The 144,179-nt window shown below is 40.7% G+C and overlaps 1 protein-coding gene across 1 annotated transcript; it reads right to left on the reverse strand.

Annotated features, from left to right (window-relative positions):
- Window positions 1-47,230: 47,230 nt before the first annotated feature.
- Window positions 47,231-48,208, reverse strand: FOXB1 (forkhead box B1). Its single transcript, XM_059915521.1, has one exon. The coding sequence runs from the start codon at window positions 48,206-48,208 to the stop codon at window positions 47,231-47,233; it is 978 nt and encodes a 325-aa protein (XP_059771504.1).
- Window positions 48,209-144,179: the final 95,971 nt, after the last annotated feature.

Below are 144,179 nucleotides of genomic sequence, written 5' to 3' on the forward strand. Positions count from 1 at the left end.
GGATAAATACAACAAAATCTAAACATAGGGGTATCAAAGTCAAATTCTGATGAAAACCAAAGATAAAGAAAAGATCTTAAAAGCAGGCAGAAAAAAATAGATGCATGAACTTAGATGTAAATATTCTTCAAAATATATTCATAAATTGTATCCATCAATATATTAAAAAAATGATATATAATGAGCAAGTGGAGTTTATCCCAGGAAAGGAAAGTTGGTTTAAGATTTAAAATCTTTCAATGTAATTTACCACACTAACACAATAAGGGAGAAATATCATATGATGATCTCAAGTGAGGCAGAAAAACAAATCTGACAAAATTCAATGCTCATTAGTGATTAAAAACATACGTAACACCTGAAAGAGAAGGCAGCATGCTTAGTCTGGTAAAGGGCTCAGAAATTGATGACATTAGGTGCCTTTGAAAATGAAGATAGGATTAAAAACTGGAAGAGTTATTTAAAGTTTGTTGAAAAAGCAGTTAAGCCTTAGATCTCCTCACCAACTCCATGCATTACAGTGACAGCCCCCTGCTCTCCCAGCAGAAGTTTTGAGGTTTGTTCTCTGTAGCAAGAAGACTGTGGACTATGGGAAGTTGGGCACAATTGAAAGCAGACATTTAGTGAAAATTTATGAAGTGAATTTTGAAACCTCTTCAACCCTTTCTACTCATTCTCTTCCTAGAATGCTGACAGCCAGCTTTAGATTCTTTAGACAAGAGATTAGAAGATCTCTAATGACTCCAACTAGCCTAAGAGACCAGTCCTAAAGATATTGGCATTAAGGTTTTCCCAAAGAGATGGCCCGGACAGAATACCATTTATGGTATTCTGATAAAAACCACAGTCAGGGGCTTCCCTGGTGGTGCAGTGGTTGAGAATCTGCCTGCCAATGCAGGGGACACAGGTTCGAGCCCTGGTCTGGGAAGATCCCACATGCCGTGGAGCAACTGGGCCCGTGAGCCACAATTACTGAGCCTGCGCATCTGGAGCATATGCTCCGCAACAAGAGAGGCCGCGATAGTGAGAGGCCTGTGAACCGTGATGAAGAGTGGCCCCCGCTTGCTGCAACTAGAGAAAGCCCTCACACAGAAACGAAGACCCAACACAGCCATAAATAAATTAATTAATTAAAAAAAAAAATTGCAGCCTCCCTTTTTAAAAACAAAAAAACAAAAAAACCACAGTCAGCAAGTCTCACCCATTTGCACAGATTTTCCAGTTTTTAAGAAATATCCCATTATTAAATATGAAGAAACAGTTAAGGACTAGTAAACATCTGAGAAAACCTATAAACCAAAATAACAGAACAATTGGGAAGACATAGAGATTATCCAGAAACATGAAAACTTAAAAAAAAACCCAAAGACCTATTATTAATACCCTCTGAGGTAGAATAGGGTTCATGAAATAAGAAGAGGGTGTTATTTTTAAAAAATGATTAGAGAACAAGAAACACCTCTTGGAAATTAAAAGTATGGTATATAAATGAAAACTCAATAGAAAGTTGGAAAATAAAGTTGAGAAAATTTCTTTAAAAATAAAGGAACAACAAAAAAAAAACCCACAGAGGGCTTCCTTGGTGGCGCAGTGGTTGAGAGTCTGCCTGCTAATGCAGGGGACACGGGTTTGCGCCCTGGCCTGGGAAGATCCCACATGCCACGGAGCAACTAGGCCCGTGAGCCACAACTGCTGAGCCTGCGCGTCTGGAGCCTGTGCTCCGCAACAAGAGAGGCCGCAACAGTGAGAGGCCCGCGCACCGCGATGAGGAGTGGCCCCCGCTTGCCACAACTACAGGAAGCCCTAGCACAGAAACGAAGACCCAACATAGTAATCAATCAATCAATCAATAAAAAAAAAAAAAAAAAAAAAAAAAAAATCTTTAAAAAAAAAAAAAACCCACAGAAAAATGCAGATGAAATAAATGAGAGAAAATGCAAGAAAATTATGAGACTCCCCCATTAGATCCTACTTTTGAATAATAGGAATTCTAGGAAAGAATGGCAAAAATATGGCATATCATTGCCAAATTTCAGAATATTGAGGATAAAGAAAAAAATCTTACAAGCTTTCAGAGAGAAAGAGAAAAAAAAGTCACATATCAAGAATCAAGAATCAGATTTCATAGCACCACCAGAAGCTGGAAGACAGTCGTACAGTATCTTCAAGTTTTTGAAAGAGTATATTTTCTGACCTAGATTTCTATACCTAACCAAACTATCAATAAAGGCGGGTAAACCGAGGACATTTTCAGACCTTCAGGGGCTCAGAAAAATCATGTCCCATGCATCCTTTCCCAGGAGGCCATTGGATAATGTGTTCCACAGAAATAAGGGCATAAAGACACAGGATCCAGGAAGAGAGGGGTGAAAGGCATTTTCAATAGTTTGTTGAAATGAGACCCTAGGAAGAAAGTGTGGAGCAGATCTAGTGTAGCAGGTGAGAAAATGCCAGGAGAGAACAGTTCAAGTAAAGGAAAAGGTAGAACACCCCTGTGTGTATGATTAAATAGAGAACAGATTTAGACTATTGAGGGAGAAATTGGGCTGAAATACATAGAAAACTAAACAAAAAAGAAAATCATTGCTTTACAGAAAACAAAAAATTGTGCAAGAAAAGAAAAATAAAGATAGTATTCTATATGTTCATAGCTCAGCTTATGAATAGCATTGCCATTGTCATCACAACACAAACACTGAGTATTGATCTAAACAAAAGCATATTGTGATTATACTGAGAGGAGCATAGGACAGAGTTTGTGTGTATGTGGGTGGTGGTGGTGGTAGTGTGTGTATGATGAAGGAATGGGAGATGGTGAGTAAGAGCTAAATCCTCATCTTCTATAGATAATGCCTAAAACTGAAAATTCAACAAGTAGGAAATATAAGCATGTTACTTAGATGTATAGAGGTGAATAACAAAAGAAACAGCTAAAATAGTTGGAAGTGGTTGCTTTTGAGAAGGAGATGAGGTGGGTAGAGTATAGGAGAATGCTGTTTTTGATAATATCTCATAGAATTGTGTGATTCTGTAAATTATGTACAAATCTAATTTTGATGAAAATAATAACAAAATTTGAAAATGAGAGAATTATGCTATACCCATCTTTAAAAAGCAGATGGGGGACTAGGGAGTGGGGCCAGATTGGGGAGACGGGACCAGTCCATTTTACATGGATAATTGCAGACTCAGAACACTGCGAAGGAGAAATCTGGAAGCCTTTGGGTGAGGGGCAGTTAACCCTAGATATGGCACAGTGTTTATACCTACGCATTACCACTGTCCAATTTAAATCTAATTCAATCCACGTTTATAATTTAACCCTTTTGGAAGCCACATTAAAATAAGTAAAAAGGAAATAATAAAATAATTTTAATACTGTATTTTGTTTAATCCAATATGTCCAAACTATGATCTTTTCAACATATGATAAATATAAAAATTATTAATGAAATGTTTTCATTCTTAGTAGTCTTTGAAAGCTGGTGTGTTTTTTACTCTTTGACACATCTCAATTCAGATGCTAAATTTTTTATCAGAAATACTTGATCTGTGTTTAGAGTTCATAAAATTTACAGTTGAAAAATTCGCATACCCAAGTTGTCCCAAACATACTTAAAAATTTTCCAGTAACTGAAGTGAGTACCAAAAAATTATTTCCTTTAATGTTCACATTTGTATTTATAAAACTGGTTCATCTTTTTGTTTCAAAGAATTGATTCAACTTTGAAGCAAAACCTTAACAATTTTAAAACTACATCTGTTCAAGTTATGTAAATTCACTAACTCTAATATCAACTCAGTATTATTAACATTGAATTCAAAGGAGTATTGCATAAATTGAAAAGCAATTCTAAATGTATCAATATTAACAAAGTGATGATCACGTTTTTCTTTTTTTTTGCAGCCAATTTACCTGTTGATTACAATTAAAATAAGCATCTTGATTCATGTTTTAAAAATTTATAAAAATATTAATTTGCTTTATGAAAATTTCAATTTCAATACAGATTCTTTTTGCTTTCCATAGAACTTAAGTTTAGATCATTTATATGCAATATGTTATAGTTGAGAAAGCACTAATCACACTGCCATTTTTTTCCTTTAATTATTGACTGTGAGAAGCATTTCTTTTATTTCAAAAGAAATACTGAACTCAAGTTACCAGTACTGTATATCTTTGTAAAATTCATCCACAACTCAAGTAATGAGTGTTGGGAAAGAATACTCAATTATTTAATTCATTGTCTATTTCACTGTCTTCTCATTGTAATGAAGCAAAAGGGAAACATTAGTCCCTTGTTTTAAAATTCTGATAAATCCAAAATTTTGACCTCATAGCTGGGCCATCATCTGTCTTTTTTTTTTTTTTTTTTTTGCTTAGGTTGATTCTGGGATCTCTGTTCTGTTCCACTGGTCTTTGTGTCTTTTTCTAATACCGGTACAATACAGTTTTGATTACTATATGTTTGTAATATAATTTTTAAAAATTTTATCGAAGTATAGTTGATTTACAATGTTGTGTTTAATTTCCGCTGTACAGCAAAGTGACTCAGTTATACGTATATATGTTCTTTTTCATATTCTTTTCCATTATGGTTTATCACAGGATATTGAATATAGTTCCCTGTGCTATACAGTAGGACTTTGTTGTTTATCCATCCTATATATAATAATTTGCATCTGCTAATCCCAAACTCCCAGTCCTTCCCTCCCCCACCCCCATCTGTCTTGATAGAAACTAATTTTTTCTTATCTATCTGAAACTCTTCTTTGACATTTGTAAAACATCCAAAACTACCTTGACATTGAATCTGATTTTTTTTAGGTCATGAATAGACAACATTTTAAGTAAATTTGACAGTTTATCGAGACAAAAGTATACCCAAAGTATTAACTGGGTAGTGTCTCTTACATTATATAACTTACCTAAAGCTTTTAAAAAAAGTACATGCGATTTTTCATATTTTGAATCAATTGATCTTTGACATTGTTAGAAGGTCTTACATTCTATAGGCACTTGTTCGGTGGCTTAGTTGAAATTTCTCACTTTTTGTAAAATAACTTTTGGTCTTTGCTTCACAATTTTCTAAAAACTACCATAACTGAAATAATTTCTTTTACCATTACTCCATCTAAACATGATTTTCCTTTTCTGTAGAAGAATTCAAGCCATTTTTGAGTTGGCCAAAATTACAAGCTCAGCTCTTGTTAAAAATTATTTGAGAAATTTTGGTTGGACATTTAATTGATTTCATATAACTTCTTCAGTTCTTTTTTTAGCTGTTGAGAGGAAACACCAAATAGTTCGTGTGTTTGCTTTAAATGGCTCTTAGTATTGTCCACTTTATTATCTTTTTTAAATGTTTATTTAATTGGTTGCACTGGGTCTTAGTTGCGGCACGTGGGCTCCTTAGTTGTGGCATGTGAACTGTTAGTTGCGACATGCATGTGGGATCTAGTTCCCTGACCAGGGATCAAACCCGGGCCCCCTGCATTGGGAGCATGGAGTCTTATCCATTGCGCCACCAGGGAAGTCTCTTAAAATCTTTTTACAGAACAGATTTTTTTGTTTTCCCTGTAGCAGCCAACTGCAGTTGCCACATGTGAAATTTGGAGCATACCTTCTTCCAGTCTCTTCTGTTCTTCATGTTCTAGGCATAGTACTAACTTCTGCACCTCCACTCAATTCCATATCCAGAGTGTGCCTTCATTTTCCATTTTATTTATTTTTTCTTCCAGTTTTATTGAGATATAGTTGATATACCGCACTGTATAAGTTGAAAGTGTACAGTTAATGATTTGATTTATATATGTCGCGAAGTGATGATCACAATAAGTTTAGTGAACATCCATCATCTCATATAGATACAACATTAAAGAAATGGAAAAAAATTTTTTTTCTTGTGACGAGAACTCAGGATTTATTCTCTTAACTCTCATGTGTAACATACAGCAGTGTTAATTATATTTGTCATGTTGTACATTACATCCCTAGTACTTATTTACCTTGTAACTGGAAGTTTGCACCTTTTGACTGCCTTCATCCACTTCTCCCTTCCCTCACTCCCTACCCCCACCTCTGGTAACCACAAATCTGATCTCTCTTTCGATGAGTTTGTTTGTTTGTTTGTTTGTTTTTAAATTTTTATTTATTTATGGCTGTGTTGGGTCTTCGTTTCTGTGCGAGGGCTTTCTCTAGTTGTGGCAAGCGGGGGCCACTCTTCATCGCGGTGCGTGGGCCTCTCACTATCACGGCCTCTCTCGTTGTGGAGCACAGGCTCCAGATGCGCAGGCTCAGTAATTGTGGCTCACGGGCCCAGCTGCTCCGCGGCATGTGGGATCTTCCCAGACCAGGGCTCGAACCCGTGTCCCCTGCATTGGCAGGCAGACTCTCAACCATTGCGCCACCAGGGAAGCCCAGTTTGTTTGTTTTTGAAGTATAATTGACTTACAACATTACGTTAGTTTCTGTTATACAACATAGTGATTCAATATTTCTCTTCATTCCAAATTGATCACAGTGATGGGTCTAGTTACAGTATGTCACCATAGGAAGATATTATGTGGTTTGACTATATTCCCCACACTCTACATTTCATACCGGTGACTCATTTATTTTGCAACGGAAGTTCCATTTTCAGTTTTAAAATTTGTCCATACTTACTTTTTTTCACTAGAAACAATTTAATTATACTATAATTAAAATTCCAATTTCATTACCAATTATTATTTATATAGTTGTCACTGGAACTTGAGGTGTCTGCATTTTATATTTTGTTTTCAAATAAACACATTATAATGTTACATTATTGCATAGACCAAAAAAATCACTTGAATCAATCAGTATGTCCATTGGCTGGGTCAGTGACAGTGTTTATGTGTACCATTAGAAATGATTCTGGTGCCTGATACGCACACAACATAATAATACTGTATCATATGTGATGCAATAATTAAAGTGTATTCCTACCATTATGCTAAAGTTGTATTTACCAGAAAAATTTTACACTGCTTCAGTTTTTACATTTAAATCTAAATTAATTAAAATTAAATTTAATTAAAACTTCGATTTCATCATCTCAGTAGCTGCATTTCAAGTGCTCAGTAGCCACAGATGTCTAAGGGCTGCCTTCTTGGACAGCACAGCCAGGGACAGCAAGGGAATGAGAACCTATTATTAGGGAACCAGGCATTTTGTTAGGCACTTTCAAAGGCATGATCTCAAAACAGTCCCATGTGTTATCTACATTTTACATAAGGAGACAAGCTCACTGAGATTCAGTCATTTGTGCAAGGTGGGACAGTTAGAGAAGGAGCTGGAAGGACAGCTGTTAGTCTAAACCCAAAGCCCTTGTGTGTGCCGTGCTGACGTGGCCATTGCTGGTTGTAATGGTATATACCACTGAGCAAGACATCAGGATGCTTCCCTTGTCTCCCCACCTCCCTGTAAAGTTTGCTGGCCTCTAATTGTTTTAGCAAGTTTGTATGAATGAATTTATTCAAGAATATTTGTCACCTATGGGCCAGGCACTATTCTAGTGAACAAAAGCCAGTGTCCCTGCATGCATGGAGTTTATGAGCTTATGCAAAAGGAACAGAAAATTACAAAACACAAACAAAAAACAACACTTTCAGTGAGATTGTCTTCTCCAGTTTAAACTTTGTGGGCTTGCTTAACATGAAGCTCTCAAAGTGACAGTGCTTTTTGTGATTTTAGAATGGGGACAAGGTATCTTTGCCGGCAGTAATTTTGCCAAGGGCAGTCATGCAAACAGTTGCTTACTAGGAGCTCTGGCTATTGGTTGTGAGGTAATTACCTCCACTTCTGGGTAATTATGTTCATTCCTATTTGTCCATTGTTATTCTTGGGGCCACCGTGGTCCAGCGTCTCAGTAAAAGTGGGCACCTGGGCAAAGGGTCACATGGTGAAACTTGAAGGGCAGCCTCCTCCTAGATGAAGAACATCAGACTGAAAAGGGAACTTTTCTGTTCCTTCTAGGGAAGCCCAGTTGGTGATCCCTGTACTAAGGTACTGATTTGATGAGCAAACCATGATCTTACAATGTATCGTACTTATGGCTTATTTTCAGACTATTGCAAAAGCTACAAGAAATGAAGTTTCCTGTGTCTGAGTGGTTCAGTCAACCCCCCAAAACTCTACCACCTGTGTTTCAGGAGGCGGGCGGGAGGCATGGGCGAGGGGGCGGGGGCTGGGTCTTCAAGGGTAGAGATTTATGCAAACGAAAGGGTTTGTCTTCAACACATCCTCAGGGAAGATAATGCTTAGAGTATTTTATTTTTTATTTTATTTTACTTTTAACATCTTTATTGGAGTATAATTGCTTTACAATGGTGTGTTAGTTTCTGCTTTATAACAAAGTGAATCAGTTATACATATACATATATCCCCATATCTCTTCCCTCTTGCGTCTCCCTCCCGCCCCTCTAGGTGGTCACAAAGCACCGAGCTGATCTCCCTGTGCTATGCGGCTGCTTCCTACTAGCTATCAGTTTTCCATTTGGTAGTGTACATATGTCCGAGCCACTCTCTCACTTCGTCCCAGCTTACCCTTCCCCCTCCCTGTGTCCTCAAGTCCATTCTCTAGTAGGTCTGCATCTTTATTCCTGTCCTGCCCCTAGGTTCTTCATAACCATTTATTTTTTTTAGATTCCATATATGTATGTGTTAGCATACGGTATTTATTTTTCACTTTCTGACTTACTTCACTCTGTATGAGAGATTCTATGTTCATCCACCTCACTACAAATAACTCAATTTCATTTCTTTTTATGGCTGAGTAATATTCCATTGTATATATGTGCCACATCTTCTTTATTCATCTGTTGATGGACACTTAGGTTGCTTCCATGTCCTGGCTATTGTAAATAGAGCTGCAGTGAACATTGTGGTACATGACTCTTTTTGAATTATGGTTTTCTCAGAGTATGTGCCCAGTAGTGGGATCGCTGGGTCGTATGGTAGTTCTATTTTTAGTTTTCTAAGGAACCTCCATACTGTTCTCCATAGTGGCTGTATCAATTTACATTCCCACCAACAGTGCAAGAGTGTTCCCTTTTCTCCACACCCTCTCCAGCATTTATTGTTTGTAGATTTTTTGATGATGGCCATTCTGACTGATGTGAGGTGTTATCTCATTGTAGTTTTGATTTGCATTTCTCTAATGATTAATGATGTTGAACATTCTTTCATGTGTTTGTTGGCAATCTGTATATCTTCTTTGGAGAAATGTCTATTTAGGTCTTCTGCCCATTTTTGGATTGGGTTGTTTGTTTTTTTGATATTGAGCTGCATGAGCTGCTTGTAAATTTTGGAGATTAATCCTTTGTCAGTTGCTTCATTTGCAAATATTTTCTCCCATTCTGAGGGTTGTCTTTTCGTCCTGTTGATGGTTTCCTTTGCTGTGCAAAAGCTTTTAAGTTTCATTAGGTCCCATTTGTTTATTTTTGTTTTTATTTCCATTTCTCTGGGAGGAGGGTCAAAAAGGATCTTCCTGTGATTTATGTCATAGAGTGTTCTGCCTGTGTTTTCCTCTAAGAGTTTGATAGTGTCTGGCCTTACATTTAGGTCTTTAACCCATTTTGAGTTTATTTTTGTGCTTGGTGTTAGGGAGTGTTCTAATTTCATTCTTTTACATGTAGCTGTCCAGTTTTTCCAGCACCACTTATTGAAGAGGATGTCTATTCTCCATTGTATATTCTTGCCTACTTTATCAAAAATAATGTGACCATATGTGCGTGGGTTTATCTCTGGGTTCTTACAGAGTATTTTAGAGTTCAACCAGGTCAGAGTATTTTAGAGTTCAACCAGGTCATTGTACAAATAAGGGAATCTAAAATTCAGAGAGGTTAAGCGATTATTCGAAGGTCACACATCATACTCATTCAGTGAGACTAGGACCTCTACATTTTCTTTCCAGCTAATGAGTTGTGGGCGAGGAGAGAAAGAAGGGAGGGGGTGGGTGGGAGAATCAGAGGAAGCTAAAGCTTGTGCGTAAAGCTCAGTAAGGCTAGGGTTTAAAATCTGTTTCTGTCCTTTCTACTCTGATGTTAGGTTTCTTAACCCTGCTGAGCTTCAGAGTTGCAGCTGTGAAACAGGGATGACACAGAGCTCCTAGGGTTGCAGTGAAGATCTGATGAGCTGATGCCTGTGAAAATGGCTTGACCTCTTGAAGACAAGACTTTTCCTTTACTCACTATCTCCAAGCATCGCTTCCTTTAATCGATCTTCAAACCATCCATTTCAAACTTCGAGCTCCCCAGGCCTCAGTCTTGAGAGTTCTGGATTGGCAGATCATACTCTGCTGCCCTGCACCTGCTGACCCCAAGCTCCGCTGGGACTCTTTGTCTCCCAAGACTTCCCCATTCTCCCCCAGAGGCCCGTTCCTGTGATCACACCCTATACCAGCCTCTTCCTTGTCACCTCTCAATATCTGGCCCATCCTAGTTGGGGTTCCTCCTAACAATAGGAAGCCTTAACAAGTATTTGGATAGTGTGACAGGCTTCAAAGTGCTTTCACAGACATTCTCCCCTTTGATCCTCACAACAGCCCTGCAGGGGACACAGGGCAGCTATTATCACCCCAGCTTTACTACTAAGGAACCCAGAGTACATAGAGGCTAAAGTGATTTGCCCAAGGCCACTGGAGAGCTGCTTGATGTGCAAGAAGGAACAGTCTTTGGGGTCAGGAAGTCCTAGGTTCGAGTCTCAGCTTAGCCACTTGCTAGCAGTATGGCTTTGGGTAAGTAATAGAACCTTCCTGAGCCTCAGTTTCCCTATCTATTAAATGGGGATATTTGTTGTGTATCCTGCAGGATTGCATATATTGTATATGCAGTTCTTAGTTTGGCGAGCCAGACCAGAATCCCGTGCATTACACTGTCTCTCTGTAGTATTCCTCAATACCGCTCCAACTAGAAATAAGCTCTTCTGTCTCTGAACTTCAGGAATGTTCTTTGTCTTTGCTTTCATGCCTCAGAAACTAACTCTGGCTGACAGAGAGCAAGTAGGATTTTGCCCTGAACCTGGTAAGGTCACAGAATGGAAGCGATGATAAATCACTTTCTGGGAAGGAACCATGGCAGCCCCTGGGCAGGGTCATTGGATGACTCAGTGCCACCTCTCTTTCTTCTTCGTGTTTTTCTCTCCATTCAGAATCCGAATTTACAGAAGAGAAAGTCTGATTGACCTAGTTTGGGCCATGTGCCCCCTATGTGGGCAGGTGGGCAGACGTGGTTGGCAGCCCACTGGAACAATGTGGAATGGAGGAAAGGCAGTTCTGCATAGGGAGAAATGCTCTCAAATAAAGGAAGTCTGCTACTTGGTCCTCATGTAATTCTAAAACCAACTATTGTGTGTGGCTTGTTGTGGATGCTCATATTCACTTATGCTTCTGTCTTAACATCCATCTAGACCATTAGTCCTGGGAGGTCAGGGCTGGGAGCTGGGGGGAGGACACCTCTGTCTTATGCTCAGATTCAATATGGAAGCCCAGAGACTGGCCCAGTGCCTTACACATAATTGGTGCTCAGTAAATATCAGATGATTGATACATTTTGTTGATCTTATTACAGTCCTTGGTCTTTCCAGTCCAAAAATCAAATTAATTTAGATCTTTCCTGACTTATCCCGGCTCCTAAACCTCAGAACTCCTACCTACATGCAACCACCAATAAAGCAATCAATCAGTAACAATTCACCTAATTAGCTTGCTCACATGAACCAATAGATTCCTCAGGCCTGGTCACTTCCCATCACAATCACTGGTGGGGTGCCAGGTGTCTTGCCAAAGGACTTGATTGATAAGTCACTGTAATTGAAGCTGAATACAATTAATTGCGTAATTTTGAACTCTTCAAGTTTAAGTCCACAAAAATTACATCACAGAATTGGGACATGATGAAGTATTTCTAGTGAAAGGAATAAACAGAATTTGCCTAAGCACTGGTTCATATTTGTGACCTGTTATGTACACACCAGGCCTGGAATCTCACCACTCCTGTCAGTAGACATCCACAAAGCTCAAATACATATATGAATTCCTAAACACATGACCCATTATTAGAAAAAACTGGACACTCTTGTCTTAATCAGGCCCAACATTTTGATAATATCAGTGACACCCTCTTTAAATGTGACCTGGTTTTATCTTTTATAGGCACAGACCCCAGATTAGCTCACACTTTTTTTTTTTTTTTTTTTTTTTGGTCTTTTTTCTCTCTTTTTGCAGTTGCCTTAAATTTGTTCTGTCAAATGGTTAACTTCCTAGAGGACATGTCAGAAAATAGCTGATGAATAAAAATAGTGCTGTCTGCCTTTGACAAAACTTTTACCCAATTGAGTAGGCAGGATTTTCATGAAGAAAATCTGAGAAATTAATTAATTAACTGTAACTGAATTTCACCTCTTTAACCTTAACTCGTGAGCAAACCTGAGCTAAATAAACATCTGACCGTTCAATCTCTTCCACTTAAGGTTAACTTGAGTTTATTATTCAGGCTACTGCCCTTGTGTATTAGGCAACGCATAAATTACGCATACTAATTACTCTGGATGGGGCACCACTTTAATGAATTCTTTTAATTAAACTGCAACACAGTGGTTTTGTGCAAGATGGTCTATATTTCATCTTTAAACTGCGTTAACCTTCATCTTTGTCTGGGCAGCTCACACATCCAACCGGAGGTCTGAGTTTAATTCATCTAAGTACATCCGTTCAAGAACCCACCCCCACCCCCGGAGGAAGATTTGAAAAATGTTTCTCTTTTGCTTTGAGGTTAAGAAATTAGATGGCTCTGTGAAAAGTTATGATTCTGCTGGGGATCCTAAAGTGGAAAAAAAAAGGCAAAACAAAGCAGAAAATTGAAAAAACAGAATCAATCAGCATAGCACTGCAGTCCTTAAAGTATAAATAATAGAAGTCATATTAAGAATGTCCTAGGGCTTCCCTGGTGGCGTAGTGCTTAAGAATCCACCTGCCAATTAAGGGGACATGGGTTCGAGCCCTGGTCCAGGAAGATCCCACGTGCCGCGGAGCAACTAAGCCTGTGTGCCACAACTACTGAGCCTGTGCTCTAGAGCCCGCGAGCCACAACTACTGAAGCCTGTGTGCCTAGAGCCTGTGCTCCACAACAAAAGAAGCCACCACAATGAGAAGCCCACACACCGCAACTAGAGAAAGCCCGTGCGCAGCAACGAAGACCCAACGCAGCCAACAATAAATAAATAAAATTAATTAATTAAAAAAAAAAAGAATGTCCTTACTAGTATGTGCTATTAAAGCCAGGGGCACTCTTTACCTTGTGATCTTTATATTACAGATTGTACAGTAAATGATCTATATTATGAGTCTAGTTTTCAAAGATGCAATTAGTTCTCTATTATCTGCAAGCATTAGTGGGTGAAGCAGTAGAGGAAATTGAAACCCATGTACATATTAGCTGTGAATATTAATCTTCTCTTGTCTTTTTACTGAGCTCCTGCTTCTAGGTAGTAAAATTGACTGTTTTGAGTTTTACTTCCCTAATATCTGAGAGGGGGGAGTGACAGAGGGAGGAAGGGAGAGACTCAAACAGCTGAAGAACTCTCTAAATACCAGGAACCTTGATAATCTCCAACTCAGTCAATGCATATTGAGCATCTGCTGTATTCCTAGCACTCTGCCTGGTGCCAGAATATCATGGAGGTTGAGAAATGCTTTATTTGTGCTTTTTAAAAAAGAAAAGGAACATTTGCATATATATGTTTGTACTTACGTAGATAAAATTGGGAAGATACATAGAAAACTGTTGTGAGAGTTTGCTTCTGGGATGTACTGGGGATCTAAGTTGGAAGGGAAAAACCACTTCTTATTATTCTATATTTTTTACTCCTGCTCCTCCTGCTGCTGTTGTTACTTCTTTTTCTTTTTCTTCTTCCTCTATCATGAGCATGTGATACCTTTTAACTCAAAAAATGAAAAACAATAAAAATATCTAGAGAGTTCATAGTCTACTTGGAGAGACAAACATATCACAATGCAATGTGGTAAGTGTTGTCATAGGTGAACATGCAGACTATTCTGGAAACACAAAGGAGAGATCATCCAAATCAGTCTGATGGAGTCAGGGAAGGCTCCTCAAGGGAGGTGGCATTTCAGTTGGGTCTTGAAGCATGAGTGTGAGAGTTTTTCAGGCTGAGCATCAGCTGTTCAGTAATGGGAAGGGGATGATAGCTTAGGATGATTCTGTCCACCCTAAGATTGTTCTCTCTTAGAAATTCTGTGAATAGATAAGCTCCTGCAAGACTTCCCTTATGACATGACATATGTAAGCAGTGATTACATCATTCTCATTTCTGACAACAAGATGATTGAGAGTGATACTTTGGAAATGATCCCAAAGAAAAGTTACTCACTCTGGAAAACAATTGGATATTCCTGAAATTCTGACTTGAGAATTTCTCCAAAGGTCCCTGTAAATTTTTCACCAGGCCCTAATTTAAACCTAAAGTTTGTACAAAAGCAACCGACCTGTGGGATACAACCAATCTTTATTTTGATGAAAAAAATCAGGATTATAGGGTATTTTTATCAGCAAAGCCTAGCTCTTACTATCGTATCATTACATTTAGAAATGGAATTCCCACTCTTTTTTGACCCACTTTATACCGATGATAGAGGAAAGGTAGGGAAAGTGAAGACCATAATTGTCTCAAATTTTATATTCTACCACTGGAGTTATTTGGGGCACCAAATTCCCTAATTCTGAGCCCATTAAGGAGCACTGGTATGGACCCAGCTGTTCTAAGCCCCGCGAGGGAATCCTGCCTTCCAACAAGAACAAGCAAACCCTGAAAAGAGGGATTTAGTAGAATCTGGTGGGGCTCTCTTGGCCTCTTAGGGAGCTTCATTTGCATGTGCAGTGGCAGGGGGAGAGGCTAGCAGATTTATCTCATCACTACCCTGAGGCTGGTAGGATCAATACCTTTCAGTTTTTTACTGAGCCACAGCTATGTGCCAGATGTCAGGGATACGAGGATGACTGTTACACAGTTCCTGCTCTCCAAGAGCTCACAGGGAAAAGAGAGTTGCAGACACACCACTGTAATGCAGTGGAATGTGCTTGTCTAGGTAGATAGCCAAGTTCAGAGCAGGAAACCAGGACTTTTCCCAGTGGAGCTGGGAGAGCTTCATAGAGAGCCTGAAGACCCCTAACTATGTACAAATATACTTTTAAAATGGGAGTTATTCTGAAACGATTAACTCCTGTTTTCCGTTTTAGACCAAAAAGGTAGAAGAAAGAGAGGATGGCTGATACGAATGGGTAGAATGTAATTTAAAGGCAGAGAGTTCTATAATTCTCGATAGCTAAACCCAAAGGGAGATTTTTCTCTCCGCCCCTGACCCTCCCAGCAAATTTAGGAAGCCCCACAACTGGTTAAACAGTCTATGACAGAAACAAGGCTCCAGAGTGATTTTTTGTGATGACCATGGTGGCCCTGGAATCAGACAACCCAGTTCTCCTTTGGGTGTGCTGTGTGACCTTGGACAAGTCACTTAGTTTATCTAACTCTCAGTTTCCTCATCTGTAAAACTTGGATAATAATAGGACCTACATCACAGGGTTGTTGATGGTGATTAAATGAGATGATACATGGAAAGTACTCAGCAAAGTAATCAATAAGTGTTAGCTATTATTATAATTAGTATGAGTAAGGTAAGTGCATCTCGGACCTCCAGGCAAGAGGATTTTATTGCCAAGTTTGCAAAATGAATGTAAGAGTCTTCCAAAGCTGGTAGAATATAAAAAAGTAAGTTACCATAACAGTATAATCACACGGGCGTGTGAAGCTGCAAAATACATACACACACGTATTCATTTCAGTTTAGAAACCAAATTGCTGTCTAGATGACCCATTCAAAAGCCCTGAGATGAATTCTTAATCACCCAAATGCTACTTTTGTTGACTTATGTAAAAGCTGAAAGGAAAGTGTCAGTCTTTTTTGACCCACAGATTCCTTAGAAACAACTTGTGCACCACAGAGGGTAAGTGCATGCTTGCTTCCCCGAAGAGGGTGTATCCAGATAGCAAGAGTATTGGCTCTAGAGGAAAGGCCCTTGCCCCCAGGAAGGCTGTAGAGGTGACCAGGAGGCAACCACCTGGGGCCACCCACTCCCCTGGAGTAACTCCAGGACTCACGCTTTGATCCCTTTGTGTTTCTCACGGCTTCCCAGGTGGCATTTTCTGCCCCAGGCTTTCCACATGCCTCGTAGGGAATATATGTTGCGACATACCATCTGGCCTTTATGCGTCTCCCCAGTGGCCAGGGTATAAAAACCTGCCTCTTTGGCAGGTACAAGTGCCCCACAGTCCCTTTGGTCTCTTTCTTGGTCTGAGTGTTTTTCAACATCAATGGATGTAATTAGGAAGAACTAAACCAAGCATATGGATTCAGGACTGCATTATGACCACAGAGGGAGCTTTACCTTGGAAGAGGAGCTCCGTGGGGCGGACCCAGCTCCAGGCGCCCAGGAAAATGGAGCGAATGTGCCAGGGGAGCTGGCTGGCCTGTTTACAGCTGGGCGCCGTGTCATACAGGCTTAAAGCTCAAACTCTGTGGGTGAAGTATGACTCGTCGGTCATGTTCCCTGACATCCAGAGCTTGGCTGAGGGGAAAGGAGGCAGCTTGCTGACGAGAGCACACGTGTCTATTGGCTCTTTGCAATGGAGAAAATACCAGAACTGCTCAAATCCTGAAGTCGGCATCATTTGTGTTGCTCCTCTTTGAAGAATTGCCAGTTGCTGAATGGCAGTTATTTCCAGAAGGTATGGAGGGAGAAGCCAAAATCAAGCTCCAAGAGAATGGAAAGTAGAAGATAAAATTTAAAAGTGTAAATTACTATATGTACGTACAATGGAATACTAAGCAGCTAAATGAAAGGATGGGGAAATTCTTTATGTGCTGATATGGAAAGAACTCTAAGATGTCTTAAGCAAAAAAAACCCCAAAAAACAAAAAAGGAAGATGGAAAATAACAGTTTATGGATTCTTCTCCCATTTGTGTAGCAAAGGAAGTTGGGTGTGAGGCGAGAGTGTTTGTATTTGCTTGTCTATGCGTAAGAGTGTCTAGAGGGATATGCAAAACACTAATGACAATGGTTATATATTTGCAGGCAGCAAGTAGAACCTAAGCTGCTAGGGGATGGCATGGCATTTCTTCATATTTTTATTTTAACCAATTTTTGAATGCATTACTCCTTCAAAAAAATTAAATAAGTATAACTGTGCTTATAAGTTTTGAAAGTGACATTATAAAGCATATTGAGAGGCCAGTGGAGATTGCATACTAGTAGATTTATAAATACATTTAAATTATCTTGTCTTTATGCCCATCTTCCTACATGAGTAAGGCTGTTTGATTTCCAGCAGTATCTTCTATAACTGATTATCACGTGATGGAACAACTGAGCATTGCATATTTTACACTGAGCATTTTTCCATCAGAAAAACCCAGATAAATATGATTTGTATTCATTAACAAATTCAGAGTTTGAAAATGGTTATGTGTTAATCACTAGAAGGAAGGATTAATCCTTTGTCCTTATTCCATTCGTTCAGCTAACATTTATTGAATAAGTATAATGCACTGTTGACAATTTGCTATATAGTCCACAGTTTTCATCGCATGAAACTGAGTTTGTATAGTATAATTCATGCTATATCCACATAGGAGTAAGTTTGGTTCAGGAACTTTTCTGAAAGATTCTTAACTTAGCTCGTTTGTCCAGAAGGAATATCAATTGGTTCCTGCAAGTTCAAGTTTTTTTTTTTTAATCTTCTAGCAATATCTCGGGAGCATCAGAAAGGTGACCAAGACACTGCTTGGAATAAGGGATATACTATTTACAAACTTGTAGAGCCAAGGATATTTATGTTCCTTATTGTCTCTTTCTCTCCTCCCAAAATACACAGATCTAACCATAGTGCTTCGTGTAAAAAAATCCATGTCCACTTCTTTAAAAAATTGTGGAAATTCTTACTATAGTGGCTTTATACTGTATAAACTTAGCTAAACCTGAACTAATTCTCCCAGGATTACTTTCCCTGGAGGGTTCCAGGTTAGGATTAGCCACAGAAGAAATCTGCATGAGATTTGAAAGGCACAAGTGAAGTAGTATCAACTTTTAGCCTTTGAAGATTGGTTCAGGGTGTCAGGCACGGCAGTAACTTGATGGGTTGGCGCTGATCTGTCAGCTCACATTGAGGATGTGGGTTGTACCTGGGCCCACAGTTCCTATAGTTCCCATTAGATTTCCTGTCTCAGCTTTTCCAAGTCTTAGACCAGGTATGTGTACAGCTCTGTGGCAAAACCTAATAGGTTTTTCCTGCAAGTCACCCACGTCGTTGAGGATGGAGGCCTAGAGAGATAGACGCAGGTTCCAGTACGTCTTCCTGGTTCTTGTTTGTCCTGTTCTCCTCCACTTCACCGTCAAGTCTTTTTCCCCAGTTGCCAAGCCAGTTCACACCCTCCCCCAGGCATAGAGGCCACATCTTGCATTGACTTTTCCACTTGCTCCTGCAATTGCATTATTAATGCTTTATTCTCTATCTCTTACAGTGTTTCTGCTTTTCTGACAAACTCTGACTGATGCAGTACTCCAAAACGTTCAGAGACACGTCTTAGTGTTGCCGTTGCCAACAGCACAGCAAACCTAGGCATCAGTATCTCCATTTTGCAAGAAAGCTGACCCCAGAAAGACAGGTAAGCCACAACGTTGAAAATCCAACTCTATCTAGCTCTAAAACTCCTATCTTTCCACCATACTATATTGCTTTGGCTTTCAAAGTAAAAGAGGAACACAGTGCAAAAGCGCATTGTCATAATAACTGAAAAACCAGCCTTCATGATAGACTAAAGAGAGCATTCACAGCTCTTAACTCAGAGCAATGGGGTTCAAAATGGCACTTGTATTGTGATACATGGCCAACATCTAGAACAAAAATGCCTTGGGCATCCTAGGGTTGAGAAGATGAGTGACATTAGCCTCATAACTTTCTGGGCTATTTTGAATGAGGTGCAGAGATGAGAGTTAGTCATGTGACACTCAGTACAATGAAGTGAGGAATTTGGATTCCTTCTATACAACGCCAAAAAGTCTTCTATGAAAATACCCGTAAATATCTCCAAAGACTGAGGATATTAAGTAATGTTTGGAAATGTAGATTTTTGAATGCTTTTTGCTGGATCCAGCTCTCCTTAGAAACACATGTACAAAGGTAATACCTACGCTGTTCACTAGGTTATTTGAAAATTTTCCATCATACAAAACTTACTAGAAAATGTAATTTTCAAATCTAAATTAATGTTGGCTATGGAAGATGAAAGTCATTGCCCACTGGATAACATAGAGCAAAAAGAAGTTCTCAATTTCATGTGTTAGTTGAAATGTAACAGGGAAAATGTTAGGAGAGAGCAGGTCAGTTTGGAACTGAGAGATTTCTGGAAAACCTTGGGACAGAGGAGTTCTAAATCCATAGAGCAGAGAGTGTAGGATTAGGCTTATTTGTAACCAGGTGCACTATTGTGCTGAGAGAACTGCCTTAGGCTGCTTGTGCTGCTATGAGAGATGCCACAAGCGGGGTAGCTTAAACGACAGCCATTTAATTTTTCATGGTTCTGGACACTAGAAGTCCATGATCACGGTGCCAGCCAATTCAGTTTCTTGTGAGACCTCTCTTCCTGGCCTGTAGATAGCCATCTTCTCACCGTGTGCTCACTTGGCCTTTCTTCAGGGCATGTGCATGGGGAGAGAGAAAGAGCAGGCTGTCTGGTGTCTCTTCTTATAAAGGCCACAAATCGTATCAGGTCAGGTCCCCACTCTTATGGCCTCATTTAACCTTAAACACTGGCTCCATCTCCAAATTCAGATACATTGGAGGTTAGGGCTTCAACATACGAATGTGTGTGTGTGACACATTCAGTGCATAACAAGAGTAAAAGTCTGTTTAGAAAGAGAGCAATCCAAACCACAGCCTAACATTCTGTCTCTATTTCCCTTGTGAAGATTGTCTAGGTAAAAATCCTACCTTGATTAAAGACCATGGGTAAACAAGAATAAATAAGAAGACCTTGAGATTTTGGCTTTGTGTTTGAACTTAATCCATTTTGTCTTTCACATCAGCAGCTCAGATTTTCCCAACATGTTCAGGTTGTAACCCCTCTGATTAAGGAAAATAAGGCTTGCCTTACTTTAACAGGCAATTAGTTTTTACAATTAAATAGGAAGAGTCATGATTAATGACCTTGCTAATTGTTCTTCCCTGGTGTGCACATTAATACCAGCAGGATGCTCAGAATTCTGAGGAACATGCACTCTTTGAGCCTACCATGCTCCATTGTGGAGGATCCAAAGCTGAGGGAGACTCAAACCCTGCCCTCTAGGAGATCAGAGTATAGTACAAAAGATATGTCAACAGATATATTACAACAACAAGGGAAAGACCTTGTCAGTTTTCCTGATGTCTGGCATGGCATTGATGGAATGTGTACCTTAGCCAGTTAATTGCCAATAACCCCAGCAGGCTTGTGAGGAAGAAAGTGTACCATGGGTATGCAGGAGAAATTCTGAATCATTGGTGGTATGGCAGTTTTCTAGAATGTCCTCAAAGGAGGGGAATATGTTCAAATTGTACAAACTAAGTAGAACCCAGAATTTTACTTTAAAGAGAAGCTAGAACAGTATTTCCAATTGTCCAGGTAATTGCTGTCATGTAAAGAAATCCTACCCGATCTTTAGGGGTCACTTCCTCTATTGAACCTCTCAATTCTGACAGCTGGAAGTGACCTCTCCCCCTCAGAACACTCCAGAACTCTGTTCTGCTTAGCTGCCATTTAATGCCTTCTTATGTAACTGTTATTTTTTTTAATTTTGTTTCTTTTAAAAATCTTTATTGGAGTATAGTTGATTTACAGTGTTGTGTTAGTTTCAGGTGTAAAGCAAAGTGAATCAGCTATATATATGTGTGTGTATATATATATATATATATATATATATATATATATATATATCAGCTACACATATATATATCCATTCTTTTTTAGATTCTTTTCCCATATAGGTCATTACAGAATACTGAGTAGAGTTCCTTGCGCTATAGCGTAGATCCTTATTAGTTATCTGTTTTATGCATAGTAGTGTGTATATGTTACTCCAAATCTCCTAATTTATCACTTCCCCCCACGTTTCCCCTTTGGTAACCATAAGTTTGATTTCGAGATCTGTGAGTCTGTTTCTGTTTTGTAAATAAGTTCATTTATATTATTTTTTAATTAGATTCCACATATAAGTGATATCATATGATATTTGTCTTTCTCCACTTAGTATGATAATCTCTAGGTCCATCCATGTTGCTGTGAATGGCATTGTTTCGTTCTTTTTTATGGCTGAGTAATATTCCATCGTATATTATGTAACCCTGTTATCATCCCTGGGGAGTTTTGCATCCTAAAAGCTGAATGTCAGAACTGTATAATGTTAGGCCAGAAGGCTCACAGATTTTTTGATTCAGCTTCACCCACTTACATATGAGAAAACTGAGGCCCATTCAAATAACATTCATCGAGAGATTAAGTCTCTCTGAGATAGTGACATTTAACCACAGACTTAGAGGCGGTGGAAGGAATTAGTGCAGTACCTTAGAGAGGGCATGTGCCTGGCATGTTCATAGAAGGCTCATGGTCAGGAGGCTGTTCTAGCTGGAGCAGAGGAGCAAGAGGGAGAGTGGAAGGGGATGAGGTCCAAAGGGAAGGGGAGGATCAGGGCATGGAGGGGCTATTGGCTTACAGTCACTTACTCTGAGGAAAGTGGAAGCCATTGGAAGGACTTTTGGGGAGGGGGGGTCAGTTAAGTGTAACTTACATAGAGTAAAATTCCCCAATTTTTTTTTTAAAAGGAATTCCTTTATTATTATCATTTTTATTATTTATTTATTTATTTATTTTTGACTGTGTTGGGTCTTCGTTTCTGTGCGAGGGCTTTCTCTAGTTGCGGCAAGCGGGGGCCACTCTTCATCGCGGTGCGCGGGCCTCTCACTATCGCGGCCTCTCTTGTTGCGGAGCACAGGCTCCAGACACGCAGGCTCAGTAATTGTGGCTCACGGGCCCAGTTGCTCCACGGCATGTGGGATCTTCCTAGACCAGGGCTCGAACCCGTGTCCCCTGCATTGGCAAGCAGATTCTCAACCACTGCGCCACCAGGGAAGCCCAAATTCCCCAATTTTAAGTGTACAATTTGATGACTTGACAAATGAATGCAGTTGAATAAACACCATCACAATAATCAAGATATAGAACAGCTGCGTCACCCCCAAAAGTTCCCTCATATCCATTTGGAGTCAATTCCTGTCCCTACTCCTAGCACTTGGCAACCACTGATCTGAATTCTGTTCCTGTATTTTTGCTTTTTCCAGAAATTCATATAAATGGGAATTCATATAGACTCCTACAGTAACCTTTGTATCTGGCTGCTTTTACTTAGAATAGTGCTTTTGAGACTCATCCAAGTTGTTGCAAGTGTCAGTAGTTCATTCTTTATTGCTGAGGAGTGTTGCAGTGTATGGACGTACCTGTTTGTTTATCCATTTACCAGTTGAAGAACATTTGGATTGTTTCCAGTTTGGGGCCATTATAAATAAAGCTGTTATAAACACTCATGTATAGAACTTTCTGCAGAGTATTTTTTTCTCTTGGGTAAATCCCTAGGAGTGGAATTGCTGGGTCATGTGAGAAGGGTATGTTTAACTTTATAAGTAATTAGCAAACTATTTTCCAAAGTGAATATCCTTTTTGTATTTCCGTAAACAATGTATGAGAGTTCCAGTAATCCTGCATCCTCATCAACACCTGGCATTGTTGGGTTTTAAATTTTAGTCATTCTCATAGGTGTTTTTTAATTTGCATTTTCCCAATGAGTAATATTTTTTGAGCACATAGCTTTTCAAGTGCTTATTTATCATTCATATTTCTTATTTGGTGAAGTGTCTCTTCAAATCTTTGCTTATTATTTTTAGTCTTCTTATTATCGAGTTGTAAAAGTTCTTTACATATGTTGGATACAAGTCCTTTATCAGATATATGTCTTGTATCTTTTCATTTTTTCTTGATTCCAGTGTATCATTTTTTTCTTTGATGATGTCCCCTTTAAGAAATCTGGCTAGCCCAAGGTCACAAAGATTTTTTTCCTATTTTTTTATTCTAAAAGTTTTATACTTTTAGGCTTTACATTTAGGTCTATGATCCAGCCTGAGTCAAATTTTGTGAATGGTGTAAGATAAAGGTTGAGATTTTTTTCCATTTAAATGTTCATTTGTTCAACCTTCATTTATGGAAAAGATTATTCTTTACTCATTGAATTACCTGGACACCTGTTTTGAAAATCAATTGACCAGATATGTGTGGGTCTATTTCTGGTCTCTGTCTGTCTTTATACCAATACCACAAAGTCTTAATTAATGTTGCTTAATGGTAGGTCTAGAAAATTTAAGAGTATTAGAATGTGAAATGCATTTGGGCCAGTCCAGCAGATGAAATTTATTCATAATTGCCTTTGGAAAACTATTTGTTGGTGAACAGAGTCTAACTGAGCCCAGAAAGAATGCCTTTCAAAAGTGGAAGATGTTGAAACCAGGAGATGGCCCCATGTCCTTTTTCCTAGCCTGGCAACCGTGTGACTGCAAAAGTAACAGTATTTCTGAAAGCAGACTGCTTGGATTCTTTTTGTAGAATCTTGTTTTTTCCAGAATTGTACTGGTTCTTTAAACGGGAGGAAAAATTCATAAGTCAGCAAGGGAAGTATTTCGTAGCTTCTCAGATAAGCTCCCTGCCTTTTGTGCCTCATTCCTGCCAAGTGGGCAAAGTTTTCTACCTGTTGGAAATCAGGCTGTTCCTTATCCAAATAAAACATCTTCTTCTCTTACCACCAATCTTTTTTCTCCTGATAATATTCCTCATGGGTAATGGCTCTCCCTTTTCTAAAATTTGGCACCTTCCATCTATGTTGGTAGAGCTGTTCCAACGACAAGTCCTTTGACTTGTCTCAGGAAACTGTGGTGTCTCAGGAAACTGTGGACGTTGGCATTTGGTTACTAACTGGGTGACCTGGGGCAAATTATTTAACCTGAGCTTCATCCTTTCCAGTACAATGCAGCTATCACCATTAACTTCCCTCTTTCCCACAAGACTTGTGAAAATCGAATGTGATAATGTACATAACGATATTCTAAGGAGTATGGGGGCACAGTGTATAAATGTTGGTCACTAGAATTGCAAATAGTAGATAGTGTTGATTCTGTGCTCCTGCTTACATGTTTTTAAAAATATATTGAACTAAGCCAGGATTTTTTTGGGTGGCTACAACATGCTTGGCATGGGACAAGCTACTATGGGGTAGAAAAGAAGTATAGTTACAGTACCTATCACCTCAAAGAGCCAATAATTTTAGGTAGGAGAAAAATCTTGCACACATGAAGTAATGAGAGACCAATAATAAGAGCTCATATTTGGAAATCTTTTCAAGCTGATTTCTTTCACGTGCTTTATCTCATCTCATTCTTACAAACAGCTCTGCACAGTAAGTAGGGCAGATATATTTTGTCCTAATTTTACAGATGAGGAAACCTGGGCCAAAAAAGCTCAGATGATTTCTCCAAAGTTATAAAGCTTATCAACAGTGGAATTGGGACCCAAATCCAGATTATTTTCTGACTCCTAGTCCAGAAAATTTATTCCGGTGGTTCTCAAACTTTGATGTGATTAAGAACTATTTAGGGAACTTGTTAAAAATGCGAGTTACTGGGCTTCCCTGGTGGCACAGTGGTTGAGAATCTGCCTGCCAATGCAGGGGACACGGGTTCGAGCCCTGGTCTGGGAAGATCCCACATGCCGCGGAGCAACTGGGCCCGTGAGCCACAACTACTGAGCCTGCATGTCTGGAGCCTGTGCTCCGCAACAAGAGAGGCCGCGATAGTGAGAGGCCCGTGTACCGTGATGAAGAGTGGCCCCCGCTTGCCACAACTAGAGGAAACCCTCGCATAGAAACGAAGACCCAACACAACCAAAAAAATAAAGTAAATAAATAAATAAATAAGTCAGGAGCTCTTTAAAAAAAGAAAAAATGCGAGTTACTAAATCAGTTGTTCTGGGTCTAAGAATCTGATCTTTAAACAAATAGTTCATATAATTCTCCGGGAGGTAGGCTATGCTTTGTTCCCCACCAATTTACTCTGCTGGCACAAACTGTGACAAGCAGAAGCGGAGAGCTGCTACACTTCCGTGCCGCTGGCAGGCAGAACACAAATTCTGGAGCCAGACTGCCTGCATTTGCATCCTGCTTTCTTAGGAGATCGGGATTGACATAGACACACTGCTAGATATAAAACAGATAACTAATAAGGACCTAATGTATAGCCCAGGGAACGCTACTCAATACTCTGTAATGACCTATATGGGAAAAGAATCTAAAAAAGAGTGGATACATTTATGTGTATAACTGATGCACTTTGCTGTGCAGCAGAAACTAACACAACTCCAGTAAGAATTTTTTAAATTAAAATAAAATAAATCCTGCTTTCATTGCCTTCTACCTGGGCAAATCATGTAACCACTTTGTGTCTCAATTCCCCATCTATAAAACGGGGTAATGGTAATTCCCTGAAGGTCCAGTGTTTAGGACTCGGTGCTTTCACTGCTGGGGCCCTGGGTTTGATCCCTGGTTGGGGAAGTAGGAACCTGCAAGCCACGTGGCCAAAAAAAAAAAAAAAATGGGGTAGTACCAGTACATACCTCACAGGCTTGTGATGAACAGTAAATACGTTATTGATTGTAAAGTAATTAAAACCAGTGTTGGTATTTATGTTTGTGAGAAGGGGAATGTGGCCCATAGAAACACTGCCATGTGAAGGACGATGGGAAACAGCCTTTCTGAGATGCAGTCGCCTCATCCTTCACCCTAAATACCTCCCGTTCCTTCTATGCCCACTCTTCTCATCTTGCAGACAGCTATTGGCAGCTCTAGGCACTAGTTCCTTGGGAGGCAGGCTAAAGCCAGTTATCTCTGCTTGCAAAGTAACTGGACGGTTCCAAGGGGCCCTCCAGCCTTAAGTCGACTTTGTTGCTTTATCCCATTTAAATCCACATTCTCTGTTGAAGGAAATAAACCAACACAGTAAAGCTTGCTGATAGTCACTCCATCTGTATTATGGCACACAATGATGGCTGGACGTTAAAGGTTTGATATATAGGTCTATTTTTTTATTGCCAGTCCCTGCCCCTGAAGAAAGTATTAAAATTTCCAGATGAGTAATCAAACAATAAATAGATGAGACAGTTGCTGTGAATATCTGATTTTTTGCATAATAATGAGATATGGCTGGATAATGCACTCTGCCATCCCCAGTTTGTCTAAATTATCATTTTGATTGGTCAAATGCATAAGAAAGATATACCAGTAAAGTCATGTCAAGTGCTCCGTTGTAAATTGATGCAGGATGGAGGTTTCTGTAGCTTTGAGGTGAGGTGGGGGCAGGGAAAACTGGTTCTTCTGTAAGTAACTTTGGGGAGGTGTTTTCTTCAGCCAATTCATTAATCAAAGACATCTGAAATCCTCACTTCTCCAGGGTCACATGCATAAACATGAGGTAGTTTGTACCTTCTGAGGCCTGGTGTGTTGTTTTTGGAATTGAAAATAAGAATCAAATTTGGAAGAGAAGGGTTGTTCTAGGACATCTGGGATTTGTTTTGTGCAGAGCTTTTGCATCCCTGAGATATAACATCAGAATGTTGATAGAACTTCTGAATCAGAAAGGCCGTTCATTAGGGAACATGATGTCAGTAAATCCAAATAGCTCTTTTTTCACCTTAAAAAAAAAAAAAAAGGAAGAATTCTGTAAGTTCCAAATTGGGATGAAAACTAAAATTGCCTGAAGTATTTTGACTTGCCACTGCTTTTTCTTCTTGGTTATGTAACATTTGGTTTAATTATGTGTGATAATTCATCCTGGATTTTATTTTTAAACTTTTCCTATTGCTGCGTTGAACTCTCGTGTTCATCCTTTGTACTGATGTAAGTGTTCCATGGCCCGGCCTGTAAGCTCCTTGAGGTGAGGATCTATATCTTGGCAGGATATATGCCCTGGGGGGGCTTGCAAATAGTAGGTGCTCAAGCAGAGCACCAACCTAGCATTCAGAAAGTCTAGGATTGCTAAACATGAATCATGCTTTCAAAATTTTCAAAACAATAACCAGAAAAACTATAGGATGGTATTTATTATAAACAAATATAGCAGTCATTTATCAAGCACCAACCATGGGCCAAGCACCATACAGACGTTAGCTCATTTACTGTGTATGTCTCGGCCAAGAGGAAATTCTTACCCCTCTTTTTCAGGGAAAGAAACTGAGGCACATAAATGCTTGGTAGTTGGGCCACAGTGACACAGTCAGTAATTACATTTGCATCCATCTAACTCCAAGATTCCTTTCGCTAAACCACACATTATTTGCCATTATCATTATTAAAATTATATTACTCCAATCTCTTTTGTCTCCGGGATATCCTAGTCAGCCACTCAACTGACACACATACCCTGACATCTGAGTGCTTTCCAGGTTGGCATGTAAGTCACCCCAGCCTTGAGAGCTGGGAACTGGCATCTTTCAAAATCCCACACCTCCCAGGGGCTGTCGACAGAGTTGAGCTAAAGAGCCTTCTTGGAATGACAGCTGAAGATTTCCTGGAAATCAGAGGCTGCATATTCTAGTAACAGGATACTTTAGTAAAAGGCAAAATGCATGGAGGTAACCTGGGATTTAAAATTTTTTATTTATTTATTTATTCATTCATTCATTTATTTATTTTTGGCTGTGTTGGGTCTTCGTTTCTGCACACGGGCTTTCTCTAGTTGCGGTGAGCGGGGGCTACTCTTCGTTGCGGTGCGCGGGCTTCTCATTGTGGTGGCTTCTCTTCTTGCCGAGCACGGGCTGTAGGCATGCGGGCTTCAGTAGTTGTGGTATGCGGGCTCAGTAGTTGTGGCTCGCGGGCTCTAGAGCGCAGGCTCAGTAGTTGTGGCACACAGGCTTAGTTGCTCTGCGGCATGTGGGATCTTCCCCGACCAGGACTCGAACCCGTGTCCCCTGCGTTGGCAGGCGGATTCTTAACCACTGCGCCACCAGGGAAGTCCCTGGGATTCTTTTAAAGGTAATAATATAAATGTAAAGAAATCTCTAGTTGCACTGGGGAAATAAAATTTGGGCTTGTCTCAAAATCTGTGAAATATATAGTGTGATGAGTTGATCATGGAAGGGAAATCATTGTGCCTCAAGGGAAGAATCTTTTGTTGGACTGATTTGCTGTGATTAATTTATTATTAATTAATGACACTTTGAGGATCATCTGAGGAAAAGGATACAAGGTGTGACCTACACCAGGGATAATGTCTTTCCTGACTAGTATTAGTCTAGTCACTATCGGAGGTGACTAAAAATATCTCGGATACCTGTTATTCTGACTGATACTGTTTATAGCTCATTGCTTTAAGCTCCATGTATTGTATCTGTGCACTGCTCCCTGCCCCCATTTCCCCTCCTGACCCAAGGAGATCCTTGAAGGCACACATTGACTGTCTTCCAGGGCTGAGCAGAATATCTGATCAGAGTAAGTATATGTCGTTGTGGTATAATAAAGAATAAATATTTGGTTTTGGTCCCAGATTCCTGGAACAGAGCTCCTAAAACCCTTGGAATTTATTGTCTACTATATGCTAATGAGATGATTCCTGGAGGAGAGCCCTAGGTGGCTTCTGGGTAGGGGCTGTTCACCAGAGAAACCTACCAAGTGGTTACAGGCTTAGAACTTTCAGCCCCACCTCTGGAGAGGGGAGAGGGGCTGGAGATTGAATTCAGTCACCAACGGCCAGTGATTTAATCAATCATGCCTATGTCATAACACCTCCGTTAAAAGCTCTAAATGATGGGGTCGGGGGAGCTTCCAGGTTGGTGAAGATACTGATGTACTGAGAAGGTGGCGTACTCAGAGAGGGCATGCAAACTCTGTGACCCGCTCCCCACCTCCAAAAACATTGCCCTGTGCATCTGTTGCATTTGGCTCTTCGGAGCTGTATCCTTTATCATAAACTGGTGAATTGTTCTAGCAAATAATGGAACATGCAGGGCATTGCAGTGGGAACCCCTGAATTTGCAGTCAGCCAAGCTGCAGTGCAGGGAGTGTGGGGATTCCATTTGCAGCTGGTGTCTGAAGTGGAGGCAAGTCTTGTGGGACTGAACCCTTGATCTGTGGGACTGAACCCTTGATCTGTGGGGTCTGGGCTAACTCTGGGCAGCTAGTGTCTGAATTAAATTGAATTGTAGGATACACAGTTGGTGTTGGAGAATCGAGGATTTGGTTGTGGTTGTTTGGAAAAGACAACATTTGATGTCAGAAAAAAAATACATAATGTTTTATGAATGAATGAATGAATGGAGGAATGAAAGAATCTTTGTTACTTGGTATATTTTAGTCACAAGTGAATGAAAACCTGATTCAAACTGACTTCAATACTAAAGAAAGCTTACTGATTCATGACACTTCAAAGGTCCAGGGCAGGGCAACATCAGGCTGTGCCCTATGGAGTGACTCAATAATGTCCCAAAGACTGTTTCTTTCTGCCTCTCTCCACTCTTCCTTCTGCAGTGCCATGTTAAGGTGGCTTCCCTGGGGTTCCCAAGATGGAACTTAGCAACTTCCAGCCACTTCTCATTAAATTCCAGGAGGAAAGAATGACTGTCTTTGTGGATCCATTCCATCAGAATTCTGAGGATCATTCTGATTGGACCAACTAAGGTCACATGCCTATCTCTGACCAATCACTGTGCCTGAGAATGCCCTGAGTGGCTTAGTGTAGGTTATTTAGTAGAAGGTTTCTTAGGACTTCATGCATTCTCATACTGAAACTGGAGGTTTTGGAGAGGGGAGAGTAGATGCTGGGACGGCAACCAGCTAATCTCCATTCCATATGGAATGTGCTTATGTGGTATAACAGGTAACGTCGTTCCTAAATGTATTCATTTGTTTGTTTACTACCATATTAGAAAATATTTCAATCACCTAATCCCTAGCAAATGTTCTATCCAGGAGAAGTCAGGCCTTACCACAAGCTGACTATGTAGTATATTACATTTGGATCAAACCAATTGTGTGTCTGATAATACTTTGTAAACTACACAGCCTGTAAAAACAGATGAGATGATCCTATGAGCAACCTGAGAAATATAAGCACATATTGTGACAGACTTTTAATGTTTGACCCAAGTTCTGTAACAAGCTCTGAATAAGTTTATTAATAGCCCCCAAATTCACAATCAAATAGATCATTACTTGATGAAGATCTAGACTTCACCTTGACCTTTTGCCAGATTTGTGGCTCATTTACCACCCAATAAAGGTAGGTGTGATAGCAAAAACCTCACTGGCCAATTGGCACTCCAAGTTTTTAGCCCTCAAGTTGGCACACTTAAAGAGCCAAAGAATAAGTATTTTAGGCTTTGCGAGCCGTGTGGTCTCTGTTGCAACTTAATTCTCCTATAGTGAGGCAAAAGCAGCCGTAGACAATGTGTACATGAATGACTAAGGCTGTATTCCAATAAAGTTTTATTTATGGGAACTGAAATTTGACTTTTATATAATTTTCATGTGTCATGAAACATTAGTAATCTTTTAATTTTTTTCCATATATTTAAAATATACAAACCATTTTTAGCTCATGGGCTGTACAAAACCAGGTGGCAGGTGGGATTTGGCTCATGGACTATAGTTTGCCAACCCCCATGTTAGCTCAAATGTGGCGAACCATGAAATTTATGAAGAGGAGATGAAAATGACATTACCTGGTCCAGTAATTTGCACATTCACAAGAAAATCTTACCCTACTTTGTGTATAGGTTCTATAAGTTTAGTCATTTTTTTGGGTCTCTTTCATTAAACCAATGGGTGGTTCAGAATTGTCAGAATTCACTTTTATCTTTAAAGTCAAAAAGATTTAAGCTTTTTGAAGAAACATGGGAGTGATTTCAGGTTATGACTGGAATCAAGATTAGGCTGCATCTTTGTTGGAGCTGGTGGAAGCTTAGCAGATCCATAACCAAACTCAACATTTTCCTCCCAAAGTTACTTGCTATCAACCATGCCTATTTTAGGCAATGGAACCCCATTACTAGTTAACCAGGCTTGACTCTTTAGAGTTATTGTATAGTGAGCATTTTATAGGAATCCAGTGTAGTGGACCTGCCTCCCTGGGCCCTGGAGATGGGACACAACCCATATTTAACCAGAGTACTGTGTCTCCTTAGCTACAGCGATTGGTTTAGGGATGGGCCGATGACCCAAAGAAATGATCATATTCCTTACTGGGACTTCTGTTAGAATCATCAGGTTGAATTGAGCTTCTGTTACTTGCAACCCAAGGAATCCTGACTAATTGAATTGCCATTTAATTCTCCTCTCTCATTCCCAGCATCTCCCCTCTCACTATCTAGTCTGTCACCGTGCCCTCTAATTTATCGGAAATGTCTTTCAAATCCATTCTTTTCTCTCTATTCTTAATTATTTCACCATCACCTCCTTCTGTTTCTCACAGTAGCCTCAATGGTATCCTATTAATAAATACTTTTTGACAGACAAGCCATATGTTACAATGGCAGCAGAGTAGATTGGCAAGAGCACTGGATTTAGAGTCAGTTAGAACCTGGGTTTGAATCTTATTCAGTCGCTTACCAGAAAAATGTATTAACTCCTTTAGATATTAGTTTCCCTGTTTTTATGATGAGGATTACCTCCTAGGATTAATGTGAGAATTAAAGGAAAATAATACATGTGAATCAAACAGTACAGATACATAGTAGACATCCAAGAAATGAGGGTTCTTATGGGTGAAAGAAACTGTGAAAGACCCAGCTGGCATCCTTGGAGAGTATTCAGGTGTTCTTTCCACAGTCCTTGCTCCCCTTCCATTTATCGTGCTCATTACTTCTTACCTTCCTGCGGAGGTCGTTTCAGTGTGCAGCCTCATTACGCATAAATCTCCTAAGGGCTCCGCTAGCTGCACAGACTCTTCACTCTGACCCCAAGAACCTTCCATTTTCTGTCTTCACCCTATCTGGCCTCCCTCTGGTCACTACCATGAGGCCTCTTTTTCTACCAAGTGACCTCTTCTACTGTCTGCCAGATATACCACCTGAAGTCCTTATGCTGGTAAACTTGAATTTGAGCTATTTGCCTTCACCCAGTCTCAAACCCTCCATTCTCTCAAGGCTTTCTCTTCCTCTTGTTTCTCCACCTCCTTCTCAGTGCATTCACAGAACTTGTTCTCTTATCTAGGCTGCTCTCCATGTGTGTCTTCTCTACTAGCTGGCAAGTTCCTGGAGATCAGGGCTTGTTGGGCATATATGTGTAACCATCTCCCTGTTGCCGAGCTCCCACGCAATGGAGTGCCCATGCCCAGGGTTCAGTAGGTATGCGCTGAGTGAAGGAATCCAGTCTTTCATGGAGCTGATGGGTTAGGAGACCCAGGGTCATAAACACACTATTACTCAGGATTCCGTCTAGAAAACAGAAATCATACTAGATATTTCAAAGAGAGGAAATTTAATGCAGAGAATCAGTTACATGGGTGTTAGTAGGCTTAGAGCACAGAAAAAGGAACACTGGGCAAATGTCAAGGTAGTAACTGCAGGAAGCAGCTGCCACTCCTGGAAAAGGAAGAGGTGGGAGACGGCAGAGCCTAGGAGTATGGAGAAGGAGCCCTGGAGAGCAGAGGCCCAGACCTGAGGAGGAGGTGCTGCCCAGCTGTTGCTGGCGCCCCTGCTGGTCAGCAGAGGGACCCTGAGTTGCTGGCGCTCAGATCTCTGCTGGCACATTGCAGGGGGGCTCGGTGAGGCCTGGGAGGGCTTAAGGGAGGCGGAGGCTAGAGCCCAAGCCACTGTGGGAGGGAAGCCAGCAGGAACAGCACAACCAGGAGGGAGGCTTCTTCTCCCCCTCTCTCTCCTTCCAGCATTCCTCTAGGACTTCCTGTTTGCAGAAACTCACCGGAAGTCAGCTGGCAAAGGAGTTTGGGAAATAAAATTTGCAGAACAAAGTATAGAGAGCTGAATTTGGAGCTGAGAGAGGACTGGCAAATAACCAGCTCAACATGTTTACTATAACTCGCCTGTTTTAGAGGAAGAAACCAAGGCTCAGAGGGTTTCAGTGATTTGCTCAATGCCTCTTCTTTAAATCTTTGATTCCGTGATCTTACTCTACCCTCTTAGGAATACTGCGTTTTTTTTTTTTTTTTTAGGAGGAGATAGTACCCAACCTTGATAAATTGTAAGAATGTCTTTCTAATTCTCTCCCTTTAGGCCCTTATATGCTGATTAATGGCATGTAACATGCTGTATAGGACACGTATGATGCTTTGAACAATTAAAAAAAAGAAAGCTGACTGCTTTGCCAGATGTATTGATTGCTGAACAAGATATTTTAATGAGATTCAGCGAGGGTCATGTGAGTCAGTCTACCCAACAACATATGAATTTCTAGTTACCAAGTCACTGGGGACAAGGGTGCCTCAATATGGCTCTGAAAAATAAGTGTAACAAATTGCAGCAGAAACCATCACAGAACACTTCTACTCCAGAGTAGTAGTAGGGTTTGTTTTATTTTTGCTGTAAGAAAGTTGGTAAATGAAGGGAAAAAAAGAACATCTCCCAAATAGATTATTTAGCATCTAAAAGCGTCTTCTCCCAGTGTCCCTCCATGGCTCTGCCAAGGAGCATGGACATTCGCAGACAGCAGTCCCAGGAGACTGGCAGTTGACGGGATGAGCCCTGCACGGATGGCCATTTTGAAACTCAGATGAAAATATAATAGAATAAGGGAAAAGGTGCAGAAAGGACCCTGACCTTTGCCACTGGATCTATCCTTAAAGATGAGGTGGGCTGGAATGACTCCAAGACTAAGTGTGGTCATTGGAGAAGTAGCCCCAGGACCTCTTGTAGCTGGGGGAGGTGAGGGTTTGTGCAGTGCAGAGAGGCCAGAAACACAGGGTGTATAACATGATTTACCTTATTTAACAAGGTGAACCACCAAACCGGGGTGAGGTGATCAAGAAGCTTGAGTGAGCTTCACCAGCGTTCTCAGCCCAATCACATCCAGCAAACCCAACTCTGTTAGAACAAGGCTGAGAGACTCCTAACACAGCCAATGGGGAGCCCACTAGCCAAGTATGAAAACCAGCTGTTTCCTAGGAGTCACTTGTAACTGAAGCCAATGGTCAAAAGGGAGGCCGGAGTTGGATATAAACACAAAGACATACAACCTTCTTAAAATGCATGTTTATAAGTATATGAACGCCTGCCTCCTGGTAGTTAGATTGTAAAAGATATGTGAGTACCCAAGCATATTTTTAGAAAGTATCACTAAAGAAGTTTGAGCATTAAGAGAAAACTTCAAATATTGACTCCTTCAGTATTTGGTTCCATCAGCAACAAACAAAATTATGCTTACTGAGAAAGTTAGATCAATCTTCTTCCTTCTTCCTTCCCCTCCCCTCTCCCTCCCTCCTTTCTTTCTTTTCTTTTTATTTTCTTCTTTCTAAAATCACATTGAAATTACAAAAATGGTACTTCTCCCCCTCACCTTCTGAGTTATGTTTTGATCTGATGGAGAATGCAAGGGAAGGAAAAGACACATAGGTTGGCAGTTTTCTTCTAACTACAAGAATACATTCCTGCTTAGATTTCATATTGGATCAGTTGCCCTTTTTCCCAGAAGATGTGAGTTAATTGTGGATGGATCCAGGCTGGTTGGATATACCTTGAGGTCCATCTTTTTTTTTTTTACGGGGTGAGGGGACGCAGGTGGCAGTGTTCCATTGTGACTTTTTTAGTGTCTGATCGGACTGAGATCAAAAATCAAAAATTGTTGTGAGTTAGCGTAGAGGGTTGTTTTTGTTGTTGTTGTTTTTGTTTCTATTAAAGGTGGTCTCTCCCTTTGCCCCACCCCCCCCCCCCCACATAAGTTAAATAGAGGTTTGTTTAGGAAGAAAATGCAATTTAGTGAATCATAACTCACAGCAAAGCCGGGAGGGGTAAGAGAAGTAACAAAAGAATAATTACATTGGCAGCTGCAAAAATCATCTTGTGTCTGAGCTAGTCAGCTTAAAGCTAGCAGAGGGTAACCCTCCTTCTCCATCTGCAGACCTGAATGAGCTTCTATAGCCCGTGCATCTGGGAACTCATGTGATCTGCTGCCTTCAATAACAAAAGTATTCTTATATTAAACCAGCTTTTATTGAGAGTCCATTGGGCATCGATTCTGTTTCCTCGCTGAGTAACCTTGGACAAATTAGTTAAATGCCCCGTGCCACAATATTCCCATCTATAAAATGGACATAATAAAAACCTGTTACTCATAAGGCGGTTATTAGGATTAAATTAAGTGAGTTATTATTTGTGAAGAACTTAGAACAGTACCTGGCCCATGGTAAATCCTACATAGTCACTTATTAAATTATTTCAAGTGACAGGGAAGTAGCTTCTGCCATTGGTTGGTGGGGAAAAGAAGGCTAAAAGTGCCCCCAAAAAACTGTCACACTGTTTCCTCTCAAGTCCTTTCAGCAGCTGTAATAGCAGTTTGTCAACATCATATCTTAAAATCTGTGAAAAGGCCCACTGTGAGAAAATGCAAACAAGGAGCAATGGTTTCCTTTGCCATAGCACCCCCTTTCCACTGCCAACCTACTTCATGGGGGTGGGCACAGGAAAAAGTGAAAACTGGGGGGTTAAAAAAATAGCAGGAAAAACAGACCTTCCCTCTACGAGTAGGCAATCTGTCCTGAAGAGCTGAAGACTAAACTCCTCTTAGGACAATTTTTATTTTTTATTTTTTAATATTTTACTTTAAAAAATTTTTATTGGAGTGTAGTTGATTTACAATTGTGTGTTAGTTTCTGGTGTACAGCAAAGTGATTCAGTTATACATACACATATATCCACTCTTTTTTAGATTCTTTTCCCATATAGGTCATTACAGAGTATTGAGTAGAGTTCCCTGTGCTATACAGTAGGTCCTTATTAGTTATCCATATTATATATAGTAGTGAGTATATGTCAATCCCAGTCTTCCAGTTTATCCCTACCCATACCCTTCCCCCTGGTAACCATAGGATTGTTTTCTATATATGTGACTCTATTTCTGTTTTGTAAATAAGTTCATTTGTACCATTTTTTTAGATTCCACATATAAGCAATATCATATGATATTCGTCTTTCTCTGACTTCACTCAGTACGACAATCTCTAGGTCCATCCATGTTGCTGCAAGTTGCATTATCTCGTTCTTTTTTATGGCTGAGTATCTATGTACAATTGTATATATGTACCACAGCTTCTTTGTCCATTCCTCTGTTGATGGACATTTAGGTTGCTTCCATGTCCTGGCTATTGTAAATAGTGCTGCAGTGAACATTGGGGTGCATGTATCATTTCAAATTATGGTTTTCTCTGGATATATGCCCAGGAGTGGGATTGCAGGGTCATATGGTAGGTCTATTTTTAGTATTTTTTTTTAACGTCTTTATCGGAGTATAATTGCTTTACAATGGTGTGTTAGTTTCTGCTGTATAACAAAGTGAATCGGCTATATGTATACATATATCCCCATCCCCTCCCCTCTTGAGCCTCCCTCCCACCCTCCCTATCCCACCCCTCTACTCTAGGTGGTCACAAAGCACGGAGCTGATCTCCCTGTGCTATGCAGCTGCTTCCCACTAGCTGTCTATTTTACATTTGGTAGTGTATATATGTCCATGCCACTCTCTCACTTTGTCCCAGCTTACCCTTCCCCCTCCCCGTGTCCTCAAGTCCATTCTCTACGTATGCATCTTTATTCCTGTCTTGCCCCTAGGTTCTTCAGAACCTTTTTTTTTTTTTCAGATTCCATATATATGTGTTAGCATACGGTATTTGTTTTTCTCTTTCTGACTTTACTTCACTCTGTATGACGGACTCTAGGTCCATCCACCTCACTGCAAATAACTCAATTTCGTTTCTTTTTATGGCTGAGTAATATTCCATTGTATATATGTACCACAGCTTCTTTGTCCATTCATCTGTCGATGGACACTTAGGTTGCTTCCATGTCCTGGCTATTGTAAATAATGCTGCAATGAACATTGTGGTACATGACTCTTTTTGAATTATGGTTTTCTCAGAGTATATGCCCAGTAGTGGGATTGCTGGGTCGTATGGTAGTTCTATTTTTAGTTTTCTAAGGAACCTCCATACTGTTCTCCATAGTGGCTGTATCATTTTACATTCCCACCAACAGTGTAGGAGGGTTCCCTTTTCTTCACACCCTCTCCAGCATTTGTTGTTTGTAGACCTTTTGATGATGGCCATTCTGACCAGTGTGAGGTGATACCTCATTGTAGTTTTGATCTGCATTTCTCTAATAATTAGTGATGTTGAGCATCTTTTCATGTGCTTTTGGCCATCTGTATGTCTTCTTTGGAGAAATGTCTATTTAGGTCTTCTGCTTATTTTTTGATTGGGTTATTTGTTTTTTGACATAGAGCTGCATGAGCCATTTGTATATTTCGGAGATTAATCCCTTGTTGGTTGCTTCATTTGCAAATATTTTCTCCCATTCTGTGGGTTGTCAGGACAATTTTTAATAGCAGTTTTTACTTTACTATTTATCCATCATCGACAGTAATAGTAACTTAAGTTTGCATGGCACTTCAAAGCACTTTCATCTGCTTTGCTCTACTTTATCACTGAGACAAACCTTTGAGGGCACCTTATTCTCTTCTGAGAGAAGGGTAACTAACAGAAAGCTCAGGAGACTTGCTCAGAACCATTTAGGTAGAAGGTGACAAAACTAGGACTCAAATTCAGGTCTTCTGACCAAAATATGTTTTTGAAAGATCTTGTTTGTGCAGGTGATGCTTAGTGATATTTGTCGAATTGGATTAAATCAGACTGAGTTGAATTGGCCGGAACTGAATTAAAAGGAAGAGAGGTGTTAGGTGACCTATTTAAAGGACCGTGCTAGCAGAATCATCAGATTTTCATCCAGCTGCTTCTCTTCCTCTCAGCCTTCCTCTGTTCCTCCTCTTATATCTCTCCTCTCGTTGTTAAGTGAGCCAAGCCGGAGGTAGGAATGATTAGCTCAGGGAGTGTGGTTGGGATGGTTTGGGAACTATAGAAAAGTAATTGTGAACGAATTCATTTGGTTCCATGATTTTTTTTCCCACCAAAAAACATTGATTCCAGTTCAGGAGATGATCTCAACCTTAGCCACTGGTTATGGCACTTTCCCTGCTTGCTTTTCTTCCTGGGTCCACTCCAGGATGCCTGGATATTCTTCAGCCGACAAGCACCCCATTGGCACCTGTGTTGTATCTCACACAGTGTGAAGCCACTTGACTAAAAACAAATAAGAGCTCAAGAACCTGGAGTGGGGAAATCAGACATGAAAGTGTCCTGTAAGAAAGGTTGAAACGAAATGCTGCAATAACAAGACAAAATCAGAAGCTCAGATTCCTGGCCCGTTTTGGCCATCCCCACCCCAGAAGCCCCTCCTGCCATCTCCCATCTTGAGAATTAGCATCTCACAGCAGCCGAAGAAATGAGGTAGTAACACCTGCTGTGTGCCTGGACCCTCTAGACTCCTGGAAGTCTGTCTGGAAGACCACTTGTTTTCGATGTCAGGAGGGTATCACAGAGTTAAGAAATGGTTCAGACTTGTGGGTGGATCCCTTTCTCTTCAGACCTGGGACTGAGCAGTGACCATTCCCTCTAGTTACACAGACTACCCCCAGCCCCCTTCAGAAGGCTACAGCTTGTCATGCTTTGTAAACCGCTTTACAATGAGGTGAGCGAACGTTATCAAGTAAAAAGCCTTCATTTTGACAACTTCAGTACTTTCTTGATTTCTGATTTTTTGTTGCATTGGTCTGGCATTGGTGGTAGGACCGAATTTTTGTTTGACTTTCAGAGCTTGGCTTTAGTGTTGTTAAATTATTTGGATGTAGATAAAGGAATATATCAGTGGGATTCAACAAATGAGTAAAATAATTGACTTCCCTGTAATCTCTCAGGACTTTTCCAACTCTAACGTTCAGTGTCTGTGATTCTAAGTCCGGCAATATTGCTCAGGGTCGAGGGTGAGAGCAATGGAAATGTAAGAACTGAAGCAGAATCCTAAATTAAATTACATTATTGAATTTGCAGGGAGCCATTAGGGAATTCCACATGTCAATGTTAATATATTTTACATCATTGGAAACAGTGTTTAGTTAGGTATAAAAGATGTTCACTGCAACGGTCTTTGTAAAATTGGCAAAACAAACGAAGAAAAAACCAAAACCTAAAAATATTCAAAATGCCTCACCCAGGGGAATTCATTCAGTTGGCAGGCTATACAACCATTAAAATTGATGGTTATTAATATTATGTATTCCCATGTTATGAAAATATGGGGAATGTGAGAAATGCTTATGATATAATGCTGGGGAAAAGCAAGATATACAAATATATGTATACTGATTATAATTATGGAAAATATTGAAAAGAGAAATTGATTATTTTAATACATGCATAGGAAAACATAGAAAAAACATTTTATTACATAGTTGTGATATCTTTACAGTAAGGACTAAATTTCTAAATGAAACAGAATAGAACAAAACCAAATACATATTTAGAAATCAATATAAATCTCTCCATAAATGCCACCATTTCTCACTGCAGTGAAATTCCAAGTAATTATTTTATATGATTTATTCAGCATCTGTCATTTTAAGAATTGAATAATGTTTGACTCCACAGCAAGGACTAATTAGCAGTATAATTAATCAAATTGCTGTTTATATTTCTATGTCAAAGTTAATCATTTTCATTTTCTTGTTTTATGGGAGGGGTTTGCCTCTTATTAAAGCCGATAGCATCCACAAATAAATTCAAATGCGTTTCATAGGTTTAAACTGTACAAACTTGGTATCACAGCTGAAATCTACAGTCCGTACTCTCACTTACTGACAGCTGGAACAAAGGCAAAGCGCTTTTCCCTAAACTAGACAGGACTATTTTCAGAACTCGCATTCATTCAGTGAGTTATTCTTCTGTGTTGGGGACAGGAATCACTGCATATACACCACCTGAACTAATCTGATAGACCTCAAATTTCATCCTTGCCTATTCTTCCTTACTCTCCCCTGCCCAGTCCCTCCCCAGCAACACACACACAAGGATGAAAACTGTTAGCATCTTCCAGGTAGTCACAGAAATATATGATTCAGACTGACTCATCCATTGAACAAAGGAGGGTTGGATAGTCATTTGTCAGTTTTTCTTCCCCCGCCCCCCCCCCCCCCCAGATATGAAATCCACATCAGGAATCTTGAGACAGATCCGTTATTTCAGGTTGTTGTTGTGGTTATTTTGTAGCTGACATAAATATCACTGCACCCAGGGTGATAGGGACCTTTTCAATAAGCATTTTATTGTTATACACAGACCTTCAGTATGTCTATCAAACATATGTAAATAAATAATATATATGTTGACATTTCCAAGTGGGCAGACCCTTGCAGCTCTGTGTTTTGCTATGGCAGATCTAGTGGGGGAGTTGAGATGTGTTTTCCTGTTGTGTGAAACAGTTTTTGGCTGTAATGTCTCTCCAAGGAGCTGCTCTAATTAATGTAAAACACTCTAGATACTACTTAATAAATACTAAGCTTCCTCTAAGTGGCACAAAATTAAGATCCTTTATTGAACAGTTTCTCTATATGCTACTATGTGGTGGAATCCTTGGACCAATGCGTTGTATTTCAGAAAGGAGGGGAGAGAAATCAATAGCAAAAGCAGAGTTTGGAAACACTTGTTTCTGCAAACCAACAATTCTTTCTGCACTGTGTACCTTAGTAAACCCCCATCAACAGGGAACACTCTGGGGAAGAAATTAACTGAGTAAATAAAAATATACAGGCTGCAAAGCATGAATCAGAATCACAATGTCTCCAAACAACAGATACTTAAAGAATGCTTTTTATCTGTGAGCTTAATCTGCTCTAATTAATGCTCCGAGTTTGTTCCTTCAAAAGCTTGCAGCTGATTTGACATCGGTTATTTGCAGACATAGGCAAAAGGAGGCTGCCTCCAAAGAACCCTTTGTCCGTATATTCTTGAAAATTTCTGGAAGGAAAATCTTCTAAGGAAGGTTTTATTTAGCCAATTACAATTCTTCATGGATATTTTCTAATTATTTTCTTATTTTACTGTAGTGATCAGTTTATTGCTTGTTATTAATTCTGGTGAGTTTGATAGCTTACGGTTATAAAACAACCAACTATTTCTTCAGTATCTTTTTTGTAGCTGTAGATCTGAGCTACCTCCTGTCTCCTGCTCCAGACGCCAATCCCACAAATTAAATGAAGAATAGTGTCGAATATAACCTTACAAATCTTGAAGCTGAAATGAAAAGCATTCAAAGTTTGAATGCATCTGGAAAAAGTACCAGGCACGTTTTAAAAAATACAAAATAAAACCCTCCATGTACTTCCTCCTTCAGATCAGATCTCCTTTAGACTACAAGTTTAAGGAAAACTGGTTCATTCCTCTGCAATCATACCTCAAAAGCTGAGAAGTCTGCTGCTTTATTTTTCCCTGTTCTGTCTCTAGAAGCAGCTCTAACAGCACTGTAAGCTTTCTAAGATGTTGACACATAAAAATCTATAAAGTTCATCAAAACAAAAATATCGGCCATTGAAGACACAGGACAGAAGTAGTGCCACAAGGTTATCTCAATTACCACAGACACATGTGGCTTGTTCCCCTGCCCCGAAAATGGGAAATGAAAATGTAAGAAGATTCTGACTTGGAAATTCTAACCAAAGAATGTCTCATCTCCTGATTTTTACTTAACAAATTTACCATCGTGGTGCTCAGATAAGGTTGCTATCAGAAAGTGGTGTGTATGTGTGCACGTGTGCATGTTAGAGAGAGAAAGAGAACAGTACTTAGCAGGTGAGGTTGAAAGCTTAGCTTTCAAGTCTGCTGTGACACCAGTGACCAGATATTAGTTGAAAGAAGTAAACTGGACGACCCAGACGTGATTCTGATCTTTGAAAACAAGCCATTTATGTAATCCGTGCCAAGCAAGGAGGTAAGAGGCTAGGAGATGTGTGATATAATGGTATTTCTATTGATGTAGATAAAGATTTGTTTAAATCAAAGTTATTATCTCAGAACTGAGTGTCAGTTGACCACCAAGAGCTCCTTGAGAATCCTGAGGCCCACATAGCCACCCCCACTCACTTTCTTCCCTTCCCCCATTTTTTCAGAAGCCAGAGGATGCCCGCTGCATCTTGCACTGTAGTGCAAACAGATCCCCGCAAAGAGAGAGCAAGATAAAATGAATTTAAATTCCAAAGGGGTTCCAGTGCCGGTTTCCTAGTCCCCGAGTCAGCAATGTGTTTGTGAAAATTCAGCCTTTTTGTCTCCCAGTAAAAAGGAGCTAAATCTACATCGGTGGCCCAGTCTCGGGTTGCTATTCTTTGCATTTTCTATTCGAGTGAATGAGAGTGAATGAAGTGGCCGGGACCCTTCATTTGATCTACTCAATTGCATAAAGTGACAGAATTCTAATATATTTGTTTAATGCTCTTCAATGGGCTTTCACTTTTTTGCTTGCAAATGAAGCATCCGTGGGCAAAGTTTCATCCCCCTTTAACACCGGGACATATTTCATAACTCAGCCCGTAGTTTGAAGTGATCTTGAGAGGAGTTTTAGACTCAAAAAGTGGGAAATAAAGAAACAGATGTGAAGTTATTGTAAATTCCTAGAGTGGGCTCTGGGGCTATTGTGACCCCACGGCGGGCGGTCCAGGGGCTGCGCCTTTCATGCTGTAATTGAAACATATTAATTAGATAATTTGTTGTTAGTTTAAACGAAACAAATGCATCCCCTTTGAGGCTGCACAGCCGGTGGGTTGGATTGTTTTTTGTTTTGTTTTTGTTTGGGTGTCTTTGTGCATATGTGGCTTTAGGAGAAAAAAAATGAACTGACATTTATATTAAGAATTGGAGAACAGATCCTGATCCTTGCCATTTCTTAAATGGATATCTTTTTACAGAGGGAGTTTCCATTTGCAAATGCATAAACCATCCCTGAACACCGCCGCCCCCCCCCCCCACAAACCTTGCATAAACTAACGTAAAACCTTCTGTTAGAAGTACTCCGTTGGATTCTTTCCCCCTCCCACCTGCCAGCTTCATCCCACTTGAGCACCTGGCCAGATTTATGCTTCCAAGACACTCAATGTTTTCATCTATTTTAAAGGAGTTAAACTTGCTGCTGTAATAGTTAAGCCATTCCGAGGATCATTTACCAGCCCTTCTCCTGCTAGTGTTCAGGCTTCTTAAGACCCCCCAACCCAGGCAATAGGAACAGTGGGAACTTCAGCAGCTTCTCGCTCAAGAGAGTGTACAAAATTCATCCATTGTGTAAGCATTTCCCCAAATCACAGAGAAAGCCACTTAAAAACATAGTTCAGCACAGACGCATGTTAAAAACCAAAAGTAACAGAATAGCCCAGTTTCCAAATCAAAAACCTAACTTAAAAAAAAATCAGTACTGCCCAAATTTACAAAATAGAAAATAACATAACTAAACTCCTTTCTCAGGATGAGATCCCAAACAGACACCTCACTGCACGGTGTTGTCTCTTCCAGTTTTATTTTAAAGCTGTGTGTATTGACTTTGGACTTGAGCCAGGTGAAAAGATTTAACATGACAAAGAGAGCCATTGAAGGTATCCTAGTTATAAACTTCCTTATTTGTGGGGTACTTCAGCTAAACTGGGTGCAAGTCTCAAAGCTGGGGATGGAGTGGGGTGGAGGCATGTGTGTTTGGGCTGCCTTTGGATTCCTGATCAAGGTCAAAATATCATCAATGGATTTTTTTACTTTACTCATTCAACTTCATCTGAGAAAAGATGCTTGCAGTGGTGAAAGGAGGACTCACAATGCCCAAGTTATTTCATTCTTTGCAATACACCATGACGAACTTACCAGCTGAAAAGCACATTTTCAAATACTGAGTCGAAATCACTCCTTTACTAAAAATCGGAAATAGGACCTGCGTCTTATTTATCTCCATTTATTAAATGTGTGTATGTACACATCACTTGCCTCTGAATCCTACTGCTACTACTAGGAAGAGTATTTTACCTGACTATCTAAGCTGAAAATTTATAAAATGTTTGAGACCCATGTTAGCCCTTTATACTTCCTTCATTCCCACTTCAAATTCAGTGTTAGTGAATTCCAGGAGATTAGAATATTCCAGAGATGGCTTTAATTTTACTTTGCAGGAAGTAATGAAAATGTATTTCACTTTTAAAAAATGTAAATGATTTCTGGTTGAGAACAAAGTTTCAAGAGTTTCCTGGCCCAGGGTGGGTAAGTTTTCCAGGCTTTCTTTAGCTGATCGTGTTGATATAATTGTGAATTGGGCTTGATGAATGAGTTTAGTTGTCCCCTGTCTGACGAGCTTTAGTGGCTTCATGCATTTTAATCAGTCCAATGATTCATTTATTTTCCACCTTTTTTTTTTTTTTTTGGCTGTGTGTGGGATCCTTCCTTTAAAAAAAATGGTCACAACAGGATTAATTACCCTTTGCATTAATGCTAAAAAATTTTTTTCAGATAACCCTCTGAACATATAAAGGTCACAGGTCCTAAGGGTTCTCTTTGTGGAGTATAGTGATGATGATTTCTGTGTGGGTTTCTCTGTATTGCACAAGGTCTCTTGTTTAATCATTTTACACAGTAAAGTGTTAATCACCATTTAAGTTTTTCTTTGTCTTGTAACTTCATTAGTTGAATATACACCTCACTCTGGAAATATTGTGACCCTTTCAATAAAGTTTTAATTGGCCTTGAGCCATACATTCTTGGCAAACTTTAATTCTCTGCAAAAATCTGAAGAAAAGCAAATACTCAGAGTCAAGCATTTAAAGTAACTTCATTTGCTTCTTTAAAATAAACACACCAAACATTATTTTCCCAGATGAAGGAGTAAAGAGAAATCTGTTCAATTAAAAGTGAACAGGTTTCTCTACAGGCTAGGTGAACTTTTAAGTAACTTCTGAAAAAGAAAATTTCAACGATTGCAGTAATTTAAAGGAGCAAGGAAATCAAGGTCCACTGCAAATAAGATGCATCAGAATATAAGTATTGGGTAAGCAAGTTTGCCTTTACGCTTTATATCTCCATATCGCCTCTACCTGGTTTCTGTAGAAGCCTTACATTTATATAAAGTGCTGTATATTTTGTAAAATGTATATTTAAAGATAGTCAAAATACATATAAAGTTACTTGGTTTTCATTAACAGTTTTTCTTTTAGCACCACACCTGTGCACCTGATCTATACTAGAAATAGTTTGTTTCATCTTTCTCTCTGGGCAAATATCTTCAAGAGTCCATCTGCATAATTTCTTCCCAGTCTGCAAGTGCATAAGAGGAGGTTTGTTTTAAAAATAAGTTATGAAAAAGACAAACTACTCAGACAATGTATTGCAGAAAGCATGCTTAGAGAAGCAGTGCATCTATCTTTGGTAAAGTTACTGTTTGTAGCAACTCTTCAAAAACACACGAAACTAAAATTTGCATTTACATATTTTAATGAGAAAATATTATTTGGACTAGGTTCATAATTTAACATAGACACCTTTTTAAAATTCTTTGTCTTAAAACAGGCATGCTGGGAACAAGAACATCAATATTTAAAATGCCATGCTAATTCTGTACAGGGAGGGAGAAAAATGAAAGGTAAAAATTGTACAGCTCTGATGACACTACAACTTTTTTTTAACTTAAGCAGGTCACACCAGAACAACAGTTCATTTTCCAGCAAATTACCTAAGACTCTAAAGGAATATAGCCAACAAAAGTGCATTTTACACAGTGTATAATCATTCCTATTCACAAGCATTTACATCTCTTTGCAGCCCTTTAGCTTCTCGGAAAAGTTCTTGTAGCAAACAGAAAGGCTTGTCCATGGGAGACCTATCCGGTGATACCTCCTTCATGTTACCAGTCAGCTTATCTAAGTTCTTCTAGGGTTGCCCTTGATGCTTTCTTAGTTTGGACTTATTTCATTTTCTTTCTTTTCCTTCCAGCAATAAAATAAATAGCTAAAAAGGTCTCTAAGTAATCGGAAAGTTAACATCCCAATTAACTTTCCCATCCCCCCTTTCCCTCCCCTAAACCTGGCCAGAAATGCAGAGTAAACATTCACATTACAACAGGTACTTGTAAAGTGGGCTTTTGCCTGCTCGCCCGCCAAGCACTACAGATTCAAGTTCACTGTTTACGTTTTACCGGGCGCTCTGTAAACATACAAGGTTAACTTTTAGTTTTATTTTGCTTGTGTGGAGGACAAACGTCCCCTTCCCAGGTTGGTAGCTTCTCCCCTACACTCCCAGCGCCTGGAGCCTCGGTCAGGAAACAAAACCCCAAACAAGAAAACTCCGCAGAGGCCGGGGAGGCAGGGCCGCTACTCCGGGAGGCTGTGGTCCGCCCATACCCCTGCCGGATGGGCGGAGGCGAGTAGGGTAGGAAGCCAGTGGTCCCTTTTCGCGGCAGATTTCCAAGACGTAAACAGAGATGTGGCTCTCCGCTGTGCGTCTGCAGCCCTCAGGGAAGATCTGTTCCGGGAAACCTCCGAGGCGGCTTCTCTGGGCTTGGAACTAACGGCGCCGTGTCCGGAGCCTCGCGGATGCGGGCCGAGCTTAGACGCGCCCCTCTCCGAGACTGCGGGAGGCAGGGTTTCCCCTGCCTCTTCAGTGGGAGGGGGATTTCGGGGGCCCTGGAATGGGACGAGTTGGCTCAGGTGCCCCCTGCCTAACCCCTCTTGGGGGCGAGGACAGCTCCCACGCGCCTCCAGGCCCATCTGCAAGTTTGTGTTTCGTCTCCTGGGTCCAAAACAGAGTTCTCGTGGGGGAGAGGGGGTTGGCCGAAGGTGAACTGGACAAGTTAGGGTGGCGGTCTCAGATGGGGAGGGCAGGACTGGGAGCCGGGGTAGGCGAGTGGGCTGGCGGGGAGGGGAACGAGCCGGGGCGCCGGCCTCTGCGGGTCAGTGCACCGCCACTGAGTGCAAGGCGGAGGCCGGGCTGGTGAGCGTTTCGCTGGGAGTGGCGGGGCTGCTTTGGCTGGTGGCTGTTTGAGAGGACGTGGGGCTGAGCGAGGGCGGCGAGTTCGAGAGCAGGGTGGGGATGGGCGCAGGCAGCGCGGGCAGCGCGGGCACTGCGGCCGGCGCGGGCTTAATGGGCACGGGGATGGCGGGCAGCGTCTGGCCCGCTGCGTGGCACAGAGGCTTCAACGGCACGCCGTAGGCGCTGTAATCGCCACTGGCCATGGAGATGGGGGTGGCCGAATCGATCATGCCTGCCGAACCGTACACGTGTGGCCAGCCAGTCCCCAGCGAGCTGCCCATGGTAGTCAACTGGTTGGGGAGCGGGTAGGCGGCGGGCACGGGCTGCATGGCGGAGAAGGCCAGTCCCCCAGGCATCTTGTACTCGCGCGCGATGATGTTCTCGATGGCGAAGGGATGCTTGAAGCCCGAGGGCTGCGCCACGCCGCCCAGGTTGTAGGCGGCGGCGGGCATCTGCGGCAGGTGCGTGCCCGAGGCCGCCAGCGCGCTGAGGCGCAGCTTGGCCTGCTGCTGCAGGTACTGCGCCGCGTCAGCGGGCTTGCTGGGCGCCAGGTGGTCCGACTTGAGCACCTTGAAGCGCTTGCGGCGCCTCAGGAAGCTGCCGTTCTCGAACATGTCCCCGCAGCTGGGGTGCAGCGCCCAGAAGCTGCCCTTGCCGGGCTGGTCTGGCCGCCGCGGTATCTTGATGAAGCAGTCGTTGAAGGAGAGGTTGTGGCGCAGGCTGTTCTGCCAGCGCTGCGTGTTCTCTCGGTAGTAGGGGAAGCGGTCCATGATGAACTTGTAGATCTCGCTCAAGGGCAGCATCTTTTCGGGCGAGCTCTGGATGGCCATGGCGGTCAGCGAGATATACGAGTAGGGCGGCTTCTGGTCGCTGTACGTGTTGCGGCCGGGCCGAGGCATCTTCTTCTTTGCCCCTTTCTAGCTCTGGGTCCGCGCGGGCCTGCTCGGATCTGGGAAGTGGGGGGGAAGATAATGGGGGAAAGGACGTGGGTGCACAGACACCGCGAGGTCAGCCAGGCCGAGAACAGACTTCGGGGGTGGCGAGTAGGGGGCTTGGGCGCTGGACCAGCCAGCGCCTGAGCTCTTTAGCCAGCAACTTTGCGTGTCGAGTTGGGGGCGGCCAGGGGGCGCGGGAGGGGAAGCCCGCGAGCGGCGCGATGGTAGCCTGGAAGTCAGCCCGGACCGGGAGCGGGGACTGGGGGTAGGGAGGCAACCGAGAGCGGCTCACCTTAAAGTTGCCCCAAGTTGCGCGTCCGCATCCGGGATGGCGCCGCGTGCAGCCGGGTCGCAGTGTCCTGGCTCGGCTGGGCTCCACTCGTTCCTGAGCTCCGCAGCTCAGACCCGCAGCGCCCCGCGCCGCCGGGTCCGTGGCGCTTCTGGCCGTGAGCTCCGCGGGCGGCCGAGCTCGGCGGCGGAGTCCCGGCGCGGACAGTGGCAGCGGCGGCCTCGGCGCTCCGGAGGGCGCTGCTGTGGGCTCCGCGGCTCCACTGAGCTAGGTGGCTGCCTCCATGTCCTCCCTCGAACCATCTGATAGTTTTAAGCGGTGACAGGAGCAGAAAAGACCCCTGTAGCGGCGCTTCATTAATGTGCCACTTCTTAGCTATCATATGACAATCGCCTTGGGGGAGGAGGAAGAGGAGGGGGAGCGGGGGGATGCAGAGGGAGGGAACTGAGCGAGAGGGGAGAGCCTGGCCAGCTCCGATTTCTTTCACACCTATTTACATGGACACCTTGGCCAATAGGAATCACTTCCAGCTCCAGACTGGGCGAGGGGGAAGAGCCTCGGCCACCGGCGGGGAGCAGGACGCGCGGGCCAGGGTGCTCGGTGTGAAGGTATGAGGAGGCGCCGGCCGCGGAGCAGGGATTCAGGCGACCACTCACATTCACAGACCGAGCCGCTGCGCAGATGATGTTTGACATGGAAATTGCTTGGCCGGGGTATTTTGTTTCCTCTGCAGTGTATCGGGTTTGTATTGTTAGCTAACTTCAGGCACGGCTTTCCCCTGAAGCTGACCCTTTTCCTGCTCTTGGCATTACCCGGGACTGGTTGCATGGGTTATTGTAATGAAAATACACCCTTCCTCCACTCCTCCAAGAGGCAGGTCAAAGTTTGATTTGACCTTCCTAGGCTGCTGCCTTAGCCCGGCACAGTGGGTGTGTAGCTTTAAATGATGGGGTTTAAAAATACAAAAATATACTCGGACAGACCCTTGTAAGAGCCCATTTTGTATCTAAGTGTATTGGCCAAGTTAAAAAAAAATTAAAGTAGTGTATCTGGGCAAATAAGCAAGGTCTTCACTTTAAAAGTTCTCCAGGAGTTTGGTTAGACACAGGATGGAGGCTCTGGGCTGTTGGGGAAGACGGCATGTGGACCTGGGCAGGGCCTGAGTTTGGTTGACACACTTTATCAAGCTTGAGGTCTCTCGCTCCCCAGGTGGTTTGAAACTTAGGAGTTAGGCGTGGCCTGGAAGTTTGCATTTTACAGCCGGAACTTTCTCCCCCTTCCCCCTTTTTTTTTTTGCATAGAAAGAAGTTATTTAGGGTTTAGAGGGCCCAGCAAAAGCTGCCTGCGGCCCCACTAAAACAGAAGTACCTTCTAGATTTGCAAAGAATCAGCAGTTTTCCTTTTTTGGAGAGAAGAGAGGATGGGGATGTGCCTGGGGTCACCTTGCCTAGTGTGGGCGGCTTGTTCCCCGGTTTGGATTAGTCTCTGGAGATTCAGTTAATAATAATTATTATTATCGTTGTCATCATCATCTAATTGCTATGAAATAGTGAATCAACCCCGCCTGCTTGCACGCAGTCTACAAGTATAGACGCTAGGCGTTCCCACTGGTTTCTGCACATTCTCCGACCTTTATGGTTTTTAGAAGAAATTCCTTCTACCGCGTTGTTAAAAACCCAATAGCAACAGCTCAAGCTAAATCATCTTCAGTCTGGAAATGTGAGAACTTTTTTTTTTTTTTTTTCAGGAGGAGGCGGTGGTGGTGGTGGTGGGAGATTTCTGGGTGTGAAGTTTTGATACTTCTAGTGATATTAGAGCATTATTAGTGGAGCTATTTGGGGTTAGCATAAAAAAGATCTTTAAACGCGTGTGTGAGTACGCGCGCGCGCACGTGCGCGCGCACCCCCCCCCCATTAACCACAGTTTCTGAGGTGGTCAATAACTCACCAAAACGTAACTTAAACACGATGAATTTAGGAGATTAAACAATTTCATTAATATTGAAATGGCCCTCGCGTCTGGGTTGCCTCGCTTGAGATGCAAGCGCACGTTTTTCAATATTAACAGAAGTGCTTGAAGAAAAGAATAATGTCACCTTCTTAACTCGGAAAATATGACCAGGAGGAGGAGGTGCGTGTGAAGGGGGTGGGGAGAGGGACGCTGACCTGTCTCTGGGGGCGCGGCTGGAGAAGGGCAGGTAAACACCCTGCAGATAAACCAGTTGGACCCGGGAGGAACTTCTGCCGAGCTTGGGGGGAGGCAGCGGTACTCGATGGAGCTGCGGCGTTTGGGGGTTATATGGCGTGGCCAGGTTAGCCTAGAGGGTCCTGCGATGGGAGGAGCTGGGGAAGCTTGGGAGCTTGAGGGGCCCCTGATGACTAGGAGTGAGGGCTTGTGTTTCCCAGACCGAACGGCGTTGGTCCACAGCTTTCCTGCTCTAGAAGGCAGCTGCCCTGTGAGGTACAAAACAGAGGGTGGTCCTATGGGCGAGGCAGGAGCCCACCTGGGAAGGGGAGGTACGAGCATCGAAGCCCGCAAGGATTTTTAGGATCCTTTAAGAAAATATGTACATACATATAGAAACAAGAGTTTTGAGAAGGGTTGGATTCGGGATATGCAACGATAGGAGTGAAAGATCTCTGTTCCCCCTGCTATAGCCAGGAAGATTCTTTTTGACCCTGTGTGTGTGCGCCCGCGCGCGCGCGCGCGCGCCCGCGTGTTGGGGGGTGAAAGATGGGGAGAGAGAAATGTTTTCTTGTTTTAACAACTGGCATTTTGTTGCCTTGCAAAGGGCCTTTGTATGGCTGTCGAAATCATTGCTCCGAGTAAACAGAAGATTAACTAAATTCTAAGAGTAGAAACGTTTGGATGGAAAAAAAAAATCCAAGTTGGGATAAATCTCTGTCCGTCTCCCTGGGAAAGTTGTCACCACCAAGTTTGGGACATGGGAGGATACAAGTAGGAATCTTCAAAGTTTGGCTCGGGTGAAGGTGGGGGGTGAGGCACTTTGCCTGTGCCGGGGGCTCATTAAGAAAATTGAACCTAATAGCACAACTTTGCCTTGGGTGGGGCGAGGAGTTAGTTGTGAGATGCACATTTAAAAAGTGTACTTTGCTGTAAAATTGTATCTTACTTCCCACTGAAGATCTTCAAAGCTCAAGGGAAGGGAGGGATTTGCATGCTATTTACAGAGTTTTAAGACTAGTATTATGAAGAAGAGGAAGGAAGGAACATTTTCCAGAAATCTTGAAAAGTGCATCAGTCTGTTGTACAGAACCCAAAGCAAACAGAAGCTTTGAGGAGGGGGCACATCCGACCCGGAGGCTTAGGGAGTTGTTGGGAAAACTGTATAAAACACACATAAGTCAATTATACCCATGTGCAAACCAACTGGAAATCTCTTTCGTGCAATAGCCATTCATCGCCTCTGAGGAGCCCACCACCGACCACCTTTCTGCTTGGAGAGTTCGCAATAGCCTCTTTTCCCACAAGCTGGACCACACACGGCTACAGATTTCGTAATAATTTATGCTAATTTCCCTCCATAAATCCACAATTCGCTTCAGTGGCACCCGGGCTGCTGATGGAGTAAAAAGGAGACAGAGGGGTGACAAATACAATATTGATTTTGATTCCTTCTGTTGTCAAGCAGGTGTGTGTGTGCGTGAACTGTGGGGCTGGGGTTTGGGGGCGGGGGCTCTAGGAGAGGAAAACCGCCCGGAGCCCAAGCCAGCCCCTCCAACCACACTCCAGGAAGTAACGCGCCCTGGTTTGTTAATATTTACCAAACACCGATGGGAGGTGGAGGAAAGTACCCGGCAGCTTCCGAAGGTTTCCTAGGCGCCAAAAACAATACCCGCCTTCCAGACTTGGAAAGTGAACTCCGCGCTGCCCGGAGCGCTTCGGCTAAGCCTTGCTTGGCCCCCTTCTCCTCCTCCTTTCACTCTGGGAGCCATCCCCTCCCTCTCCTCCATCCGCCTCTCTCCCTCTCCTCCTTTCCTCTTCCCTAATGCACTCTCGTCCCTCAGTTCTCTTCGCTTCACTTTTTCTCCCCATCTCCTCCACTTTTTCCAGCATCTCTGCGAAATTGGCTTTAAAAGTGCCGAGAGTGGGGGGGGGGAGTTGAAGGTAGCGGGCTGGTGCGGCGTTGACGTTAGGTTTGGGGCCTCCTCTGGCCCGCCCCACCTTACCAGGCCGCCCCCCCGCAGGTGCCCAAGTCCTCCGCTCTCTCGGGGAACCCGCGCTAACGCACTGCGCCGCTTTGTCTCATTAGTCTTCACCAAATCTGCACTTTGGTGGCGTGAAACGACTTAGCTTTCCTTTCAAAAGGATTTTGTTCCCGGGGTATTCAGCACTAAAACAAACTCCCTCTGGTCAGTTTTTGTAAAAAAAAAAAAAAAAGAAAGAAAGAAAGAAAGAAAAAAATATCATCATCCTGAGTGTCCTGGAGATTGTTTGTCCTCGGAATCTGTGCGCCTGCACCGCCAGCACCCCGGCATGGCACAGCCTGGCTCTAACGTTCTGGATCTGGGGACCAGAGGGACCCCGCTCAGTAAGTCCTCTCAACCTGGGGCCACCGGCCAGCAGGGTCTTGCAGGCCCTTGGACCCCAGAGACCCGCACCCGGTTGGCCGCTGCGTAAGCGAAGCCTATTGGTGGCCGTGGCTCTCCCGTGCCTGCCCCGGGAGTCTGAGCCCTTGCCGCCGCCGGGCCACGTCGACCAAGTCTGGTGGGAAATCAAGCTCTTCGAGGAGGAGGGGTGGGGGAGGGGACACCCTTCGCGCGGGGGTGCCGAGGGCCCAGCGGCAGAGAAGGTACTTGGTGCCCTCTCTTCGCCAGCGTTCCCCAATGCCACCGCCTGCACCGCGCAGCCGGAAACGCACACCTAGTTTTCGAGCTGGTAGGAAGGAACATCTCACAGGGGACTTTGGAGCCGTGTATTTCATTGGTTGGTGACTCGGCTACATGGGGTTTGGACCTTAACTCACACCAGGGAGGCTGAAAAGAAACTTTTGATGAGGGGTATGTTGCCTAAAATCAGTATCCACCTCCCCCCCCCCACCAATCTTGCTGAGAGAGAGGCAAGAGCCTCGACTCCCATCTAAACCGGGGGGGGGGGGGGGTTCAAATTCAGAGGCGTCTCCTCCTGAGTCCCTGCTGCCTGGCAGTAGGTAAGGCCTTTGGCTCTGGCTGGAGCACCTGAAGTGAAAATCTGTGTTTTCCTTGGGGTTGGGGAGAAAGGGAGTGGCAACAGCCCCACACATTTTAGAAGTATTTCCCAAGCAGCTGCTCCAATCTGGAGAGTGTGGGAGGCTCAGTTTCCCCTCCATCTCAAGCAGGATAAAACAGTAGCCAGAGGTAGGGGCTGGTCTGCTTGACATCCATCCCCAAGAAGTGCCAAACCCCACCCATAGTGAGCAGGCAATTTCAGTGTCCGTGAAAACAGCTCTTGCTGGGCTCACCATAATGCCCTCTCTTTGGATTCAGTTTGCTAAATACCATTTGGTCTTTGCTGGCAGTGGTTTTGCTCTGAGATTTCAAGGCTTTAAAGCCTGAGTTTCCAAATCCAGTCCCTCCTTTGTGCTAACAATTGCATAGCTTTAAACTGGGCATTGCCAAACCTACATACGTACTTGTCTCAAAGTTATTTGCAAAAGGTTGGTGGAAGGATTTTGGTGGTTGTTACTAAACCCTCCCCAGAAGTTTTGCCCTGCACTGTGTGAAATAGAAGAAGCAATTCAAATCTATTATTATTATTATCGGAGGAAATATTGCTAAAGCCACCTTGGTATTGAAGGGATTAACTTGCTTTTCTCCCAGCCCCTAACTCTGGGGTTAAGACAGCAGTAGATCAACTGTATAATGTGTGCACTGTTCGCTCATTTGTACAAGCAGAACAAAGGTTGGACTAAGCCAAATTGCATTGCACTTGTGAACCGAGCCCCGATGTGAAGTATCTTTTACAGCGGGGGGAATGAGAACAATTTCGTGTATGTCTAAAAGGGAATAACAAAGCCACTTTCTCGAGCATCTCAAAGTGAAGTAGCGAGGCGTGACATTCCCAGGGTGAGGAGGGACAAAAGCAGGGTCAGGGGGATGAAAAAGAGAATCAAACAGCCACTTTCACATGTCTGCCCTCAACTGCTGCACCTCTCCATAATAGGAAACAAATGTTGTAAAAGGGGGGATTGCTCCCATTCATTCAAAATAGCAAATGATAGCTAAACAACATTGTCAAAACTGAATCAACTTCTGTGCAGTACCACCCAGAAAAAGGTATTGTGTTTTGTTTAATAGCGGGGTGGAGCAAAGGGTCTTTTTTTTTTTTTTTTTTTTTTTTTTTAAGGGGGGAAAGGGAGAAAATCACCCTATACTTTTCATATTAATTTTCTTTGTCAGGAATTACTTGTTTGCTCAGATTTGGGGCAGGGGGGATCAGTATCTCTGGTTAGGCAGCTACTCTTAAAATGTTATTTTGAGGAAGGAATTTAGGGAAAGCAGAAACAGGAAGGCAGTTTTTAGCTTTATAAAGTGTTTCAAAGCTTCCAATAAGTGGGAAAACAGTTAAGCTTCCTTTGAATGCATTATCTGGGGGAAAAAAATACTGATTGCAATAGAATATCAAGGTAAATCCTGTACAGTAGGCTAAATGTCCTTCGCTCAGAAATTTGAATAAAATCAATTCGGGGGGGGGGGAGGGAACTGCAGAGCTCTGAAATGAAGACTGTCTTTCATCCGTAATATTTGTTGGTGCATTCGCCCGTTTTAATTTGTTTTGAAACCGGATAACCTGTAGGTCTCCAGCCTTAAAACCCCGCGCTTCTGCTTTGTTTGTTCAGAGATGAGGAGGAGAGCTTAACCCGGTGGACGTATGCAGTATGTGTTTTCTTAATGGCAGAAGCAGGTTTCGCCCACAGCAGCCTTTAAATATAATAACTCGCTGTGTTCCTGAGATGGTTAAAACTATTCGATTTTTCTCTCTTCCCTCTCTCTCTCTCTCTCTGCCCCTCCCCCCCCCACCCCGTTTGGGCTTTTTTTTTTTTTTTTTTTTTTTTTTGTCTCCATTCGTCCCCCGCTGAGCTGCCACCCACAAAGCGGGTTTGAAAAAGAAAGAAAGCAAAGAAAGAAAGCGGCTGATCCTTACTGGCCTCCCCCAGCTAAGAATGGCTGAGAGGCGGGGCCTGGCGGGGCCTGCAGCGCGGCCGGGCGCTCGCCTCCCCTGGGCGGCGGGGTCCTTCCGCTCAGGCGGGTCCACCTAGGACCAGGCCTTTGCCTCTCGGGTCCCAGCGCGGGGTGCCCACCCTCTGCCGCGCGCCCTCCTCCGCAGCACAGACTCTGCTCCGGGCTCTCACTCTTGGTGGGTCGCAGTGCACAGACTAGCTGTAGGGGAGACCAGGTTGCCCCGAGGGCTTACCGACGCCGCAGAAATGCATCCACCGCCCTCTATGTTCCTCTATTTCTTTCTCTCCTTCCCTGTTTCCTCTCCCTCTCTCCCCTCATCCCTTCTTTCTCAAACTCTGGTTTCAATTTCCGCAGCGGTAGGGACACCAGATTTTAGGTCTGCACACAAGCTAGTTGCCTTCCCAGCAATGCAGAGTGTCCGGGATCTGCAGTGCATTTGCTTGTGTACCCAGCCGGCCCAACCGAAAGAAAGGAAGGAAGGGATAAAGGAGACAGAACATTAAAACATCCTCACCCGCCTACCTCAGTGGTGAGTGGTAGGCCACGTTAAGTGTTTGACTCTGGAGAGTGGGATAAATCATTAACTTGACCGATTATAGCATCCGTGTAGCTTTTAGGAGACTTCGGCACTTGCAACGGCAGCTGACATCTTCACCGATCTCCCCCCCCCACCACCACAGCAACCCTAGTAAACAACCCCTCACTTCCCCCTTATTTATTTATTTGACATTTTTATTAGGAAAGAATTTTAGATATATATTTTTATATATTTTAAGTAGACATGAAATCTGCACTGCCATTTCTCCCTTGAGGTGCTTCCCCCTCTCCGTCTTTTAGGTGACTCCAAAATCACGGGAGGATTTAATTCCAAAAAGGTTGAATCGGCAGGTGATTTTCTTCAGAGTGATAACCATTTGTTTATGGTGGCCATAGTGATTTGATTGGTGGAGTGGATGGCTTTCCTTAACTGAGGTAGGCTGCCTTTTCTTCCCGAGCGGGCAGTAAAGAAAACCTCTCACCTCTCACTTCACCGGCCCCCCTCCTCAAAGCGGTTTGGGTTCAAAGTCTTTAACTGGCTCTCCTGAATACCCGGAGTTTGGGGAGGCTCTTGGTCTTTCAGTTCTGTCCGTTCATCCTCTTTTCACCAATTTTTCTGTAATTGCCCCCCGCCCCAAAGCTACACATAAACAGGGTAAAATGGAGAACCGTAAAGAGTGAATTAGATCGTTCTCTTTTTTTCCCCCACATCCTTTGCTCTTTTCCAAAAGGACAGAGGGAGCCGCGGGCTTCCTAGGTTACCCAGATCTTCGGTAATTATTAGTAACTTAGGTTTTCCTTTGCGTCCGGATCCCTGCGACCTGTTGATGACTGAGTCGTGGAGCGCGGAGCTCCGCGTCAAAGTTGGTTATGTAAACTGCTTGTGTATTTCACATTATCATCGCGCTGTCTGGAGGCAATGTAGATTTTCTAAAGATCTAATGAATAAACAACCAGCAACTGCTGGCGGTGTAATTTACATTGTTAATGCCTACATGTGTATAATAAATATGCATTTGTATGTCTTCAAATAAACTCTTTTTAGTTTCTAACCTGTGGTGATTTTTTTTTTTTTTTTTCAAAAAGAAGGAGGGTGGAGGGAATCTTCGTCTTCCCAAGGAATGAGAGTTTATTTAACGTGCGTGGCTCTGGTGCAAATGGCTCTGCCGTCGAACTCAGATTGGGGTCCGCAGCCCGGCTGTCCCTCTTACCCGCCGAGGAAAGCTCGGCTGGGATGGGCCCCCGCACTGGACTCGACAAGAAAGGGAAAATGCGTCCAGGAACTTAGCCGTGCGGTTTGGGGACGGCGGCGCTTTCTGTGGGAATGGGAGCCGAGAGAGAGAGGACAGCATCCACAGGATTTGGGTGTTCTCCCCCCGCCCCGAGCTATCACCCTCCCCCAAAGAGAAGTACCAAGGACGTCTCTTGGATCGCAGCTTGGATTGGGAGAGTTGGGTCTGGTGCGGTTTCAACAACCTCTAGGAAAAGTTTCCCGGAAATTTCCCGACCGACGACCTTCTCCCACGCGCCTCTGTAGACAGCATTTCGGACAAGTCTGGGGGACAGACAGCAGGGAGAAAAGAGAGGGCTCTGGTCCGGGTCGGGGTCCTAGACTCTGCCCCCTCAGCCACTTCCTCCGGTAGGGCAGGAACACCGACGCCCCTGGGAGCCACAGCCTCCGAGCTGCGGGGTTTGGACCCAGCATAGCTGCTGTTTTCAGAAGCCGAACGCCCTCCCAGCGCGTCCCACGCCGCTTATTTCAGGCTGGGCGCCGACGTTTGATATCTCTCCCCTCCACCAGCCAGGTGCCACTTTCTTAGCGCGCTCGAAGGCAAATGTCTCATCTTTCCCCGTCCTCGATCTGGAATACATTATTTTAATTAAGTCTATGGCGATTTACTTTCCTCTGAGATCTATTCCACGGTGCAATTAGGAACGTATTGGTGCTAGCTCATATGAATATTCAGGAGCGTGTCAATTAATTAGCAGACAGAGGAATCTCATTATGGTGCTCAAAACCCTTTTAGTGTTAAGCAGAATTAAGGGGGTATTTGGCAATGCGCTGGATTAGTGAATATTTTACTGTGCACTCATTTAACTTCATTATCATAGCACTTACACTACTCTCTGATTTTATTAATTAAATTGCTCATTAATTTGTCCAAAAAGGATAAAAGTTTTAATGTGCCACCCAATAACTTGGAAAGTAAACTTTCGCCCTGCTTGGTCTTCGCTCCGGGCCAGAAGAGGACAGATGGCTGTTTGCACAGCCCGAGATGGAGGCGCGGTTCTCCTCTCCCTGCACCCAGCAGCTTCGGGGAGAGCAGGCTCTCCGGCTCCCGGCACTCGGGCAGCAGCCGGGATATCTAGGAGGAAGGGCCGCCACCGCAGAGCAGCCCATTGGTTTTTGCCTCCGGGACTGGCTTGGAAATCTGAGTCCTCCTTCCGCAAGCAAAAAAATGAAAGCCTTTCGCTGGCTCCCGGGAGTGCGGGTGACTGGGCACGGAGCCAATTGTCCAGGGACGCGAGAAGTGCCCTGGGAGCCACCGTCAGCGCTCCCAGGCTTCTCAGCCTCCGGGCCCTAAGGCGCGCTGTTTCCCAAAGGCGCGCGCGAAATGCACTTCGTGAGGTCAAAGTCCGCAACGCCCCCTAAGGGCCTGCTGAGCTCAGCACCCACACCCCCGGCCGCTTGAGGCCTCTTCCTGAGCACCCCGTCCTCGACCGGGGCCACCCCTCAGGCATCATGTGTGTTCGCGCCCCCGTGCCGCTCACGCCCACCTGCACCTCCCCCCCCCCACACCCTGCCCCAAAAGGTTAGAAAGACAAATATTAAAATTACTTGCACAAAGGGAACTGCTAAAGAGATCCCAAATTAATATGCATGTAAAATTAATTAGTTGCATTTCGTGACATCAAAATAAGTACCTGGGAAACAGAACACCTTCTGGGCATTGGGAACATATGCTGGAATTAGAGTTAATTGACTAATTACATAAATTAGGCATTAATTTTGCAACACATCAAGTATAAAAGATATCTCAATTAATTGTGCATAAATTACCAGGTGAAATCGGGCGGCGGTCCGGCCAGGATTCCGGTTCTCCGACCTCTGCTCTTTAGGGCCCCAAAGCTAGGCGGCGGTGCGGGCGCCCAGGTCGAGACTGGCTGGCCCGGGAGAGGAGACCGAGGTCTGCACCGGGAGTCGCTGCGCGCACAGGCTGATGACTCGGGGCAATCGTTAATGTGATGGAAACTCCCCCGCTCATTAAAATCAATTACATGCAGTTAGATTGATCAGCTTTGGTCAGAAAGGAGCGAAGCAAACCCCTTTACTAATCTCCCCTCCCCCCAAGTCCCCGTCCCTCCCCCCTCTCCCCTTTCTCCCCCATCCACCTATAGTGATCCCGGGCCCTCGCCGAGTGAGTCCCGCCGTCCTTGTCCTCAGTTTCCCTCGCTGAGGATGTTAATTTTTCTGGATTTGACGCCGGCTCTGGGCCACTTTTGATCGATCTGGACCCTGACCGGGCTGCGCTGGGTGCCTGGTTTCTCTTGGTGGTCCACATCCTCCCGGGCTCGCCACCACTCCTCACCCAGGCATACAACTTCAAGGAAAGATGCTAAGTGATTTGAATCTCTTCCGTTTGGAAATGGGTGTAAATTAATCTCCGGATTGTAAAATCTAGGTAAGTAACCCATTCGTTCTCCCAGAGGACTGGTCTGTCGGAGTTCCCAGCTTCCCCCCTCTCCCTACCGCTCCCCGCCCCCCATGGTGTATATGATATCTCTCCTTTCTTATGGATGAAAGAACAGAATGGATACAGAATGGGTGTTGAGTCTAATTTTCCTGGGGCTCCTTTCTCCAAGGGGAGCTCCAGGGAACACACTAGTAATTCTCCCTCAAAACCCACCAAATAGAATATTTGCCTGTAAAACAGTTTACTGTTGGGAAAATATTAATGATCTTGGTAGCGACTTCCCCCTATGTTCCCTACACATTTTTTTTAAAGCCTTTTTTTTTTTTTAATTAATTAATTAATTTATTTATGGCAGTGTTGGGTCTTCGTTTCTGTGCGAGGGCTTTCTCTAGTTGTGGCAAGTGTGGCGGGCCACTCTTCATCGCGGTGCGCGGGCCTCTCACTGTCGCGGCCTCTCTTGTTGCGGAGCACAGGCTCCAGACGCGCAGGCTCAGCAATTGTGGCTCAGGGGCCTAGTCGCTCCGCAGCATGTGGGATCTTCCCAGACCAGGGCTTGAACCCGTGTCCCCTGCATTGGCAGGCAGACTCTCAACCACTGCGCCACCAGGGAAGCCCCCCCTACACATTTTAAGCAAACGAAAAAGGCATCCCAAAGTAAAAGGGTTATTTGGGCAGTGGATAAAGTCATGCCCCTTCCAAATGCCAGTGAAACTGCAACAAAACTCATATGAATTCCTTACATAAATTACCACCAATTATAACACAGTTTGGTTCTGTTGATCTAATGGAATGTTACTAATGGAGGGACAGATTTCTCAGCAACTTCTGGAGCTGTCATCATGTGCCTGGTGGTTTGTGACAGTATCTGAAGTCACAGCCCCCGCATGCTCCCAAGATCCCCAAGTTGTAATCTTTTTCTTCTTTTTGCCGAAGCAAACAGAGAATGGAAGGAAATCCTGAGAAACCCTTTATTGTCTGATTATATATATCTTCATCAAGATACCTGGGTGACATTTGTTAGAATATAATTCTGACTGCTGATGGGCTAAAGAAACCAATGAATTCCTGAGTTTACAGAGGCAAACATTCATCTTGATGTAGAGGTTTTCTGCAGTAGCCAGATGCTGAAGGTACTTGAGGGAGATGTTGACAAGTGGATAATTGTCAGCAGAACTAAAACAGACACTTTGTTTACAGTCGAGCATGATTAATTGAGAGTAAATAAAACAGCACTCTTTATAAAATCACCATTCAAGTTCAAAAAAGGCTGTATGTCTCTAGAAATGAAATAAAAGAAGTGGACTTCTTGTACAAGAGCTGGTTTTGCCAGACCCTTGAAGCAGCAGCTGGCAGTGGTGTAGATCAGACATAGATATATGCTTTATTGCTTTCCAGCTGGTCTGCTTTAAAAAAAAATTTTTTTTGCCAAATTTATAGAGGTGGATTAGAAACATTTTCCCCCTGATTAGCTCTGAGTTTTAAATTTCTCTTATTAAAAGATTATTCTTCCCCTCTCCATTCTCCCTTTAAAAGGTAATGCATTTAATGTGAAATAATTTTGAAAATGAGCCAGACGTGATAAACCCAATCTGATGTTGTCAAACAAGGCTATTAAATGCCATTGTGATACTTCAGTTTGCAAGAGAGCATTTCTATTCCCCATGGCACTAATAAATTACAGAGGCCAGACTCTAGTAAACATCTCAGGATTGCCCAACATAATAAATTTTAATGAAACAGGAAATATGTCTTTCTTTCAAGGTACAATTCAACTTGTGTACACAAAGTATTTTTCTGGCCTCTATCCTGCTAGACCACAGGGTGACTAGGCGAACACCTTTCTAAGAAACTTTGCTAATCATGTTTGTGCAGATTAGTGCTGCAGACATACTGATCATTGACCTTGGATAGATACCTTGGATGGATTGATTTATAGCAGTCTATAAGTGGGCATTCTTTGTATTGTAATAAAATGCCCAATGAAGTTCAAAACAATAAGCCTAAGGCAGTTAGAAGTTGTTTTGGATTACTAACAGGTCAACTAAATTCAGTACTGTTGCCCTACCCTGAAGATGGATACAGAAACACAAGGCGGGTAAATAGGTGCAAAGTGGGACTTTGTTTGGGCTGCTGGGAGAGAGCTTTCTCTTGGGACTTCTCGCAGTTAAGAACTGTCTGTATGTGCTTCTGAGACAAAAGCAGAAGCAGAGTCGGTGGCATGAAAGGATAGAGGGGGGAGAGAAATAGAGATAGAGAGATAGAGAGAGAAAGTACAAGAAGGAGGAGGAGCTAGAGGAGGAGGAAAAGAAGAAGAAGAACAGGAACAGAGATGGAATCCTTTCTCTTCAAGTGAGCCCTGGACTTTTTGTGAATCGATACTTTTTCTTTTGCCTTAGGCCTGTTTGAGCGAAGTTTTGAAGGGGTCACGACTAATATACTTTTTTAAGAAGTCATATTCATTTGATTTTTAAAAATTGAAGTATATTCAATCTTGTAATAACCTATAATGGAAAAGAATCTGAATATACTTTTCCTATTGTCATGAGACCCAGAATAGTTTTCATGCCAAAAATCTTGTTTATTCCTTCTATTTCTCCTCGCTAGGAGGAGCAACTCAAATTGCTTGGGTAGCTCTTGGGCTTTGGGTCCCAAGGAATTTCATTTCCTTCCCTGGTGGGCACTATATATTGCTTTGGTAATTGCACATCTGTGGGGATATTTTTCAGGGCTCCTAGAGCCTGACAGTCTTAGGATGAGGACCTAAGGTAATGTCTCCATCAGCATATCCCTAAGCCTTTAAGAAATATTAGAGGTCCTTCCTTCCTCACTCCCTCCCTCCCTCCCTCCCTCCCTCCCTTCCTTCCTTCCTTCCTTGCATAGTCTGAGGACTAATTCAGTTCTAGGTCAGCTCTGATAAATTCATTTCACTATAAATTTCAACTGGCCAAAGAAAATACATATTTAAGACTAGGCACCACTTCTCATACTGGAGTATTTTTCATGTTGTAAGTTCTTCATGATTTCAAAGTCTTTTAAAAAATACATCCTCTCATTTGACCCTCACAATAACGCGTAGGAGAATGGAATCTATGTATGAAAGTGGCTAATAGCCATTGAGTGCTTTGTATTAGGCCAGCAGTTCTGAAAGTGTAGTTCTGGGACCCTGGAGTTCTCTGAGAGCCATACATGGGTTTCATGAGGTTCAAACGATCTTCATAATAACACAATATGTTATTTACCTTTTCTACTCTTGTTCTTTTACTAGTGTACAATGGCGTTTTCCAGAAGCATCATAACATGATTTTTGAAACAGATTGAATATAGAAACAGAGATGAGAATCCTATTTTCTTCTTTTAAGCTAGACATTAAGCAGATTTGCAAACATGTAAAACACTAATACTCTTCTCATTATTTTTTTCAGTTTAGGAAATATGGTTATTTTTCATAAAATGCGTTATTTATGTTAACATGTAATGGCTTTATTATTATTATTAAGTGAATTAATAAATAGTTTAAATTTTTTCCCAGCTTTAATTTTGAATAAAGTAAATATCTGTAGATAAACTCTGATAGACAAATGCCTCAGGGGTAGGTTCTGCTTTCACCTTGTTGTAGAGATAGGGAAACAAAGGTTGGGAGAGAGCTTAAGAAACCAAGAGGTTCCACCGAGGCAGGTGGAACGGGAGCTCAAGGCGCTCTGCTTCCAGAGTTTGAGATTTGACTTCTACTTTATAGTTGAAATTAGAGTGTTCCTGTTCATTGTTGAAAATGCTGGGACCCAGAGAAGTTATGTGATTTGCCTAAGCTCACACAGTCAGAGACAGAGCTAGGGCTTTAACAGATATTCTTCCCACTGTAGCCAGTGGCCAGTATACCCCCTACTGTCTACTTAGTGGTGTGCTGGGAAGCTGACTCTTGGTAGGGAGAAGTCTTCCTTCATAGTATTTGCCAATTTCTGTAGTGTATATACTCCCATTATGACCAGTTTCAAGCCATGAACTGGTAAAAGCTGGCTTGAGTATACCACTGCCTCCATCCCGTCTCTCTATAATTTTGCCCTTTATCTTTGAAATTGTTTCCAGATCACCTCAAGGCAACCATGATGTGGTAAATAATTCCCTGATCTTGGGCTCGAAAGACTTGGCTTAAACTCCCAGCTCTGCTACTTACCAGACTCAGTTTCTGCATGTAAAACAGGGACAATAATATCTGCCCTGCCTATTTCACTGTGTGCGTGTGTGTGTGTGTTTGCGAGCATGCGTGCATGTGTGTGTGCAAGAAATGCATGCATTTATATGAAATCACTTTGTGAAATGTAAAATGTCATATAAATGTAAGACATGGTGACTGAATTGATCTGTTCCTTGTTAGGTGTGCCCAGTTTATACTCCTCCTCTGAGACATCTTCCCCAGGTTCTTTATCCCTGGTCATAATTGATGGTTTTCATCTTGTACTTCCACAATACTTTGCCCATACCTCTGTTTCGTGACCCATGTATCAGCTCATAATTGCTCTTAAGTCTGCCTGTCACCAAAATAGTAGAAATAATAGTTTCTACCAAACAGTAGAATATAATAGTTAAATTCTCGGAATCTAGAGCAGTGCTGGTCAGTAGAAATATAACGTAAGCCACATATGTAATTTTGAACGTTCTGGAAGCCACATTTTAAAAAGCAAAAAGAAACAGGTAAACTTCATTCACTAATATATTTCTTAACCTAATATAACCATGTATGATCATTTCTATGTGAAGTCAATGTTAAAAATTATTAACACAATATTTTACATTCTTTTTTTTACTAAGTCTTTGGAATCTTGGGTGTATTTTACACTTAGAACATATCTCAATTCAGACTAACCATATTTCAAGTGCTCAATAACCACATGTGGCTAGTGGCTACTATATGGGACAACATAGCTGTAGTGTTAGTCTCGCTTGGGTTCAAATCCCAGCTTTGCATTTACTAGCTGGGCAATTTACTTGACCTCTCTTCCTCAACTTCCTTTTTTTTAAAAAAAATTAATTAATTTAATTTATTTATTTTTAGCTGCATCGGGTCTTCATTGCTGCGGGTAGGCTTTCTCTAGTTGCCGCAAGTGGGGGCTACTCTTCGTTGCAGTGCTCGGGCTTCTCACTGCGGTGGCTTCTCTTGTTGAGGAGCACGGGCTCTAGGCGTGTGGGCTTCAGTAGTTATAGCATGCGGGCTCAGTAGTTGTGGTGCATGGGCTTTGTTGCTCCGCGGCATGTGGGATCTTCCCGGACCAGAGCTCGAACCCGTGTCCCCTGCATTGGCAGGTGGATTCTTAACCACTGTGCCACCAGGGAAGCCCCCTCAATTTCCTTTTTGTGAAATGGAATTAATAATGCAATCTACACCATAGGGTTGTTGAAAGAATTAAATAAGTTAATATGTACAAATAGCACTTAGTGTAAAATATGCACACCATAAATATTAAAGATGATGATAGTTTTATTTTTAGACTGCAAGATTTCTAAAGATAAAACTGCATTTTATTCATATTCTCATTTTCCAGAACCTAAAATTGTGGTTGACATGTGGTAGGCTGTCTGTATTGGCTGGCTGAATGATAACTGGCTTCTACCACTTACTCTATATGGCATCAAAACCTCAAATGAAATTCTGGACATTGTAGACAATGGCAACAGAGCATTATCTATTAATGGTGGTGGTGGTTGAGGGGAAACACCATTTGCAGATGTATTCAATAATAATCAGCTTCTATACAATATAATTATCATAAAATTCACCCATTTTAAGTATATAGTTCAGTGAGCTTTAGTAAATATGAGTCAATCAACATCTAGAATATTTCCAACACCCCCCAAATTTCCTTGTGCTTCTTTGCAGTCAATCATCTCTCCCCATCCTTGGCAATCATTAATCGGCTTTCTGTTACTATAGCTTTGCCTTTTTAGAATTTCATATAAATGAAATCAGAAAATGTGGGGTCTTTTGTGTCTGGCTTCATTTACTTAGTGTAATGGTTAGAGATCATCTACGTTATTCCGTGTGTATGTAGTTCATTCATTTTTATTGCTGAGCAATATTTCATTGTACAAATATACTACAATTTGTTATCAATTCTCCTATTAATGGATATTTGAGTTGGTTGCATTTTTTTGCCCTTATTTTAACAGCATCTTTCACAGAGCAGAAGTTTTTAATTTTAAAATCCAACTGACGAATTTTTTCTTTCATGGATCACACTTTTGGTGTCGTATCGTAAAAGGTCATCCACTAAACATAAGGTCACCTAGATTTTCTCGTATGTTATCTTCAAGAAGTTTTATAGCTTTGCATTTTACATTTAGGTCCATGATCCATTTTGAATTAATTTTTGTGAAAGGTGTAATGTCTGTCTCTAGATTGATTTTTTTTTTTTTTTTGCACTTAGATATCCAGTTGTTCCAGCATCATTTGTTGAAAAGACTATCCTTTCTCCATTAAATTGCCTTTGCTCTTTGTCAGTGATTATTTCTGGCCTTCCTTTTCCATTCCACATATCTAGAGTCACAGCACTCACACCTTGTTTTGATTACTGTAGTTTTATAATCAGTCTTGGTAAGTGTCAAGTCTTCAAACATCATTTTTCTTTTTCAAAATTGTTTTGGCTCTTCTAGATTTTTTACCTTTCCATATAAATTGTAGAGTCAGCCTGTCAATATCTACAATAATCTCCTGGGATTTTGAATGAGATTGTATTGAAATATCAATTTGCGGGAGACTTGACATCTTAACAATATTGAGTTTTCTGATATAGAAACATGGTATCTTGCTGTATTTTTTACATCTTCTTTAATTTTACTCAACAATATTTGGTAGCTTTTAGTGAACAGTGTCTTACATATTTTACTAAATTTATCCCTAAGAAATTCTTGTTTTTTATTCTATTATAAACGGTATTTAAAATTTTTAATTTCCAATTGTTTGTTGCTAGTATATAGAAAGACAAAAATAGATCCGTATTTACCATGTATTCTGCAACCTTGCTAAATTCATACATTATTTCTGGATGCTTTTATATAGATTTCTTAGATTTTTCTATGTATACTATCATGCCATCCATGAATGAAGACAGTTTTACTTCCTTCTTTCCAGTCACTATGCTTTTTATTTCATTTTCTTTCCTTATTGCACTGTCTAGGACCTCCAGTAAAATGCTGAATAGAAATGTGAGAGTGAACATCCTCACTTTGTTCCTAATCTTATGGGGAAAACATTCAGTTTTCCACCATTAATATGATACTTGTTGTAGGTTTTTCATAGATGCTCTTTATGAGGTTGAGGAAGTTCCCTTCTATTTCTAGTTTTCTGAGATTTAAAAAAAATCATGAATGGATAGCAAACTGTATCAAATACTTCGACTGCATCTATGAGATGATCATATGATTTTCCTCTATCTGTTAATATGGTGAATATATTGGTTGATATTTGAATATTAAATTAACCCACTTTGTCATGATATATTACTCCTTTTATATTACTAGATTCAATTTAATGAAGGAATTTGTAGTTTTCTTCTCTTGTCTTTTTTTGGTTTGGGGATCAGAGTAATGATGGTCTCATAAAATGATTTGGGATATAATCCCTTCTATTTTATGGAAGAGTCTGTGTAGAATTAATATTATTTCTTGCTTAAATGCTTGGTAGAATTCACCAGTGAAAGCATCTGGGCCTGGAGGGGTTTTCTGTATGTGTGGGAAGGTTGCTATCTAAAACTAAAGTGTCTTTAATCGATATCATACCATTCAGGTTACCTATAAGGGAGCTTTGGTAGTTTGTGTCTTTTAGGAATTTGTTATTTCATTTAAGTCGATTAATTTGTTACTTTAAATTGGTCATAATATTTCCTTATTATTATTTTAGTCTTCTCTCATTTTTTTCTTGATCAGTCTGGTTAGAGGTTTATCAGTTTTATTGATATTTTCAAAGAATCAGCTTCTGGTTTCATTGATCGCTGTGGTTTTTCTGTTTTCTATTTCACTAATTTCTGCTCTGATCTCATTATTTCCTTTCTCCAGCTTCTAGTAGGTTTAATTCATTTAAAAAAATATTTTCTCAATAAAGATGTTTAAAAAAAAATTTTTCTTTTTTTACTGAAGGTGGAAGCTTAGATTATTGAATTGAGACCATTGTTTTTCCCTAATATAGGCATTTAATGCTATCAATTTACTTTAAAGATTGCTTTAGCTTCATCTGTAACCTTGATATGTTATATTTTCATTTTCATTCAGTTCAAAATATTTTTTTAACTTCCCTTGTGATTTCTTCTTTGATTCACGAGTTATTTAGAAGGGTGTTGTTTAATTTTTAATTATTTGGGTAATTTCCAGATTTAAAAACTGATTTCTAGTTCACATTCATTGTTGTTAGAAACCATACTTTGTATGCTTTTAATCCTGTTACATTTACTGAGACTTTTTTTTTTGGCCGTGCCTCACGGCTTGTGGGATCTTAATTCCCCAACTGGGGATTGAACCTGGGGACCTAGGCAGTGGAAGTGCTGAGTTGTAACCATTGGATTGCCAGGGAATTCCCAACATTTACTGAGACTTTTTTTTTTTTTTTTTGATGTGGACCATTTTTAAAGTCTTTATTGAATTTGTTACAATATTATTTCTGTTTTATGTTTTGGTTTTTTGGTTGCAAGGCACGTGGGATCCTAGCTCACCAACCAGAGATCAAACCCATACCCCCTGCACTGGAAGGCGAAGTCCTAACCACTGGACCACCAGGGAAGTTCCAAGACTTTTTAATGGCATAGTATATGTCTTATTCTGGTGACTGTTCCAAGTACACTTGAAAAAAAAGTTTATTCTGTTGTTGGATGGAGTGTTCCATTAGTGTCAATTAAGTCAAGTTGACAGAGGGTGCAGTTCAAGTCTTCTATATCCTTACTGTGGTTTTCCATTTACTTGTTCTGTCAATTACTGAGAGAGGAATGTGAAGTCTCTCACTAAAATTGTGGATTTGTCTATTTCTTCTTTTAGTATTATTAGTCTGTGGCTTCATGTATTTTGAATTTCTGTTTTATTTGCATACATTGGGTTGGCCAAAAAGTGCCTTTGGTTTTTAAGTAAAAATAAAAGGCACCACATTTTTCGTTTTCACCGAGAACTTTATTGAACAATGTATTCACCCTTTTGTTCCACTACCTTCTGCCATTTTTCAGGCAACTTCGTAATTTCATCTTCCCAAAACTTTTTATCTTTTTGAGGGAAGAACTGTTCCAGGTGCCTTTTACAGTCTTCCAGGGAATTGAATTTTTTTCCATTAAGAGAATTTTGTAAAGACTTAAATAAATGGAAATCCGAAGGTGCAGTGTCTGGTGAATATGGCGGATGAATCAGAACTTCCCAGCCAAGCTGTAACAGTTTTTGCCTGGTCATCAAAGAAACACGCAATCTTGTGTTATCCTGATGGAAGATTATGCCTTTTCTGTTGACTAATTCTGGACGCTTTTCATCAAGTGCCACTTTCAGTTGGTCTAGCTGGGAGCAGTACTAGCTGGAATTAATTGTTTGGTTTTCTGGAAGGAGCTTATAATAGAGGACTCTCTTCCAATCCCACCATATACACAACATCACCTTCTTTGGATGAAGACTGGCTTTTGGTGTGGTTGGTGGTGGTTCATTTCGCTTGCCCCACGACCTCTTCCATTCCACATTATTGTACAGTATCCACTTTTCATCGCCCATCACAATTTGTTTTAAAAATGGAATGTTCCTTACATTTCAGTAGAGAACCTCATGCAGAAGTACGGTCAGGGAGGTTTTTTTGACTTAACTTATGTGGAACCCAAACATCAAAGCGATGAACATAACCAAGCTGGTGCAAATGATTTTCAATGCTTGATTTGGATATTTTGAGAATGTCGCTATCTCCCACATGGTATAACATTGATTATTCTCAATTAATGTCTCGATTTGATTGCTGTCAACTTCAACTGGTCTACCTGACCGTGGAGCACCATCCAGTGAGAAATCTCCAGCATGAAACTTCACAAACCACTTTTGACATGTTTGATCAGTCACAGCACCTTCTCCATACACTGCACAAACCTTTTTTTTGCATTTCAGTTGAGTTTTTAACCTTTCTTGAAATAATAAAGCATAATATGCCAAAAATATTGCTTTTTTTCTTCCATCTTCAATATTAAAATGGCTACACAAACATTCACCAATTTTGATGTCTATATATATATATATATATATATATATATATATATAATTTTGTAGGTTTTCATTAGTTATCATTTCATGCATAGTATCAGTCTCTAGGTCCATCCATGTCTCTACAAATGACCCAATTTCATTCCTTTTTATGGCTGAGTAATATTCCATTGCATATATGTACCACATCTTCTTTATCCATCCTCTGTTGATGGACATTTAGGTTGCTTCCATGTCCTGGCTATTGTAAATAGTGCTGCAATGAACATTGGGGTGCATGTGTCTTTTTGAATTATGGTTTTCTCTGGGTATATGCCCAGTAGTGGGATTGCCGGGTCACATGGTAGTTCTATTTTTAATTTTTTAAGGAACCTCCATACTGTTCTCCATAGTAGCTGTATCAATTGATAAGGCTTTTTTTAAATGCATGCTGCTATAACAGCTGTCACATACAATCTAACAAAATTGTTTCGAATGAAGTTAAAGACAACTAAGTGCTACTAGAGCCATCTTACGGAAAAAACTGAATGAACCTTTTGGCCAACCCAGTATATTTAGTATTGTTATGCTTTCTTGATCAGTTAATCCTTTTATCTATGAAATGTCCATCTTTATCCCTTGTTTATTCCTTGTTTGAAATCTGTGTTATCTGATGTTAATATAGCCACTTTAGCTTTATTCCGATTAGGGTTTGTGTGGTATCTTTTTCCATCCTTTTACTTTTCTTTTTTTTTTGGCCACACGTGGCAGCTTGTGGGATCTTAGTTCCCCAACCAGGGATCGAACCCAGGCCTTTGGCAGTGAGAGCGCAGAGTCCCCAACCACTGGACTGCTGGGGAATTCCCCATCCTTTAACTTTTTAAGCTATTTGTCTTTTTATATTTAAGGATTTCTTATAGACAGGATATAATTGAGTCTTACATTTTTATCTAATTTCATGATCACTGCCTTTTAATTGGAGCATTTAGACCATTTACATTTATATTTACATGGTTGGGCAGAAAGTTACTGTCTTGCTGTTTGTTTTCATTCTGTTTTTCTTTGTTCCGTGTGTCATTATTCTCTTTCTCCCTTTTTATTGTCTTCTTTTTGAGCATTTTTATGACTCCGTTTTTCTCTGTTATTAGCTTACTATCTGTACTGTTTCTTTGTTTCCATCTTTTGTTTTTTTCCTTTGTGCTTGCATTTGAAATATATGATTTTAATTTATCAAAGTCTACTGGCAAACATACTACTTCACGTGTAAAATGAACAATATACTTCTATTTTCCTATTAAAATGTTTAATACATTTTACTTCTACATATGCTCTGAATCCTGCAATGCACTATTATTTTTGCTTAAAACAGCCAATTATCTTTAAGGAGGTTTAAAAATGAGAACAAATATCCTGTATCTACCTGAATATATGCCTTGTTACTCTTCATTCCTTTGTGTAGATCCACACGTCTATCTGGAATAATTTCCCTTCTTCTTGAACAACTTCTATTAATGTTTGTTATGGTGCAGGTCTGCTGGTGACAAATTCTCTCAACTATTGTTTGTCTGAGAACATATTTATTTTAACTTAAATTTTGAGTGATATTTTCAGTGGGTGTAGAATTCTAGATGATCAAGTTTATTTCTTTCAGTACTTTAAAATTTTTGTTCTATTGTCTTCTGATATGTGTGGGTTTTTTTTTTAACATTTATTTATTTATTTATGGCTGCGTTGGGTCTTTGTTGCTGCGTGCGGGCTGTCTTTAGTTGTGGCAAGCGGGGGCTACTCTTCATTGCGGTGTGCAGGCTTCTCATTGCGGTGGCTTCTCTTGTTGCAGAGCACAGGCTCTAGGTGCATGGACTTCAGTAGTTGTGGCTTAGGGGCTCTAGAGTGCAGGCTCAGTAGTTGTGGCGCACAGGCTTAGTTGCTTGGCGGCATGTGGAAATCTTCCCAGACCAGGGCTTGAACCCATGTCCCCTGAACTGGCAGGCAGATTCTTAACCACTGCGCCATCAGGGAAGCCCTGCATGGTTTCTTATGAAAAGTCTCTGATAGTTCTTTTGTTCCTCTGTATGGATTGCATTATTTTCTCTCTGGTTGCTTTTAAAATTTCACCACTGGTTTCAGTAATCGGATTCTTGTGTGCTGTGTTATGCTTTTGTGTACATGCTTATTGTGGTTGGACTTCATTGAGCTCTTTGGATTTATGAGTTTATATTTGGAAAATTTTTCACCATTATTCTGCAAATATTTTTTTGTTCCTGCCCCTGCTTCCTTCTGGAACTCTAATTTTATATTTGTTAGATTGCTTGATATTGTCTCACAGATCACTGATTTTTATCAGTCATTTTTCCCCCTTTGCCTCACTTTGGATAAATATCTTCAAGTTCCTGATTATTTCTTCTTCTGCAGTGTCTAGTCTACTGTTAATAGTATTCAGTACCTTTTTTTTTTTGAATTTTTGAATTTTATTTTATTTTTTTATACAGCAGGTTCTTATTAGTTATCTATTTTATACATATTAGTGTATATATGTCAATCCCAATCTCCCAATTTATCCCACTCCCCACCCCCTCACCACTCTCCCTGCTTGGTGTCCATATGTTTGTTCTGTACATCTGTGTCTCTATTTCTGCCCTGCAAACTGGTTCATCTGTACCATTTTTCTAGGTTCCACATATGTGCGTTAATATATATATTTTTTTCTCTTTCTGACTTATTTCACTCTGTATGACAGTCTCTAGAAATGACCCAATTATTCGCTGAGTAATATTCCACTGTATATAGGTACCACATCTTCCTTATCCATTTGTCTGTTGATGGGCATTTAGGTTGCGTCCATGACCTGGTTATTGTAAATAGTGCTGCAGTGAACATTGGGGTGCATGTGTCTTTTTGAATTATGGTTTTCTCTGGGTATATGCCCAGTAGTGGGATTGCTGGGTCATATGGTAATTCTATTTTTAGTTTTTTAAGGAGCCTCCATACTGTTCTCCATAGTGGCTGTATCAATTTACATTCCCACCAACAGTGCAAGAGGGTTCCCTTTTCTCCACACCCTTTCAGCATTTATTGTCTGTAGATCTTCTGATGATGCCCATTCTAACTGGTGTGAGGTGATACCTCATTGTAGTTTTGATTTGCATTTCTCTAATAATTAGTGATGTTGAGCAGCTTTTCATGTGCTTCTTGGCCATCTGTATGTCTTCTTTGGAGAAATGTCTGTTTAGGTCTTCTGCCCATTTTTGGATTGGGTTGTTTGTTTTTTTAATATTGAGCTGCATGTGCTATTTATATATTTTGGAGATTAATCCTTTGTCCGTTGATTCGTTTACAAATATTTTCTCCCGTTCTGAGGGTTGTCTTTTCGTCTTGTTTGTAGTTTCCTTTGCTTTGCAAAAGCTTTTAAGTTTCATTAGGTCCCATTTGTTTATTTTTGTTTTTATTTCCATTACTCTAGGAGGTGGATCAAAAAAGATCTTGCTGTGATTTATGTCAAAGAGTGTTCTTCCTATGTTTTCCTCTAAGAGTTTTATAGTGTCTGGTCTTACATTTAGGTCTCTAATCTTTGAATGCCAGGTAATTTTTGATAGGATGCCAATCATTGCAAATTTTAAGTCGTTGAGTGCTGAAAGACATTTGAAAGAGTATTGGCCAGAATGAAGTTATTTGAATCAGTTTGATCCTTCTGAGTCTTGATTTTAAGCTTTATTATGACTGGTTCAGAGCAGCCTTTACTCTAGGACTATTTTAGTCCCACTATTAAGGTGTGACACTTCAGAGAACTCTACCTGATGCTCTATGTATTACAAGGTCCCTCTACTTTACTTAGTGGAAAAGGCAATGATTCCTAACTGTGTGAGCCCCAGTAATTTTTCTGCTTAATGCTTTCCAGAAGTTCTTTTCCTGACCTCCTGGATAGACCTCTACTCAGCTAAAGACTCCAGGAGTTTCCTCTGCAAATCTCCAGTAATCTAGCCTGTAAAATCTAGATACCGAAAATAACCGAGGTATCTTCCCAAACTCCAGTTTCTGTCACCTTAGTCCAAGGACCCTGCTGGACTTTGTTTAGATTCTTTTTCCTTGTGTTGTGGCCTAGAAACTACCTCTAGGCAGTAAGCTGGAATAATAGTAGGATGTTCCCCATTTGTTTTCTGTTGCTCAAGCACCATACTCATCCTTTGCCTGAAACAGTATTTAAATGTATTTTGCAAGGATATCTAGTTGTTTAGAGTGGGAAGGCAATTCCCACAGCAGTTATTTTTTCATGGGCAAAATTGAAGTCTGTCTACGAATAAAATTTATTGTGAAAGAAAGAGTTTTATTGAGTAGAATACCCCCTTTACTAGGAAGCTTATTAAAAGGTTTTGTTTTTCCATTTTGAAATGTTACAAAGTCTCCTTAAGTTTAAGACCAACTGAGAGTCTCCAATTTTCAGCATTCTTGGAGCAGGAAGAATATCAGTCCTTTATTTCCCTTAAAGAATCTCATTTTTTGCAATACAAATCATGTTTTAAAAATCAGGCTTTCGGGGCTTCCCTGGTGGCACAGTGGTTAAGAATCTGCCTGCCAATGCAGGGGACGTGGGTTCGAGCCCTGGACCGGGAGAATCCCACATGCCGTGGAGCAGCTAAGCCCGTGCACCACAACTGCTGAGCCTGCGTTCTGTAGCCCGCGAGCCACAGCTGCTGGGCCCTCGTGCCACAACTGCTGAAGACCACGTGTCTGGAGCCTGTGCTCCACAACGGGAGAGGACACTGCAATGAGAGGCCCGCACGCTGCAACGAGGAGTGGTGCCTGCTCGCCACAAGGGGAGAGAGCCCACGAGCAGCAACGAAGACCCAACACAGCCAAAAAAATAAATAAATAAATTTATTAAAAAAAAAAATTTATGTTCTGATAAGTTTAAAAAAAAATCAGGCTTTCATAAAAAGAAATGAAATTGAGTTATTTGTAGTGAGGTGGATGGACCTAGAGTCTGTCATACAGAGTGAAGTAAGTCAGAAAGAGAAAAACAAATACCGTATGCTAACGCATATATATGGAATGTTTAAAAAAAAAAAAAGGTTCTGAAGAACCTAGGGGCAGGACAGGAATAAAGATGCAGACGTAGAGAATGGACTTGAGGACACGGGGAGGGGGACGGGTAAGCTGGGATGAAGTGAGAGAGTGTCATGGACATATACACACTACCAAATGTAAATAGCTAGCTAGTGGGAAGCAGCCGCATAGCACAGGGAGATCAGCTCAGTACTTTGTGACCACCTAGAGGGGTGGGATGGGGAGGGTGGGAGGGAGACGCAAGAGGGAGGGGATATGGGGATGTATGTATATGTATAGCTGATTCATTTGTTATAAAACAGAAACTAACACACCATTGTAAAGCAATTATACTCCAATAAAGGTGTTAAAAAAATCAGGCTTTATAAACATAAAGTTATTGTAAGGAAATAATGTAGTATTGGGAAACTTGAGATTATCTTTCCTAGAAAATGCACTGCCTTCCTGCTCACTTAAGCTCTTACTATTTTTTTCTCTCTAGTTATCAGTTGGACTTTAAGAATTACACAAGTGACTATTTATAAGGCTTTCTCAGTATTTGATCACTTAAAAAATTTTAAATGATAAACCATCAGTGACTTCGTATAAAATGTGGATGAGTCCTTTATCAATATCAAAATTTAGTGCACAATGAGAATAAGAGGTATCTGTGTGTGACTGGTATCAGAATGTGTACTTCCCACTTCAATAGAGAACATTCAGTACCTCTTAGGAATAAAATTCTATTCTTGTAAACTCTCTCTAAATAGGCTGTAAACATTTGTAATTTTCTTTTCTTGAATTAACCTAATCCTTTGTGATAAATTGAGTTTCTATGTTTTGCAGAGCTTTTGAAGACTAATTTAAGAGCCAGGAGTTTGAGGAATTAGAAACATATTAAATTAAATGTGTTCAAGTATTTCCTTCCTCTTATGTGTTAAGTACTTTGTGGAAATAGTTACCTCATTTGCCAGAGAGAAAAACTTTTCCATATATATTTCATTATCCCTGAATAGGAATAAGCTTTCCTAAAATACCTGTTATGTCTTATTGTATTATCTGTACGTTTAGATACATTTGTAGACATCATAACTTGGTAATTCCTCTATTATGTTGCATTTATTATATCCTGATAATTAAGCATTGGTATCATCAGTAGAGATAATGACCATGATTATGAAACTACAAAGCAGCTATAGGAAAGGAAGGTTAGATTCCTTATAATACTGTATTGGTTCTTATTCTCGTTTGAATTTTGCTGGTTGCTACCATATTTGGGGTTATTAAACTAATTATGCCTTTCTGGCCCCAATTTTGCTTCTAAACCATCAAAATAATATAATTAAATATCTATACCAAGGGCTGAACTTTAAAAGAATTCATACTTTTTTTTTCATTTTGTTTACAGTGTATTTATGCTATGTAAAAATGCATTTCAGCATTTGTACATTACTTAGAGGAATAACCACAGAGTCTTCCCCTTTTACATAATTGTATACTTAACAATAAAAAGAAAATCATAATGTCATAATGCCTGTGATTCCTCTGGTGTTCTCCATTATCAATTAGAAAATAAACTAGATTTTCTAATTCCCCAGTTCCTTGGGGATTTATTTAAAAAGCAACCTGAATTTTTACCTTCATGCAAAAACATTACATTGTTTACAAGATGAATATTAAAATAATACAATTAGAATGAAAAGTGTTTTCCTTTGGGGTTCTCTTGAGAAAGAGAGTGAGACAGACACACACCTTGGGATATAGCAGAAAACATATTATCTGCGAAGCTGATTTGATATTAATGCATTCTGCTAATCAAGTTTATTTTTTGTATTGACTGAAGTTAACATTAATCCTTTAATTTGCAAATACTACAGTTCTAAAAATTACATTTTTGAGTTGATCGCTGGTGGTTATGCTACATGGTATCATTGTTAAGCTCGCTGTTGAATAGATGATTTATACTCACTCGAGAAGATGAAATTATCCTCAACATATCTTTCTTGCAAAATTAGTAGAAACGCTGGTTGTTATTAAACCTGATCAGCTGGTATCACAGCAGGGCACTTGTGAAAAAATTACTTAATATCTCTTTGTTTACAGTCTTCACTGAGGTGAATATATTTAATGTAATTATTCAACTGCTAACCAGCTCCTGATGTTAACTACTTCTGTTTAAAGAAGTTGCATTTTTCACAAAACCTGTACCACACCCAAAGGTTTTATTTTCATTTTCCTAAGAACTGTATTTTGTGTGTATATCTAGAAAGGGAGTCTTAATGGAGAGGTTTTGTGCTGATTAAGCCCATAGGTGTTATTACACAGAGGAAATTTGATCATTCTTGCATCTTCAGAAAGGGTAACATTGTGTAGAACTAGAAAAGGTGGATTTCTTAATCAGCCATTGGTTTATAAGACAATTTGGGAATAGTTCACTTTATGAGTGTGCCTCAATATCCCTTTTGAAGAAGCAATTAATCCTTAATGGGACCACTGTGGATTTAGTAAATAGATTGGAACAAACTTAGATAAAAATCGTGACTAATCTACAAAATTCTATCCTATTCTGTTCTTGTTATAGAAAAAATTACTCCAAATCAGAAATGGGCAAAACATGTAAATATAATGTGCTTAGATGTTCATTTGGTGCCTGTTGATTTCAAGGGGGGGGGGTCATGCAAATGTGTATGAGTGGACTTTCATTTTGAGTCTCTTCAATTGGCTCAACAGTTGAGTTTTTTAGTTATATTTATGTTTCACTGTATCCTTCAAACAGCTCCCAGAATGAATGTATTTCATGTCTTGAATCATTAGACCAGTCTTAAAACTGCATTCTCTTTCTTCACATAAATATTCCTATGTAACTGGTTGGCTAACAAGATCACTTGGTCATCCAGGAAACCTCTAATCCGAGGTTTATTAATTTTTCTTAGCTCTGATATATGACTTCACACTGGAAACAAATCTTTTAAAAAATGCATTGCTCCCCAAGCATCACTCTAAGGAACAGAAAGTAGCTGCGTTGGCTATTATTTTGGGGTTTGGAAAAGCAGCTTAATGATACTCATATTAGAAATGATAAACCTGGAGAGTTATAAATTCTCTCTCCAATATGTTATTAGCCTGAACCTACTTCAGCTCACCTCTTATTTTGATGGAAGAATTTGTGTTGTTTTCTTGTGTTTATTTCAGTTACCAGAATTCTTGAACTTAAAAAAATCATAGAGCAACTCACTATTATATAATAATTTTATAGTTACTTATATTATTATTCATTGGGGAATGGAAGTGGTATATGTTTTTGTTCACACCAAATTCCTATACCCAGCACAATTTCCAGCGCATAGTGGGTGCTTAACAAGTCTTTGTTGGGCAGGTAAACTCAGCTTCCTCTGCCTCCTGTTGATGCCATGCCCTTGTTATACCTGTGTAACTGCGTGAGCTCCAGGTGTCACACTGTTGTGCCCAACATTCTACCCTGAAAGTATCATTTTTTTTTTTAACATCTTTATTGGAGTATAATTGCTTTACAGTGGTGTGTTAGTTTCTGCTTTATAACAAAGTGAATCAGTTATACATATACATATTTCCCCATATCTCTTCCCTCTCGCGTCTCCCTCCCTCCCACACTCCCTATCCCACCCCTCTAGGTGGTCACAAAGCACTGAGCTGATCTCCCTGTGCTATGCGGCTGCTTCCCACTAGCTATCTATTTTACGTTTGGTATCATTTAAAGTCCAGCCGGGAAAGAGGAGCCACTCTATTTAAATCGGAGGGAATTTAGTGCAGGAAATTGGTTTCACAGGTGCCAGAAGAAGCTTAAAAGGAGGATGGGGAAGGCAACCCAAAAGTTAGTAGCAACAGGAAGCCACACCCCTAGACTGGAGGGATGAAAGGAGGAAGTGGTAATACCCCAGCTCCGGGCCTGGGGACGCCTGATGGATCCTGAAACCACAAAGGATACTGACACCAAGGGGGTGGTGCGGCCACTGCTGGGGAGACACCAGAGGCAGAGAAGGAAGGGAGAAATATTCTTGCTTCTCCCTTCTTTCGGGCCTCTCATTTCTCAGTGGAAAACCCTGCAGAACACCAGCTGACACGGAGCATAGGCTGCCTGTACTACCTTCACCCCCATGCCTCCCAAAGCACAGCAGGGAAGGGTGAGGAATGAATCTGAAAACAAACAAACAGGCCATGGTGTGATCCACTACCAAAGGGAGATGCTTTAGGGATAATGCCAGTTTTGTGCATTCTATCTCCCACTTACATGTCCCTCTCTACTAGGTACTCTGTCTAGTTAACTTCTAGCCCAGAATGACTTGACCAACATCCTTTCATCCTAAGAGACCCCTTTTTGGAGAACCTGACAACTCAAGATTGAGCAGCTGGCCTATGTTTTATACTCTGCTTGCCCAGCCCAGTAGAGATAAATCCAGCCCAGCTGACCTTGCTTCAGAGCACATCCACCAGCCTCCCAGATGATCTCACGTCAAGAGCCAGAGGATAATCCACCCAAGTTCAGGGTGGAGAGAGCAACGTGATCTTGGTGACCCAGGCCAATGTCCAAGCTTTCAGTAATGTGATTAGGACAGTCTCTTTATCACCACAATTCTAGGCTTATGCTTTTCAATGATGATTTTTTTCCTTTGGCAATCATTGGGCCTTCACACTTATTTTGATTCATAGTTGAGAATTTAATTTTTGTTGTAAAATAAGGACAAGGTAACATTAAGATTTATTATCATCATCATTATTTATAAAATCTTTCATTAAGCATCTGCTTTGATCTCTATGATAACTCCATGACATCAAAGCAGAATTTCTCACCGTCAGCATTACTGACATTTGGGGCTGGACAATTCTTTGTTGTTGGGGGCTGTCTTGTACATTGTAGAACTCTTGGTAGCATCCCTTGCCTCTATCCACTAGAAACAATTAGCACTCCTTTCTCTCAAGGTGTGACAACTAAAAATGTCTCCAGATATTGTCACATGTCCCCTGGGAGGTGGAAATCATCCCTATTTGAGAACCACTGTGGTAAGGGGCATACAATTATTATGATCCCATTTTACAGGTGAAAAAAATGAAAGTCAGAGATGTTAAGGGAGCATTCTGGGTCTTCTTATAAACCATCTTATATTTTAAATTTTTATATAGGCTATAAGTAAAATATCAATTGGAAATTTGGAGGAATAAAACACTTGCTTGTCTGGGGCAAAATTAAAACTGGGACCCAAAATGCAAGAAGAAAAAGCACTAAATATACTATATTGAAATCCATATCCAGGCCTTAGAAACTGAAGTGAGAATCTTGATTTTTGATAACTGAAAGGTTGTGGGGTATTTTCATAATAGCTGTATGTTGTAAGAAATTGAGTGTCAGGACTGTTGGGGGATAGCCCTGGAATTTGCTTACCAGGAAAAATTGCACTAGTGGCTTCCCATCTGGCTTTGACTTAATGACTAAATTATTTTAATTTTTTCCTACGTTTAAAATCTTTGCTTTCTTCAAGATAAGAACACCTTAATTTCCTTCATCACATCTGTCTGCTCATTAATGTGCATGTTTTCCTGTTTATCAGCAGTTGGCCACCAGATGAAGTTTAGGTAAATGGTCGTCAGCTTACTTTACAGTTGTTTTATGATGGGGTTTGGATGGAAGAGTTACAGCAGATAATCCCAGTAAGAAGAGGCTGCACTGTCTCTCTGTTGTTCATTGAACCCATATGGCTCAGAACAGCTGGAAGGATGGATTTGCTACCTGAGGCCAGCAATTGTGTTGCCAACCATGACTCCCCCTTGCTGACCCTTGTATAATGCATTGCAGTTGAAGGAATGTTGATCACTCCTTTCCATTTTGTGATGGATGGTGTTATTTAAAACTGATGGTCTTGTAGCCCGTTGGTGAGTTTCCATGTTTCACAGATGTGAGTGAGGCAGAGAGTCAATAAATAATGCCATGTTCTAGAAGAACATGGCATGCGGGCTAAATTGTCCTGTGAACAAGCAGGTGTGAAGGTAACTTAGACCTGGATTGGAAAGGCTTCTAGAAAAATATGGTTTCTGGCTGGTATCGTTATAAACAAACATGCTTCTCTCCAGGTCTGTGTTTTAAGATTGCTTTATCTGAGTTGCTCGATCCTAGGTCAGCTCCTGAGAGCACCTGCATTACCTAGAATGCTCATCTATGGCTAGTCAAGCTTGAGAGGACAAAGCTTTACTGATTTAGGTATACCTACCCAGGTTGGGGTAGTGGGTGCAACTTCACAAGAGGTGGTTTTCTTTGATTGTGTAGGGTCCTGTGAGCCATCCACAGAGAGTTGTCTGGAAGGACTGTCATGGTTGACACCATTAAACTTTTATATCATCCACATAATTCCCTTGGCACTAAGCTCCTACTTCTCAAGCAACCTTCCAATCACAACTTGGTTTTCCAAGCAGCCCTATCTCCAAGTAGAGTATAGGGCAGACAAACCAATGGGAGTGTCCTAGTCAATCTATATATCAAGCATATTTTTCAGTATACAAATTAATAAATTGGCATCCAGTTGAAAAATGAATAAAATCAGTTAAGGAGGTTCCACATCCATACAGAGGTTGGATGTAGTCTTTGTATAAGAAGAAGTAAAATGAAGCCCCAGAGTGGTTTTAACATTTCACCAGGCATCCTTTTACATACTTTTCTAGCTGCGCGGAGTTTTTTCTCCCAAGGCAGATGCTAAGTTTCCTCTGGGCAGTAACCATTTTTTCCCCTACTATTTTTATATGTACTATAATACATAGTACAGTGCTGGAGGCATGCTTAACCTTCACTTAAAACTTATTGCTTGTTTTCTGGCTCCCCTAATACTATATTGAATTAATTAACTAAAGTAAAGAGGTGTTTGGTAAAGATGGAGAACAGTCTGTTACCCGCACAGTGAAGTGCTATGGAATAATGACTTGGGTGACTCACAGCATTGTATACAGTGGGGCCACCTGTGGTAAATCCCCATTACTGTGTAAGCCATGATGCCTTTTTCTAAAGGAGGGTTTACTGTGAGTTCCAATCTATGTGTGTGCCTTAAAGAGCAGTGGTAGAAACTACTGCTGTATTGGATTTATATAAAGGAAGGAAAATTCTAGATGTATCAGGAGGGAGGGTAGTTGAATAGACTGGTAATACATTTTATGATCTGAACTCCTATTGTGATATTTGGCTAGTACACTACTTCACTAAACACAAAAACTGAAACAGAGAAGAGCTCTGCATAAAGGATTCTTTTGAATAATTCTGTCCCAGATGCTAGCATGGATATCACATGGCTTTAAAATATGGGGGCAGAGAAGACTAACTTCAGTAGGAAATTCCCAAATAAAGAATAAACTTTATTTATTTATAAATACCCAAATAAAGAATAACCAAATAGATTTTGGTTAAAATCTATATTTATCCCTGAGTTTGCTGGTTATTAATGTAGGTTAGTAATGTAATATTGGACTTGCTTTAAGTTGCTTTGAATCTTGGGGTGGTTATGTCTTTGCTTGGCTTTGAAATACTGTTTTGGTCTTTCTGGTCCCTCTGAGCTGTCAAGGTGCTCATTTGTGTGTACTGTTCTTGAAATTTCCAGTGTACTACCTGGGTAATAACTCACTGTATCAGTCTCTTGTGGCTGCTCTAAAAAGTTTTCACAAACCTGGTGGCTTAAAACAGAAATTTATTCCCTCACAGTTCTGGAGGCCTTAAGTCTGAAGTCTGTATCACTGGGCTGAAATCAAGGCATCATTGAGGCAGCACTCCCTCCAGAGGCTCCAGAGCAGAATCTTTTCCCTGCCTCTACCAGCTTCTGGCGGCTGCCTATTCCTTGGCTCGTGACGCATCACTGTGTTCTGCCCCCATGGTCACACCGCCTTCTCCTCTTCTGTCTGTCAAATCTCCCTCTGCCTTCCTCTTAGGGATACATGTAATTGCATTTAGAGCCCACCTGTATAACCCAGGATGATCTTCCATTGTTGTCTAGCATTCTGTGCTACATATAAGAAGTCCAATGCCAGTTTAATTACCATTCTTTAGTACGTATTCGTCTTGTACTCCCTGCCCCCAAACACACTTGTACGTACTAGAAGCTTAAAACGTTCTCCTTTTATTGTCAAATGTCACAAATTTCTCCAGGATTTATCTGTATTGTATTATGAGTCCTTCCCACATTTCTAGAAAATACTTAGCGTGTCTTCTCTATCTAACCATTTAAATCTTTCTTCACTTCAGGTAAATATTCTCTTTGGTATTTCTTTGTTTCCCTCCATCTTCTCTGTTATCTCTTTTTACGACTCTTATTAGATAGATTTTGGATCTTGAACTATCATCCAGGACTCTTAATTCTCCTTTCAACATTTAAAAAAAGAATTTTATTGGAGTATAGTTGATTTACAATGTTGTGTTAGTTTGAGGTGTACAGCAAAGTGAATCAGTTATACATAAGCATATATACACTCTTTTTTTAAATTAATTAATTTATTTTTGGCTGCATTGGGTCTTCGTTGCTGCGTGCGGACTTTCTCTAGTTACAGCGAGCGGGGGCTACTCTTCATTGTGGTGCACGGGCTTCTCATTGCGGTCGCTTCTCTTGTTGCAGAGCACGGGCTCTAGGCGCGCGGGCTTCAGTAGTTGTGGCACACAGGCTCAGTGGTTGTGGCTCACGGGCTCTAGAGAGCAAGCTCAGTAGTTGTGGCGCATGGGCTTAGTTGCTCCGCGACATGTGGGATCTTCCCGGACCAGGGATCGAACCTGTGTCCCCTGCATTGGCAGGCTGATTCTCGACCACTGCGCCACCAGGGAAGCCCTATCCACTCTTTTTTAAGATTCTTTTCCCATATAGGCCATTACAGAGTATTTTTTTTCTTTTTTTTTATTAGAGTATAGTTGATTTACACATTACAGAGAATTGAGTAGAGGTTCCCTGTGCTATACTCCTTTGAACTTTTTTTTTTTTTAATTTATTTATGGCTGTGTTGGGTCTTAGTTCCTGTGTGAGGGCTTTCTCCAGTTGCGGCAAGCGGGGGCCACTCTTCATCGCGGTGCGCGGGCCTCTCACTATCGCGGCCTCTCTTGTTGCGGCGCACAGGCTCCAGACGCGCAGGCTCAGTAGTTGTGGCTCACGGGCCTAGTTGCTCCGCGGCATGTGGGATCTTCCCAGACCAGGGCTTGAACTCTTGTCCCCTGCATTGGCAGGCAGATTCTCAACCACTGCGCCACCAGGGAAGCCCTGAACTTTTTATCCCTTTATTTTTGCTTTGTATTTTGCAAAAATCCCTCAAATCAATCTTCTAGCTTTGTGTATTGAACCTTAGTCATGTCATTTCTGATATTCATCGTTTCTGTTTGAATTACTTTTCATTTTGGTTCTTGTATTTTTAATTTCTAGGGACTCTGAATACTTTTTTAAAATAGTAGCCTGTTATAGTTTTATGGCTCTGATGTCTTGAGTCTCTCTGAAGATTTTAACTATGCTTTTAAAAGTTCTCTTCTTTTTCCTGCATTAGTCTGTTTTCTCTCATTGAAGTATTATACAGAGCTAGGTTGTGTTCATTCTACACTATTGTAGAGCCATGTGAGAAGAACCTCTCTGTGACTCCCACACTTAACTACACCAAGCTCAGCACTCCTGGGGGACATGTTCGGCCTCAGGTGAATACAGTTTTTCAACTTCTCCAAAATAGTATGAGTCTAAGATCATTCACAGAAAGAGTGCATTGAAATGGGCAATTTCCAACTTACTGAGAGCTAATCTTCCCCATTAGGTTGTGAGCCTTTTGAAAGTTGATGATCACATTTTATCCAGTGCTGTATCTGCAGCACTTAGCCCAATTCTGGCCCATAATTGTTGCTTAATCAATATTTATTAAATAAAAGAGTGAACAATATATGATATTCCAAGTTTGGCATTGATTATCAATTTATTTGTATTGAAGGCAGAATCTAAAGAAAACAAGGTCTTTGGGGATTACATTTTATTCCATCCATCATTGTTTATTGCCTCACATTTAGCTGGACTGAAGTAAAAATATAGCCAGAACCCATCTTACAGAGGGTTTCCTGGACACTTGAGAATGGCCACAATCAATAAATAGTACTTTCTCTGCCTATCCATTCTCTCAGAGATAAGAGGGAGGACAGGCTACTTTAATGCCCCTCAGGTTTCCATTCCTTTGTTGGAGCTTTTCCTTCTTCCACAAGGACCCTTTCACCTGCCCTATCCAGTCTTCTCTGACTACTTCAAACCACACTGATTTCTCCATTTTGTGCTACTATGGGACTTTTCATGTGCATCACACTATTTAGTACTTCAGTTTTATTGAACAAATATTTATTTTCTCTGTACTTGGCTCTGAGCTAGGATCCAAAGGTGAGGCAAAGATGAAAAAGCTCATAGTCCTGCTTTCAAAGAACCTTCAGCCTGGTAGGGAATTTGGTATATAATAAGTAGCTATAATAAAACTCAGCAAAACAAGAAACGGGACTAGTGAAACAATGTACGTGGGAAGTTCAGGGTGAGGAGAAATGATATCTACCTGGTGTAGCTTCAGAAGGTGTGTGGCTTTGTCAGTGGCCTTGGAAGTTGAACAGGTTTTTATCAGAAGGTAACAGAGGACCAGGGAGGAAAAGAGAAGACAGGAAGAAAAAATCATGCATAAAATGCTCAATCAAAACCACAAAAGGCAGAAAAAGAATGAAAGACAAAAATAAGAACCAATAACAAGGGTAACAAATATGGTAACTGTTAATCCAAGTATATCACTTTGAACATCAACGGTCTAAATGCACCAATTAAAAGACAGGAGTTGTCAGAGTAGATCAAAAAACAAGACCCAACTCTATGTTGTCTATAAGAAACCCACTTTAATATAAGACACTTCTAGACTAAAAGTAAAAGGATAGGGAAAGATACATGGATAGGGAGACTCTATATTGTCAAGATGTCAGTTCTACACAACTTGATCTATAGATTCAGTATAATTCAAATAAAAATCCCAGCAAGTTATTTTGTGGATATTGACAAACAGATTATAAAGCTCATATGGACAGGCAAAAAACCCAGAATAGGCGACAGAGTATTAAAGAAGAAGAGCAGTTGGAGGACCAATACACCCAACTTGAAAACTTAATATAAAGCTATAGTTATTAAGGCAGTGTTGTACTAGTGAAAGAAGTGACAAGGAGATCAATGGAATGGAATAGAGAGCCCACAGACAGACCCACACGAATATAGTCCGCTGATCTTTGACGAAGAAACAAAGGCAATAAAATGAAGAAAAGATAGTTTTTCAACAAATGGTGCTGGAACAATTAGACATCAACATGCAAAAAAAAAAAAGAATCTAGACACACACCTCACATCATTCAAAAAATTGAATCAAAATGGATCACAGACCTAAATGTAAATGCAAAATTATAAAGCACCTAGAAGATAACATGGGAGAAAATCTAGATAACCTTGGGGTTGGTGATGATTTTTTAGATTAAATACCAAAGGCATGATCCATGAAAGAAAGAATTGATAAACTGGAATTCATTAAAATTAACAATTTCTGCTTTGTGAAAGACACTTTCAAGAGAATGAAAATATAAGCCACAGATTGGGAGCAAATATTTGCAAAAGACATACCTGATAAAGGGCTATTATTCTAAATATACAAAGAATACTTGAAACTCAAACATAAGAAAACAAACAACCCAGTTAAAAAATGAACCAAGACCTTAAAATACACCTCATCAAAGAAGATACACATGTATTAGAATGGCCAAAATCCAGAACACTGACAACATCAAATGCTGGAAAGGATGTGGAGCAACAGGAACTCTCATTCATTTCTGATGGGACTGCAAAATGGTACAGCCCCTTTGCAAGACACTTTGGCAGTTTCTTTAAAAACTGCATATATTCTTACCATACAGTCTAGCAATCATACTCTTTGGTATTTACCCAAAGGAGTTGAAAACATGCGCACACAAAAACGTGCACACAGATGTTTATAGTAACTTTACTCATAATTGCCAAAACTTGGAAGCAACTAAGATGTCCTTCAGTAAGTGAATGGATAAATAAACTGTGGTACATCCAGACAATGGAATGTTATTCACTGCTAAGAAGAAATGAGCTATCAAGCCATTAAAAGACATGGAGGAACCTTAAATGCATATGACTAGGTGAAAGAAGCCAAACTGAAAAGGTTGCCCTATACAATTCCAACTACATATCATTCTGGAAAAGGCAAAACTATGGAGACAGTAAAAATATCAGTGGTTGCCAGGGGTTGGGGGAGGAAGGGATGAATACATGGAGGACAGAGGATTTTTAGGGCAGTATGATACTGTATGATACTATAATGATGGATACATTTGTCCAAACTATAGAATTTACAACACCTAGAGTGAACTGTAATGTAAACGATGGACTTTGGGTGATTACAATGTGTCAATGTAAGTTCATCAATTGTAGCAAATGTACCACTCTGGTGGGGATTGGTGGGGGAAGCTATGCATGTATGGGGGCAGAGGATATACGGGAACTCTCTGTACCTTCATCCTAACTTTGCTGTGAAACTTAAGCTGCTCTAAAAAATTATCTTCAATAAAAATATTTTAAGAGAAGCAATCATGTGAGCAAAGAAAACTGGGGCATTTTCATGGAACTAAGAATTTGGCTAGTTTCTTAGCACAGGTGGTCTGGTGCTCTGACAATAACTAAGTTTCTATATAACAGCAATGGGCTGGAGCCAAGGAGTTGATGGATTCTTTGGGGCACTGACTCTCAAGTTTGTTGCAGTTCCTCCTACACTGTACATTTCAAACATCTATGTAAGCTGCCTGGTCCCTATGTGCATGTGGTGGATAAGAAAGAATAATTTTAAATGTGTTTGGACTACTTTTTTGAGATTTTGGAGTATCTTAATTGCCCTGATAAGGAGTTGGTTTTCTAGTTTTAAAGTGCATTTCTACACATATCATCCTGCATGCTGCATATGCTACTGTAGTTTTGAAGATTACAGAGTGGCAGTGAGGAGCTGAGTCACTGGATTCCCAGAGCATAGGTGGGCAGACTGGATATTGGGCTTAAACCATTGCCCCATTGAGCTACAGTCAACCACTGTGAAACACCAAGCTAAATGGAAAGGGCCTTCCATCAGAGAATAAGCATCTTGGGTACTGGGAATAAACATATCTCACACTTATCTTGGATCTCCCATAATTTCAGCACAATTCTTCATTTGGACCAAAGTCCCTAGCCTTACCATGGCCTGTAAGGCCCTGAATAACCTGGCCTCTAGTTATCACAGATTTTTGGGTTGATTGAGTTGGTTTGTTTTCTTATCTCATTGTTTTCTCTCTCAAATTTGGAAGTTACACATGCTACTTCTGTTCTTGTATTGATTGTCCTCAAAATCTTATGCATTTTGAAGTCTAAAATTAATTCATATATTAACCATTTTCCAGAAAAATACAATAATACTTTGTTCAGTTTACTGCCTTTCAACTGATGTAATATTGTTGCTCACAAGTTTAGATGCTCATTTAAGCCCATTAGCATTATTGTTTTTATTTTTATACATTATTATTAATATTATTTTTATAATTATTTATACAGGTAAATAATTATACAGTTTAACAACTTCTTTGATCATCATTCCTTCTTGCATCAGACCTTTCTTCTGAGATTATTTTCCTTCTTTCTAAAAAAAATCTTTTAGAAATTCCTTTAATGAAAGTTTGTTGATAAATTCTCTCCAGTTTTGTTTGTTTTTAGAATCAGAAAATACGTTTAATTTGCCCCCATTTTTAAAAGATGAGCATAGTTTTAAAACTTAGATAACTTTGCTGGATACATGCCTAAGCTGACATTTATTTTTTGCTCAGCTTTTTGAAAAGATAATAATTCATCATTTCCTGGCTTCCTTTGTTTCTATTCATCTAGTTGATATTCTGTGGGTTTTTTTGTGGGGTTTTTTTGCTCTGCTTTTTCTGTCATGCTGCTTGTAAGGTCTTTTTTGTTTTGTCTTCAGTGCTCAGCAGTTTCACCACAATATGTCTAGGATTTATTTAATCTTATTGATGTGTTTGGTAGTAGCTGTGCTTCTTTTATCTATGGGTTTATGTCTTTAAGCCATTCTACAAAATTCTTAGCCATTATCTCTATTGCAGCTTTTCATTCTCCCTAATTCTATCCTTCTACAACTTTGATTAGACATATGTCAGATCTTTTCTTTTTATCTTTCATTCCTCATTAAGTTCTCTTAATATTTTCCATCTCCTTGTTTCTGTGTTGCATTCTGAGTAATTCCCACTGGACTATATTTCAATACACTAGTGCTCTCCTTAGCTGTGTTCAATGTTGTTTAATCCTGAGTTATTTTTTCTTCAGATATTTAGTTTCAAAATCAACTTATTGAGGTGTAATTTACATAAAAGAGAATATACTCCTAGTAAGTATACAGTTTGGTTTTTAACAGGTACACTTATTTGTTCAGTCATCACCCATAATCACATGCCCATAATCACTAAAACGTCCCTCTTTCTCATTTGATCTATTCTCTTCTTTCCCCAACCTTGACCCCTAGCAACTACTAACCCATTTTCTGTAACTGTAGGTTAGCTTTTCTATTTGAGGATTTTATATGAATGGAATCATATGGTTTGTACCCTGGTGTTTGATTCTTTCACTCAGTACAGTGCTTTTGAGATTCATGCATGTTGTTGTGTGTATCAGTAGTTCTAACCATTTTATTTCTGAGTAGTATTCCATTCAATGGATATACCATGAGTTGGTAGTCCCTTTTCCTATTGATGGACATTTGGGATGCTTACAAATTTTTGGCTTTTATGAATGAAGCAGTTATGAACATTTGCATACAAATCTCTGTGTGGACATATGTTTTTGTTTCTCTTGGGTATCTACCTAGAAGTAAGATTGCTGGGTTTTATGATACATGTATGTTTAACTTTAAAAGAAAATGCCAAACACTTTTCTCATGTAGCTGTACATACAGTATTAATTCCCATCAGCAATGTATAAGAATTCTAGTTGCTCCATATACTCACCAGCACTTGGTATGGTTAGTCTTTTTAGTTTTAACCATTCTAAAAAATGTGTGGTGGTATCTTGTGATTTTAATTTGCATTTCCCTAATGGCTAATAATGTTAAGAATATTTTCCTATGTTAAATGGCTATTCACATATTTTCTTTGGTGAAACATCTGTTCACATTTTTTGACCATTTAAAAAACTGGGTTATTTATATTCTTATTGATGAGTTGTAAGAGTGTTTTTATATATTCTGGAGAGTAGTCCTTTATCAGATATATGTATGGTATATGGTTTTAGATTAGGATTGAGGTTCAGGATTTTTTTTTTTTTCCATGTAGATATCCAATTGTTCCAGCACTATTTTTTTTATGAGACCTGTCTTTTACACATTGAGTAACCTTAGCATCTTTGTTGAAAATCAGTTTACCTCATATACCTAGATCTACCTATGAGCTCTATTCAGTTCCATTAAGCTCTGTAACCATCCTTATGGCAGGGCCACACTATCTTAATTAATGTATCTTCATAGTAAGTTTTGAAACCATATGATGTAAATCCTTAACTTTGATCTTCTTTGTCAAAATTGTTTTGGCTATTCTAGGTCATTTGAATTTCCATATATATTTTATAATTAGCTTGTCAATTTCTACAAAATTGCCTTCTCAAATTTAGATTGAAATTGCATTGGATCTATAGATCAAGTTGGGGGGTAATTGATATCTTAACAATACTGAGCCTTCCCATTCATGAACATAGTTTATCTCTCCTATTATTTAGGTCTTTGTTAATTTCTGTCAGCAATGTCTTGTAGTTTTTAACAAACAGATCTTGTACATATTTGCTGAATTTATTTCTTAAGTGTTTAATGATTTTTTTGGTACCAAAGTAAACGGCATATTTTTTAAAAACTCAATTTCCAATTTTTTATACCTAGTATATAGAAATACAAGTAATTTTTTTATATTGACCATGTATCCTGTGACTTTGATGAACTCAATTGTTAGCTCTATTAGCATTTTGTAGTTCTAGTATTATGTGTCTAATGTTGCATAACAAATTAGCCCCAAACTTAAATGGCTTGAAACAACATTTATCCTCTTGAAGTTTTTATGAGCCAAGAGTCTGGATGTGGCTTAGCTGCATCCTCTGGGTCTGGTCTCTCACAAGCCTAAAATCAAGGTGTTGGCCATGGCTGCCATCATCTCAGGGCTCAAATGGAGAAAGAAACTGTGAGTACAACGTTGAACAGAGTGGTGAGAATAGACAGCCTTGAGTTCTTGCTGATCTTAGGGGGAAAGAATTCAGCCTGTCACCATGAAGTATAACATTAGCAGTAGGATTTTTTGAAGATCCCCTTTATCAGCTTAAGGTTTGATTAAACATGTTGGAAAGCTAAGTACTAAGAGTAAATTTTTTTAAAGGCATCTTTTATATGAAACTAAATAAAAACTCAATCTTTTTTTCCTAAAACCTATAAGGTCTGTTACGTTTAGGAATTGAGAGTATTCAGAGTTTAGAATGATAATTTAGTTCATGTACTATTTATTACGTTAAAACTCCTTGGGGACTGAGCAATACCTCATAATCAAAGGCATAATTATTTCTGCAGCAAAACATGAATGTTCATTCTATGTGGGATAAATAGAATCTTAAATAGTCTCATGTCAGTTCAAGTCAGGTTTTCTCATTAAATGAGCTCTAATCACGTCAAGTTTTGCTAGCGAAGGAGTACTGATAATACTGTTCATAGCTCTTTTTCTCAGAGTTTTACAATTTCAGAAAAGATATTGAGGACATGTAATAGATGGTAATAATAAATAGATATGAGAGGGAAAGTTTCAATGGAAGTCAAAGCATGCTAAAAGCCTTGCCTTAGGGAGAAGACTTTGGTGGAAAAGTAATTCTAAAGCACCCAACATGAGAGGCAGAGTGACAGAGAAGTCTCAGTTGAGATAGACAGTTGTCTTAATTGATTGAAGTTGCATTATTTTAATTTTTCAAATTTTCAAAAACATATGACTCTATGAACACATTGCTAAGGCCCCTCCCAAAGCCCTGGGGAAAGGTTTGTATAAGTGAGAGGCCCTGGTGCTTAGACTTCATGAACTTCTTCATGGTAAATCTGACTCTGTGTATAAGGAAACAACATTGTTAAAGTAACAGCTCAGAGCCTGACTCTGTCTCCTCTGTCAACAATTGCCTGTATCCTTCAGTAAAAACTTCCCTGTGAACTTTGTTTATTTATATAAAAATAACACCATACTCTGCATGTGGTTGTGCACCCGCTTTTCTCCATTCAAACTGTACTGAGCACATTTTCCCTCCATTTTATTCTTTTAATGGCTGCACAGAATTTCATCATATGAAATATATTCATAATTTAACCTAACTTGTTTGTGATACTTTATTCTTACTGCAGTAAACATTTTTGTAAATATATCTGCACACGTAATGTATTTCTGTAAGAGAAATACCTAGAAGAGATTGCTGTGTCAAATAGAGCGTATGGTTAAAATTTTGATAGATTCCTCCAAATCGACCATCCTAAAAGTTTGTATAGATTAACTCCCTATTAAGAGTATATGAATATGTCATTTTCTTTACTCCAGGCCCACACTGGGTATGATCATTCTACATAATCTTCAAATATGATATGATATCAGGTATCAGATATGATATCTGTAATGAAGTATCGTTGTTTTGATTTGCATTTATCATTAATGAGATTGAGCATATCTATTTTTATGAATAGTCTTTTCCTCTGTCATTGTCTGTTTTTTCTGTACGTTTCATTTTGTTTGTTTGCTAAGTCTGATATAGGGGCACTCATCATTATTATTAACTTGTAAAAGGCCTTGTTATTGCTATAAGTATTTTTCTTTGTCTTATATTTTGCAACATTTCCTTCAGTTTGTCAGTTCCCTTCTGGTGTCAGATAGAGCCGGTTACCATGCTATCTGAGTGATTCTGGTGAAACAATTTCAGCCTTCGTTTCCTCACGTGCTAAAAAGGGACGATATCAGTGTGATGGTTAGTTTTATGTGTCAACTTGACTGGCCACAGAGCCCAGGCATTTGGTCAAATATTATTCTGGGTGTGTTTGTGAGAGTGGTTTTGGATGAGATTAACATTTGTATGGGTAGACCGAGTAAAGCAGATTGTCCTCCCTAATGTAGGTGGGCCTCATCCAATTGACTGAAGACTTGAATCGAACAAAAAGGGTGAGTAAGAGGGAACTCTCCCGCCTGGTTGATGAGCTGAGACATTGGCTTTTTCCTGGCCTTCAGGCTTTGACTGAAACATCAGCTTTTCTTAGATCTTGCAATGCTGGCCTTTGGACTGGAACTTCCACCATTGGCTCTCCTGGTTCTCAGGCCTTTGGACTAGGACTCGAACTACCTATCAGCCCTCCTGGGTCTCTAGCTTGCCATCTGCGGACCTTGGGACTTCTCAGCCTGCATAATCACTTGAAACAATTCCTTACAAGAAATCCCTTAATTGTCCACACATATGCCCCCTCCCCCTACACCCTATTGGTTTAGTTTCTCTGGAGAACCCTGACTAATACAATTATCTATCTTACAGTACTATTGGGAAGAAAGGAGTCAATATATGTGAAGACTTAGCTTAGTTTCTGTCAGAGTATTAAAATAAAGAGTATGTAAAGTTAACTTTATTTGAATTATTTTTGGCCATTCAGAAATTTTACATAGTCACATATATCAATCCTTTCCTTTATGACTTTATTAAATTTTTTTTCCTCTGGCATTTGTCAAATGCCTCTACTTTTTGTGTTTAAGAAAAAAATCCATCTGGAAATTTGTTTTTATATATGTTTAATTTGGGATTTAATATTTTCCCACAAATGGATAGCCAGTCAACGCTATTTATTGAATAATCGATTCTTTCAGTGTTCTCTAAAAGCACCATTGTCAAGAAAGCCTTTTAGGTCAAGGGAAAAACATTTCTGTTATCAAGATTAGAAATTGTATATCTGTATATCAACATAGAAGCATACGCCAAATAAGCTCTTTCATGTTTCTTGCCCTGACAACCCACAGGGAAAGAAAACAGAGATATTTGTAGTTTTCTTGTTCACACAACTGCCTATGTAAAATGCAAGATGTTAAATCTGATTGGTGTCTTAAAAAGCCATTTAGTAGTTAAACATAATCCAAGCAAACAAAGGCAGGGGAAAGATATTGATTTTGTGTCACACAGTTGTAGGTGAAACATCTAAGCCTTGAATAATGCTCCCAGGGCACTTTTCGGTGTGATCAGGCAAAGCGGAGAACATGCCGTATTTAATGATGTGAGAACTCGTTTCTCCACGAGGTCAATAGTATGTGCTTAACCTTTAGGCGCTTGCATGGCCGGCTGCCCCACTGGTTTATGGAGTGGAGTCCGACATGACTGGAGGGCAGTGATGACTTGATCTCGCCAGTGCTAGCTGCTCTTACCCAGACGTGGTGAACAAATCCATCACAGTGGCTGTAGCCTGTGCTTTTCTGAGCTGTCCATGCCTATCTCTCATCTCAGACTTACCTCCTGAGGTGAAAGGAACACAGCTGCCTTTGGAAAATAGGACTTCTCCCATCACCGTGAGAAAAAAAAATGCTTTGTTTTGATTCCGTTTTTAAGACCTTAAACAGCCTCCAAAAGGCAAACGCAACATCCAGATGACTCCAGATCAAGACTGCTTTTGTTTTTATTTCTCATTTTGGCATAAGTTTCCACTTTGTACATTCAGTATTTTCCAAAGTTGTTCTCAAAAATACCAGTCCTTTGAGACTCTGCTAGGAAGGAAGGAGGGAGAGAAGGAAGACGGGGGAGATGTTAAGCAAGCTGAGGTTAATCGTGTTTGGGGCGTAGGATACCGCCTTTTTGGAGACTCAGAGTGCACATCAGCAATTAAAGTTCAGCTCCATCAGTTAAGAAATGTGTTTAATTTAAAACCCAGGATTTTCGATTCATATTTGAGCCTGCAACATCGTTTTTAAAAACATGTAACATCTGTTCTCTTATTTGGTAAGTGCTCCTATTAGGTGGATTGCTTTAAAATTGTGTGTAAAACAGAACTTTGCCTTTTGAATGTTCTTTACCATTAATCTCCATCATAAGCCAAGAGGTGACTTCTAATGGAAGAACAAAACCAACCATGAGACATAATCGAAATATCAGGGAAGAATTCCAGTCTTCATATTAAAGCTCAATATTCCACCTGTGTTGATGTGCATTTAAGGCTGTCCTGTGTATCTTTCAAAGACGTTAGTCAAGCAGATGAAATATACAACTCTGGAGCAGATGGGAACCTGACCAAGGCATCTGAACAGCTCCTTCTTTCCCAGACAAGCAGACTGAGATCTAGAAAGGCTGAGGGGGTGGGCAGAAAGCTACAGATGGATTTGTGAGGACATCTGGGCACTGAGTCAGTTTTCCTGCACTTCTCTCTGGTTTGGCCTTCTCTTTATGACAGCTTAATCCTCAAACTAGAGTTTTCTGCAGTTACAGGCCACACTCATTCACAACAATGTTGGAGAAGTTTTTCCTGAAAAGTGAGGAAAAACCAATTTCCCACCTCCTGAAGTGGTCTAATCTGTGATGGGACTTTAGGACTTTCTCAGTTTGGTATCACCTGATAGACAGAGTGGCTGATGCCCAGGGGATGAGTTCATGGGCCCAAATCACCCACATGTGAGGAGTGCAACTATTTCAGAGAACAAAAGCGTTTTTATTATCTAGTGATATGATCATATTACTTTTCTTCTTTAATTTGTTGATGTCATGACTTATTATACATTGAAAGACTTCCTAATTCTAAATTATCCTTGCATTTCTGGAGTAAACCCTGTTTGGTCATAGAGCACTGTTTCGATACACTGCCAAATTCTCTTGGCCTGTACTTGATTTAAATTTTTGCATTTAAATTCCTAAGTGAGATCAGGCTATAGTTTCCTATTTTTATACCATTTTTATCAGGTTTGGGAATTAAAGTTGTGTTGGAATCATAAAATGAATTAGGGCACTTTCCAAGTTTTTATTATGGTCTGAGTTATTTCAAATTATAAAGGAATTATCTATTCCTTCAAAATGAGATAGAACTCAGCTGTGAAAACTCTTTAGTTCTGGTTCTTTTAAAACTGACAGATCTGCAGTCATTTTTATGTCTCCCATGATAACTGGTCTATTCAAGTTTTGTCCTGTTTTGTAATTTCTTTTACAAATTAAAAAAAATAGCTTTATTGAAGCATAATTTACATGTCACAAAATTCAATTACTTTTAGTAATGTGCAATTTTTTTAAAAATTTAATTTAATTTAATTTTATTTTTGGCTGTGTTGGGTCTTCGTTGCTGCGTGCAGGCTTTCTCTAGTTGCAGCGAGCGGGGGCTACTCTTCATTGTGGTGCGCGGGCTTCTCATCGCAGTGGCTTCTCTTGTTGCGGAGCACGGGCTCTAGGCACGTGGGCTTCAGCAGTTGTGGCACACGGGCTCAGTAGTTGTGGCACACGGGCTCAGTAGCTGTGGCTCACGGGCTCTAGAGCGCAGGCTCAGTAGTTGTGGCACATGGGATTAGTTGTGCCGCGGCATGTGGAATCTTCCTGGACCAGGGCTCGAACCCGTGTCCCCTGCATTGGCAGGCGGATTCTTAACCACTGCACCACCAGGGAAGCCCCAATGTGCAAGTTTTAAGGGTACAATTCTATAATGTTTAGTAATAGAGATCAACTTAAATCACTTATATTTTTCTAGAAAATATCCATTTCCTCCAGGTTTTTAACTGCTTCCAGAGAATTGCTCATAATATTTTCTTTTAATTATACACCGATGGAAATGTTGGCTTTTCAAGTGAACATGCCAAGGTGAGAGAAAAGAGAAGGAAATGGAGATAAATCCTGAGGCAGTCAATGGACTGATGGGAGCACATTTATTAAAATGGCCGAGCAGTCTGTAAGTCAGGACCTACCAAGTGCAATTTCTTTTATGTCCCTGATTGGAAGGGCTTTCTGGCTGGTAGTCTAGCTTAGTTGCTCAAGTTCCTGGGATCAGAACTGGGAGTGAGAAGTTTCAGACCAGGAAGCCAAAGCCACAACATCTGGCACTTTCTGTTTCTTAGTGGTATTTTAGTTGGCCACTTGCTTCAAATAAAAATTTTCATAAATAACACCAGTGTGTTTTACCACTTTATATGGGGACATTTCACCGTGGGTGTAACCATATGTCAAACAATTTTTAACACCAAGAATCCACTAAGTTGAACCTTCCACCTTAAAGTCAAGCTTGTATACAAAATGTCTAATACCACTAAATTGTAGAATGATCATTCACGTGGATATGTTAGATACAATGTAGGATGAACCGAAGTATGATTTTTATGCCTTATTTAAAAATCAATTTTATTGACATATAATTTACATAGAGTAAAATTCATCCTTCCGAGTTGTACAGTTCAATGAGTTTTCATAAATGTGTATAGTTCTGTTACCACCAACACAATCAAGATATAGAATATTTCTATCATCTCCAAATTCTCCCTCTTACCCCTTGCTAGTCATTCCTCTTTCCCAACTCCCAGTCTCTGGCAATCACTGATCTGATTTCTGTCTTTAGAATTTTGCCTTTTCAAGATTACTATGTAAAGAGAATCATACATTATTAAAATGCAGATTTAAACACTTAATTTAGGTTTTCATTTGGAATTTGAAGCCTCTTTGAATACCCTAAACATTAAAGAATTAGAATAGGAGGCATTGAATTATAAATTTAGTTTTTAAGAACATAAGAACGTCTGCTAAATTATTGGTTTTAAAAAATTTATTCTTATAGTCGTCTCATCTGTTGTTCGGCCACATTATCTGACACAGATGGGATTTAGAGAGAATAATCTTAGAAAATCAGTATGGTTGAAATACTTAAGAAAAAAAATCCTGTGGGTCAATCCAAAAGGAAATCTTGATGGAATGTTTTTATCTTATTTAGAAAAGCAACTTTGGAAAGAAAATAAAAGATTTTGACAAAAAAATAAATAGAACCATACAGTATAATATCTTTTGTGACTGGCATCACTTAGCAGTATTTCTGAGATTTGTTTATGTTGTTGCGTGCATCAGTTCATTCCTTTTCATTGCTGAATACTATTCTAGTATATGGATGTACCACATTTTCTTATCCATTCACCCTTTGAAAGATACTTGAGGTGTTTCCAGTTTGTGGCAACTATGTACAAAGCTGCTTTAAACTTTAACATACAGGGTTTTGTGTGGATATATGTTTGCATTTCTCTTGGGTAAATACCTAGGAGTGGGATTGCTGGGTTGTATGGTAAATGTGTGTTTAACTTTATAAGAAACTGCCAACCAGTGTTCCAAAGTGACTGACTTACCATTTTGCATTTCCACTTGTACTGTAAGAGAGTTGGAGTTTCTCCATCTCTTCCCCAACCCCTCATATTTTCAGGCTTGCTAATGCTTGGCCATTCTGGTATATATGTAGGGGTATTTCATTGTGTTTTTTTTGATTTTTTTTCTCATTATGTGTTTAATTTGTATTTTCTAATGATTTATATGTTTATTTGCCATCACATCTTGTCTCTTGTGAAGTATCTGTTCAAATTTTTGTCCATTAAAAAACTGACTCATTTGTTTTCTTATTATTGAGTTGTAAGTGTTCTTTATATGTTCGGGGTACAAATCCCTTATCAGATATTTGTTTTGAAAATATTTTTCCCAGTCTGGAGCTTGTCATTTCATCTTCATAACTGAGTCTTTAGAAGAACAAAAGTTTTAAATTTTGATAAAGTGTAATTTTTTAAAATTTAATTTAATTTTTTATTTTTGGCTGTGTTGGGTCTTTGTTGCTGCCCGTGGGCTTTCTCTAGTTGCAGCAAGCAGGGGCTACTCTTCATTGCAGTACGCAGGCTTCTCATTGTGGTGACTTCTCTTGTTGTGGAGCACGGGCTCTAGGTGCGTGGGCTTCAGTAGTTGTGACACATGGGCTCAGTAGTTGTGGCTCGCTGGCTCTAGGGCACGGGCTTAGTTGCTCAGCGGCATGTGGGATCTTCCTGGACCAGGGATTGAACCCGTGTCCCCTGCATTGGCAGGCGGATTCTTAACCACTGCGCCACCAGGGAAGTCCTGATAAAGTGTAATTTACCAATCTTTTAACCTGTAGTTTGTGTTTTTTGTGTTCTAACGGAGAAATCTTTACCTAACCTAAGGTCATGCGGTTCTTCTAGAAGTTTTATAGTTTTAGGTTTTACATATATGTCTATGATTCATCTCAAGTTAATTTTATATATAGTATGAAGAAAAGATCAAAGTTCATTTTGTGGTATTCAATTGCATCTAATTGTTCTAGCACCATTGTTGGAAATTACCTTGGCATCTTTGCTGATTATCAGTTGACCATATTTCTGTGGGTCTATTTCTAGAGTTTCTATTCTATTCCATTCATCTACGTGTCTATACCTATATCAATACTACATCGCCTTGATTACTGTAGCTTTAGGGTAAGTCTTGAGATCAATTAGTGCAAGTCTTCCAATTTTATTTTATTTTTTCAAAATTGTTTTGGGTATTCTAGATCCTCTGTTTTTCCATATAAAGTTTAGAATCAGCTTGTCAGTTTCTACCAAGAAGCTTGCTGATGCTTTGACTGGGATTTTATGGATTATAAAGATCAATTTGGAGAAAATTAAGAGCTTAACAATATTGAGTCGGCCAATCTATGAACACAACTATAGCTCTATTTATTTAAGCCTTTTTTCATTTCTCTTATTGATGTTTGGTAGTTTCCAACATGCAGCTCTTGCACGTATATTGCGAGATTTATCCCTGTTTTATTTTTAATGCTACTGTAAATAGTATTTTTAAAAAATTTTAATATCCAATTGTTCATTGTTATTATATAGAAATACAGTTTATTTATGAATATTGACTTGTCTCCTGTGACCTTACTAAGCTTACTTATTAGTTCTAGTAGTTTTTTAGTAGCATCCCAATGCTTTTTTAAACAAGTTTATGTCAGAATACAACTGTGATCTTGGAAGTGGGAGCTATTTATTTTTTGTCTGATACCTGTGGGTACCTGATTTAAGAGAGAGAGAGATTTTTGTAAGCCCTACAATGATCACAAAATATTTACCACCCTTTCAGGCCTATTGCTCTGAGTACATCCCCTGCGTATAAAATAAATTATAATGTCCATTGTCTGTACTTTATTAGAAATTGTTACGTCTCCCAAATTGACTAACAGGTATTTCCAGAATCTTCTGGATTAAGATCTAAGATATCAGTGATAGAAGATTGTATGCGTGTGTGTTCTGGTTTATGTGTATGGATTTTGAAGTGGACTATAAAGTTCTTGAGGTCAAGATGCGAGTGGGCCTCAATCAATAGGTAGTAGAGAAGGATGGCAGGGGTGGAATTTGGAGAGCTTCCAGGACCCACTGGTATGTCCTGATTGTCAGTGTGGGACCATATGCCTTATACTGGCGTTTTCTTTATTGAGTTCTGGGATGGTCCCATTTTTTTTCCTTCTCAGTAAAATTTCCATGATCAAATAAATTTAGGAAACACTTCATGTACACTCCTCTTGGAATTTTACAATGTCCATTAGCGTATTAAAGGCTGTGAGAAAACCTAAGTAAAGATCCATGTTTACACAGCTTTGTTTAATCCAACATTCCCCAAACTCGTTTGACCATGGAACCCTTCTTTAGTAGAAACCCTCCTAATATCCAAAAGCTCTTTAGCTCGTGCTCTGAAAAATACACTCAGGAAAATGCTGCCGTGAATAATTCTGTGATCTCTTTCTCACCTTCAATATGAGAATAATATTCACATAAGGTTATTATGTAAGAAGTAGCTGATTGCGACAAAGTGCTCTGAGCAATAGAATGTGCTTAGAATTCTACAATGGAGAGAGGTTTATGTTTTCAGTGTCTTTATTTCCTTCTGTTTTGACTTAGAAATGATGAGCAGATATTCTCCCAACACTTGCTATTGAATTGAGCCAAGAGAATGATTCTCTCCCACACTTCTGTCTTTCTTGGTCTTTCCTGATGTTCTCCTTTGCTTGTACTTCAAACTCTCTTTTTTGTTTTGCTCTAATTTGTTGTAGCACTGAGCCATCCAACTGTAAAAAAAGGTTTTCTGCTAGAGGCATTCTGCCACCTGCTTATGTGCTTTGTGTAGTGATCAGGGCAATGGGAGAAAAATATATACTCTACATCCTTCAGAGGAAATAATTTTCTAATGATTAACAGCATGCAATTAAACCAGCAATAAAATAAACAACATTGCAGTTTTTAGTGTGAAGCAGTTTGTATTGTAATTGGTCATATCTGAGACAGCAGCTGATGCCAGGATTTGTGTTGATCCTTGATGCAAAGTTGTAGCTTTTAAAGAAAGTGCAGCTGGAAACCTGCTCCAAATTGCCTGCCTCAGTAATTAAAAGTATAAATGTTTCAAGTCGAATTCATCCTATTAGTAAGATTTTAGGGAAAAAAAAGTTAATTTATTCACATTCGATATGGTCTGTAAATGCCACCATTCTATGCCTTCCACTGGCCTTTGATTAGCTATGGATTAATAAAACTTTTATACCTCCTCTGTCAGCCTCATTTTGAACTCTGTTTTTGCATACTGTTACTATTAAATAAATGAATTAGTGTCCAGAAATGTGTCATGCATATTACCTAGCAGCAGGAAGCATAATACAGTGGTCACCTCCCCAGGAGCGTTATAAATCCTAATGCGCTCGCTAACCTGCTCACGTGGACCTATTAAAAGCGTGGTGATTTAGTGGAGCTGTATTTGTGCTTAACAATGGAATTTTAGTTAATTCAAAACAATGTAAATCATCTCCAATTACAGTATTTGAATATTCACAGTTGTTTCACAAGTAGCCCTACCGTTGCTAAGTAAAAACAAACAAACAAACAAACAAAACCCAATTTTTAAAAAAAGCATTGTTCCGAGTTACTTGCCTGGAGTCACGTTCAGGCAGGTTTTGGTAGCTTATGTTCAAAGTAACCAACCCTGGAGGACACTGTTGATCGGCACAGCTTGCTGTCTCGCAGCCACAGCAATTTAGGGCGTCCGAAAACGTGGAAAGCGGGGGAAGCAGCCGGAGCAGGGGGCTGATGCTATTGCACCTGCAGAGCTCAGGTGAGCTTTGTGCTAGTGAGATGCTGTCGCTGCCTGCATCCCTGGAGACAGCTGAGGGCTTTCTTGTTGCTGCTGTTTTCAAAGTCATTTCAGACCCATGTCAGTAGCTTCTTGATACCCCAAGTGCTGCTGCTTCCCTGTGGGTACAGCACAGACCAGAGCGGATCCTCGGGTTAGAAACAGGCTCTTTTATGCTCAAGGTCCCAGAGGGCCTTTCCAGGAAATAATGATGATTAGCTGTCCAGCTGGCAGCGACTGCTTTCAGAGTTGAAAGCCCTTGGCGCTCTGTCAGAATCAGCTCGGACCTCTGCCTCAGAGAGGGGACTGGCCCACTCGTCTGCCTGTCCCCGGTCTTTCCTGAGAGGTGACAAAGAGGGGAATTAATGAGGAACAGGGTGAACTTTATTGAAGGAGTTTACTCTGTGTGTTGTGGATCTGGCCATTTAGGGACAAAGCACAACTTTCCTGGCTTTCCAGAGAAATTTGGGATGAATCCAGCCCTTTTATTTGGTGAAAAACAAAACCTGGAGTGAATGCTGTTGGACACATTTTTCCATAGTTTGACAATGGGCGCAGTCCACTTTGTATACTTTTGTAATTATTTGCAATATCACCATCAATCCTAGTCAGTGATAAAGAGGGTTGGCTTTGCAATCAGCAAGCCTGGATTCAAAACTTGATGCTGTCTCTTATAAGCTGCATGCCCTTGGGTGAGTTACTTCCCCTCCCTGAACCTCAGTTTATCTCCATCTGTGAGGAGGATATAGGTTTATGTGCAATTATGTTGCTTCGGGCGTTGGAGTGCAGATTAAGTAAAGTGATGTACATAAAGTACTCACAGGGAAGATACTGCTGTTTTTATTGCTGATTCACAAGGTGTATGATTGTGCTGTGTAAACGTGGTCTGGATTAGAGGTTGTATATATGTCTGAGCAAGTTGTTTCTTGCTCTGATTTCATGTAACAACCATACTTTTCTCTTGACTTTGTTTTCTCTCTCCCTCCATCCATTCATCTGTCCATCCAGCCATCCAAACATCCATCCTTTACCATCCAATTAGCAATACGTATGCATGGTAAAAAAAAAAAAAAAAAAAAAAAAAATTAAAACACTACCAAACAGGAAAACTCTCTCTCACCTCTGTCTCCCAGACCCTCAGCTCCTGTCTGCAGAGATGACTGTAGTTACTAGGTTCCTCTGTGTCCTTCCAATGGTCTTGCATGCCCATACAAGTACATACAGCATACCCCAGTAGCTGCAGCGTCTGAAAAGTTAGCAATATCTCTTGTGAGCTTTCCATATTAGTACATCTCATCTGCCCCATTTTCCATAATACTCCATGGTATTATGTATTGTGGGTGTATCTTAATTTATTTAACCAGTCCTCTGTTGATGGGCTCATCAGTTGCTTTTAATCCTTGGCACTTATATACAGTACTGCAGAGAATATCGTTCTATGCATACCTCTACAGCTATAGGATAAATTCCCGGAGATGGATTTTCTGGGTCTGATTTTTATAGAAGTTGTCAAAGTGCCCTAAAAAATTGTACTAATCTACCCACCCTCCAATAATATGAGAACACCAGTTTCCCCACACCCTTGCTATTTTGTGTTGACTTTTAATTTAAAGCCTCAATAGTATTTTGAAGCTTCGCATATTATTCTGACCAAGTTAATTTGCTTGTTTCCGAGTTACTGACTCTTTCCAGAACCTACAGATCTACACAATAAAGTGCAGGAGCCAAATGTAAAAGTTAAATAAATAGAAACAAACAGAACCATATACAGTACTTTTAGAAATAAAGGAGCCTTTGAAATAGTTTGGTCCAGCAGAAGAAAACTAAGGCTTTTGGTGCTCAAGTGACTTCTCTAAAGGCACACATTTAATGGCATTTATGGCAGGTGGAGAAGGGGCTTGGTTCTCCTAATTTGGGCCTGGTACTCTTTTATCACATCGCACTGTTCCTAGTGTGTGAATATCCTTATGTGGCATGGACCAGACTGTCCCCACACATGTGTAATACTAATCCTGGTCACATTCGAAGGCAGTTGTGATCAAATGGGATGAATGTTGAATTCAAAGTCAGTGACCTAGGTTCAGATGCCAGCTTTGTCACTTATTGAATGTGTCTTTGGGCAAGGTTCCTAACCTCTCAGGGCATCAGAATTCTCATCCATAAAACAGTGGTGACAATATCTATTTCACAATACCTGTAAGTAGTGCTTTGACAAATGTCTGGCAGGAAAAGATGTTCAGTGTTTTATCTTTTAACTGTTCATTTGCACAAGTAATTAGTAGCATTTTCATATTCCATTAGAACGATTGCCAAACCATTACTTATACTGTTTGGTTTTTTGATTCTAAAATAACGTTTCATCAAATATAGATTAAAAAGCAAAGGCATCCATGACAAGCCCACCCTCTTTTACTGATAATAGTGGGGGATGTGGAAGAAATAGTACCTGATTTTCGGTACTAGCAGCAACCTATTTCTAGGATGTTCATTTTGCTTGTGAACAGCCAATAGCTAGTATCCCTCATCAGCATTTCAGGGAAGGAAAATCTAGTGAATTTCCCATTACCCCTTCATTGAGGGGTGGAGTGAAAAGGGAGGAACCCCCAGTGTTATCCGTTTTGACTGTGGGGCTGGAGATAATTGGATCACTTGGAAAGTTACCACAATCCCAACAAATATTTAAGAACTCACATGTGAGTAGGTTACGCAGCTATGGTCCTGAACTTGGGCTGGAAGAGGAAGGGAGAGGTCAGGAGTAAGAAGCAAGGGTTCTAGTGAGACCACTGCCACTCGATAGCCTTATGATCACTCGATAAATCATTTATCCTTTCAGCATTTTAGTGTCTTCCTTGATAAAATAATGATAAGATTCTACTATTTTATTGACTTATATTCAGGGTACTCCTGATCAAGCATAGCAATACCCATGATTTATCTGTCACTTTCTGTAAGCTAGGCACAGGCCATCTCTGCTCTTTGATGATAACTATTATTATCATCATCTCTGGAATCACCCCTCCTTTACTGATAAAGAACTGGAAACAGAAGGAAGGGATGTACTTTGCCTGAACGCACACAGCCAGTCAGTGGCAGAGATGATGGTTGGACCCCAGGTCTTTTCTACCTTAAAGACTGTGCTTAACTACACTGTCCTGCTGCTGCGACCACTCTGTGGGGTAGAGAGCATATCCCCATTCTGCAGTCACCTGAGGCTGAGAGCGATGGTGGGTGGGCATTACTGGTTGTCTCACTGGGTTTGGAGAGGACTGAGTGAGAGAATGTCAGGAAAGGTGCTGTATAGACTCTACTCCCTTACAGAGATGAGCTTATTAATTGGGCTGTTGCAGACTCTACTCCCTTACAGAGATGAGCTTATTAATTTGACTGTTGCAGATGGGCTGTCTACGCTGTTGGGTAGAAGCTCAGACACTGCAAGGTAATAATGCTACGAGAGCAATTGGATGAAAAGGAGGGGTGATATGCCAGTTGCTTTGCTTAAACAATGCTGAGCAATAATTTTTGTTGTGTTTTTAATATTAGCTTACTGGATTTTTTGGATATCGTGTGAACAGCCACAAATGATTACTATAAACACTGTAAAGTACTCTTTTATGTGTCAGATTGCAAATGACTGTGTGCAGAAATTAGTATATTCACACATGTATATACACGTACACATTTATATACACATACACATTAATATACATCTATCTGGATCCATATACATCTGTCTATACGTATGTATATATAAACATGCACACACACACAAGTATCTTTGGTGCTTTCCTTCCTTAAACCTTCTTATAATTCCTTATAATTCCTTAGAAAGAATAGGAAGGAATGTGCCAATACTTAAAAATAAAGTAGTAGGGAGATATTAAGGCAGTAATTTACCACTACAAAAATTAAAAAATAAAAATGAAAAGATCAAGCCACTCTTTATTCATGAAAACAACTCATTCATTCAACAAATGTGCTACTAAATTTAATAGTTCCAGCTTAGCGTTCTAATAATTCTGTTTTATTTTCTAATCAGAACATAAACTAGAAAGATGTGCAGTATCTCAAGGCCGTATCATACATTTAAAGCATGTGTTTTTAATCAAACACTTGGAAATTTGGAACATGAATCTAAAAATCATTCATTATCTGACCATCTACTGATAACTGCTGTTGGTGTATTTTTTCCAGTTTTTTTTCTAGCAGTGTATTGTGATTGTGTCAACACTAGAAACTCGGTGAGGATTCTAGGAGAATGAATTGTGTATCAAATGCCAACTCAGGGGAAAATTAAAGGGATGGTGTTTAGTTATTTGTGATTAAAGGACTTACATTATAAGGGAGAGTCCCGGAAAGAGTTGACTGAGCCTTGCTGTCGTACATGAAACAGTATGAAACGAAACCCATTAGTAAAATCAACACACAATCATTTTCCTATGAGAATTCTTGGTTTTTAGAAACCTAGAACATTTCGGAATTCCCATAAAACCAATAAATAATTAAAATGAACATGACCTCTCTTCTGAGCTCCAAGCCATTAGCAAGATTTCCCTACTTGTCATCTCACTTAACAGTATGTCGACATTGAACCCTTGCTCACCCCACCACCCCACTGCCATTCCCCTGGTCTCCCATCTCAGTTACTGACCCCTCCACCCTCCTGATGCTTGGACCAGAAATCTAGGAGTCATTCTTGCATCCTTTCTCTCCTTCATTTCCACATCCAATCATTTTGTCATTTCTACGCCCAAATCCCTCTCAAATACGTCCACTTTCCTCCATCTCCTTGGCGCCAGCGCTAGTCCTGGCCATGGTCATGTTTTGAACCACAGAGATGCTCACTCACTGACCTCCCTGCTTCATCCTTAGCTCACCTTCAAGACATATATATTCTTTTTCAGATTCTTTTCCATTATAGCTTATTCCAAGATATTGAATATGCTGTATTCAATATGCTATACAGTAGATCCTTGTGCTATACAGTAGATCCTTGTTGTGTATCTATTTTATATATAGTAGTGTGTATATATTAATCCCAAACTCCTAATTTATCCCTCCCCACCGCTTTCCCCTTTGGAAACCGTAAGTTTGTTTGCTATGTCTGTGAGTTTTGTAAATAAGTTCATTTATATCATTTTTTAAGGTCCACATATAAGTGATGTCATATGACATTTGCCTTTCTCTGTCAGACTTACTTCACTTAGTATGATAATCTCTAGGTCCATCCATGCTGCTACAAATGGAATTATTTCATTCTTCTTATGGCTGAGTAATATTCCATTATATGTATACATACCACATGTTCTTTATCCATTCATCTGTTGATGAACATTTAGGTTGCTTCCATGTCTTGACTATTGTAAATAGTGCTGCTATGGACATTAGGATGCATGTATCTTTTTGAATTAGTTCTCACCTTTTCTGGATATATGCCCCAGAGTGGCATTGCTGGGTCATATGGTAACTATTTTTAAAAGAACCTCCATACTGTTCTGCATACTGACTGTACCAATTTACATTCCCACCAACAATGTAGGAGGGTTCCCTTTTCTCCACACCCTCTCCAGCATTTATTATTTGCAGACTTTTTAATGATGGCCATTCTGACTGATTTGAGGTGATATCTCATTGTAACTTTGATCTGCATTTCTCTAATAATTAGCACTGTTGAGCATCTTTTCATGTGCCTGTTGGCCATCTGTATGTCTTCTTTGGAGAAATGTTTATTTAGGTCTTCTGCCCATTTTTTTGATGGGTTGTTTGTTTTTTTGATATTGAGCTGTGTGAGCTGCCTATATATTTTGGAAATTAATCCCTTGTTGATCACATTGTTTGCAATAGTTTCTCCCATTCTGTTTGTTGTCTTTTTGTTTTGTTTATGGTTTCCTTTGCTGTGCAAAAGCTTTTAAATTTAATTAGGTCCCATTTGTCTATTTTTACTTTGTTCCCATTACTCTAGGAGATGGATCCAAAAGCATATTGCTGCGATTTATGTCAGAGTGTTCTGCCTATGTTTTCCTTTAGGAGTTTTATAGTATCCTGTCTTATATTTAGGTCTTTAATCTATTTTGAGTTTATTTTTGTATATGGTGTTAGAGAATGTTCTAATTTCTTTCTTTTACATGTAGCTGTCCAGTCTCCTCAGCACCACTTATTGAAGAAACTGTCTCTTCTCCATTGTGTATTCTTGCCTCCTTTGTCATAGATTAATTGAGCATAAATGCCTGGGTTTATTTCTGGGCTTTTTATCCTGTTTCATTGATCTATGCATCTGTTTTTGTGCCAGTACCATACTGTTTTGATTTCTGTAGCTTTGTAGGATAGTCTGAAGTCAGGGAGTATGAGTCCTCTAGTTCCATTATTCTCTTTCAAGATTGTTTTGAGTGTTTGGGGTCTTTTGAGTTTCCATACAAATTTTAAAATTATTTGTTTTAGTTCTGTGAAAATGCCATTGGTAATTTGATAGGGATTGCTTTGAATCTGTAGATTGCCTTGGGTAGTATAGTCATTTTAACAATAGCAATTCTTCCAATCCAAGAACATGGTATATCGTTCCATCTGTTTGTGTCATCTTCAGTTTCTTTCAACAGTGTCTTAGAGTTTTCTGAGTACAGGTCTTTTTCCCTCCTCAGGTAGGTTTATTCCTAGGTATTTTATTCTTTTGGATGTGATGGTAAATGATATTGTTTCCTTAATTTCTCTTTCTGATATTTTGTTGTTTCTGTATAGAAATGCAACAGATTTCTGTATATTAATTTTGTATCCTGCAACTTTACCAGGTTCATTGATGAGCTCTAATAGTTTTCTAGTGGTGTCTTTAGGATTTTCTATGTATAGTATATCATCTGCAAACAATGACAGCTTTATGTCTTCCTTTCCATTGTAAATAAACTATACTTTAATAAAAAAAAAAAACACATGACCAAAAAAAAAAAAATCTGAAGTCTTCAATATGGCCTCCAAGACCACTCACTCACTCTCCTGCCCTCCACCCCTCCTTTGATTTTATCTTCCTCACTTTTTCATTCACTTTTTATCCAGCCTCGCTGGCCTTCCTTTAGTTCATTGAACTTGGCAAGTCCTTTCCTCTTCAGGGTCTTTGCAGATGCTGCTTCTTAATATTTTAATCTCCTCCCTTGGGGCCCAGCTCATTCCTATTGATGTTTTAGATCTCACTGTAAATGTCTCTTGCTCAGAGAACTTCCCTGAACCTCCATTCAAAAGGAAGATTCTCCTTATACTTTCTTATAGCGCCCTGTAATTGCCTTTACAGCTGCCATGACAATTTATTATTGTATACTTTTTACATGAGCTCTGTACCAGGCTGTAAGTCCCCTGAGGACCGGGATGGTTTCTGTTTTGCTCATTGCTTCACCCTCAGAAGCATAATGCCTGGCATATAGTAAGACTCAAGTATTCATTGATTGGATGAATGAATGAATATTTTCTTCCTTCGCTGCTTCTTTCTGGGATTAAAAATGATTTGCACAAATATGGGAAGTAGAGGAAAGAAGTTTCCAGCAATTTTTTCCCAAATTTTCTTCTCGATAGGCTCCGGTTATTTTAAAGAGGGACTTGCTACTGTGTGTGGTCTCTGATTGACAAATTTCCTGTGAAAAATCCCACTTTCCCATCCACTTGTCTACACTATTGCTTTTGTTCAAGGCCCACCCCAATGCTACTTTCCTGCTGCCTAGGAACTTATTATTTTCTTTTTTGAACTCCTATAATGTTCATAAAGCTCAGGCCTTAAGATTTATCCCCAGAACAATGATGTAGCTAACCCAAAGTCTCTTAGAGATAATACATGATCCCCAAGCAATACTTCTTAAAAAAATTTTATTGTTGTTTAATACACTCAACAGATATTTATTCAACGTGTGCTGTATGCTAGGAACTATGCTCTAGAACGAGATATGCCAGTGAACCAAACCCAGTCGAGCCCCTGCCCTCACGATGCTTGTGGTCCAGTGCTGCTTGAGCAATTGAAAAAAAGGGACAATGACACCAGGTCATGTGGGCACCTCCCCAGATTTACTGTGAAACCTGTACCAGACCTGGAAGTCATTACACATGGCCTTTATAAGATCATGAAATATCCTAAAACCTTATTTCAAGAATACTAGCAGTAATGCCATGTAGCTTTCTAGATATCTGAACTCCCATGCTGTTAGGAATATTAACCACCTGTAGCTGATGCTTGTTCACCATCACATGTCCCTCGGCCTGTCTGGTTTTAGCACAGCTGTAGCAGACTATTCCATACACCATTGTAGGTACTGCAGAGTTTCTGCTCAGTGTTCTCTAATGTGCAGAAGGCCACTCAGTACACACAGGTGCAATCCAAAGTGTGTGTGTTTGCACACGTGGTGTTGGGGGATGGGAGGTTAGTACTCTGGAAGGTACCTCTCCATAAGTGTGGGTCCCCCATCGGTGGATAAATGTCTCAGCCTGCCATCTCAGGCGGTGCATCTCTGAGGCGTGCTCATATGTCCCTCAGAGGCTCCACAGTGAGATGGAACTCAGTTGCCTCAGCAGCTCAGCACATGGACACACCCACTGTCTCTTCTCTCTTCCCTGTCTCTCCTCCCAAATGGACTGCCTGAGCCTAAGTCCTTTTTTCAGGGTTTGCTTTCAGAGGACACATCCCCAAACTCTGGATGGGCTTCACATAGAGGAAACTCAGCAAAAATAACTAACTTATTGTACTTAATTGCTTCATCATTATTTCTCCCATTAGAAGTAAAACCAACCCAGCCAAATTCTTGCACATCATCTATGTTCTGAGAAAACTAAGATATATAAGATAAATATGATAATTATCATACTAAGTGAAGTGAGTCAGACAGAGAAAGCCATATCATATAATATCACTTATATGCAGAATCTAAAAAAAAAAGATACAAATGAACTAATTTACAAAACAGAAACAGACTCGCAGACTTAGAGAATGAACTTAAGGTTACCGTAGGGAATGAACTTATGGTTACCGGCGGGGAAGGCTGGGGAGGAAGAATAGATTGGGAGTTTGGGACTGACATGTACACACTGCTATATTTAAAATAGATAACCAACAAGGACCTACTGTATAGCACAGGGAATGCTGCTCAATACTCTGTAATAACCTAAATAGGAAAAGAATTTGAAAAAGAATAGATACATGTATATGTATAACTGAATCACTTTGCTGTACACCTGAAACTAAAACAACATTGTTAATCAACTATGCTCCAGTATAAAATAAAAATGAAAAAAAGTAAGATAAACGTGGTTCCTGCTCTCAAGGAACACACCAACTGTCAGAAGAACCATTTTTCCTAAGCCTGAGTTACAGAACAAAAAAATTGGTTAAGGACCTCCATTATTCCCCTTCTCCAACCCACATGCACTTCTGTAGGAATATATGACCCCATATATAACTGTACAGATTGGACTTAATACAAAATCTGGTGTGGACCCCATTCTCCCTTTGCTGTAGCCTAGACTCTCAACGATACAAGTGACAGAAACTCAACTCAAAGCAGCTTGAGCCAAAAGGCAATATATTGGCTGGAGTAGCTGGGAAGTCAAGAGGTGTACTGACTTCAGGCATGGGTGGATCCTGAGCCTCAATGATGTTGTCAGGGTTTTGTCTCTCTTCTGATTCTTCTGGGTTGGCTTTACTCTCAGGCCCCTCAGCATGAGAGAAAAAATGGCTCCCAGCTGGTTTTGGCTTACCTAGTGCTTTTACCTCATGACCCAACAAAGAAAACCCCCTGTCTTTCCCAGGATCCATATAAAAAAAGTCTCATGGAGACAGTCAGGCCTTGCTTGGATTGTGTGCGTATCCCTGAAACAATCATGGTGACCAAAGGGATGGGGAACCCTGGCAGGACTGAGTCACATTTCCATCATTGGCTGGGGGCAGGGGTAGGTAAACCTCATTCCCAGAGAAACAGGGGCTCTGTTACTAGAAGCTGAGACACTAAAGCTAAGCACAGTCATTTATGGATCCTAAGGCTAGGACAAGTATTTTCCTCTAGGAGTAGGGGAGTAGGTGTCCCCAAACAAAGCGAGATTCTTGGCTGGAGGGCAGATGTCTGTTTGTTTGGATTTACCAAAATCAAGGAGACTGCCTCAAGGTCATAGTTTCTGGAGCTCTGGGCGTTGCTCTGGGGTTTCTATGGCGGCCCAGCTTAGCTGGGTACTGCACCCCCTCTGACTGGTGGGCACTTCAGGAGTGAACGTGATGTCCAGAGTTTTCTTAATAAGGTCACCCGTGGCTGGAGCCACTGGAAAAACTCTCCAGCTGGGGAGGGCAGAAGAAGGAACATTAAGACCTTCATTCGTGGGCTTGTTCTGGAGAACAGGAAATGCCCTCTTCTGTCTTCCATTGAGTCAGCGGCAAGGGCAGCTTCCCCAACCCTATAAAATGTTTAGACATAGAGGGAGGAGCTGGGAGTTGGTCCCTTGTATCAGCTGCTAAAAGAGCAGCTGCCAGAAGCTTGTGCCAAGGCTGTCTGCATGTAGCCTATGCATCTTCATTCTGGATGCTGCTGGATGGGGAACTTCAGAGCTTTGACAGCCTAGCGGTGTGTTGGCTGCTGGAAGAGGCTGATTTCTCCACTGGCCCATCCCATAGCAGTACACATGCCTGCTCAACCCCAGATGGGCCAAGCTGAAGCCTCTCTCTGATCTTTGCCATATACCTTTAACGTAAGCCTCAGTGCTTTTTGGACTGGTGGCACCCATAACACCTGGTCCTTGTCCATTTTCAGATCAGAGCCTATTCGGTGATCGGTGGGCAGCAGTATGTATTCTGTCAGTCCTGCATTGGCCTTTTCCCCCCATTCCTACTCTGTTGGTAGCTCTCCCAGTTGTATGTGATTGCACATCCTCCTGGTGATTCCAGATTTTAAGGCAATTCAACTTCTTTTCTTTCCCCACCTTCCTTTGTCCCTTAGCTTATAATTAGCCATTTTTCTAAGTTTTGAAGTCTGTTTATTTGAAATTTATCAGTGAGTTAGTTCTGTGGGAGTTACTCTCAATTACAAACTGAAGACTAATTGTGCCATGATCACTGTTGCTCTAAGATGCTTCCACCGCAATCGCTTCCTAAATTGTCACCTTTTTTTTTTTGAATTTTATTTATTTATTTATTTTATACAGCAGGTTCGTATTAGTTATCTATTTTATACATATTAGTTTATATATGTCAATCCCAATCTCCCAATTCATCCCACCCCCCCCCCCACCGCTTTCCCCCCTTGGTGTCCATACGTTTGTTCTCTACATCTGTGTCTCTATTTCTGCCTTGCAAACTGGTTCATCTGTACCATTTTTCTAGATTCCACATATATGCGTTAATATACAATATTTGTTTTTCTCTTTCTGACTTACTTCACTCTGTGTGACAGTCTCTATGTCCATCCACGTCTCTACAAATAACTCTCATCTCTTATTTAACGCTAAGTTAAGGCTGTAAGATGAGCTGTGATTTGTAGTAGGAAACGCAGCAGTTGGTGAACTGTGGTCACAACTGTATATTTTTTAAACTCTTTTTTCTTTCCATTTGAATTCTGGGTTACTTTTGAAATCTAGAAGTAAAATTTGTCCAAGGGAAATAGCATAGATTTTGCTTTTACTGTAAACAGTTTATCACACAAAATTTAAAAATTTCCTGATTATTGCCAGTCTTATTTCGAAAAAATTTCTGAAAAATGTAATTCACCCACCTCACCCCGCACACCATTTTTAATATTGTCTTAATGTATTTTCTTGATGTGTGTCTCTTTTTATTTGAGTGGAGGGTTGGAAGGGACACACTTGACTATGGATCAGAGTGAGTTGCATGATCTCCTGTATTTTGAGCTTCCGTCCAACCACTGTCACTCTGACAATCAGGTGACAAACAGCAAGATGGAAAGAGCTAATTGTAAACTAACCTGGGAGCAGGGAGATATAAAGGTAGTGCCCACAAGAAGACATAAGGCAGCGGCTGGAATGAAGAGGCCACGATTAGACAAAGAGGAGCGTTAAAGCAGATGACATCCCAAATGGTGGACCAAGGATTGGTCCCCTTGCACATGTTATCTTCAGGATGCTTCCAACGAGGAGTTGAAGAGGTGCTTCTACAAGTTTGACCCGAGCTTGAGCTGAAATTTGGACTTTGAGTGAAGAATACACTTGTTATTTTCTAGCAAAATATGGCCATGTGATTTTTAAGTGTAAATTAAGAAGTAACTTAAAGCCTTCTTTTAAAAGGTTCTTTTGACCTTAGCCAAATGTTGATGATGTAAAAAGCTTCCAGTTGGCTTTCCCCAAAAGGACAGGCAGGACTAAGCTCACGTGGCTTGCTGCAGGGACATAGCCTCTGGTTACAGCACAGGCAACATCTCAAGACAGACTGGCCTTGAAGACAGTTATCAGATGCCAAGGGAAAACCAGAAGGAAGTAGACAAAAGAAATGCAAGAAACATAAATGCATCAGATTTCTCAGGTACAGTTTTCAGGTCTGACAAAAGCTGCTTCTTAGCCAAGCCCCAGCCCCAGGCTCTCTCCCCCCTGGGACCCTCCTGGCTCCGTGCCTGTCTCTTCCTCACGGGCACCATCTTGTCCTGTCATTGCAGAGTGATCCCCTGGGGATTCTGGCCTCTTCTTTGCTGAGCTCCAAAGACCTCACTTCCACATTTCAGCTCACTTCATCCCAAATCTTCCTCTGAAGGACTCTTCTCATCCACAGGCTACTGGAGCTCTGTAATGACGGGCAAAGAAGGGTCTTATGTTCCCAGCTCAGATCAGTACCCGTGGGTACCTCTCTGAGAATTTTGACTCAGGTTAGATGCTCTCTATGCAGAAGATTAATTCAGAGTTAGAAATGGAAGGGTGATTTCCTTGAGCTGCCAACACACCCAGATCCAATCCTAGCCCTGAAAGGGATATGACTAGTGTAGAATCACCAAATAATAAACCAGAACTTCTCCCATCTCTCTGCTGACCACCTCTGGCAGTAGTGGCAAATGTGCTTGCCCATTTAATCGCAAAACAAAACTTTATTTCTATATTATAATCACCACTTATTGTGTATAGATTATTTGGAAACTACGGAAAAATAGAAGTGGGGAAATTCACCCATGGTTTGACACCTAGAGAAAAATACAGTTAACATTTTAGTACACTGATCTGCAGTCCTTTTCCGCTAATAGAGATTGTATCACTTATGCAATTTTAACTTAACATTGTAATATACATATTATCTCTTATTAATATAAATTTGTGAATATATTTAATATAAATATATGTTATATTTATACAATATAATAAACATACACTAATGATTAATATTATATATTACACATAGTAATTATAATATATAAATCTATACTTGTAAATATATTTACAAATAGAAGTGCATAAATATATTTAATGAATGAATGATAATCCATTGGATAGATGATAGTTCACTTAACCAAAATGAGTCAAAGTAAAGGAATCCATTTCCAGTTTTCCCTGTTATTATGGATGCTGTAACTAATACCTTTGTGCATAAACACTTCTGGGTATTTAGACTAGTTTCTTTACAGTATGTTCCCAGAAGGAGAATAACTGGGTCAAAGGGTATAAACCTTTTCAAGGCTTTTGTTATTCATTGCCAAAGCTCCCTGGCCTTTTTGGGTATTTTTTTAAAGATTTATTGATTGATTGATTGATTGATTGATTGATTGCTATGTTGGGTCTTCGTTTCTGTGCTAGGGCTTTCTCTAGTTGCGGCAACCGGGGGCCACTCTTCATCGCGGTGCGCGGGCCTCTCACTATCGCGGCCTCTCTTGTTGCGGAGCACAGGCTCCAGATGCGCAGGCTCAGTAGTTGTGGCTCATGGGCCTAGTTGCTCCGCGGCATGTGGGATCTTCCCAGACCAGGGCTTGAACCCATGTCCCCTGCATTGGCAGGCAGATTCTCAACCACTGCGCCACCAGGGAAGCCCTCCCTGGCCTTTTTTAAGGGACATTAAGAAAACTGTTTTGTGACAGTCTCAAAGGCTCTTACTGATTCAAGGCAAAGAATTAAAAAAAAAAACAATTAAAGTTTTTACATACTGTAAAACGGGCTTACTGGTGAGTGACCCTCATGCAAAAGTGCAGCCTGCTTCATTCATTCCTGAAGGCAAATTAACATCCGACCAATCTACCAAGGACATGCTTGTGTGATTTCAAGATTCCCCCAGAGCTATCTTCCAAAGGTTAAAAAACAGTGATTTTAAAAACTTATGTCAGTGTACATTAATAACACTTTTTTTTGTTAACTCTCCTACATAACTGGAGAGTAGGCCTTTTATAAAACGATCCTTTTAATATGTGTATAAAATAATATATATTATAATGTATACACACACAGACTCAAATGAACTCAGTGAAAAGACTTATCATATGTCTTTGATGAAGCAAATTGATTTCTCCCCTTCCAACACACACACAGTTTTAGGTTGCATTTCCTTTAGACAGGATAGGTGATGTCACCTGCTGTTACTGCGGCAATAAAGGCTCTTCCCCCCTTTGTAATGTTATACCCTGATGAATGGAAGCGCCGGAATTTGTTAACAAATTACTGTCCCTGCTGCTTGGCGCAGTTTCCCCTTCCTTCTGCTTCCCAGGTAGACATTTCTTGCCTCTCCAAAGCCATTGAATCCCTAGTTCAAAGAATCTCTGTTAGATGGCCAGTTTCTTCCCAAGAGCATTGCAACAGCTAAGGGGCATATTTCATGTGTGGCGGCATCATGCCAGTCTGATACCGCAAACATTGCTTTTGAGAACGCTTGCCAGTGTGCCATCCAGGGGTACAGCAGGCTGCAGAAGTAGAGGACCGTGGTTTAATGCATATGCACAAGGTGTCCTAATCTCCTGTGAGGTGTACTGAGTGCCCACTGCGTAGTGTGGATCCCTGTTAAGAGTAGGCTGGTGGCAACTCCAAGGGAAGCAACCGTACTAAAATATTGTAATCAGATCCCTAGGGCACGGTTTTCCTCCTAGCTCAGCCACTAGAGATGTCCCCCTGGGAATGTTATCCACGTGAAAGTCTTCAAATCAAACATATTGTACTAGAAGAGGAAGCGGTTACAGATAGATCTGTAGTCGTTCCAGAAATGTACCTATGTATGGGTGTGTGTCCATATTTTTGTGCACACTCACATACACCACCAATTACATGTAAACCCCCAACATATGCATGAGACTGAGAAAAAGAGAGAAATGCTATGCCTCCCGTCTGTACATGCACGCAGAGGAAACAGTCCATTCCAAGGTTAGACTTCTCTGAAGGCTCTTTTAGCTTGGGTCCTGATCATATGCATATAGAGGCTTTTCACCAAGTGGATGCCTAAATTCATTCATCTTGATTGATAATTAGAACCAACAAAGAACAGATCAACACAAATCACAAGGGCAAAAAATATCTGGGACTCAGTTTAATGAGAATACCCCAAAACCTCTTTAGTGGTAATTGCATTGCAAGCCCCAAATAGCTTTCACAGTTGTTTTTGCAAATAGTACAAATCAGCACCCAAGATCTGAAAAGTATACTGACTGGAAAAACGTTGGGGAATTTAGCAGGGCCCTGGGTAGCTTGGCCAAATATATGTATTAACCTAGATACACTCTGGCAAATAATTTTGGGGCTTCTTGCAGCAAAAAAGTTAAGACTCCAAAATCCTACTGCTATTTGCACTTGGAACTCCCAGGTGGGCAAGTTCATCTGTGAGGCAGTTTTCTCCTTTCCCCACAGAATCCTTCACCAATCTCGCACAAATACCCTGAGAATTTTAAAATATCCGAGATGCTTAAAATCTGCAGTTTAAATCCTTTTACTTGTTAAAAAATGTAGATACTCCACAAACAATTTGAAGGTTTTATGGGTACTCAGTTATACCTCAGAAGTCAAGGAAATCTGTAATAAGATGTAACAGTTGCATATCTTATTAGGTCTAAACATACCTAATGAAACAATAAGAAGAGATTTTCAAAGCATTTGGCTCTGGTTTTGGTTCATTTTCTTCTTCGGGCACCTCTGTGTATGCCCAGCAAGAAGTAGGAGTCAGGAGTAGGTGCTCATTGTACAAATCCTGCCAGGGGAAGTTTCAGACAAATTCAGTATGCCAAGCTGGAGCAGGAAGGTTTCATTAAAAAAAAGTTGTCATCAAATGTGGAGTGATGAAAGAACAATGCCTTTCTCACTGCATAAAATGCTCCTTCCCTCCCTCCTTTTGCTTAGCTGTCTCCTTTTTCAAGGCTTTGCTGGCAGCCCCACAGCAGGAAGGCTGGGTGTTCCAACACAAACAGCGTTTGCTTACACTACTCTTTAGCCCATTTTACCTCCACTTATTCCTTTCTGCCTCCTATGCTTAGATGGTGCTCAATACATGTGTGTTAACGGAACCCCACATTTTTGAATCACTGTCCTTTTTACAAAGCATTTCTACGTGCATTTTTCCCATGTAGGAGTGTTCCCAGGTCATCAGTGCAATGTCCCAAGGTCCTCAAGGCACTTGCTGTGAACCTACTTTACAGAAAAGATGTTGCAGCTCAGAGAGATTGAATGACCTCCCCCAAAGTCCTGCACCTGCTAGGATATGGTTAAAACTTCCAAGCAAGCTTCTGTGGCTGCCGAAGTGATACAGGTTAAATCAGACTCATTAAAAAAAAAAAAAAAGCTCTTTCTGTCTTTTGGAAGTTTCCAACAATATTAATGGAACAATTGAGACGAATACATTTTAGGCTCCTCGTTTTTTACCTATGGGGAATTTGTAGAATATTAAGCGCTTATTGAAATATAGTTATCCAGCCCCACTGGTGATGTTTCCAATAGCCTTCTCAGGAATAGTGAGAAATGAGTACTAAATACCCACATTGTGTATCTGCAAAACCTTCCAGAACAGATCTGGGGACTCACAGTCATTTTACAGAAGAACAGGAATGAACAAATCACATCCAATTTTCAACCAATCCCCCTCCCCACAACCATCGTATTTTGCTTCAAGTGAAATCGAGTTAAAGTAAAAATAATTTAGAACAATATTCAATAGGGGAAATGTCACCAAAAGGGTGTAAGTGAACATTAAAGGTAACCGGAATGGAAGAGAGTAGTCCTGATCCTGCACTAAAGACTTTTAAAGGAGGCAGTTAGGACCTCATGTTTGTATAGAAGTTTCTGGTCCTTTTATTCTTTAACACCTGCTGAGCCCCCATGTCTAATTCCTTGTTGCCCTATAATAACTAGAAAAGGGATGGGGAGACCATGGCCAAATCTGGCTGCCACTTGATTTTGTGCAGCCTGTGAGTTAAGCATTGTCATAACCTTAAGTGGTTGGGCAAAATTTTAAAAAGAGTATTTCATGACGTGTGAAAATTATATGAAATCCAAATTTTAATAGCCATAAAAAGTTTTATTGGAATACAACAAAAATACCAAGTTAGAAGAAAGCATTGCTGAGGCAACATGAAAGTTTATAGACCTGACAAATGTGTACTTTGCAGATAAATTCAACATTGTGTTTGGAACAAAAGACCACACCCTTTTTCTAAACTGATAAACAGATTTTTTTAAATGTTAATGGCTTAGAGAAGGAATTTAAGGTTACCAGAGGGGAAAGGTAGGGGAGAGGGATAGTCAGGGAGTTTGGGATTGACATGTACAGACTGCTGTATTTAAAACAGATAACCAGGGGACTTCTCTCGCCGTCCAGTGGTTGAGACTTCACCTTCCAATGCGGGGGGTATGGGTTCGGTCCCTGGTCGGCGAGCTGGGATCCGTCTCCGCCAAAAAAAACAAAACATAAAATAAAACAGAAGCAATATTGTAACAAATTCAATGGAGACTTTAAAAATGGTCCACATCAAAAAGAAAAAAAAATCTAAAATAAAATAAAATAAATATAATGGATAACCAGCAAGGACCTACTGTACAGTACAGGGAACTCTGCTCGATATTATGTAACAACCTAAATGGGAAAAGAATTTGAAAAAGAATAGATGCATGTATCACTTTGCCGTAGCCCCCCCACCCCCGAAACTAACACAACATTGTTAATCAACTATACTCCAGTATAAAATAAAAAGTTTAAAAAAATGTTAACGGCAGTTAATGGGCATATAGTCACAGGCGACTCCTATGCCCCTACTCCTAGACCCTGTCTCAGCAGTCATTACACTGTAAAAATTGTAACTAGGTGGCCCAATTTGGGTATTTAGTCATATTGTTGTCTTTTGCCTTCTCAACAATTTGCTAAATTATTTGTAGCAGCACTCTCCCAACATAGTTTTTAATCCAGGTTAAACGTTTTGGTTAGCAGCACAACGAATGGAATCCCAAAGTATTCAAATAACAATTACATTAAAAAATATATCAAGCAAAGGTGTGGAAAATTCCAAAGAGATGGGCATTAATGGTGGCTCAGTAATGAGAAGCAATCTGGGGAAATACAGTCTACAAACGATTACCTTCCTACCTAGTTCCTCCCTCGTTTACAGTATACCAGGCAGAGGTTTTAAATGGAAAGACTGTCTTATTTAACAGGGAATCTACTGAATTTACTACTTAGAATGAATTTATTTAGGGACATTTAAATGGAATTTTTATCTTGTCAAATTCAATGTATTTAAAAACTAGTAAAAAGTGAAGAAGTAATTTGCATCACACAGTGTGATACATCTTCAGAATTCCATATTGTTAATACAAGTAGATGTGTTTGCTTTAAAAAGTCAATTACTGTATTACAATTTGTTTCAGGAAAGGTTTAAAATGTCCTTTAGTGGGCAAGGCTTGAAATATTAAAAGTAACATGAAATTCAAATCTGGACAACTCTCAATATTAGGGTGATTTGAGCTAGCTCATTTAAAAAGAGAAATGACAAAGAGTTCCTTTTATAATCATCTTCAAAACATTATCACTGTGTGGTGTTAAAATTGGTTGAGAAGGAGGGAGTGGGGTCTCTTAGCTTAGTCAATATTGTAATTACAATAGCACATTTCCAAAACATTCACCAGAACCTTCACGGGCCTGTCTTGAAAACTTAAAACTGCTCTATTCCATGACAAAATCCTGTATGTGTGAGTTTTGTTATTAACTCTACGTTTGAATTAGAATTCCCTATCTTACAGCTTGGAGCTAAACTCTGTTTACAAAACAGTATTTACACTTGACTAATTTTGCAGATCAAACTAATTAAATCAATTAAACTGGTGATTAACCAAATGAAGGCTGATTGCAAAAATTAGTAGGTTTATTTTGGAGGACTGGAAGTAAGCTAATTACTGCAGTGATTACTTGAACCTGGAGTACTCTAAATGTGGTATAAATTGAAACCTCATAGTGAATTAGACTGGGAATTCATTACAGTTTAAAGCACTGTTAATACTATTCAGTCTGTTCCTCCTTGGGGAGAATTTCCTCTTTCTGTGTTTTGTATATGATAAACAATCACTTGGGTTATGTACTTTTTGTGGTGGAACCCAGTAAAGTGGGGGACCTTGAAGAAAAGGTATTTACTTTAGAGTGATATACAGCAGTGCCTGTCAAACTTGAACATGCATTTGAATCACTTGAGGCTATTCTAAAAGGAGGATTATGATTCAGTATCTTGGGGGTGCAGGTATGGTTGGGGAGGTAACCTGGGGGCATGGAGCAGGAGGTGTGTGTTTATGCGCATGTATATAGATGGGTAAATGAATACACATGAGATCTAAGGGTCTGCCTATCAAGCCCCCAGGTGATGTTGACCCTGCTGGTTCTTGGACCCCACTTTGAACAATAAGCGCATACACTGAAATGGACATATGAACTGTCAGACTTAGATTTGATGCTTCAGGATGGGATGTGGAGACCAAGCTATCATTACATCCCTTGATGATGACAAGTGTCCCGCTGTCGCTAGAGATGCCCGAGCATCATCTGATATCAGGTGTGGCCACTCCTGATGGATCCTTATCGAGTGGCTTTTCTCATGGTCTTCTCATGCCAGCTTGTTAGTAACAGAGTATTTGTGTCCATACATAACGCACTCTACTAATTGGTTTTGAAAACATATCATTTTAACAAAATGCGAACACAGCTGAGTGTGTGGTCTACATTTTGCTGATTTAAATATCACTGAGCTTTCGGTCCTCTGTTTTGCCTTAGTTTCAGATTTATGAGGTGGTATTTACAATAATAAAAGAAAGACTGGGTTCTTTCAAAGATGCAGTTAAATCTAAGAGAGAGATGTTGGTTTCATGCAAAAATTTAAAGGGAAGCAAGCAGCTTCCTTTTGCAGCCCAACTGGAGGATAGGCATGTCTTTGTTTTCAGTGTTGCATCCACTTTCGATTTGGGGGGAAAAAGTTAATTTTCCCAGTTAATCAATGAACCCGTCTTGACATTTGGTTTCCTGCATGTTGCAAGTTCATAGCAAGAAACACCTTATCCCTACAGGAAACCCCACTACCTTTAGCAATGAAGGAGTGCCCCCTGTATGCCAGGCGCTAGAGAGTGCAAATTTGAATAAATGAAGACCGCAGACTGTGTTTTAGTAAGGACAGAGCTCTCCAAAAGGGAAGGCACATCTGAAGAGTTTCCATCTGGTGGAAGAATAACACTTGAATGGCTACAAGAAACAGCTCTATGTTAGGAACAGATTGCTCAGAGTTTTGATAAATTGCCCAAAAGTTAATCAGAAACATTTAGGTTGCAATTCTTGTTGAAATGCCTCTTAGGTTATTTTTTCATGTTACAGTCTTGTGGAAGTACTTGAATTTTTTTCCTGATGCATGAGATATTTGCAACCTGCCCACTCCCCAGTCCCATTGTGAACTAGCGTCTTGGAGCCTGAGAGTGGAGATGAAGAAGGTGCGGGAGGTTGAGCTGAATCTTTATAGATCCCAGGGAAGTGGCTTTAAACACTAAACACTCGATATAAGCTTATCCGAGTGACTCCTTTCCTGTAAAACTTAAGTGTAGTAAACAAAAATTATAGGCTGGAATTTTTAGTTGAGTAGGGGTTTATGATGGTAAGCTTTGTAGATTTTGTCAGGTTGAATTAGTTGAAGACGTTTGGTATAAAAATGGAAGGGTTTTCTTGTCTTATTAATAAAGATCATCAGACTATTTCCATTATTTACCGATTGATAGTCTGGAGAATTCCTAGTTATGGAAGTTGGCAAAAACAAATGATTGAGTAATCAATTGAGAGACTGTGTAGGTGACACTTGCCTCAGTGAACTTATCACATCCGTGCATGTTTGGATTTTGTCTGTTGACCTGGAGTGGATCTAGCTCTGGGAGAAAGATGACATTAACTGAAAAAATTGCATACATACTGGCATCCAGGTGTGTCTGTACATAGCTCTCCTACATACATATTAGGAGTCTCCTACATGGGACTCCTAATATCTGTTACGGTACCAGGAAGTAAGTTCATTACTTTACAATAAGTGTTTTAGTCTGTTTAGGCTGCTATAACAAAATACCAGAGATTGGGCATCTTATAAAATATGTGCCTTAATTTCTCACAGTTCTGGAAACTGGAAAGTCCAAATCAAGGCACCAGCAGACCCCATGTGTGGTGAGAGCCCCCTTCCTCATTGATGGCTGCCTTTTTGCTGTAACCTCACATAGTGGAAGTGGCAAGGGCTTTCTCAGCCCTCTTTTATAAGGGCACTAATCCCACTCATGAGGGCCCTGCCCTCATGACCTAATCTCCTCCCAAAAGCCCCACCTCCTAATACCATCACCTTGGGGGTTTGGATTTCAACACATGAAATTGGAGGTGAGGACACAAACATTCAGGCCACAGCAAGAAGTATACATGCCTAGAGGTCAGATTGCACACATACACCTGCCCAGTGTATTCATCCCCTGTAGGAAAAGCTAACAGAGGCCCGCTTATGAGTAGCTTGTTGATGTCAAAGAGAGCTTCTCAGTGCTCTTAATGCTGAGTGTGAGGCACTCTTACCTCGCCAGGGAAGGCTTCCCTACAGCCTGCCATGGATGGGCACTGACAGTGATTGCCTGCAGGATTCTTCTTTTTAAAATATTCTATGGTTTTTCTAAACCCCTCTCTATATACCTCTTCCTCCTGACAGAATGCATTGATGTTGATTCGGTTATGGGTTATGGAATTATAACCCCATCTCTGGTCCATCTTTAAGAAATGCATCCCAAATCACCTTGACTGAATTTTGGAATTTCCTAAACCCAGGCTCCTTGTTTCCTGCCATAGTTAGTCACACATTATGTACAGACTTTGTTTCCAAGCTCTCAGAGAAGCAGTTTCCTATTTGTCATCTCTGTGTATGATCCCACAAGTAAAAGCACTTTTTATGATTCACATGTAAAGTCAGAGGTTGGAGAACTTTTCCTAGTGTAATTTCATCTCCCCCTTTCTATCTCTAATTAAGCAAGCATCCTGTAGGGTGTTAGAATTACTGATTTCTTTGCATCTGTCTAACAGATATTGTGGCAGAAGAAGAGTTCAGTTGTAGAGATGTGATTCCCATGTCACTCTACAGAGTGTGTGTTGCACTATGGGTTACTTACCAATGTCTATTTCTCCCATCTTTCTTGCAAACATAAACTCAAGTTTATTTAGGTGTCTGCTCCTCAGGGAACACGACCGCAGCTCAAAGGGTAAATCCGGCTTAGGCTAACCCAAGGCCAGTAGTGTCACTTCCATTGCCAGTGATTAGTTGAGAGGAAGGCATGTGGCTATGTTTTAAGCAGTGCAACTCAAGTGGAAATCTGCTTTGGGCTTCTAGAAATGATGCCTTGTCTTACAAAGAGACATGAGGAAGAACTGGCCCACTTCTTCCTGTGGAAGTGATCCTGTATCTGCTGGCCCACGAAGGGAGCGAGTCTGAGGGCAAAGGTGACACGTCAGCACTGTCAGAGGGAAAAGATAGAGAGGACCTGGGCCCTTCATGACAGCCCCAAGGTGCTGGTGGAGCTGTTCAACCTGGGACTTCCTCATCAGGTAATGCATTTCCTTTTTTATTAAGCCATTTGACTTAGGGTCTCTGTTAGGTACAGCTAAAAGCAACAGAAATGTTTATCCTTGATAAAGAGAGCTACCTTTTTTTTTTTCCTTATGCCACCCAGAACGTTTGACTCTTTCTGTGTTTGTACTGGCAGAGCACTGGGACTTTATCTTTCCTGTTGATTCTCTATTCCTCTCTATTTCTCAGACAAATAAATGGCTTGAATAAATGAATCCAGGACTTCATAGATATGTAAAACTGTACCAGGATTCTCTCAGTTATTGTCAGCCAAGATGACCCTTAGCCAAGATGACTTTTCCCCAAAGCTTCCTCTTGTTAGCTCACAAGAGAAAGAAAACTTTTCCATTGAAAGCTGAGTAGACAGAGCCACTGATCCCATGTCAGTCCTCTGCTGCAAAAAGTCCAGGTAAAGGGCAAATGTATTTCAGTTAGTTGCAAACTCTCACCTTTACCGTCCCAGTTTGGAATTAACAAGCCTATTTAAGATTTCAACCAGGTCACTTTTGCACACCTGTGAACTTTTGCTGGGTGCAGCATTCAAAATGTTAAGCCAACTTGCATTTGATTTTTTGATTATTTCAAAAATACACATTCAGGTATTGAATTACCAGTATAGAGTGTTAACACAAACAAGGTAAATAGCATAATGAAAATTACAGTATGGAGAGAAATGGACATATCCACAGATTAGGATAGCAAACGTGTAACCCATTAATGAACTGCATAGTAACCTACAGTGGAAATATTTAATATTAAAGAGCGCAGTCTCCTTTAACCTGGCAGTTAGAGAGATTCTCTTCTGAGTATTCTTTGGGGATCTGATTTATGCAGGGTAATCAATCCATTAGCCCAGCTTGCAGTGAAAGGGATTAATTTATATATATATATTTTTTTTTAATTAATTAATTAATTTATTTATTATTGGCTGTGTTGGGTCTTCGTTTCTGTGCGAGGGCTTTCTCTAGTTGCGGCAAGTGGGGGCCACTCTTCATCGCGGTGCGCGGGCCTCTCACTATCGCGGCCTCTCTTGTTGCGGAGCACAGGCTCCAGACGCGCAGGCTCAGTAGTTGTGGCTCACGGGCCTAGTCGCTCCGCGGCATGTGAGATCTTCCCAGACCAGGGCTCGAACCCGTGTCCCCTGCACTGGCAGGCAGACTCTCAACCACTGCGCCACCAGGGAAGCCCAATTTATATTTTAATATTGCATGATTTCAGGTGTGAAAAGAAGCAGAGAGAAATCCTCTTTCTTTGGGACTTTGAGGAAGCCCGACATGAGCTTTTGAAAGATTTCATGTAAGAGCTTTCCCATAGATACGTTCATGAAACAGTCTTGAACACCTGATAGGAGAGAGGCATCAGGCATCCTGTGAGATGCTGGGGAGTTTGCAAAGGTGAGTCAGACTTAGATTCTGTTCCCAAGAGGAGCGCAGATAAGATGTTAACTTAAGACAGTGACAGAGAAAGAGAAAAGTGACTCCAAGATATGGTTCCTGGAGGACAGTGAGGAGAGTGATGCTGCAAGGAAAATGGGGAAACCAGGAGTGGATTCTGGTGTTAGATGAGCTTAGACTTCAGGGTGTTTAGTCTCAGATGTTGTAGGACAGGTCTGTGGAGATGTTTCATGTAGCTGGATATCATCGGGCTCCTGGAATTCTCACTTCTATGCAGTACTCTGATTCCATTTATCTTAACACATTTTCTCTGCATTAATAACTAGGCCATCCTTAACAGGCAAGCCTTTTAGTTTCGAAAGTGCTTGTGATTACTAATAACATCTTAGAATTGTGGAGGGGGTGCTTTTCAAATCAAAACTGGAAAGGAAACACCCAGCAGATCATTTTGCTTGACATTTGTCAGGGCCAGTCCGGAACACAACATTGGGAAACATAGCCTAGAGGAAAGAGCATGGGCTAGGGAAGCAGGAGGTGTGAGTTCTGTGTCTGACCATGACCCTTGGACGAGTCACTTTCTGCGCTCTGGGTTTCTCTTCTGTAAAGGTAGATTTGGCAAGTTAGCGCCAAAGACTCTTTCCATGACTTCTATAATATCTTAAGGTATTGTTCATGCCGCAGCTCTATTTTGCCCTTGACACTCACCTCCATCAGAGGTGTTTAATAAAAATTTGTACAACTTTTTAGTTTCCTAAAGCATAGTCATTATTTTCACATTTATTCCTTTCTGAGCCCTGATTAGTGGCATTATTGATGACACCTCCAATCAGATGAGGAAATTGGGGTACATAGAGATTAAGGGGATTGTCCAAGGTTTCTGGCTGGTGCGTGTCAGAGCCAGGACCTGAGCCCAGGGCCTCTCCATTTCCTGTTACCCGCCCCCCCGCCCCCCAAATCCCTGCCACAACCATCCCATAGGCGGCTTCAGACTCAGGTTGGTCCACTCTTCAGTGGACCATTTTTTTTTTTGGTTGCACCAAGCAGCTTACAGCGGCTTCCCTGACCTGGGATTGAACCTGGGCCCATGGCAGTGAAATCGCCGAGTCCTAACCACTGGACCGCCAGGGAATTCCCTTAAGTGAACTTTAATAGGAGACTCTTATAAAGATATTACTAGACTTTTGGATTGCAGATAGAAAGGGTTTTTTAAACTTTTTATTTTGAAGTAATTTTATATTTACAAAAGAGTTGCAAGGGCTTCCCTGGTGGCGCAGTGGTTGAGAATCTGCCTGCCAATGCAGGGGGCACGGGTTCGAGCCCTGGTCTGGGAAGATCCCACATGCCGTGGAGCAACTGGGCCCGTGAGCCACAATTACTGAGCCTGCGCGTCTGGAGCCTGTGCTCCGCAACAAGAGAGGCCGCGATGGTGAGAGGCCCGTGCACCGCGATGAAGAGTGGCCCCCGCTTGCCACAACTAGAGAAAGCCCTCGCACAGAAACGAAGACCCAACACGGCCATAAATAAATAAATAAAAACAAATACAAAAAAAAAAAAGAGTTGCAAGATAGTACCCAGCTTCCCCTAGTGTTAACATCTTACATAACGATGGTACATTTGTCAAAACTAAGAACGTAACATTGGCACAATGCTATGAACTAGACTACGGACTTAGTTTGGATTTCACCAGGTCAAATTTTTAATGAACAAATTAAATTGGAGAGTGGAAGTAGGGTCAGGGTGTAAAGTCTTTTGATCCCCATCAAATAATACCATGTACTACGTGTGTGCTGTAAGGGCTGGCCTACAGCAGGCACAGACTTCTAACAGTGAAGCATCCCCACCCTCGATGAGAAAGTCAACAGACATAGGGAAGGCTGGTGATGAGAAAACAAATGGCCAATTCCAAATGCTTAGGTTTGTGAACTATACACCTAGTAGCAGACCAAAGACACATTTCAGATCCTGTCTTTTACGGACAAGATACTCACAATCACCATCCATCATTTTTTAAGTACAGTCCTTTCCTGGAAGATATTGCAGTATTATTCAAAACGTGCCAAAGTGGGCAGGAGATCCCAAGAGTAATTGTGAGTTATGAGGTCATGGGGACCTCATTGCAAACTATTTGCAAAACTTAATTGGGGTAATAAATAAACTAAGCATGTAAATTAGATTGAAAGCTACAGTGTGAATTAGAAGGAGGCCATTAGCCTGCATAGTCAAAATGCCTTCTTCCTGTTCGTAATATTTGCTGAGCTGAACTGTTAATCGAGGAAGCATTAAATTCAAACATCCTAAAATTTCACAACTAAAATAACTTGGAAATAAAACCATTTAATGAGATCCTTTCTGGAGGAGATGTGAACTTTATTTTTTATGATTAGGTACTTAGGCCCTTTTCAAATAGAGGATGGTCTGGCATTCATATTTGAATCCAGCTGCCCCCCAGGGTGTGAATTCCTCTTAACCAGGGCACTTAGAAGCAAATGCAGAAGAAAAAAGAATAAAGCTCAAAAGGAATAAAATAAGGAAGCCATTTCCAATCTGTTGAAAACAAACAGATCTGTAGGCTGAAATGGGACTGTCCGTCTCTTTTTTCTTTTTTAAACCGGGTGGTTAAAAATAACTTCTGATCTGATATTCCTTTTTCACATATCTGAAGAATGAATAAAGGGGCCTCTTGCAGGTAAATATCAATATAAAAAAATAAGAGAAACCAAGCGCCCAAACACTGCATCTAATCATCCAGCCCAAGTCAAGCCTTGCAGCAGCTTTTTTTTTTCCAAGCAGTTGATTGAATGAATACAAATGCCTCTCTGTTGTCACTTGGGATGCCACTTGATATATCCCATTTTCTAGACTCTAATTATTCCATTTGTAGACATGAATGCCATTTAGATGTGAGCTAATTCAGCATGGTAACTCAATTAGATTTGTACCGACTTGGATTTATGAAACATCAGTGGGTTCTTGGTGAGACCAATGGGACTGCAGGCGATTCATCCCGAAGTCTCACCGACACAGCCTCTCAGGAGCTCAATTAAACATGCCAGCCATGAGAATGTTTTTTAGCTGGAATGTTTCACAATTAAAATGAAAGAGATTTCTCTGTTCCTTGGCACGCATGGCCCAGCAGAAAAGAAAGACCTGGGATAACACAGGCTGAAGTTTTCCTTTAGGTTATATGTTCTCTACACGAAAGAAGCCTCTTTTGCTCCGACGGGCTTCAGAGCACTTGCATGGCGGTGCTCGGTGTGGCTGGCCTCAGTGGTTGACCCATGTGGCAGAGATCACGGAGTTTCATCATGCCTCACGTTCAAGGGCACTTAATACATGTTGGTTGAACTAAAATGCTAAGTTCATCTTAGAGCCTGTATCTACATCTGGGTTCTGAGAGAGAGGCAGGTGCTGAATACCAAATGAGATTTGTAAAAATATGAGAAATCTCCAAGTGATAAAAATGATGCTAGCTATATTTTCAGCATAAGACGTGGCCCGTGGTCAGAAGATGGGGGGAAAGATTGGAAACCAGGACTATCCCCTAATGGATCCTTGTAAAAAAACACTCTTCAAAAACATGATCTTGCTGTGTGATTTGGGCTTAGGAGTTTAGGCAGGCCCCTGCGTGTCACGTGTCTGTGCCTGGCAGAGATCTGCCGCGAGCTCTGTCTTCCTCACAAGGGGAGTGTTTCATGATTAAAGGCTTTGCTGGTTTGCAACAGAGGGAGACCTTGGAAATACGGTGTGAATTAATGAAATAACGTCATAGGTGTGAACTCATTTCGTCAATGGTATAGAACTTTGGAAATGTCTGTTGTTGTTTTCTTAACTCAAGTGTTGGATAAGAGAGATGAGTACGTTTGTTTTACCAGGACCTGGATGAGGGACAACATGATAGGGAGAGAGTTTCAATTTTATTACATCTGCCTTTATCTCCCCCTCTCAATTTAGTGCCCTGATATTTATTTCTATTGTGATTGATTATTAGGTATGGAACAGTAGTAGTAATACTCAGTTAAGTATTGTAAATAATGTTTGCCTTGCAGGTCATAAATTTCAAAATGCAGTTTCACATAGCCTGTGACATTTCATCCCCATAACACTCTTGCAGAACAGACATTATTTCCCATTTCATAGCTGACAAAACTTGTCAAGAGAGGTTGTATGAATTGCTTAAGACCACACAGCTAAATCTCAGTGAGACCAGTATTTCAACCTTATCCTTTCCTGTTAAATCTTTCTCATGTGGTATAGCAGAAAGAGCGTGGGTTTTACTTCAGAAAACACTGTTTTATTTTCTAGTTCTATCATTTTTAATCTTTTGAGCATTGATAGAAAGATAAACTTAGCCTCAGTACATGATGAATCTGGGGGGCATTCTTGAATTTGATTTGGATACAAGTTCCAAAATTTGATGCTTAAAACTGGGCCTGTCTGATGATACTGGCATAGCACCAGCAGACTGGATGTGCCAGAGGAGGGGATTAAATGTTACCCAGGGACCCGAGGAGAGCCTCGGGTTAAATGTTACCCAAGCCTACACATCTCACTTTCTTTAACCTCGTGGGAAGCTTGACTTAAATTAGAAACACAGATTAGGACTTCTTTTTATTGTTCCTGTAGCAACTCTCTTTCTAGCTTCTGATTTCCTAGAGTAATGGTCTCTGCAAAGATTTTCTGAAGAGCCACCCAAAAGAGAAAGGCCAGGAGTTTATTTATGCTGTGTTTGTGTCAATCAGCATACGTACAATTCGCAGCAATCTTGCTATATACACACAGGCCAACCAACTCTCCTGGGCTTGTTTTCCTCCCAGGAAATTCCATCTCAGGTAGCAGAGGAAAAGATCAGAAAGACCACAGTGCTGGGAGACAGGAGATGCCCCACCCCCATCCTGCTCTGTGGCTGGTCCCTGTGGGAGTAGATGGGCCATCTGCTGGCTGGCAGCCTTGGGCAATTCACCCAAATCCTCTAACCTTCTTTTCATCATCTGCACCAATAGTGTGCCCCTCAAAAACTGTTGGAAGGATTAAATAAAATGATATGTGTGGAAACATTTTGTGAACTGTTAACCCATGCTTTCTCCAAGGGACACTGTATCATAACATGCCATATATAAGTATGTATATTTTTAAGACCATGTTTGTAACATGCCACATCTTAGAAATTCATAGTGCACTTTGGCATCATGTTAAAGCATCCGAGCAGTCCTGAGAAGTGAACTCTGTGGAAATGTGTTTAATGCACTGTTTCACAAACCGTTTGACCTGGAATCCACTTGTCATTTCATACCTCACGTCAAGCTGTGCTCTAGTCAGCTTTAAAACACTGAATCAACACAACTGTTCTCATGGCTTTGTGATGGGCATGGGTCTCTGACCCTGTGCCTCTCCCCACCCCTACCTGCCTCAGCTTTCTTCTGTGTTGGCAGACTTCCCCAGACGTTAGTGAAGATGACTAACAACAGCCCAAGACTCACATTCTGTGGCTTAGGAACCCAGGAGAAAGAACATCTCTTTCCCATTGATTCTAGAAATAGTGCTGATTTCATTGACAAACTTTGAGGCCTAGGCCCAGCCTTGAAGCATTCACAGTGGGCCAGGGGAAGGCATATTTTCATTGGTCAGGCCCAGGTTATGGGCTTAATTCTGGAAAAGCCAATCATATCTAAGCTTTGTGGACTGAAAGTAAGAGAGACTGGTTCTTCAAGATCAATGTTACAAAAAGTCAGTTTGGACTTTAGTGAAGGAATTCCAGACAGGTTAAGAAAACAGCAGAAGCTGTTGTGTCATTCCTTCTCCATCATTCCTTTTCCTAGCCCAGAGGTCCGTAAACCTTGGTATACATAAGAACATTCTGGGAAATTTATTGAAAATACTGATTTCAGGCCTTACCCCACCTGCAAGATTCTGATTCCACATGTTCAGGTATTGCTCAGAAATCTGTCCTGGTTGCAAGCACCGGGTACCTGTGGTCCGAGTACCATATTTTGAGAAACAAGGGCAATGGGATAAAGACATTGCCAGCAGTTCTCAATCTTTGCTGTATATCCAAATTGAGCACCAAATCAACATTTGCAGGGGTGAGGCTGGCAAAGTACATGTTGACATTGATCCTCGGGTGTTTCTGATGTGCCCTAAAGCAGCGCTTCTCAACCTTTACTGTGTCTATGAATCAGGGATTTTCCTAAGCTGCAGGTTCTGATTTAGCAGGTTTAAGGTAGCGCCTGAACTTCTGCACTTCTAACACGGTCTCCGGTGCAGCTGCTGCTTCGGTCCATGGACCACACTTTGAGCAGCAAGGCACTGAAGGCTGAGAACCGCCTATGTATTCGGTTTGCATGTTTTCAGGCTGTGTCCTTCAGCGTTTACCAGCCTGCAGGGCAAGAATAAAAGGACCTTCTAATAGGATTTGTTTGTGCTGATATTTCTTACTTTGTTCTGGGCTGTGCAGAGTTCATCTTCAAAAGGCTCAGAGAGAACACAGTCTAGTTCCTAAAGACTGGAGTGCACATCTGCATATTTTCCGTTGAACTAATCTTCTAGGCTCTGGATCTTACTTAGACTCTGGAAAAACAAAGGAAAGTGATGCAGGATCTCTAAGGGAGCTCACCCTTAGGGTGACCAACTCTCCTGGTTTTCCCAGAAATGTCCTAGTTAGAGCACTGCAAGCGTGACCCTAGCAGTCATACTTTTTCAGGGAAGAAAGACCTGTAGACCAATAACTATAACACAAGGTCACGAGCACAGATAGGGAACCAGCTCTCATTCAGCCTGAGGGCTCAGGAAAAGCCAGGTTAGAGGAGGCCTTGGAGGCTGAATAGGAGTTCACCAGATTGGGGGCTGAGGATGAAAAGGGGAGGGGGCATTGAAGGCTGAGGGAAGAGTGTGTGCAGAAGTACAGAGATACATGCATATGCGAAAACCCCTAACTGCTCTAAGCCCTTCTCTGTTTTGAATGCAGCCCTGTCTTAATTTGACATGGTGATGTACTGCAAAAATTCTTGCCCCTGGATAAAGCTCTGGGGAGTGAATAAAGCCCCACCCTGCGGGTCTGCAAACACACCTCTTTTCTCATAGCCACTTCTTTTGTTATCTTGGCAAATGGATAATTTTCATGAATTGTTCATGGATATTTCTGTGCCCTGTTCTGGTTTATTCATCCATTCAAAAAGTATTTATCCTATACTCTCTGTGTGCCAGAACAGTTCTAAGCACTTACAGTGTATCAGCAGACAGACACACCTGCCCTCAGGGAGCATACATTCTAGAAGAGAAAATAGACAGCGAACAGTAAGAATTTTAAAAGTAAATTATGTCTGCTGGCAGGTCATAAGTGCCGAGGGAAGAAGATACCAGAAGGTAGAGGTAATCAGAAGTATAACTTTGTACAGGTGGTCAGGAAAGATCTTTCTAATTCGATGATACTTGAGCAGAGGGCTGAAGGAAGTGGGGGAATGACCATGCAGATAACTGTGGGAGAATATTTTGGGCCGAGGGAATTGCAGTGCAAAGGTCCTGAGGGCACTTGGCATGTGCAAGAACCAATAAGGAGACAAATGGGTTTGGAGTGAATGAGACAGCTGAGTGCAGGAGGAAGGGAGATCAGACAGGTGGACACATGGGGCCTGGGACCAGGATAAGGACTGACACTGAGTGAAATGGGAGCCCTTGGAGGGGGCCTGAGCAGAGGAGGAACACGATCTGACTTATATTTTTAGAGCATTACTCTGGCTTCTAGATGAGAAGTGACTGTTAGTAGGGTAAGGGTGCAAGGAGGGAGACTGGTGATGAAGCTAGCACAGTACCCCAAGCAAGAGATGATGGTGACTCTGAGAAAGGTGGACGCAGGGGAGCAGTGAGAAGGGGCTCTTTGTGTCCAGTGATTCCCCACACAATCACTCCCTTCTAGAGTCCAGAGAACTCCTCCAACTACCTGGGTGATCTGGGCGGATCTCTCCACCCACCTGCGCCCTCACTTGCATCATCTATAAAATGATGCCAGACAGTAGTAATATCTGCCCAACCACACTCACAAGGTTCTTTTGAGAGTTAAATGAGATCACAACTTGGAACGCATAGAGCAGGACGGCAACTCACTGTGAACCCACCAGTGAGATATCTCATCTGCCAGTACAGAAAAGGTGGGCTGCTGTCTCGTTACTGCTCCAGATAATTCCTGAAGGGGGCTACTGAACGTAAAGATTAAACCCCAAATCAGACATCAAGAGGAGACATTTATGATTATCTGGTCAAACCGCATCTCTCTTAGACAAGGTAACTAAGATGCAAAGATAAAGGTGGCTTTCCCAGACAACCCAGTAAGGTCAGAGTCCTAGCTCTGAGTCTTCTTCTACCAAGCTGCCCATTCAAACATGGTGATAAATGTCCCTACCTTGAAAGCTAACCAAAGCACAATTACTCTCAAAGGAGAAGGAAGAGAAGGCTCTCAGCTGTGAGGCTACAGCAGCCTTTGCAGCTTTCAGGTACCTCATCCCATTAGATCCTCCCAACCTCTCCATGAGGTTTTGAATTTCCCCCTTTTACAAATAAGGAAACAGAGGCTCAGAAAGATCAGCTGAGTTACCCCAAGTTACACAGCCAGCAAGTGCCAGGAAAGAATTCCAGCTCTTCTGGTACCTAAGCCAGTGCTCTTTCCCCTGCATTTGATGAAAACCTCTGGAGAGGGCAGGATTGGTTTAATTGATGGAGATGTTATCTCTATTTTTCTAATTACTCTCCCCGAAACCTGCAGCAGGGGATTCGAAGGAACATTTTTGATTTGTGAGTGTAGTCTAGTGCTTATTAGAATTTCTGAGCTTTTACACTGGAAGTTTCAACAGGCTTACTGCAATAATTTTGAAGTGTTGAGTGTAAATTTAAGGCTAAAAAACACTGTCAAGCCAAGTGCACTGACATATTTTTAGGTGATGGTTGGAAGAGTTATGTAAGTGGGTGCTTTACAGAGAGGCACGCACTGAGGTTCACACTGCAGTTTTCTGAGCTGTAAGAGGAAAGAGCCAGCGAGTGGGAGATCAGGAAGGTGCCGGAATTGGTGCAGAGATCACAGGCAACACTGCTGTTGACAAGTACCTAAGAGACTCGTTCTTGCTGTTCATCTGGGATATGTGACATGTTGCTTGGTTTTAACTTTTAATCGATGTATTCTTCTGAATCAAGAGCTAGCGTAAGGTTTTAAGAGGCAGAAATGTCTGCCGGAACACAAAACACAGGGTTAAGACACCAAAGCTTGGGATGCCAGTATATTCTCTGGAGCTAATCATGGCTAAGGTTGATGGAGACTTTGAATCTGCCGGGTGAACAAAGCCTCCTTCCATTCCATTTCCCCTGGCAGCAGGCATGGAGGCCAGGGAGCTATTGGCTTACCTACACCAAGGCCCTTGGCAGGATATCGGCGCCACAGCCCCAGAGCTCTGGTCCTCTATGACCACCAACCCCCCATCCTCCATGACCATGTCATCACCACTGAGCTTTCACTCTGTTTCTGATTTGCACCCTGGTCCGTAGGATGGAAGTCCCATCGTGAATAGAGCTGAAGCCTTCCCAAACCCCTCTCCCTTGAGACTGGGCCATCTCACCGACCCCGCTTCTGGTCGGTCAGACCTTGCCAGGTCCCACCGCCCTGCCACCTTCTGGTGGCACAGAGCCCACTGTCTGCCTAGACTCTGTGGAGGGGTGTGATGCCTGCCTGTGGTGCCGTAGCTCCTTGCGACGTGCAGGCTGACTACAGCCTAAAACGGGGTTATCCCCTTCACTCACCCATCCTTCCAGTGGCTACCTGAGGTTCCATTAAGGCTCATGGCTGAAGCTTTGTTAATTAAGGCAATCAAGAAGGTTGGTACTAATTATGATAATTGCCATTCATTGAGTGAAGGTTTTATAGTTAGATCTGAGCTCCCGTCCCTCTTCTGACACTTACTAGCTCTGTGACCTTAGACAAGTTACTTTACCTTTCTGATCCTCATTTTCTCATCTATAAAATAGGGGTCATAATAGTACCCACCTTATTCTTAATGTATTGAGTGGTTACATGCGTGAGTTATGGTTTTAGTTTTAAGTAAGATAAGGAACGCAAAGTACTTTGCAAAGTACCTGGCACAGAAACATTCAGTTAATGTAGTTGTGTCTCTCTGTGGTGGGAGTGTGTACAATGATTAACCACTAGTAGTATGTGCTGAGCACTCGTCCAGGGGCTTTACATCCGTTGTGTTATTCATTCTGAAAACGTGCAAGGAAAGCAACATCAGACCCATTTTACAGATGTAGAAGCTGAAACTTAGAGCTTCTAAGTAATATTTCAAAGCCACACACTTGGGAAATTGGGTAAATGGCTGGAACTTGAGCCCTGGTGAGTTGGATTCCAAGCCTGAGCTCTTTGGCCTTGAAGATATGGATGGCAGTGAAGGTCTTGGATGGCAGTGAAGGTCTTGAATGACAGCTCATTATAACGGTAGAACGGTTGGTGGTCACGTCCTCTGTGATTAATTGCCTCATGAGTGGAACAAATAGGGAGTGTTGCAAATAGTAAATACTTCAGGAGTGCAGAGGAAGAGAGACAATTGCTTAGGCAGGCTTATTAACGAAAAGCTTTACGAGGAAATTTTTCACTTAGTTTTTTCAAACCTTTTTTTCCTGCTTATCAAAGCAATACATGTGCAATATATAAAAATTCAAAGACTTATTTCACACCTAGCTTTATTTCACTGTCCTACTTTTTTCTTTAGCTGTTTCTAACTCTTCTCACTACCCCATACGTTGACAGCATAACTGAACTATTAGGAATTTTTGGTAAAATCATCTGGTAATATCTATTAGGATTACAGCAGCACACATCCTCTGACCCAGCAACACTGCTTTTGAGACTCTGTTTTTTCAAAATGAAACCACCAGTATGTGAAGATATATGCGCAAGTACGTTTCTTGTAGCATTGCTTACAGTGGCCAAACAAATCAGAAATAAGACAAATGTCTTTAGTTTGTCAATCAGGGGATACTTGATTAATTGTGACTCATTAATTCTAGAGACCTTGATGTTGGCTATTTTAAAGGCTGGGTTTGATTTCTCTATAATGACTTGAATAAAACTGTCTTAGAATCTTAGCAGTTTAGAATTTGGGAGCCAAGTCTACTTTAAGAGAAGATAAAGTAATGTAAGGAAAAGTAAAAGTATATGTTTGCATTTGATCAGAAAAAGACATTTGCACAAGCACAGCACCTGGGGACACAGGACTTATCAGCATCTTGTCTGACATGGATATGGGGCTTTTGTACATTATAAACTCAGTAAAACCAAACAGTATGGGGGCAAGAAAGCTAGTGGGTCTCTTGGGCAGATCTAGAGCATTTAGAAGAGAAGGGGATAATCCTGCTCTTCTCCAGGCTGACCACATCTAGAGAATCACATTTAGTTTAAAACAAGTACGTTCACCAAGGAAGTAAGGTTGAAATCATGTCATTGGAGAAATATCTGAGAAACTGTACATTTTTATTCTGAAGAAGAGCAGACTCAGAGGACACACTAGAATTGTCTCCAAATTTCATGCTACACAAACTGTTAGACCTTTTCTCTGGCACCCCAAAGCTAAAACCAGGATCAGTGGATGGAAGCCAATAGGAGCTGGGGGTTAGCCCAATATAAGGAAGGCATTTTTAACTATCAGAGCTGGTAAAAAGTAGTAAAATGACTTGCCCTGGAGATTCCAGTCTCTTATTTTGTCTCTACTCGTGTTGAAGGGGCCTGATGGGAACAGTGAGAAAGGAGTCAGGTATTTGATGGGAACAGGGTCGTGCCTGATACTATATCCCAACCCAACTACAACCCTAATCAGAGACTATTCAAGCTTGTCATTTGACCCTGAGATCAGGTTTTCAGTTGTGAGGTATTGGGAGAGGCAATGTAAAACCATGCTGTAAACTCCAGCTGTCGAGTTGAACAGACCCAGGTTTAGATCCTGCCTCCCACACCTCTTTCTCTGTGACTCAGGCAAATCATTAGCCTCTCCAAATCTGTTTGCCTATCTGTAAAATAGGAATAGTATTGGTTTGTTCCTCAAAGAGCTGTTATGTAAGGACTAGCCAAGATAATAATACATATATCATGTTTCACACATGGTAGCACACAGTGAATTCTCAATAGGTATTTTTAAGTTAAATCATGTGAATTATTCTTGTCTTTCTTATTATGTAGATTCATGTTTAATAAAGTAAAGCAAGAGTATTTTCTGATTAATCTTGAAAAGAACCATAACTTTCTCTGACTTAGAATATTGTATCTCCTAAGATTTCTAAGTTTTATAAATATCACATTATCCAATTCACTTAAGTGTATTTGCTTGTTTTGCAGGTAGATCTATGTCAGAAAAAGAACACTGGACTTCCCTGGTGGCGCAGTGGTTGAGAATCTGCCTCCCAATGCAGGGGACACGGGTTCGAGCCCTGGTCAGGGAAGATCCCACATGCCGTGGAGCAACTAAGCCCATGCGCCACAACTACTGAGCCTGTGCTGTAGAGCCCATGAGCCACAACTACTGAGCTCGCGTACCACAACTACTGAAGGCCGCACGCCTAGAGCCCATGCGCCGCAACAAGAGAAGCCACTGCGATGAGAAGCCCGCGCACCGCAATGAAGAGTAGCCCCACTCACCACAGCTAGAGAAAGCCTGTGCGCAGCAACGAAGACCCAACGCAGCCAAAAATAAAATAAAATAAAGTAAAATAAATAAATTTATTAAAAAGAAGAAAAGAAGAAGAACACTGAATCTGGAGTCATTGGATCCAAGTCCAAGAGGTTTGGCTGTCATGTCGTAGACAGGTAATTCTATAGAGTCTCAGTTTCCTCCTTTATAAAGTAAGAATAAGCACATGTATACCACCTAATTCACTCATACACTTGTATGGAAGGATAAATGGTATAACATAAGGAGAAGTGCTTTTCTAATTATAAAATACTGGTCAATTAGGAACTATTATTGTTGTCATGACTTATAAAATGGGCAAAGGGTATGATTTCTCTGGCCGCAAAATCTAAGACTATCAAAGGCAGGACCACTCTGAGAATTTAATCCTAAACCTTCTGGGTATAGGCGTACATTTGAAAAAGAAAATAAGATACCATTCCCTGTAAAAGTAGGCATTGTCAGCTCTACAGAAAACCTTTTGGAACCATAATTTACCTCTCCAGGTAGAAGAAGTAGAAAAGGTGAAGAAGAAAGAAGTAGAAAATGCTTTGGGTGTGACAAAGCATAAAGCATTTGCCCAATGCTTTTCTTAAGAGTAGTTTTTCCTGCTTGTTTATTTGCTTGCTTAGTTCTAACAAATTGAACATTCTTAGTTGCTAATTATGAAAGTGGAGAGGGGTGCACTTGAAGAAGGAGAGCTGGGTCAAAGCAGAACAGAGACAGGCTTTAGGATTCAAAGACCTTCAGCACTGGATGGGGTCTTGGAGGTGATTTTACCGAAGGGAAGGATTCGGTAAAGGTGTAAAGTAACTTGCCCATAACTGTATTGCTTGGAGGAGCAGCACTGAGAGTGCTCCCCTAAGGTTTGTGCTTTGGGGTTTTGTTTTGATTTCTAAGTAGATTCTGAGAAGAAAGTAAGGTAAAGAGGAGAAAGAAGGGGACAAGGAGAGAACATATTCTTTACCTGAAAGGAAAACATTTCTATTACCCCTCACAGAAGAATCTGGAACATTCATGAATATGTTTGGGAAATGCTTGATTTTTAATAGAGGATAAAGCTTCTTTCCCAAAGAAATAAAACATCAACATCTCCACTACTTGGATTCTGTTCTAAGGGGAAAAAAATAGTAAAAAAAAATTTTTTTTTTTATATTTATTCTTGGCTGTGTTGGGTCTTCGTTTCTGTGCGAGGGCCTTCTCCAGTTGCGGCAAGCGGGGGCCACTCTTCATCGCGGTGCGCGGGCCTCTTCACCATCGCGGCCTCTTCTTGTTGCCGAGCACAGGCTCCAGACGCGCAGGCTCAGCAATTGTGGCTCACGGGCCCAGTTGCTCCGCGGCATGTGGGATCTTCCCAGACCAGGACGCGAACCCATGTCCCCTGCATTAGCAGGCAGACTCTCAACCACTGTGCCACCAGGGAAGCCCCAAAAATTTTTTTAAAGTTTCATGCTGCAAAATGTTTACTATAGTACCATTCCCGACAGTGGAGAATTGGAACAACCCAAGGGTTCAACCAATAAGTGGATATTTGATTAAATTATGACGTAATCTATCAAAGATTATACAACCACTACAAATGCTGTTACCGAGATTACGAAATAAAATAAGCAAAAGCTTTTGTTATAGTGAGGCAGGGAAGGAGGACAGCATTGCGTGGACATCATTGATCGGAGGTAGGATTCAGAGTAGGAATCTACTGTATTGGAAGAAAAGAGATAAAAGTAGGTCAGTAGATAGAAAATGAATTACGGACTTCCCTGGCAGTCCAGTGGTTAAGACTTCACCTTTCCAATGCATGGGGTGTGGGTTCGATCCCTGGTCAGGGGACTAAGATCCCACATGCCTCATGGCCAAAACACCAAAACATAAAACAGAAGCGATATCGTAACAAGTTCAATAAAGGCTTTTAAAATGGTCCACATCCAAAAAAAAAAGAAGAAAGAAAAGAAAATAAATTAGGAAATTCATAAAAAGGTGTGAATTTCGACAGGGCTTTATAGGGAGACAGACAAATCAAGGAGAGGTGAGCAAAGTTGGAATAATTTGTACACTTTTGGCTGCAGGAGTGAGGAGGCCAAGGACAGAGTGGGAGGTTGCCAGGTGGGGTTATGGCTTCAATATCGGCTACACTGAGCACTCTCTCCACCCAGTGGCTTTGACAAGGAGGCACCTCCCTTATGATAAGAAATTCCACGTGTAAATTCAGGAGGAATGTGAGGGGGACAGACATCAACATCATGACAGACAGTTTTCTAACCATGAAAGGAGAGTGTACATATGTGCCAGGAGACTGGAGATTTGTTGTTTCTCTCTTGGTTTCATTGCAATCAATCAGATATTTTTCCCTCCACGCAGTCACTTGGACATTCTGATGGAATTGTCACCTGGAAGGCACATTCTATCTAAGCCTCCTCCCACATAAGCTGGGGGTTGTAGCAGTTGTAACAGCCTGTTGTGTGGATTGCTTTTCCTGTTCTTACCATTGCCAAGGAGGACAGGCTGTCTGGAGAGGAAAGCTGGCCAAGAACTAGGAGTCAACAGTTACAGTGTATATTCACAGTATTATCATCAAAAACATGTACATGCAGGGAAAAGAAAAGTCAGAAAGGAAATACACTCCGATACCAACAGCGATTGCTTTTGGATGATGTCAACATGGGTGAAATATTTTTTCCTTCTTTTGACACAGCTGTGAATTTTCCAGATTTCCTTTAATGAAAGAGTGCAACTATTGTAATTTATAAAGTGTTAAAAATAACAAGCACAAGACTAAAGGAGAGAGTAGCACCATTTGATGGAGAAAATTTTCCTTCGTTTTTAATTTTAATTTTTTTCTCATTATTAAAATGATACATGCTTCCTGTAGAAAATTCCTGATACTAATTTAACCTCTAGCTTCATTTTACTATACTACATTTATTTTTCCTGCAACCAATCAAAAATCCTCTTTTGAAACAGAAGGGGTATCAATTCATCAATCTCCCATTCTTCCCTTTTTACTTATTTTATTAGATTTTTAAAATAATTTCAAGGTGAATAAAGGAAATATTAACAATCTTTCCCATTCTCAGATATTCAGTGTTAACATATGATATGTATCCTACCACTCTTTCTCTATTCTCACACAAGAATATAGAGTTTTTCCCAATTTGAAAACAGAACTACACTAAACATATTACTGTCTAACTTTTTTCTCTTAACAATACATATTCCAGAGATGAGACACAGAGGTGAAGTAACTTGTCCATGGTCACACAGCTAATGAGTGGAAGAGCTGGGATTTGAAATGAAAAAGGTGACTCTGGATCTGAGTTCTTTTTGTTTTCTTCTCTTTTTTTTTTTGGTTGTGCCACACCGCTTGCAGGATCTTGGTTCCCCAACCAGGGATCGAACCGATGCCTCCTGCAGTGGAAGCATGGAGTCCTAACCACTGGACCACCAGGGAATTCCTGGGTCTGAGCTCTTAATCACTACAAATGATTGTCTCTGACAGAAGAGAAGAAGGCAGAGAACAGATCTGAGGGAGCTGGTCAATGTTTCGGGGAAAAGTGGATGAAAAGGAGTGTGCTAGCCTGCAGTGATTTTCCCTCTTAATTCTATACTCCAACAGTTCTTCCTGACCTCACACATCCTCTCTGTGAAGACAGGTCCCGTCATGAAGAGGGGCATCCACTGGACCGCAGGCTCCACATCTCCTACGTTGGCCATACCATAAATGCTCAGGAGATGGTGGTGGTTGGTCAGCTGCTTTGGGCATATGTAACCCACCTGTCTATCCCTGGTGAGCAGCCGGGCATTTTGACGTGTAATCGTTACTTGTTGTTTGCTTTCACATCAGATGGCTTCTAGTTCTTGGATTAAGGAGGAAGGATGTCAGCGTTGCAGCCTGCAAATGCTCTTGGGTTCAGGCTTGACATCGTGACAGATAATTTTATAACTGTGAAAAAAAAAATGTACATATGTACCAACTGACTTGAGACATTTAGGGGTCCTTTTAATTAAAACTCAGACAGGAATTTTCGATTTGTTACCTCATAACCATTGATGATGCCAATGAATGGTTCATTCTGAATTGATCCTAACCTGTAGGAAATTGCTGTGTATAATGCACACATCACTTTCTTCCCCACCTTTTCCCACCTTCATTCCACTTTCACGTCTCTGCTCACATCTCATTACTGTGGTCGTCTTGCCTCTTAAAAAAAATGAAAAGAAAAATGTGTGTTCCTTAATTACTGCATTATTATGAGATGTATAATGAAATTCTGATGTTCATGCTTATAAATATAATCCTGGAATTGCTATTTGTCACATGAATTCAACTTGAGTCCACAAATATCTGAGGAGTGCCAATGTGTGCCCTGCAGTATACAAGGAACTGGGGATACCAAGATTGTACACAGTCCTTCCCCAGTAGGAGAAGTGAAAATAGATTACCTATAGCACAGTGTGCAAAGAGTAATAGAAGGCTGGGCACACTATAGAAGAAGCACAGGAAAGACAGAGACAAGAGAAGTGATATAAGGGAAGCCTTTATGAAAAAAGTAGTTGTTTAGCTGGGTTTTGAATAAGAGTTTGATAGGTGGTTGAGTAGGAAGGGAAAATCACTCAAGTCATCTGCAAAACCACAGAGGTAAGAAATTGAATATATGTCTGCCATTTGTTGATAATGGAGTGTGTGGGCAG

The sequence above is a fragment of the Balaenoptera ricei genome, chromosome 2 (genome assembly GCF_028023285.1).
Source record: "Balaenoptera ricei isolate mBalRic1 chromosome 2, mBalRic1.hap2, whole genome shotgun sequence".
Lineage (NCBI taxonomy): Eukaryota > Metazoa > Chordata > Mammalia > Artiodactyla > Balaenopteridae > Balaenoptera > Balaenoptera ricei.

Excerpts from the sequence above, each read along its gene's own strand:
- FOXB1 (XM_059915521.1), bottom strand. The coding sequence starts at position 48,208 with ATGCCTCGGCCCGGCCGCAACACGTACAGCGACCAGAAGCCGCCCTAC.